This window comes from Larimichthys crocea, chromosome XVI (assembly GCF_000972845.2).
Source record: "Larimichthys crocea isolate SSNF chromosome XVI, L_crocea_2.0, whole genome shotgun sequence".
In the NCBI taxonomy this organism is placed as follows: Eukaryota; Metazoa; Chordata; class Actinopteri; family Sciaenidae; genus Larimichthys; species Larimichthys crocea.
In genome coordinates, this window is record NC_040026.1 from 22,951,912 (window position 1) to 23,096,090 (window position 144,179).

At 42.7% G+C, this 144,179-nt stretch overlaps 7 protein-coding genes across 7 annotated transcripts in view; 3 read left to right on the plus strand and 4 right to left on the minus strand.

The window, feature by feature from the left end:
- Positions 1–4,406, minus strand: part of pdk2a (pyruvate dehydrogenase kinase 2a) — an 8,512-nt gene extending 4,106 nt beyond the window's left edge. The window contains exons 1-7 of the mRNA XM_019254203.2: positions 4,187–4,406; positions 3,349–3,490; positions 2,899–2,970; positions 2,293–2,477; positions 626–715; positions 450–527; positions 1–71 (exon numbers count right to left, since the gene is read on the minus strand). The exon at positions 1–71 is cut by the window's left edge and continues 3 nt beyond it. Of these exons, the coding sequence (XP_019109748.1) occupies positions 1–71; positions 450–527; positions 626–715; positions 2,293–2,477; positions 2,899–2,970; positions 3,349–3,490; positions 4,187–4,304 (756 nt within the window). The 5' untranslated portion in view covers positions 4,305–4,406. The remainder of the gene's footprint in view (positions 72–449; positions 528–625; positions 716–2,292; positions 2,478–2,898; positions 2,971–3,348; positions 3,491–4,186) is intronic.
- Positions 4,407–13,988: 9,582 nt separating this feature from the next.
- Positions 13,989–66,205, plus strand: tbkbp1 (TBK1 binding protein 1). Its single transcript, XM_019254204.2, has 10 exons — positions 13,989–14,528; positions 41,283–41,541; positions 46,003–46,128; positions 48,752–48,856; positions 51,778–51,925; positions 53,715–53,917; positions 54,420–54,481; positions 59,508–59,623; positions 61,350–62,137; positions 63,289–66,205. The coding sequence occupies exons 2-10, from the start codon at positions 41,299–41,301 to the stop codon at positions 63,415–63,417; spliced, it is 1,920 nt and encodes a 639-aa protein (XP_019109749.1). The 5' UTR covers positions 13,989–14,528; positions 41,283–41,298; the 3' UTR covers positions 63,418–66,205.
- A 34,951-nt stretch (positions 66,206–101,156) lies between these two features.
- tbx21 (T-box transcription factor 21) lies at positions 101,157–119,818 on the plus strand. The gene is made up of 6 exons (XM_010738708.3): positions 101,157–101,996; positions 111,798–111,952; positions 114,086–114,207; positions 114,404–114,562; positions 115,141–115,202; positions 115,497–119,818. Exons 1-6 carry the CDS (start codon positions 101,449–101,451, stop codon positions 116,314–116,316), a joined length of 1,866 nt encoding a protein of 621 aa, XP_010737010.2. The 5' UTR covers positions 101,157–101,448; the 3' UTR covers positions 116,317–119,818.
- A 247-nt stretch (positions 119,819–120,065) lies between these two features.
- On the minus strand, positions 120,066–129,198 carry osbpl7 (oxysterol binding protein-like 7). The gene is made up of 21 exons (XM_027289191.1): positions 128,995–129,198; positions 128,308–128,448; positions 128,171–128,224; positions 127,976–128,089; positions 127,739–127,891; positions 127,513–127,636; positions 126,774–126,892; positions 126,587–126,676; positions 125,218–125,371; positions 125,007–125,113; positions 124,765–124,921; positions 124,528–124,674; positions 124,309–124,445; positions 123,951–124,088; positions 123,125–123,188; positions 122,966–123,044; positions 122,551–122,695; positions 122,313–122,463; positions 121,967–122,093; positions 121,759–121,881; positions 120,066–121,558 (listed from the first exon to the last, which is right to left on the minus strand). The coding sequence occupies exons 1-21, from the start codon at positions 129,121–129,123 to the stop codon at positions 121,450–121,452; spliced, it is 2,562 nt and encodes an 853-aa protein (XP_027144992.1). The 5' UTR covers positions 129,124–129,198; the 3' UTR covers positions 120,066–121,449.
- Positions 129,199–132,509: 3,311 nt separating this feature from the next.
- mrpl10 (mitochondrial ribosomal protein L10) lies at positions 132,510–135,848 on the minus strand. The gene is made up of 5 exons (XM_019254193.2): positions 135,749–135,848; positions 134,532–134,701; positions 133,463–133,627; positions 133,232–133,376; positions 132,510–133,117 (listed from the first exon to the last, which is right to left on the minus strand). The coding sequence occupies exons 1-5, from the start codon at positions 135,786–135,788 to the stop codon at positions 132,897–132,899; spliced, it is 741 nt and encodes a 246-aa protein (XP_019109738.1). The 5' UTR covers positions 135,789–135,848; the 3' UTR covers positions 132,510–132,896.
- A 518-nt stretch (positions 135,849–136,366) lies between these two features.
- Positions 136,367–139,908, plus strand: pnpo (pyridoxamine 5'-phosphate oxidase). Its single transcript, XM_019254192.2, has 7 exons — positions 136,367–136,580; positions 137,335–137,459; positions 137,548–137,647; positions 138,193–138,246; positions 138,331–138,459; positions 138,540–138,610; positions 138,730–139,908. Exons 1-7 carry the CDS (start codon positions 136,413–136,415, stop codon positions 138,893–138,895), a joined length of 813 nt encoding a protein of 270 aa, XP_019109737.2. The 5' UTR covers positions 136,367–136,412; the 3' UTR covers positions 138,896–139,908.
- Positions 139,909–141,215: 1,307 nt separating this feature from the next.
- prr15lb (proline rich 15 like b) overlaps positions 141,216–144,179 on the minus strand; it is a 4,900-nt gene continuing 1,936 nt past the window's right edge. Inside the window, exon 2 of the mRNA XM_010738702.3 lies at positions 141,216–141,822. Coding sequence (XP_010737004.2) covers positions 141,459–141,794 — 336 coding nt within the window. The 5' untranslated portion in view covers positions 141,795–141,822 and the 3' untranslated portion in view covers positions 141,216–141,458. The remainder of the gene's footprint in view (positions 141,823–144,179) is intronic.

A 144,179-nucleotide genomic window follows, 5' to 3' on the forward strand; every position in this document is an offset into this window, starting at 1 on the left:
GAAGAGCTCAAACAGCATGTGGTAGAGGTGAGAGGGCACGTACACGATGCTCACTGGATGGTTCTTCTTGACTGCACAGGAGGGAAAAACAAACAGAGTTTTCTTAATCTCGTCCGCCTCATTTAAAATTCATCATCCTCTCCACTCGTGGATGTTTTTCCATTAGCGGCCATTATTCTGCTCTGCTCTGGTCTGAATGTCCGAGAGGATGGAGAGGATCTGTGGGTCAATATTGTCTGATGCAGTCAGCCGGGTTCATTCAACCATACTTCAGCTTTGATGCTATAATTAGAGGCCCCTCAGGTCCATCTGGCTGAATGTTAATTTGCATACAAACACACATATTGGAAGTACGTGCGGCGGACTTGGCTCTGTTTGGTTATTTAAATGTCTTTTGCCCTGGCATTAAGAGTGAAACTGGGTTTGTATTTAAATCAGTGTGAACTTACTGCTCATCTCCTGTAGGATGAGATCAGGGGAGCGGAGGTAGTACTGGTCACACAGCATCTTAGCACTGTGGAAGGCATCTGAACAAAAACAAAGCAGAAATTATGATTACAATGCAAAAAACAAAATGTAATTAGAATGCGACAGGAAACAACGTTGCTGTTAAAGAATTTCTCACCCTGGACTACATCTCCAACTTGACAGTGAGGGTCAATGCTCCCGATGGTGTTTGGGTGGACAGGGTTGGCGGAACCGTCAAAGATAAGAGCTGCAGAGAACAGAAACGTCAGGTTAAGTCGAGCAGAGAGCAGCGTGTCATCTGTAATTACAGGACCATCAACATGTCAAGTCCAGTTGAGTAAAAAGGGTTTGAAGTGATGCCAAGACACTTTTACTTTTACTAGAATATAAAAAGCCACACTTGGTCACATTTTTTGGTGACACCTACACCTTTGTGTGTGATACCCAGCCTGAGTGTGTAACATTCAGTTACATCAAGCGGTGTAGTTGCTGACTGCAACCCTGTCGTCTCGCCCTCTCCATCCTAGCATGAAGGAGAAATTATGGTGGTCGTGAAATTTGTGCAAAACGTGAAAGGCCCCATTCATGCTCGTGTTTGGTCGGGTTTGTCCGTAACAAGCCGCCAAGACGAAGGCTCGACATCGACGCCAAAGCATGTCGTGACACCAGTGGAGTCCATCATGTGATGCACACTGACTTCATTATGAAAGACGCAAAATTACCTGTTCCACTGTGAGAATTTGATCCATTTAGTTCAACATCTCTAAAGTCTGGAGGAGCCACACAGGTAAATCATTTTATCCCTATTCTAGTTAGCAGAGAGCTGAACCACGAGTTTAGCCGGTGACAGTCTTTAGTGTGTTTGCTCTATGTGAAAGATCCTGGTAATGTTTCAAACGCTGTAACCATTCCTCTGGAGTCCATACAGACAAAAACACAACGATTCGTATTCTTAGATGATTATACGCTGATGAAAAACACAGTTCCACATATTATGTTTCCTTTCTTATGTAAAAGGAAGCCAATAAATGTGACACACTGAACCTTTAAGTCATTAAAAAGTACTAAAACGCATGATGTTCTACTATAAATCCATGAAGGCGTGATGTTTTTCCCTTCATGCAGCGGCGGGTTTGAAAGACTGCACTATCATTACAATGATATGCATCAACGACCTTTGCTCCACATGACTGATGATCGCTCTACAAGCTGACAATAACAAACACGGCTCTGAAGAGCAGCTTCGTCTTTTCAGCACGAGATTTCAAAATATTATAAATTTGTAAAAATTGTTTGTCTACGTTTTTTTCGACATGTTGCATGATTAGGTATAAATGTTACGATATGAAACCTAACTTGACTCTTCACTGCTCCGCGGGAAGCAAAAGGCATCCCACGTAGAAATCTGAGATGGATGTGACAGGAAAGTTTGCGAGGCGACGTGTTTTGCAGGATTCTATCTTGGTAAACGCTCATTCTTCCCCTCTGGGTGTCGATGAAGCGACAGCGAGCCGCCCGGTGTGACTTCAGTTCAGACGCGACGCAGGAAGAATAACAACAAAACCAAACTCGGGCTCTCCGCGTGTGATCGAGGTCAGAAATCTGTGGATGTTGTCTGTCATACTGTGCACGATAAACTGCCGCAAATGGATCTGTTTATCACAAAATCTAAAGTCAGTGTCGCCGGCTGAGTTGATCGCATACCGGGAAAATGTGAAAGAGAAGCTGTGTCGCACAAAACACCTGATAGGAGGCGGCGACAAAAGCTTCTACAGAGCTGACTGTCACCGTTCATGTTTGAACTTGACATTGAGCGTTACTCACTGTGCTGGTTGATGAGCATGCGGATCGAGATGCGGCTCATGTAGAAGCGGTCCAAAAAGTACTGGATGTTCTGGTTGGTTACCAGATCCTGGGGGAAAGCTTCTTTGTATTCTATGATGCCCTGGGCCATCGTCGGCACGACATCATTGTGCCTGTTTCTGATGGTAACTAAGGCGTCCACGAATCTGTGGAGACCAACTGACATCAGATACAGAGCAAACAACAGCAACAACACAGAACGGTAGCATGCAGAGAAGACTTCCAGTCTCCTCAGAGCCAGAACACTCACAACTCTCCCGCTCCTGTAAACTAGAAAGCAAGCTGCATGTTTTTTGGCAACCGTTAGTTGCCTGAGACACGATTCCTGGCTGGAATAACAAGTTTGTGTGGTGCAGTTGTTCGTTTCTTTATTTACAGGGCCAGGAGTTTGTTACTTTAACATGCAAACTATGTGGAAATCTAGAAGACTGTGAGGAAACCTTCAGTGAATTTGAAATTGCATAATAATAATGTCTCTACCGTTAACAGAGAGGAAGTGTTGCGCCTCCTTAAAACATGAAAATTCACCAGAAATCTGAGAATTTTCCTGGAAAATTAGGAACTTACTGTCCCAGGACTTTGTAGTCATCAGGATTCCTGTCTAGGAACTCAAGGATCTCCATCAGACTCTGGATGTACCTGATAAAAATAACAAATAAAAATATGTTCACACACACAAAAAAAAAGCAACATGAAAAAATGCAAGTTGAGTCTGCAGGAATTTCATTAGCAGAAGCTGCTGCCTTGGATATTCTGCTCATACCACATTCCTCACAAAGGAGAGCAGAGCAGACCCTCTTGAACACACAGTCACGTGACATGTGACGAGAAACTAGAGTAAAGTTCAGAGCAGGGAGCCCCTCCCTCACCGGGCTCGCTGAAACTAGATCAACTCGGTCAAAGGGTGCTTTTGTTATTCAGAGCATGACGTGGGGGAATCAACCGTCCCACCGCGAGGACGTAAACAGCTCGACAGCTGACGATGAAAATATGGATGTAATGATTTGTTTGACTCACCAGCCCTGAACCATCTGCACAGACGGGGTTGTGAGCAGTTTGTCAGGCAGCAGGTTGATTTCCTTCATGATGTTTGAAAGTCTAACAGGGAGCTCCTGCCTCAGAAACACAAAGGAGGTCTTCTCACAGGCGTTGATGGAACCTGAGAGGAGACAGAAATAAAATAATCATTATCCATTAGCCCGCTAATGAATCGATTCATCTTTTTAATTAAGTTTCAAGCAAAAAAAAACAAAGAATCAGTGAAGATTTTCTCCTTTTCTTTGACTTATTTGATAATAAATGTAATATATTTGAGATGTGGACTGATTTTTCTGTCATTTCATAGACTAAACAAACAATATGTTAGGGAAAAACAAAAAATAATCATGGAAATAGATCAATAAAGATGGTATTTTGAACATTTTTAATATTTTCTGACATTTCTACCAGCAGATAATGATAATAATGATTAGCTCCTGTCTTAATATTAACAATAAATATAGATTAATAGTAATAAACTGGATCTCTGCATGGTTTCTGTGCATTTTGCTGTGCAAGCAACATTTCTTTGACACAAACATTTGATTTGCTTTTATTATAAATGATGAATTATCAGCAGGAGTCATGCACTGTGTCCTTCACAGGGGCCTAACAGTGCAGCCTCGGGTCTGACGCAACCCTCCTGCATTATGAACAGTATGCTGCTGCATGCACAGCTGCAGGGTTTAACACATATTCACTGGATATCTCGTCCCAGTTTTTCAGCACATCTGTGGTAAAGTCTGCAGAGCTCGGACTGTCCATTTCCTCTTGTTACATCACAGATCACCTCATCTGAACGCGGATCAATACTCACCGAAATCCAGAAACTGCTTCATGGAGAGCGGCGACGGGGAGAATTTGGAGAAATGCTCGATGTGTTTGGGCACGCTGGCCAGGGCCGCGTTCTTCATGATGAACCTCACGAACTTCATTGTTGCTGCTGCAGCTTTCACCACAAACCGTGTCTGACGCGAGGCTACTCTCACTGTCCGACCCTGCCACCGTGCACGGCGGATGCAATCAGGGGAGGGGACCGCGGAGAGCTCGCAGAGCTCCAGCCAATGGGAGGACGGGATTCGGTTTATTTACTCGCGGAGCGGCCAATGGGAGTCGCCGGTGGGGGAGGGCTCAGTGAGGTTTCGGTGTCTCAGCTCCTTCTTTAACATGTAAACAACATGAACTGACCAATTAACATATATGCTAATTAGAAACCGCCAATGACCACGTGTCACAGTCAATGACCAAAGTACTTTTAAAGTACAGTTTCGATGTAGTACTACATGTATCTGCCAGCGGTTCTGATTAAATATTATATTACATAAAGTATTAAAAAGCACAAGTAAAATAAAGTGTTAGCATATAAACATACTTGAAGTACTAATTATATAGAAGGGCTCATTTCATATACATATATATACACAACATGTCATATAGATGATATCAGTGGATTACAGTGTGTAACATTTAGGAGCCTTTCTTTGTATTTGTATCTATATTTTATTTATCTATTTAACCATTTTTCATAATATTTCCTGACAATTTCCTTCATATATCAAATGACAGGTAAAATTAATTACAGTATATATAAATCACAAACATCTAAAATAAGAATAATAAAATAAAAAATAAAAATATAATAAGTAAATAAATATGAAACAAAAATAAAAAATAAACTAAATAAGTAAAAAAAAACAATAACAAGATAAAGGAATAAATAAAATAGTAATAATAATTCATAAGAATTCAAATTCTTGGCGTCTAAAATGAGTCCTTTATATCTACAGAGAGAGCGGGTCCTCTTCCACGGGGTCCGCCATGTTTGACCGCCATTTTTCTACAGTAGCCCAGAACAGACAAACTAAACACCGATCTAGATATGGCCTTTTGGTTTTTATGTGAATTTCACAGTCAGAGTTTTCCCTACACGCTTGGAAAAAGAGCGGTGAGGGATCTGAGAGTATTCATTTGGTTGCAATCTGTAACTTTCCCGCTAGGTGCTGCTAAATCCTACACACTGGCCCTTTAAATCCTACACACTGGCCCTTTAAATGTTACACACTGGACCTTTAAATCCTACACACTGGCCCTTTAAATGTTACACACTGGACCTTTAAATCCTACACACTGGATCTTTAAATGTTACACACTGGACCTTTAAATGTTACACACTGGACCTTTAAATGTTACACACTGGACCTTTAAATGTTACACACTGGATCTTTAAATGTTACACACTGGCCCTTTAAATGTTACACAATGGACCTTTAAAACAGGCACCGTATTTGTGTCCATCACATTAATGTTGCAGCTGGTAAATGGTCGAGTTCTAACAGCTACTTTTTAAATCTACCCTCTTATACATTGCTGGGTAGCCTAATCTATAATAATACATCATAATTTATTGGTTGGTTTATATTTTGTATTAAAAATCTAAATTTGCAAAGTAGTCTGACTAGTAACTGTAGCTGTAAGAGAAGCATGAAATGAAATGGTCTTAATGATCAGATAATATTGTATGTGCCATAAAAGTCATTTCAGTGTGTCATCCAGGAATATGAAGATGTTGATGTCTGGAGACGGCGGCCACATGGAAACGGAGGGTAAAGCTGGAAAATGCTTTAGGCCGGTTGCACAGCAGACATGTTGACATCTCATAACGGGAAGCTCACAGGTGTGTTAATGATGGCCTCCACTTAGTGAAGATCCTGCTATTATGTCACTGTCACTGTGGACACCTCATGGTACTGAGCCGTCGTTACTCTTATTAAATCTGCCTGCATGAGGCGACGAGACAAAATGTCTGCTGTGCAAACAGTGCTCCCTCGTTTTCTTTAACATGGGCATTTTAAAGAGAGAAAAACATTTTTTAGGGGTGAATGTGTTCAGTATGTTTCATTTTTGGGAGGGGACGGCACAGAAGAACATTCATTTATCTCCTATATTATTCACAGCTGAGTAAAAAACTTAAATGTCACTACAAAAAAAAGTTAGAAAAGTTAGAAGTTTGAAATATTATTTAAAAAGTGAACTGACTGTTCTGTTCACAGGTCTACTATACTTAAAATCTGCACTGCAGTGATTGGTGTCCACCATTACTCTAATGTTTTTTCATGTTTTAATGAGATCACATTTGCATTTTAACCTTTTTATCTAAAAGCATCAACCAGAGGAAAACCTGTTTGATGTTGGGTTAACAATACATGGACACTGGTCTGCTGCTGTAAGAGACTTCTCTTCTGGTTTCAGTCTTTCCACCAGATTTTGTAAGGCACAACAGTGAGGTCCATCAGTGATGTTTGGTGATCAGGTCTGGACATCCTGCGTTCCAGTTCATCCCAAAGGTTCTGAACAGAGTTCAGGTTTCTGTACATGCCAGTCAAGTGTGTTCGACACCAAACACAGAACCCAAATGCACAATTTAGGATCTTTACTAGTTAAATATTCAAGGACACTAACTCCAGGCAAGCAAACAACATCCAAAGGGCTGGGCTGAGACAGAATGTGAATAGTTAAGAGTGATCAACAACAGGCAGCATTGGAAAGCTAAGACTCATAGGACACAGAGAACTCATGACTAAGGAATAGTATATATAGAAATACTCAGCAGGTGAGAGATGAGGTGGAAAGAACAGGCTGGGTCTGAAATAACAGCAGCAGAGTTGAACCAATTACCAGACAATTACATGAATGAATGAAAGAACCTGAGAATATCATGACACATGTCGACACAGGGAAGCCCCTGTCACAAAAAGACATAGTATGGTGTTTTTATTAAAGCACACAGTGGATCTTTGCAGGACTTTTCCATCCACCTCTATCTTCATCAGGATGATGCTCCTTGTTTACGTCCTCCTCTCCTGATGGACAGAGGTTCATCCTCAGTGAATGAGTCCCTGGACGCTTGCCACCCGTGCTTTTGAATAGAAATGCCTTTGTCAGGGAACACAGTGTCCTGTTCAGATCTCCCATTACATAAGCGGCGACTGCGTCGGTACAGTTAGGATTGTCCTTATGAAGCCAGCCTGTCTGCATCTCTTTCAAAACACTAGTTTACACTTTTGTAGTTGCATGTGGGGAAGCATAAAAACCCAAAAGTAATATTACAATGTGATAAAACTCACAGCTGATAATATGCTGATCCGTGTTAAGTATTAGTCATATTGTTTTCAAGTGTCATGTTTGGCTTCTTAGCGGCTGTTTTACTCTATCGGATACATTAATCGTGTTTCAGCTTATGGTATTTAGAGTTCCTGTGCACAAAATACCAACATCTTTCAAATCCAAACCAGCCTGCAGTGTCGTCTGGATTTAAATATCTCCGAGTCCACAGAGGAACCTGTCACATAACACGTTTCAATCTGCAAAATAAAGTTGTCCTTCAGGCAGATGTGTGCTTTGAAAGAGGGCGCAGCAGTCAACTGAAGGAGCTCCTGCAGGGAAAGAAGGCCTTGGTCAGCAGTGGATTTATTGCCCGTGGAGATTAGTTTGTGTTTGACCACAGGAAATTGAGGGCACTAAATGAAAAATAAAAATGTTTTGCAACATTTCTCAGAGTTATTCAGAACAGTTTATTTCATATTTGCTCGTGCTCACAGCAGCTTACTTACCACTAAAGTGAAGAGCGAGACTTACGTCCGCATGCCAACCGATGATGTTTCTAAACATCGAATCATCCCAACATACAGGAGGTGTAGTACGATTTCTGCAAAGTGCAGAGGGAGATTGCATTTGTGCATCTATCAGCTCATTTTATTCAAAAGGACCTTCCTGATGTTTAAGGCGGTAACTTTGTGAGATTTCATGGATATTTCTTCTGCCTTTTTCCTTCAACTTTCTGGTGCTGATTCCTCTTGTCTCTGTCTGTTCAGCTATGACTACTTTGCAGATTAAGATGTTGATGAACACTCAACTCATGATGCATTATTACAGATTAAATTACCCGTTACTAAGTAGATGAGTTTCATTAAAGTACCACATTCATGCACCGGTAACAACACTTTGATTTGATTGTTATACTGACCTTATTAAACAGATGAGAGGTGACTGATCCACGTTAAACAGCGTCAGTGTAAAGGTCACTGTCTTTATTATCAGTCAAACTGATTCAGTTTGTGCACCACAGGAATGTCTGCCTTAGTTTTACTTTAGATGATTCCATCAGCAGTGAAATATACAAATGTTTTAAAGCTGGGACAAAGAGAGCGCTGGCATCGGATCAATACTCTGAGTTTGGGTATTGGATTTCGTATTAGGTCTGATTAGTATGTCGCTAAATAACAGCCGCAGGGATCATTTCTGTACTTTAACTTTTGATACTTTAAATACTTTTTGCTGAATTGGATAGATTTTTTTGTTCTTGGCTTTAATTATCACTTGCCAATAAAGGCCAGCGGCACTTTTGTTTTTTATGAACCCATGACAGATTATGACTCTTTCCAGTCTATAACTTTCATCTGAGTTTTATTCTGTTGTAATATCGTGAAACTGCAGGCTGCCCTTGTTTATAACAGGCCCTGGAGACACATCTAATGGAGAGTGCTTAACTGGTCAGGGGAGTGTGTGTGTTGGGGTGGGTGTGTGTGTTGGGGTGGGTGGGGGTGTTTGCTGGCTAACCCCAGTAGTTTTCCGCTCTCCATCAGCCTACATTCCTGCCAGTAGTCAGCTCCTATTCCCCACTGTCAACAAACAGCCGGGCATATCAGGCTAAAATGTTCGGGCATTCTGTCAGTGCCATATTGGTTGAAGAGTGTGTAAGTGGACAACAACAACTCTAGTGGAAATTTCCTCTTGCTGCAGGCCGGCTGGAGCTTTAGAAGGTCAACTGGGAAGAACTGGGATGACTTCAGTTACAAAGTGTATTTAAAGTTTGACATGACAAAAGATTCCCCCTGATTAAAACTGATTAAATCCACTTCCAACTGAGCTCATGACACGATCCTGCTACAAATAATCAAGATCATTGCATTGTAACGATTTGTCTGGCCAGCGTAATCATCACAGCATTCACAGAGTGTTTAGCCCCTATTCATGAAACAACTGATAATAGCCGTGCCCCGTACATGCTCATTATAATCAGGTTGAAAGGAGCTGATGACACTGAGCAATGAAATAAGTACAACACCTGAAGTGAGCAACAGAAAGGTGTGGTTTCCTGTCAGAGTTGAGGAAAACAGCTGCAACAGCCAAACTTCTTCACCAAAATTGTGCTGATTGTGCAAAGCCAACATCTGACCAGCATCTGTCTGGTCACTGTACTGAATCTCTTCTGTTCTGTCACATCCTGCCGTCTGTTTTAATACTGTATACCCACTTTACACATTCACACACTGGAATGGACAGAAAAGTTAGTTCTTTTATTCTAACAAGGTGTTCAGTCGTTTCTGTGCTTCTGCATCACAGGTTTATGATTGTGAAGCCAAGTCAAGCCAAAATAAATACAGTCGACGGTGAAGGTTCTGCAACTGAAGACACCACGCCTCACCCGTGCCCCGTCCATAAATACCCTCTCCTCCTCTTTCACGCTCGTGTTTCGCAGCCACCCCGTTTCTTTCTCCTGTTTCTTCCATGAGGAAGTCCATCGTGGTTGGGTGGCAACAGACCAGAGAGTTCACGCTTCACTAACAATCGTTTCATCTCGATGAGGAGTCATTTAAAAGTATCTTGTTTGAACGAGTGTTACTTTGGCATGGTGCTGCTTCTCTGTCTGCAGGTCACACCTCATCAAAAAGACCCAAACTAAATCAACAGCTCCACTTAATTAGCATTTAAACGAACTCACCTTTCATTCATTCTTTTGTTGTCTAACCCTAACAACACAACGACACTCATGATGCAAATCCAGCTCTCTGGTGTCAGTCTTTGAGGTGGATGTGAAGAGTCTGACATCAGGATGAATAATTAACGGAAAGGTGGAAGAACATCCGGAATGAGACGGCTCATCCAGGAGGCCAAACTGTGCACATCTGTAAATGTAGTTTGTCAGTTGCAGGTTGTTGCAAACACCTCGACAAACTGCAAATCCATCTCCCTCCTGGAGCGCCAACAGGTTTCTTGGATGTTTGTCAGAGATGGTTGAGTCGACCTTGGTGCTCCAGTGGAACAAACTGTTAAACGCGTTAAAGAACTGAAAGAAGATGATTGTATATAAATGTGCCGCTGCATGAAAAGTTTATTTTTCAGTGCTATTAATTGAGATGTAACCTCACAAAACCTTTAAAATGAGACCTGACAGAAGTTGTTGAGTTCTTCGTGTTTTTAAAATGATTTTTCTTTGACTTACATTTAGTTACTGTCACTATTAATCCTTCACTGATGGGCAGGCTCTTTGTTAAATGTCCTGGCTCAAGGACGACGTCTCGAAAACATCTTTTCTTCTTCTTCTGCCCACTGTGTGCTGGATTGACTTCAGTCCTGTGTGAGACAGAGAGAGGGAGTGAATAAGCAGCCGTGAAGGACATGAATGAATCTGTATATTCATCACAACACAAAAAAAAAAACGCCTGCTTATATGCAGGATATGTTATATAAGAAACACCCACAAGAGTGTTATTTCTTTGATGGAGTGTGAGGGTGATGCTTGTGCGCTCTGGCCCAGAGGGAAAACCACGATAATATCCTGTAATCAGAGGCTCCAGAGCCAGGACTCTGAGGACTGCTGGCTGACTTAACCAGGTGCATTTCTTTGAATCAAGTTTCAATCTGGAAGATTTGCTTCTCGTGCTCGTCTTATCTGTTTATTCTTGGCAGGAAGGGGAAAGAAACAAAAGCCAAATAAACATATGTTTCCAAGAAGTGCACATCCACAGCGAGACGCACTGACAGGAAGCATTTCCTCAAAGTCTATTTTTAAAAATGGATTTGCACAACAACAGCACACAGTTTTAGATTAATATGCAATCCAATCCAAGAACTATATCAAAAGTATTTGATCAGTTTAACATTTCGGTGAATATGAAAGCATTCAATATTCAGTTAAACTTACAAAGAGCACAGAGCCATCGATAAGACTGAGAGCACAGCTGCTTCTGACCTTTAGACTTCCAGGTGAAACAGCATGAGGCGGCCGAACATGAAGAGACATTTTAACAGCCACTTTATTGATCGATAGACGCTGTTTGAACCAACATAAAGACACACATACAGTATATAGAGTCAGTCATATATAGGTTAACATGGAGAGTACAAGTTGAGGTAACAGCTCGACATAGAAGATGAAAATAAGATAAAGAAATAAAATACAATAACAAAACAGAATTAAAAAAGAGTATTTACGTACAAGTATCGCTGTATGAATAGATATGAATGTACTCCATGAATAAATATTTAAAGTATATGAAAATTGGGGGTTGAGATGAAAGTGTATAATAAGTTATCCATGAGAAATATATAAATAAATATATAAAACAGTGCTATGATATAGCCTATAATAATGTAACAGTACAATATTACCAATATACTAATGTTATAAAGTGATATATAAAAGATAATATATACTATAAAACAATATTATGTCTCATATAGTTTATATATTTATAACTGCACTCTGTGCTTGTGTGCGGTCCAGCAGTCTGTTGTCCAGCCTGAGTTACGTACGCGACCTCAGAAGCATGAACGCCGGTAACTGTGTCATCGAATTCTCCGATGACGCAGCTCTCCTGGGCTTAATGCACAAGAATAGCAGCCCATCGGTAAAAAGGAGAGAGTTGTGAGATGGTGCGATAAGAACAATCTCATCACAGATGGAGGAGACAGAGGTAAAAGCTCATGGATCATGAATCCATCAGTCACATCAGTTCCTGCAGGAGACTCTGATTTTTACAGCGACAGCACAACAATCCTGGAGGATCACACTGAGAGATTTAGCTCCTGCCTTCAGTACAGACTGCATTTCTTACCCAGGCGGGGTTTATAGAGCAGCACCATCCTGGAGAGCGTAATAAGATTCAGTATTTCAGCTGCAGTCGCTGACTTCCATGTGCAGCTAAATGCCTTCATGCAGACAGTCTGGAAGATTAAGGAGCTCAGCTACACCTTGATGAGTAGGCCCTTTGTTTTTTACAACACGCAGATAAAAATGCCTCCGACTGAGCTCTTATATTCCCATCAGACTCTGGAACAGTCCAAATCTGAAACTGTCTTTTATTCCTGCATCAATCGAGCGGCCTAAGCTTTTCCCAAACATATTCAAGGTCACGCTGAGACTGGGGGAATTCAGTTTGAAACATTAGTTTATCACTTTATTTGTCCTTCTGTGAACCTGCCCCGTCCTGATCTGAACCGAGGACGTGAACATCTGTTTATTCTATTAATAAAAAGTTCAAAACCATTTTCATAGCAACACCTTGATTGTTATAGCCTTTACGGAAAACCCTCTGAAACAGAGCCAGGTGAAAGTCACCTACTCAAGGTCTTGTTTCCCCCGGAAGAGGGCAAATGATGCTGACGTCATGAAGGCGAGCCAAAGAGCCATTAAATATCAGTTTGACAGGACTAACGTGCATCGGACTGGAGGACGTTCTCTAACCCTGTTTTCTGTTGATCATAAATGTAAATCTGTTTTTCTTGCCATTCTTGGTGAATCGTTCTACGAGAACCAACAATCCCGCCGTGCTGCTCCCTCTTCATTTCGTCTCATTTTGGCCACAACACGGTGTGCAACTCCATCACTAAATCCTGCACACTGGTCCTTTAAGTGTCATTATCTATCTCATGGTCAAAGATATGAAACTTCCAGCTTTGTGTTAGCAGATTCATTTAAATGTAGGAAATCACTGCCCAACATGAAAAATTCACTATTAAATATTTATTTCTATTTTCGTGAAGTGACTATGTGTAAGTGTGAGTACAAGGCAACAAAAACTAAAAAAAGATAGATAGATAGATAGATAGATAGATAGATAGATAGATAGATAGATAGATAGATAGATAGATAGATAGATAGATAGACTTTATTTATCCCAAGCTGGGAAATTACAGTGCAGCAGCAGCATTACACACAGTGACGATAGACAACATACGAATAAAAATATAATATAAAAAGCAAACTATACATAATAAAATATCAAAATAGCAATAGTAAATAAAATATATTGTACAGAGGTATATACAGCAAATTGGCAGTGTTGTGCAAAGTAAGGAGAAATGTGCAGTGACTGTAAAATGAAAATTGTAAATAATGGCCTAGCTGTTATTATACAGTGTGACTGCATGTGGCAGGAAATATTTCCTGTATCTGTCTCTAATTAATTTAAATATTCAAAAACAGAGGAAAAAAAATGAAAAGATACACATGAAAAGATGGAAAGAATGTGCAAAAAACAAATTTTAACTGACCCAGTAAGAAGAAGTAAGAAGAAAAGGTGAAGGACAAAAAAACAAATTAACAGGAGAGTTTAAAAACTCAGTTATACATACAGCATATCAATAAAACATCAGTTTCTCACAAAAGTGGGACATTGACCCAGATTAGGGTCAAGGCCTTTAAAGACTGAGCAGTCCAGTTTACATGCTGTGACACTGTGTTTGGCCACATACAGACTTTTCTTCTTCCTCACAGTCGAGCAGAAGGTGTGAGGAGGTTTCATGTGTGGACGTGGACCACTGGAGGAGCCATGTGGCTTTAAATGGAAGCTGTGGAAGTGTTTGCATCGAGCCTGAGCTATAAATACGCTTCAGTCCTCTACCTGCTGCAGGGCTGGCTGTAATTTGAATTCTCGGGAGATAAATAAGAATCAGAGACGCATGGATCCTTTGTGCAGGCTGGGCTCTCTCACAATGCAGGGTGACTCAAGTTAAAGACACACAGTGGATGTTCTCGTTAACAGGAGAGACTGACGCTCCTATTCCCGCGACATCATCATCCCACACTCCGTGGAGCTCCACGGTGCGCGGTGATGCTCAGTCCTGCACAGTAGCAGCTACAGGAGGCGTGCGTGTCCGTGCCACCGGAGCACCGGGAGGAGGACCGGGGAGGAGGACCGGAGCAGAGGCCAGCTTCTCTCTCTCTCTTTTTTATTTATTTTTTCCTCCTTTTTTCTACCGGACACTTGACACACACACACACACCGTGAAAGAGAGCGCTTTTCTGGGGGGTTGCTCTGCCCCCGCCTCCCACTCTCCCCGAGCGATGGCATCCACGGATCGATCCACGGGAGCGCGTGAGTTGTCCTCTTTATACAATCCGTGCAATGTCGTTCATGTGACGGACACAATGTGATGTGAGGAGCGGGCTGGATGTCTCACAGTGAAGCGCATCACAGCCGTGTTGTAGTCATCGCACCACCAGCCTCGTTTAAAATGGGCCAACAAAGAGATGTGTCAGATATGTGTATTTATCTATCTCTATATATAGAGATAGATATATGAAATATCAGCTGTGTTTATTTATTGTACGCGCAGTTTACTGATGCATACATCTCCTTAAAGGAGACGCGTGTGCGCGGCGTTTTGGCAGCATCAGCACCACACAGAGATGCTCCGGCCGCAGGCAGCTCCAACTTCAGCTCAGGGCTCACGCTGAGCGGTCTGCGAAAGTAGCCTACATCCGTGGGGTCGGTATTGTCTCTGGCCATCACTGCATGTTAATATCCAAGAAGCAGAGCAACCTTCAGGAATGTGTCATGTATGTAAAAATGTATCAGCCAGCCTGATGATGGAAATATACTTTCCAGTACAGCAACAACAACAATGAGCAGTTTTAGGATATACTTTCCAGTACAGCAACAACAACAATGAGCAGTTTTAGGTCAGTCATTGTTTTAAAATCACAAAATGTGTCAATATTTTGTGTGAAAAACTAAAAAATGGATTTGTCTGGATGACACTGTTTTAGATTACTGACGTGGAAATTCATCCATCCTGACTGTATACTATCATATTACCCCTTTTGAATGGCATCTGAATGTATATATGATAGAGTTATAATATTTCTACAAACCCAATTTTCAAATCAACTCATGTCCATCCAAGAGTTATGGAAGCCCTGAGCGGTCACATTTTATTTCATCTGTTTTCTTGTGATAATGGGAAAATCATTTGTTTCAGTTAACATGAGAACACAGGTGAAGTAAATATATTTAATAATATATATTTTTTAATTCTAAAGAATTGTCATTGTTTTGCACAGAGTCACAGACAGTTTAAAATATACTGTACTGTCGGCTAATCTAAATATCAGCAAAGACTCATTGGTGGACCTGAGGCGGACTGAATGACACCCGGGTGCTCTAATCTGTAACAGCACTCACCTGTCAATCAAACTGTTTTTTGTACCAGGCTGTAAACATGTTTATTTCTGCTGTGAAACATGGGGACTTATGGAGACTGACTCACTTCTGGAGCCAGCCTCAAGTGGACGTTAGAGGAATTATAGCTAATGCTGATGTTTAATGTGTCGTTCAGTATCAGTCTTTTAAAGTCAGAGGATCATTTGAGTCTGGAGATATTTGACTTCATACATGAAGACCTGCTGTTGGTGCTAAATCAAGCCTCAGGATCATGAAGTCATCAGGAGTCATCCTGTGGGATCACAGATATCTGCAGCGTTTCATGGCAACCCGGCCAATATTTGTCAAGTTATATTAGTCTGGAGCAAAGAGGGGGACCGACTGGCTGACACCGACGGCCCCCGGAGCCACAATGCCACCGCTAACATGGCTAAACACATAAACAGAGTGAGGGGCCGAGCTGAAAGGGCCGCTGGAACATTTGGAGTATTTCTGGCTGTGAAAATTCAAAACACCGACCTCCACACTAAAAGGACAGATAAATGCAAGACGAGCCCAAAATAGAAGACACTGTTGGCCTCTCTCCTTTTATTGTAAGAGCCTGCATGTGTTTCAAATATCATGATGTGTCAGATCATGTCGGAGTCCTGCCTCGATAACAAACACGCAGACGGGTTCTTGTTGTCCTCAAAGACGGCCTGCAGTGATTAAGTATAGACATCAACGTGGCACTCAAATGGAACCGGGTCCGGTCTGTCACAGCTACATAAGATGGTAACTTATAACGAGACTAGTCCTCACACTGTCGGCATTCAAGGCCTGATAATTAACTCCGTTAGCGCCAAAGTCTGTCAGTCAGTGTCTCTGCAGCGGCCTATAAGAAGAGTCGGTAGGTTCAATTAAGAACTCCTTATTTTCCGTTCCTCGTTCACCCGCAGAGTCTTCAGTTGATTACCACCACTTCATCTCAAGTGTTCAGCCCACCCTTCTTCTTGTCATTTCCCAAGGGGGGTCCCGTCCGAGGGAGGTAATTTAAGAAAGTGAATCATAGCTGAAGCCTACCTGCTAATCACCGATGGCATAGTCGGCATAGCCGCCGTGCTGCCGTACAGTATCTCATGGGTCCGGGCTTGTTTTTCTGTATTCCTGCCCTCGTTAATCATGCTTTTTTTTTTTTTCCTATTCCGCCACACTTTTAAATTGGATCTCAGCGAGCTCCTCCATGCTTGAAGCTGTTGTATAATGTACTTTGTTATGTGCTGATGAGTGCTGTTGATGCTGTTTTTTGGGAAACATGATGCGCTGTGAAGTGAGGTTAGAGTATGCCACTGATTTCATTCTCACGAGGAAATTGCCTCTCAGTCTGATTTGTTTTATTCGATTTCTACCAAGGACACTGCCCCAGTCCAACACAATGCACCTGATACCACTTTTTGTGGTTTGATAGTATCAAAACATTTCACAGCAGAGCATACAGACACAACGGGCTGCTCCAGGTTCAGCTCTGTCATCACGGATGATTCATAATCGGCGACACACCCATCGAGTGTTTGCTGCATTTGTGGAGTTAATTGGAGCGTTTTTTTAGACGCTGCATCGAGCCGGCTGACCTTGACGAGGGTTGTTCTGGAGTAACTCCTACGATGTGTGGAAAGAGGGTGTGTTTGTGTGTTTGTGTGTTTCCGGTGGGGGGTGGAGGGTTTACTGACGCAGTCAGCCTGAGAACATTGGCACCTTCAGTTGAACAGAAAGTGTTTTTCTCCGTTGAATGAATTAACCTGCAGAAACAAACGGGGAGTTACAGCTGAGACAGTTGCTGTTGGATGTTCTGGATGATGCTACCGGATGAAAAGTCATATTCTTACACGAGGCCGTGCAGAACAGTGAGCAAAAAAAAAAAAAATGCACAGTAGACACTCACACGGTAGAGTAACACATGATTCAAATCAAAACTATCTAAGTGAAATCTTTAAAAGTCTGCGTCTGCAAACTGTTGCCTCAGGATTGCAAACGTCGAGAGAAGCAGCAGCAAGCTATTAAGTCAGTTTCAGCTTTTTTTAGTGGCACATTTTGAACACTGCAGGTCTTCTTTTTGTTTTTTGCACATTAAATTTTGACAAGTAAGACAATATGAATCTGTTTTTTAGTTATAATTAGCTGTAGTCTTCTCCCGAACACGTTCATCATAAATAAATGAATGAAGTCAAATGTAGCATTTATTGGTCTTTGCTGACTTTCCTTTTTATGCATAAATGGACCTGTAGTGTAGAGCCTTTAAAGCTACACTTTATCATCTGTCAGGACAGACGCAGACAGACTCTGCAGCTGTCCAAACTAAAGTCTAAACTAAACCAAATGACAAATTACGTTGTCAGTCATCGTGTTCCAGGACCGTTACAAATGATTCATATTTCCATCTGAAAAGCTTTGGCAAAGGCAGAAAAAACGACTTAGCTTTGCACTCGCACAACACTGTCAGACTCACGATGGACAGGTAAAAAAAATTGATGCAGCAAAACGAGAAATGTCTTCGTCTTCCATGGAAACAACCAAGCTGCAACCTCCATGGCTGGGAAACCAACGTGGAAGTGACAGAATCTGTAATTCAAAATCTGTAATTCCTGCCTCCTGGAGAATCTAAAAATCAGGAAATTAGCTACAGAGACCAAAACTGTTTTTTGTACCAGGCTGTAAACATGTTTATTTCTGCTGTGAAGTTGGACATTTGAACATGGGGACTTACGGAGACTGACTCACTTCTGGAGCCAGCCTCAGGTGGACGTTTGAGGAACTGCAGTTTCTGGCACTCCCTCATTGGTTTCATATCACAGCCTTGTTGGTTGCCGCTTGGTTTGGACATGTATTCTATGATGTTTACTTCCCTGAACCCGACCGTCCTCTCTGACAGAATCTGAGCTGTCAACGTGTTGTGAGCAACACGATGTAACGTCGCTGAACACAACACACGCTTTATTGTCTTCATCTTCTTTAGTTATCGAGGTCTTTTTTAGAGGCAGCTCTGACATAATAATACACAGAAACACTGAAAAGAAAGTCAGTCAGCCAAACAAAGGATAGATCATAATACCAATCTATCAGATTTGTCATTTTCTTTCAAACGAGGTGAAAAGGATGGCGCTGTTTTTTTTTTCTTTAATGCTGTGAAACCTTGGCACATGCTTTCAGCTCTCCGCCTGAAGAGCTGCTTGTGTTCAGGGTACTGTTTTTCAGAGTGGCCTTCAAAGTGAGATTGGATTTGAGAAAAAAACACAAACACCGAGTGTGCTTTGAGTTCACCGTACGTCAGAGCGGCAGAAAGCCGCTTCCTTGATCAGGATGATGGTGCAGTCTGCATCAGATGTTCTGACAGCTTCATCCATGGTGTTAATGATCGCTCTCTGCGGGTTTAGCGTAAATGAATAAACCTCTGATAAATCACTTAAATTAAATCTGAAGGGATCATGTCAGGGCCCGGAGGTCTGCTGTGGAGAGAATAAAAATAGTGTCTGTCATGAAGGGCTTGTTCGTTCGTGTTTGGGGACAGGCATCAGCCAATCAGTGCCTCCGTTATTGGTTTGCATTAACACTTACACATCTGTCTATCTTATGTTTGTAAGTAGAAACTCTGCGCCTGGAGTTTATGATGCAGTCTGAACTATAACATATAGTTTCTGTTCTAAACGAAGCAATGGAATACAAGTCGTTATCATTAATTAAACTATGATAGATCATCTACAAAATAAATCTCATCTTACATTAGGATGTATAGTTATTACTCAAGTGCATTATAATAGTATTTGGTAGCACTAGCCCTGTATCAGTCCGAGCCATGATCCAATCAAACACTTATATAATACAGTATATATCTTTGAAACTTGACACAGACATTCAGTGGTGGATGGTAAACTATACTAACTAATGATATTTTACAGGATAACCTTTTCTAATATTTTGTTAAAAGGATAAGTTTGGTGTTTTAACGTAAAAATATAAGTTATTTTCATCCAGCAAACACTGTTTTGCCATATAACCGACATGAAAAACCGTATAGATGCTGTATGGTTTTGCCATGAAATATTACAGTGCTTTAAATAGCATATTTCACAGTATTTTACTGTCATGGTTCAGCAGTTTTTCCCTGTAAAATCTACAGACTTTCTTTTACAGTGCACATCCATGTCTCCAAGGTATCTGAGAATCCACTAACTGTTGATCGAGTGTCACCATCAGGTCAAACATTGAATTTGTCCAATACTTTCTTTCATTACTAAAAACCTACAAATTAAATGACCTGAGCTGTATTTTGTTTAGTGTTGATTAACAAATGTAACATGTTAAATTAAGATCAGTAATCACTGATTAACAAATGTAACATGTTAAATTAAGATCAGTAATCACAATGACACCAGCATTAACCTCACCGAGTTGCTCTTAGTCTTGTTAACACAGCGCCCCCAAAAATAATGAGATAATTAGATGGAATTGGATAATAGATGTATGGTACCTCCACTAGAATTTTAAATAGACTTCACGGTGTGTAATGACGAATCAGCCGGCAGGCGGCTTGTTAAAGGGCCAGTGTGTAGCTGCTGATTGCAGCCCACCTCACTCTTTGCTTTGTAGGGCGAAGAAGCAACAACCCAGAAAACACAACAGATATAAAAAGGATCATTCAGTAATAAAACAGAACACTCCTTATTTTCAGGTAGTTATACACCAATGAAAACAGACTTTTATTATATATATTATATTCCATTTCTGTCATATTCTGTGAATCTGACACACTGCACCTCTTCATTTGTTTTCTGGTTAATAGTGAATATATTTCCTCCTTTAAAGGTTTGACGACAGAGGCAGCACACTGTACAGTAAATATTGCAGGTTGAAGTTGTTCATAACTGGCTTTGTTCCCTCTACAGCTTGATGATGCTGTAGAGCACTGAGCCGGGCTCAGACATGAGGATATGAGGTCATTTATCTCACTCTGCAGTATCATCACCGGTGGGCAGCATACATTACACACACATGCACACACACACACACTCCTGAGGAAGTGTCCTGCCCGGAAACAGTGCTGACATAATTCACACAGCGAGTTAATTTATGCAAAACCTATTCCATTTTCCCCCCGATGTCTTTTTCAAACTCATTTTCAATGTTTCCTGCCCCTGGGTCTGCTCTGCTCCGTGAATCTACACACTTATGCTATGATTATGTTCATACACATAAATATGGAGGTTTATGTAAGCTACTTACAGACTGAATCACTAGATGAAGAGGGAGAGCAGAGGCCCTGCTGCCTGATGGAATATTCATAGAGGGTCACGAGGGGTAAAGGAAAGGGAGACGGAGAGAAAAAAGAAGGTAAACGATGCACCGGTGCGCTCATGACTGGATCCCATTTTTCCATTTAGGCACCGGCTCTCCAACAAGTCAAACTATTGCAACGCAAGATTGTAAATCAATGAAGCGGGTTTCTGCGTTTGACGTGTGCGAAATGAGATTTCTGCAAACAATCATCATTCTGGGCGAAGACACGAGATAATGACCACTTCCAAAAGATGCTAACCAGTCACGACTGGTGACTAAGTGTTAATAATTTTCAATACAGCGAGGAGCGAAATCCAATCAACCAAAAATATATCCTCGGGCTCAGCGGCTTGAAAACAGTGAGGAGAGGAGCTCTTTTTGAAGTGTGGTTGTTAAGTGTTTGGCTCCAGAGCGCAGAGAAGCGTCGCCCTCTTTTAGTTTTGAATCCATCCTTGCAAACAGCGTCCAGCGTCCAGCCAATGACAGACAGGCAGCTCCGCGTTGACCGGAGGTTATGTCCATCCAGCGTGAGCCACATTTCACTAATCAGGTTTATGGCGCAGTGAATAATGACACGTTACACTCTCCTCTGTGCCAAATCAAAGCTTTGATCATTTCAGGAAACAACGCCTCTGAGGGATCCTCCTCCATTTCCTTCAGGAGATAACAAGGACGAAAACCCCTGGAGGCGGGAGCTCATTCACAACTCACACACATACACAAACACCTCATATCCCCCGTCCTCTCCCGACGTTCCCTCGATTTTCTGTTTCGCTCACCGTGTCCTATAATCTTTGATGTTTGCCGCCATTAAGTGCGAGTCCTGTAGCTTGAATTCACACGTGAAGCAGAAAGGTGAGAGGTGTCTTATTTTGTAGTTTTGCAATCACAGCTCTCGTTCTAACGGCTGAGATCTGGGAACACGGCGACGTCGATAAAAGTAAATAAAAAAGAGGCTCTTTACCCCGTCGAGTGCAGTTTTCTGTGAGAGATTATTGATAATATTTCAGCATTCTCACACCTCCAAATAAAGCGTATAATCACACTGTCAGTTTTACAATATTATCCTGAATGATGACTAAAACTACAGAATGGCAATGACCCTTGGAAAGGAGCACTGTCTTAAAGGTCCAGTGTGACGTGGATTGTCGGCGTACCTGAGCACGCAGGTTGCTGCTTCGCTCGTTTGTTTTGGTCTGAGACGCTCCAGTGCGACCTCTAGTGGTTCTGAAAGTCCTGCAGTCAGTGCTGCTGGATAGGAGCTCGATAACCTGTGCAGAGGAGTCCATGTGGCCGAGCTGACATCAGAAATAGATTTGCTTCTTTGCCTCTGTTGACTTGCTCACCTCTGAATTCTCTTCATGTTCGGTCTGAGCACAGACTGAAAGAACATGTGCACAGCTGAGCTTCCTGGTTTCTACTTTCTTTTCACTCCATATTTACTTCCATTTTTTTACATAACTCTGGTGTATTATCTGTGGGCCAAGGCTGTGACTCTCTGAAAAAGCCATGAGCAGCCCACCTGCATCGTCTCTCCTTTCTATCAGAGTTTTGGCCTGAGATGAGTCACTTTTTTCCGGGGAAGAAAACCTCCCCTCTTTCCAAACTCTGCTATGCTGCTCTCAAAAACAACACACTCACACCTCCCACTGCCCTGTCCCGGCTGTTTCCATTGTTCAAGTGCAAACCCCACCGACTGCACCAAACACCAGCCGGTCTCTCACAGCAGTACTGCACGATCGGTGACGACGGGATGTGTGTTGTTCTGTTGTCGTCTTGTTTGATATGGAACTTTGAACATCGTGTGACAACAGGAGGCCGGCATAACGGCGCTGCAGTTGCGTTGCTTTTGTTGTTAGAGGACACCTGGTTGCTTAGGAGACAATGTGATGTAACCGCAGTGTAATTGGACCACTCACTCTCCCTGCCCACTCAAGGCACTGTGCTGACCGCGGAGGCATAATGTAGAGTAATATGCACAGTACGTCTACGTGAGATCAGAGCAGCTAAAAGCGTCTGTGTGGCAGAGGGGTACCGACAGAGTTATAGTAAAAAGAGAGCAGACAGGACCTCGCGTGTGTGACACTAGATTTATCCTGGTTCGAGAACGAGGTAGAGAGTCCGTATTGGGCCTGGAGTCTTGATATTCACTTGGGATTCACACGATTCTTTTTGTGTCTCAGAAAAACCAGGTTACCCACTTGCTTGTCACTCGTTACTGGACTGCCTAAACTCCCTGTGGTGCAGCTAAAAATACTCCCTCTGTGAGAATGCCCCATAAGTGTTTTTGCAAGAAAATGTATCCGGTGTTGACATTTCATAAAATGTTTGCTATTTTTAATCCTGCGACATTATGCATCTGCTTTTATTAAATGAAAAGAAACGGGCTGAGTCATGCGTAATGTCGACATTGTCATCTCTCTCTCTCCGAACAAAAGAAGTCAAACAGACTGCCATCAGATTGACTCAGAGGACACAGAGAATCATTTCATCCGCGAGATAATCTTTGTGTTTGCAGCAGCGCCTGGGCACAGCTCATAGATTTCCGATAAATATGGAGCTGAAATACAGCTTGCATCAGACAGAGTGACAAGTAGACGACAAGAGCAGGACTGTGTTCTGTGTGCTGCTGCTTCATGTCACTGTGCAGACGTGGACTCTTTACTTCAGCGGCTTCAGAAGAGGAGCAGCTGCTCGTGGTCTTTGTTGGTGTGAACCACAGAGGGCTCGTTGATAGCAGATGAGTAGCTGGTCCAGCTCAGGAGGACATGCGGTCTGTCGCAGGTTTATCATCAGCAGCAGGAGTGGTGACACTTTCCCCATTTAATTTGTATATCACGCTCTATTAGCTGTAATGCAAACATGCACTGTATGCTTTGTTTCCATGGAGATACATGGGTCTGATTAATACCTGGAAAACAATAACCAGCTAACTCAGTTTACAACTCTCTCTATATGTTACGGACCTCAAGGGCTCGCAAGGCCTGAAACATATTGAAAGGAAACATGAAGACAAAAGTTGCCACTAAAACAATTTTTTAAAATTCAAAACAAACGAAATAATTCCCCAAGAAAACAACAAAACAAAAAGGGCCAAAACAAACGAGAGAGAGAGAGAGAACAGCACCCAGCACCCACCCCAAACTAAACCTGCCTACAACCCACAACAGAAATGAAAAGACCGAAAACAGGACGACCAGAGAACCTCAGAACCAAAACTAAAATAACAAAACCCAAACGGCTAAACGGACTCCTGGCATGAGGAAACCAGAGCCTCAACCTCCTCACCGGGTCACCTGCAGGGAAAAAGTCGAGAGAGAGACAAAAGAGAGAGAGAGACAAAGAGACACCTCCTTAAGTCAGCTCAAGCTGACGAGACAATAAGTCTCACCTGAGAGAGAGAGAGAGAGAGAGAGAGAGAGAGAGAGAGAGAGAGAGAGAGAGAGAGAGGTGGGGAGAAACCTCCTGGCAACACGTAACTCTATAAAATACAGAATATTAATTAAAGAAAGATGAAATTCAGACGTGTTACTTTATTAGAAGTTCACTTCCAGTGATATATTATATTATGTATATTGCAGAGCAATTTTCAATGATTTTCTTTTATGAGGGTGGAAATATGTTTGTTAGGCCTCAACAATCCCCACAATGTTTTGTTGAGAAGGTCTGAATATAAGCAGAACTCCACTGGGTGTCTTTAATGTCAGCAGCAGTAAAAGCTGATCTGACTTACAGGAAAAGCCCCTAAAGGTTTGTTCAGACACAATGTGAGGGGATCCTTAGACAGGCCACACGGAGCCAAAAGGAAAGGACTCGAGTGGGCACGGATACAAGTTGAATTTGCCCGAGGTGGTGAAGGAACATCCACACGAGCTGAAAAAGTCTTCTGCTTTTCCTGGAGCTTTATGAATCTGCGTCATAAATGTAGAGATGAGGAAAAAGAAGTGATGCTGGAGGAAAATAACAGGTAGAAGTGGAGGAGAGGACTGCTGCTGAGGAAATACTTACATAACCCGGCTGTATTTACTGTGGCCAACAATATAATATTGATATTTTCTGTCTTGCACCGGCCTTTAATGTTAGCCAGTCAGGTTCATACTATTCATTTTTCAAACCTTAACACGCTGATGGATGAAGCACGGCTGAAGATAAATACTGTCAGAAACTTGACACACAAATGGTTATTTTCACGTTATCTTACTCATTATTACTTTAATTAATATTTTCTCACCAATTATCCACTGAGCTGCTATAAAGAATAAATAAAATCAGCTAACTTCGAGGGTCTAAAAGTCCAGGTATCCTCCACCAGGTAAGCTTGACCACACATCAGCAATGATGTCGTGAAAACGTCCCTCCGATCATCCCAAAGCTGAGGCCGGAAAGCCTCGGTGAACAGCTCAGTCCATGTGTCCAGACTAATAGACTTTTTTTTTGTCTCACTCAAACAGTATCACATCTATTCAGGGTCCAAGAATGTGTACGAGCACATTGTGTTTCCTGCAGGAAAGCCTCGGTGGTGCTGGTGGTGGTGCTGGTGGTGTTGTTGCTTGCGTGGGCTTCTGTCCATGCTGCTGAAAGCCAATAACCAGATGAACCGTGCACAAAGGACGGAGACAATTAATTCACGGTTCCTAGTGGAAATCAATACCACGATATTGATGATTCAGGATCCATGTTCTCCTCGTCTTTTTCCCACACTGGGACACACGCCGAGACGAAATGTCTTATGTAACACTCCTCAGAAACAACGTTTTCTCTCATCAGAGAGATACTATAAGATACTGGAGGTTTGAAATGAAGCTGCACACACACACACACACACACACAGCATGTTAAAAACTAATATCACCTTTTTTTATGGTGTGATTGATGTTGCAGTTCCAACACCTCCCCGTGCTTCTTTCATTTCATGCCAGACAATAAAAGACAGAGAGCGGTGTTACATGTGTGCAGAGAGAGAACATGCTGGCTTCTCCTCTGTGTGGTTAACGGTGGACATGTCTGTATGTACGAGGCGTGCAGGGACACATGAAGTTCAACATATGGGTTCAGTGCCCTAACGAGTCTGCTGTTGTGGCTGTGTCCTGTGTGTAGTAATTGGCTGGTGAACACAGGCAGTCTACCTGTTCCTGTAAACAGAAAGCAGAGCCCGGGCTGCTGCTGGGCTGCTAATGGTCGCTGGCTTCATCCTCCACATGTGTTGCAGGTCTCTAACCCCCAAAGGTCACTCGGTTGCAGTCACATTTCTCTGTGCTGGTGCACACACACCTCCTTTATTATCTACGAGTACGAGAGACTTTACAGTTTCATTCATGTGTTGATTTATGCAGGAACAGACACTCCAGTTCATTTCTTATCAACATGCTCTGAGTTCATTGCTCATGAAGACAGTGGTTTGTTTGAAACACAAACACATGGACGTGAAATCAAAGTTTTCAAGTCAGATTTTATTTATAAAGCCAGAAATTTACCATTTTTAATAGCGTCCCACTCCCTCTGTACTCCGACCCTCAAACCAAATGTTTCTGTTTTTATATTTTTCATTTCTTTGTTGATGTTGTTTTATTGTCGTCATCTGTCTGTTGGCCCACGCTGCCGAACTCACCTCACGTGCTCGCGGCTCCTGATTCGAAGCCCATCTGTCGTCAGGAAAGTCGATGTTTTTTTTATTACATAACTCTTTGAGCTTATGGATGAAATCATTCCAGGCCTAACGTCCAGATGAAGTCCGACACGCTGGCGTTAAAAGTCAAAGCTGTGTTTCATTTTTCAGGATTTGTGAAGTGAAGTGAAGTTATCGGATTCGTATCACGTTTACGTCTTTGATCAAAAATGAGCCAGCTAGATTTTTCTTCTTCATCTTTTGATGTTTATTCTTGTGAACATTTTACCTCAGAGAGCTTCTTTTGTTCGATGAAAAAAAAAGGAGGGGGTTTGTAGAAAAACATCTTTGTTTGTGCTGAACGTGTCTATAAGTAAAAGTACAACACTGAAAATACTCCACTACAGGCAAAAGTCCTGCATTCAAAACTTTATTCAACACAAAGTCAAATACGTTCTCAGTGGGTCTTGGACTTTCTGTTCTGTTCGTGATATTCATGGACGGGATCTTAAGGCGCAGTCAGGGTGAAGAGGGTGTCCGGTTTGGAGAACCTCAGGATTCCATCTCTGCTTTTTGCGGATGATGTGCTTCTGCTGGCTTCATCAGATCAGAACCTTCAGCACGCCCTGGGGCGATTTGCAGCCCAGAGTGAAGCAGCCAGGATGAGAGTCAGCACCTCCAAGTCTGAGGTCATGGCTCTCTGCCAGGAAACAGTGTAATTCTCCCTCCGGGTTGGGAGAGATTTACTGCCCCAAGTGAAGGAGTTCAGGTATCTCTGGGTCTTGTTCATGAACCTGTTCATCAAGCGGCTGAAATGAGCTTCCTCCAATGGTTGGTCCGGTCCAGCCTTCGAGATAGGGTGAGGAGCTTGGACATCTGGAGAGAGCTTGGAGTAGAGCCAGCTGAGGTGGTTCGGTCATCTGATTGGGATCCTCCTGGGTGCCTTCGTTTCGGGCAACTGGGAGGTGACCCCGGGGCAGACCTAGAACCTGCTGGAGGGACTAAACAGCCCATCTAGCCTAGGGACGCCTTGAGATCCCCTAAGGGGAGCTGGAATAAGTTCTGGAGGATGGATCGTTTATATAAGAGCGTATATTCAGAGCGTTGCTGTCGACTTCATTTTCCAGCTAATCCAAGAGGCTTTATAAACACTTAATCCACAAAGGAGCACTTATTTCACAATGCATGGACAGATACACGTAACTAAAGCTGTCAGACAAATGTATAAACCAATATTTGGCTCTGAGATGGAGTAGAAGTTTAAAGCTGCATAAAATCTAGTTAGATTCCAGCTCTGCTGTTCTCTGTCATCACGTCTCATCGCTGTGACATTCAGATTTACTCCCAGCATCCAACTCATCCTCCCCTCAGACTTTAGTGGACTTTCTGCTTCCTCCCTCCATCTCCCCCCTACGCCGTCTTTTGATTGGCCCAGCACACACACACACACACACACACACACACACACACACACACTCTTCCCTTTCTTAACACTCAATCTCTGTGAGAAGATGAGCATCACAGGGCAGCAGACGGGGGAGGGCTGGAGCGTTTAATGTGCACGTGTGTGTGTGTGTGTGTGTGTGTGCGCGTGTGTGTGTGTGTGTGTGTGTGTGTGTGTGTGAGGGAAAAGGAGAGCAGCCTACAGTGGCTAAGCGGTTCTGTCCTTTGCCAAGGACAGCAACTTTCATTAAAGTAATGCACTAACGACTCGACAAAGAGACACGTGCACAACTGGAGCACACACACACACACACACACACTCTGTGTGTTGTTTTGTGTATACATGATGTCACACGTGTGCACATATCATGAGTGCACACACTATGCTCCCATAATGCACTGCACATGTTTATCATATATTCTTTCTGATCCAAGCCGCCGCTCTCTTTCCCGCCCTCGCACATCGTCTTGTCTCTGGATTCGTCAGCAGCATGCACTATTAATTAATCAGCAATTAAACACTTGGTTATATTCTCTCTCTTAAGGCGGTTCTCATAGATCTTTATTTCTTAAAATAACAGACGCTGGAGTTCTCCTGGGTTTACTGCAGCTAGTTTGGGGTATTTTTTGATTGGATTTGAATTCTTAACGCTGTTTTAATTCATAAATATTAATACAATAATAATAAGCTCTCTTTGCGTAAGCCCTTGTCTGCATAAAAGCATGTCAGGCTTGCGTTTTATGACGCGCGTGTGTGGGTACGTCTGTTACATATGCTTCCATGCATAAAAAAAAAAAATCCACTTGAGAGCAATTAGATTGATTTGAATGGGATGAAATTGAAATCTAGAACTAAATAAATACACGATTAATGTGTTTGGTGGTGTAACAGCTGTGTTTGTACATCCCCTACACACATAATTTTTCATTTCATGCATCTTTGGTGTGCTGTTTTTAACTGTTCGTGTGTGTGTGTTTGTGTGTGTGTGTGTGTGTGTGCGCGCGTGACTATCAGTCTGTCTTTTAGTCAGTGCATGACAGCAGAACAGACACATCGGAGGAGGATGTGATGTTCTGTGAAGCACACAAGCCTTGTAGATGCACGGGGAACAAGACAAGAGTGAGAGCCAAGTACGAGTCAGGGCCACGGGCGCTGGGATGATTTGAGCTGCTCCTGCTGTCAAGGTCTCTGGCTGTCATTAATGTATGAATTCACCGTGAGGTGGAAGCTCGCAGAGGTGTGTGTGTGTGTGTGTGTGTGCACAATCATAGCACGCTGGAACGTTTTGCATTACACCACCTGATCCTCCCTCGCAGCAGGTTATGAAAATTCAGTCGCCGGCTGCAGCATCACTCGACGAAACCACGAGACCAGAATCAAGCTGAGCTGTGTGTAATCGTGACAAGTCATTAATAAATAAAGACTCATCACATTCCATCGAGGATTGGACTCTCTCTTTGTACTCTTCAGTGAAGCTCCACGGCGCAGCAGGCTGCTTGGATATCACTAAGCTTCAGCTCTAAATTGGGGCAGCGAGATTTTCGATATCAGCGTCTTGATTATTTTTCATTATGAAATGTCAAAAAAAAAACATGAACAATTACAATGTTAGGTTCCCAGATCCCGAGGGGGCGTCTTCAAATTCCTTGTTTTATTGGACCATTAATCTAAAATACAACATTATTCAGTGTTCAGTGATATGAAACCAAAGCAAGAAAATCTTCAGATTTAAGAAGCTGGAATCAGTCAGTGTTTGACACATTTGTTTGATAAGTGAAGAAAAAAAAGATTCATCATCTTACAGATATAAGCTGAATTTTTAAGGAATAAAAATACGCACCGTCTCCAATCGGGACTTGTTGCTACAACCTCTTTCACCAAGCTCTCACCAACCACTCAAAGTCAGTCCCACATTTGTTCTTGTTACATTTCCCACTCGCCCAGCTCCGGTTCTGGCATAACATTGGCTTCACTAACACTCCTCTGGTGCTCGGAGATCACAGTCCAGGTAGCCCGGCTAACAAACTGAGCATTTGTTTGGTGTTAGACAGGTAGTGTACAGTGTGTCACAGCCAGTCCACGCTCCGCCTAATCCAGTCTCCCAGTTTGTCACGCCCCTCATCACCTGTGTATTTAAACCCATTGTTTCTCCTTCACCAGTGCCAGATTATTAGTGTAGCATGTGTCCTACTTTCCAGTGTTTCTCCAGTGTGTTCGACCCTTGCCTGTTTTTGGACCCTGCTTCTGCCTTACCTCTTTGGATTGTTTGCCTGACCGTGTACCGAACCTTTGCCTGTGATTAAAAACTGGTCACCTCCTGTATCTGCCTGCATAGTCCTGTGTCCGTGCCTTGTTATACAGTGGGTTCATCAGGGTTTTTCTTTCTCCTGAAAACAGCTGGAAATGAGAGCCGGGTCAGAGAACCCAAACAATGAGCTGAAAGACACTAAAAAGTGTCAGACGATAACTCTCCGTGGGTTTGTCCTTCATCTTGATCCATTGTTATTGTACCAGTATGGATTAGTTCAGCTTCAGATTTTTCCATCTGCTCTCTCGCAATGCATCCGCCGCTCTCACCACATCGTGCGCCTCATCTGTCCAAAGCAGCCATCTTTCACTCCGTCCTGCTGGCGTGGCACCTGTGCATTGAGAGAAAGCACCACGCTCTCTTTGACAGCTGAGACCAAATTACAGGCTTTGTATCACTGGGAAGCACACTAGTGCTCGTGAGTCATCCGACTAACTCACCCTGTGTCTGTGTGTGTGTGTGTGTGTGTGTGTGTTGCGCTCAGGACTGCATGTGGCCTTGGTTAATTAAGGAGGCTAAGTGAAGTTGGTAAAAGCAGGGTGGGCTTTAAAAGCAAGCAGCAGAGAAAAAAACATTCTTATCCTCTGCATCTCTTTCCTTTCTGCTCTCTGCTTCTTGGCTGCAGCTTAACTCAACTCTGAGTCAAGATTTCAAGAGCGAGGGAATCCAAATATCGGACTGGCTGTAGTATTAATGAGGAGATTAATGTCCTTTCTCGGGTAAAGTTCTCATTCAAAGTCCAGATAGAGTTTTTCCTCCGCTCAGGGGGGCTGTGATGAACTTTACCGCTGAATACCAAGATGGATGAATGGCAGAGGAAAAGAGCAATAGAGGAAAAGGGGAAGAGGGGGTGGGAAGGAAAGGAATTGACGTTTCACTGCAGCTCTGCTGGAAAGAAAGATGAGGGGTGCTACGGAGAAAGAGAGAAAAGAGCGATGGAGCAGACAGAAAACAGAGAGGGGAGGAAGAAAAAAATACAGCAACACAGCTCATTGTCTCCATCCTGCCCCTGCTATCAATCTCCCGAATGGCAGCTGCCTTACTCACACACACACACACACACACACACATATATACACAGCACTATGCCCGCCTGCCTACGCCGATTCCCAGAGTGATGAATCATGGCGCGGTATGGCATGGCACAGCACGGCATTTGTTAGAGGTGGTGTTTTTCTCCTGTACTGACAGGCTGTATAAGTGCTTTGTATTGTGTGTGTGTGTGTACACATAGGTGTTTGTGTGGGTGTGTGTGTGTTGTGGGTATGGACAGTAGTGGCACGTGGTGTGGAGCTGATGCTGAGCTATGTGTGTGTGTGTGTACAGTATACATGTGTTGTAAGAGTACATAGTGTCTTCTCGGTAACCTGAACGCCTCACAGCAACCACAGCTTTATTAAACAGAGCAGAACACACACACACACACACACACTGACGTTTATTCAGCCTTCAAACACTCAAAGAAAAACAAGTTGGATTGTTGTGTATTGATTAGATTTTATTATTTCACTCTCTGTAATTCAACATGACTTCGTGTCATTTCAGGTGATATGATTGAATTCATTCTTTAGTTTATTTTGCCAGAGCCCCAATCAGCTGCCAAAGGTGCCATGAACAAGTACACAAGATATGCATGACGCACATGTGCAGGAGTCACGTGTGTTCATACTTTAACCAGTTGTAGGGCTGTTATGCACATGCAAGAGACAAACCCCTCAAAGTTTGACAGAGTTTGACAGAAAAGTCAGGGAAGAAGAAGACTCATGCTCACTTCACACACACATGCATACTATAAAGAAGTGACAGATGTCATGTAGTGAATTTCCTAGAGTTAAATTTGATGCTTTTGTGGAAACAACAGTGGCACCATTGCAGCAACCGACCATGCCGGCCGCCACGAGCCTGCATGAAGCATTTCACCATGAGTTAAACAAACTATACTCATGTCATGGTGAGATATCTCAGTTGTCAGCGTACATCTGAAGCCCGCGTGACAGTAAAAACTCCTTTGGTGCTGAAGACGTCCTCACAAAACATCTCGTGCAAACGTGCAAAGAAAAATCAGCTTTTCAAATGATTATGATGAAGGAAATGCATTCAAGACAACCGTTAGACCTACTAACGATACTAACTTTCAATACTGGATATTCACTCGTCAACGGATCCTCAAGAAATGTTCAGAACAAACCGACTGCAGACTCAGCGTCCCTCACACAGCTGCACCTCTTTGCCTCCTCTCGCTGCTTCTCCGAGAAGGAAATTGTCCTATTTTTTATTCAACACATGAAATAGTTTCCGTACCTTCATTCATCAAAAATTGGCAGCATTCAATCATTTTAAAAAAAGGCAGTTCCACGAATCAAATCTGCCGGTTCTCTACACTAATTCAGGCTCTGGAGGTGGTTACTCTTTATAGTTGACACATGCAGGCAGGTGAGAATTTCTCAGGGTACCCGACTCAAACCGTATTTGCTAGTATCTCCTGGCGTTTGTCTAAACCAGTCTGGAGGACCAGATGGTCGGGTTTTATCGCATTAGGTTGGAGTTAAAGTTATTAGGCTGGTTACCAAAAAGGTTGTGGCTCCATGGGCGTGCTCACAAATATATATATTTTTTGTCTGAAGTTTGACTCTGTTGAATGTTTGTTTTATTTTAACTTCACACCATCCTGTTTCAACAAAAACTCAGATTTGGCAAAGACAAAACGCTGTAACATCAAAAAATAGCAAAGTTTTCCTTCTGTGGCTCTGAACACTTCATACTTCCTCTGGCACCTGCCTCACTTCTGATACTGGAAAGTGGGTTGAAACTAATACTGTTATTACGGCTTGACCCGGGTCTGACAGCTATCAGAGGTGTTTACCCACTACGCTGTCCCGAGGAGACTGGACTGTCCATCATCACCAATGATGGACAGTCAGGTCCAGCTGGTTGTACTGCCACGTACTGTATAGGAATAAAATGATTTAGCTGATCCACACTGATCCTGATGAATCTCATCAATCATGCTAAACATAACGACTTCTGTGTGTAAGTTTCCTCGTATGTTTAATGAACGTGAGGCCCACCTCGGCTATAAATCACTGCAGAAGCTCGGATACTTCCCGTACATATGTACTGTATGTATGTAAGTATATCTGTGTATATCATGCATAAGTGAAGGGCAGGTTAAGAGTGGGAAGCTGTGTGGAACTGATGATGCTTCTTCTATAAGACGAGGCTGTAAACAGACATAACTTCATAACTGTAGCTGGTAAAATTGAATAATATTCGTCAAGAAGTTTATGATGTTCAGTTGCCATGGTAAAGCTAAGTACATTTACTGAAGTCCTGCTTTATACTTCTACATCTCAGAGGCTTCTTACTCCACTCTCACTATTTGACCGATAACTTTTCATACCTAACAGCGTATGTCCATCACTCTGATTATGAATGTGAACTGAAGGATTACGTGTTCCATTATGGATTGAGAAAACTCTCGTACTTTGGAAGATAAAAAAAAAAAACAGATTTATTTCCCCTGGGCTGAAAACAGGACGTCTTGTGAGTGATGAAATTACAAATACGTGATGATCTTATAGCCCGCGTTGCATTAAACCAGCCAACAGTATATAGAGCAGCAACATACATATTAATGCAGCAGGAATATGAATCCAAAAACATCAGATAGAATAGGAAAACACTGACACCGGAACATTTCACTGCACTATGAGTACTTTTACATTACAGTAACTGATCTAAATACTTCTGATTGTTTCTGACAGCTGATCGGGTCAGTATGGATCCAGCACATTTGATCAGTGCATCAATAACTACCACACACACACACACACACACACACACACAGCACCTTTCCTGTTTGCTCTGCTGCCACTATGTCCTTGTACTGACACACATGTCACACACAAAGACACACATTCAGACCACCTGGCAGCATGTTAATTGGTTCGCAGTGTGTGTGTGTGTGTGTGTGTGTCCAGATTTGGCCTCATTCAATGTGAAAGGAGACTTTATTAAAAGGCAGAACAGGTGCAGCCACGCAAAGCTAGGCATTATGGGAGCGTTTGGCAGATGAGTGTGGGTTAGAAAGGCACACCACCTCTCCGCCCTGCACTCTCCATTCACAGACATACTGTCTGAGTCAGAGGTGCCAAACGTCCAGCCTGCGGGGATCACAAAGGAGCCGGACGGTTTAAACGCCGCCAGACAGAGAGAGAGAGGAGAGAGGGAGGAGAGGAGAGGAGAGGAGAGGAGAGGAGAGGAGAGGAGTGGGGGAGGATGAGACAGAAAAGGTGTGACTGAGGTAGAGGAGAGGAGGCGACGCTATGAAACACATTAACTGAGGGGCAGATACAAAGGAAAGTGGTTGCATCTCCCTCGTACAAGATCCAACATTAACATCACACACTGCAGGGACTCTCTCCCCCAGCCTCCTCTTTGATCCTGGTTCTGTTATCACTGGAAAAACTGAGCCTTGACCCAGCTGGCATGATTTCTACTGCTATATTTATGCCCTGGGATACAAAGGAGACACAGAAAGACACAGACGGAAACTTATGCAGAAGAAAGAAAGAAAGAAAGAACAGCTGATAATTAGATTTTCTTTAGCGTTACCAAAGACGGGGTCATGCCACAGAGCGAGAACCAGAACCGAATGTATTCACATCTGCACCGTCGCCGTCTGCTGCGATCCACGATTATCTATCTGCCTGACACAAACAGATCTTCCACTGAGAGAATTATCTGTTGCTTCAATCCTCAAAAGGATCCCAGAAATATAATTTGCAGTGTTACCAGCTCTGGGATATGAATGTTTGTAAATGGATGAGGCTTGTTCTTTTTAACTCATGGATAACTCCAGCTGCCTGCACGTCACGTTCAACAATGCAATGTTGTAATTTCTCTTGTGAAGTTAAATATAATAATATTCACAGCCTGACGGCTCTGTCATGGTGCTAAATGCCTGAAGAAAGAAGGCTGAAAGGAAAAAATAGTTTTTCAGATTTCTAATAATTAATATTTTGCAGTCAAGTTTGGTGAAAGATTTCTCATCGTGGGTGTTAGAGCCATTTATACAACAGAGAGATTTGGTGTTGTTTCACTTGTTAAAAGGTCCAGTGTGTCAGAGTAAGGCTCTCTGTTTGCAGAGCATTGCAGAAATTGAATGTAATATTAATAACCATGTTTTAATTAGTGTAAAATCACCTTAAAATAATTTGGTTATCTTAGAACGAGCCTTTGATATCTACAGATACTGCTCAGACGTTTTCTACGGTAGCCCAGGATAGACAAACTAAAACTAAGAGTAGCATGTAAAATAAAAAAGAATTTCCCCGTTGAGGGATTAATAAAGTATTTCTTCTTCTTCTTCTTCAATAACCTCGATTATGTAGAACAACTTATCTCTGCTTGTGTTTTGCATGTTTCATGTGTTTGATTTGAAGAAATGTTTCAGGTTTGCAGCTAAAATTCAGTTTTATTAGCTGAATTAAGTATTTTCAAGAAATATCTGGAGCCACAACAAAGGAAACTAACACTGTGATTCTATGGAACAAAACAGAGAGAGATGCAGATGAATAAATAAATACAAAGAACCGCGGCTATTAATCAAATCCTGCTGTACAATCGTCCCGGCCTGCAGGATTTATCTGTTTGGTACAGTAAAGCCTTTCCGGTATTCAAACACAAGTCTACGTTATTTAAATGTTTTATAAAGGCTCAGTTTAAACACGGCCGTGGATCCAGATACAATGCTCACATGTTAGAGGGAAATAATAATAATATGAAGAGTCTGTCATCAGTGATGGATCTTAACACTTTATCATCGACTTAATGAGTGACTCGTTGATTAATGATTGATGTCATCAGCTATAAGATAAAATGTAGCAATTTTATATAAGTTTACATGCATGCTAGTTACTTTGTGACCTGAGCAGGTATAATAATTCACCAGCTTAGCACTCACAAGTCAACCAAAAAAGTATAGGATAAATTTAAATGCCAACCTCATGGTGGCGCTAGAGGAAAAATCATTGGATTACTAAAGTCATATAGGACTCATCCTTTTTGGACAACACTCCATCCAAATAGACATTTCAGCCTGAAGTGGTGGACAGACAGACAGACAGACAGACAGAGCAGTTGGCGTTAATGAAAGCTGAAAATTCGAGGTCACTGAAAGCACTTTTTTTATTTTTTTATAGACCTGTATCCGAGGTGTGTCACCATCTCCACTAACGTCAGAAAAAGCAATAAACATTTACCTCCAGGGGGAAAAAGAGCAGACACAACAAATGCAATATATTTAATGAGCGCGGTTACCGTGAAGGCCGACGCTCACTGAAGTGATCACGAGGCGAGCTGCCTCGCAGTACATGGCGCTCAAGGCGGCCACAGTTTGGAGAAGCAAAGACGCAGAGCTGTAAGGAGAATATTTCCAGAGCTTTAGCTTTTCATGAGAAAAGCCACAGATGGGCTGCAGAAAAACACGAGCATGCACCGTCTTTGAGATCTTTAGAAATGTAAAGATTTCAGCTGATCTGCATTGTAACACAAAGCCAAAGTCCACCTGACAGCAAGGTAAAGCAGTGGAACTAAATATAGTGAGCATGGCTAAAATACATTCTTCTGTTGACCCTGTCCACCGCAGTGCATCGCTCTGCCTCTTTTTTACTGGGATCCCTGTCTGCTTCTCCAAACCAGGACTGAGCTGCTGTCTGCACTGAGCATGCATCAGTACCTCACACAACCCCGCTGCAGAATAGCCAAACTGTCCCTTTAAGAAGGTGGAAAATCACATTTAATTGCACCCTTTATTTAACCTTGTGCTGCAGGAGCTTTGACATTAATGAGACAGCGTTTCATTCAGTCTCGAGCAGTGTTGGTAGGAAATGTCACCAGGCCCGACCTTGTCAGACTGTTGTTGTGACTCTTACCTAAAGTGACTCAGGGAGCTTATTGAAAACATGAGACCTACATGTAAGAGTGCCTCCACATGTAGGTCATGATCACGACAGCTTCTCAAGACTCACCCACTCAGTTCAGGTCCACCGATGACGCTCGGGCCTTTCAGTTACTGTACACGGTGACATAGAGAGAGGGGGAGCGGGGCTTTAATCCCTCCAGAGGAAGGAAAAGAAAAAGAGGAACGAGGGAGAGGCGACAGAGGAGGAGAATGGGAGAGGGGGTCTCAGTGGAACAACGCATGCCATGTGGGCTGCAGGTAATATATGACTTCCTGTTGTAATCGCTCTAACGAAGCACGTTGCTGGTTGGTAGCCAAGTGAACGCTTTCGCTTCTACAGTACGGTGTGGCCCCGAGAGCCTCGGCAAATGAGCCCAGAGATCCAGGAGATAGAGTGGACAGTGTGTGATTGGGATGGAGGAGGAGGAGGAGAGGGAGGAGGAGGAGGAGGAGGGCAGGATGAAGCCGGATGAGGGATATTTTGGGTAGAGGAGCAGAGAGCAGGAGAGGGATAGCAGAAGAGAGGCTTAGGAGGAGCTGTGTGTGATAAATGCCTCATTTCTGCACCGCCAATGAGAGGAGCACGGACAAAATGGATGTTCCCGTGTCCCTGTCCTTTATTTCATCCAGTCTGAGGCCACATGCAGCCATCCATCAGCGTGTTTACTGCAGCCTGTGAGCAGGTCGATAGGAGACTTTTCTATTTAGCAGGAAATTAGTGTGGATATATGTTGCCAGTGTTGCTTTGCTCTGTGTTGTCTGTGCTCCAAACAGCCACATGGCAACTTTATCAGATTTTTGGTCGCTGGATAATTATGTCCTCAAGTCTGAATGTAGGTGGACGGTGTTTGAGCTTCCAGAGGATTTTTGTGGAAATGTGGTCACTACATACAACAATGTAAAAGCTTTTACATTAAAGCACCTCGCAGGGTCATTTCAACCCCCTCGCCTCACCCTGTCCTTCGTAGCATGACGGAGAAACTACTGTGGCTGCGAAACGCAACATTTGATATAAAAAGCTCGTTCTGAGGTTACCAAATGACTCAGATATACACTAATGAAAACAGAGTTATGAATATTACATTACATTTCTTCCATATTCTGTAAATAGAGCCTCATAAATCTGACACACTGGCCCTTTAATGTGCATTTTATCGTCTCCAAATAGAAACAGAAACCCTGCAGCCGCTTGTTAAGCAGGCGCTGTGCTGATGAAGACTTGGTAATCGAAACACTTCAGCAGCATTCAGCTGAATAAAAGTTTTTCTAAGTCGTCGTTGCGCCCGAGGGCCTCGTATCTAAATGAGAAAACAGGTTGTTTATTAGTGCTTTCCAAAGTGACTCATGCGACAGCTCCAGACATGTGAAAATAGTTTAAGCTGCATCAACTGATTATTATTTCTGGCCGCGTTTCAGACAGTGGAACAAGCTGTAACTCCCATAATAATGGTAAATAATTGCTTACTTAAACAGTCAGCAGTTACTGAAATGTTCTCGCCCTCTTTTAGCTCTGATTTTGGTCTCTACCAGCTGTGGGAGAAATATCTGCTTCTTTAGCCGGCAAAGCTGCTAACTGTCTGCTGGTTGGTGCATGTGCAGTGAGTCTGCAGTGTTTTTTAGCTGGAAACAGTAAAAACAGTAAAAGCAGCCGCCTGCTGCAGGTGAAAATGATGCTATCAGAACCAAAACAGTAAAGTTGCGGTCTGGACGGATGAACAGTGAACTGAAACTGGCTACAAAGCTCTGTGCAGAGCGGAGCTGCAGATTCGGGTGATATTTCTGCGTAGGTTTATCACTACGAATTGTTTTCCATTGTTCCACACTGTCAGTAGAAAAGAGACTTTTTCAGCAGCGCCTCTTTCTGTTGTTTTTATAGCAACAGTTTAAACTGTTTTCAGCTGGTGTGAGACACACAGCGAGCACAGATATGATATCAGAACCACACCGTTTACCCGGCAACATGTCAGGACCTTGATATCTTCCCAGTGTACACAGCAGTCTGTGGGTGACAGCCACAGTCCGTCTGTGCATTGATCAAACAAGCATTTAAAACATTTTTGCATTTTCTGTCTTGTCCTCTGCGTATTGTGTTTTGGCAGCATGTGCACAGACGTGCGTTTGTGATGTAGGAGTGCTTTTGGATCATCCTGTAAGAGCAGCGAGGAGAAAGAGCCGTAGATTGGCTGAGGCTTTACCCCCCTCTCTCTTAAAACACAAGGAAAATAGCAACGTGGAGGAAGGGAACTGATGAAAATAGCTCAGTAGGCAATCGCTGACTCACAAGGCGATGCTGGGTGTCAGGAAGGCATCCATTCCAGTATGCATCAAATCAACTCGCTGTTGTGTAACTCCCTCAGTGCCCGTAAATCAAACTGCTCTCACTTTGCCTTGCTACATCGAGTATGACTTTTGCACACATGTCCCCTCTGTGGCTGCACAGAAAAAAAAGACGAAGAAGGGGGAGGTGACATCACGGGTGCCATTTATCACTTCTGACAGCATTACCCAGAGTCTTAGGGGCAGGGGAGGCAGGCCAAGGCTGGTTGGCTGTGATGTGGCACGGTCAGCTAACTACCCGGCTCATTCATCATGCCACTCAAGCAGCGTAGGCTGTCAGGGCTCATGTTTTTTTAAGTACTGTGAAACGGAACGAGAGCACGAGCCAGATTCATATGTAAATGTAGAGTCTGATTAACATATCAGCTGCCGTACATGCGCTGGGAAATTCATAGACCTGTAGGGCAACTCTCACCAGAAATGATGTGTGACCATTGCACAGGAGAGATGGTTCAGCCTGAGGGGGGAATCATCCAGAGAAAATTTATATATTTACATGCATGCAGATATCTTGATTACGATCGAGGTTGTCGTGTGTCCTGGCACGTGTAAATATCCTGCTCGAGTTATGAAGTCTAACTGATAACGAAGCAGAGGACATTAGAACTATATTGTTGTCCTCTTCTTCCATTACTGCTAATTAGATGAAAAACTAAAGCCAGCAAAGTGGTAAACACAGCAGTTTGTTCAGGTTGAGGTAAGTCTCTCGGGACAGAAACGACAGATTTGCTGGATGCTGAGAAATCAAAGACACCGGCCTACACCTCTGCAGACGATCAGCTCAGGTGCAGCACCTGGGCTCCCTGAAGAATGAGCCAAAGATGCTGCAAGACTTGTTCATTTTCATTTTTCATCGTGTCAAAAAAAACAACATTTAGTTTAAGGCGACTACAATCAACATTTTAGAACAGAAGTACAGATATGAAAAGGGTCGCTCGTAACGACGACCCTTCTTCTCGGCTTTATAGCGAGTTCGTTCAGCCGCCTCAACTCTTCTGTTTAGTCTCACTCTCGCAGTGTCGTCTCTGGACTCTAAGAACTCACTGTGCACTTTCCAAGGCGCAGAAGAAGATGCAAGATGGTCAGACGGAGGCGATGAAAAGGCTGCAAGCTGATACATCTCAGCCCTCGAGAGACACAAAATCTGAGTGTACACTGAAAGCTAAGTGGCATGAAAAGAAAGAAGAAAAAAACATCTGTATGGAGAGGTGCAGGGGTTTAAAAATATTCAGGAACCGCAGTGCAGTCTGTGTTTCTTCAACAATTCCAAGTGTGCAGATCTTAGCTATAATCAGCCTCTTAACTGATCTCAAACATACCGAACGCTGAACTTCTTTATATTGTGATCCACGAAGAGAACCTTCAACATTTGGAGCTCATTGTTTCTTCAGCATCTACCCATCTGAACCAAACTTTACAGTCATGAACCCAGGATATAACTGGACCTGCATGTGCTGAGTCATCTTTAAATTTTAAGTGTCCTCCTCCTGTCTCGGTGTACCCACTTTGCTTTTGAATATTTCACAGTGAGTGCTCCAGCAGTGCGCCCGCTCTCAGCTCAGCACTGCTTTGTTCTGTGTTGTTTGTTGCGGGTAGCTGCCTGCTTGATGTACTGACACTCGACCCCTGCTGCTAAAAATATGATTTTGTTTTTGATTGAATGGCAACAATCTGTCGACTTCATAATTAATCAGCAAACTGTCTGTGTCCGTCCTTAGGTTGAGGCTCTGAGTGATGCAGTCTCTGTTCGGCGGAGGGGAGCTGGGGTTGCTGGGAGGAGGCGGCGACGCAGGAGGTCTGAAGGAGGATGGCTGCGGCAGCGTGGCGTGGCACTCCTCCACCCTGCCCGCCGACGATGTCTACTCAGCCTCCCACTTTGCCCTTATCACCGCCTATCAGGACATCAAGACGAGGCTGGCCTGCCTGGAGCGAGAGAACTCCAGTATCAAGAGGAAGCTCAAGATCTATGAGATCAAGGTGAAAGGTTTTCGCTTCAAAGCCCCATCACAAAGTCAAACAGTTTGCAGACTGATTCTAAATGTTGTTTGTGTCCTTGTCGGCGTCAGACTGAATGTCTCCAGGATCGATAAAGATGGTCAGACGGGAGGCTGGTGCGTTTTTTGATTTATTGGTTTTAAAAAGTGGAGTGAGTGATCCGCTCACCGTGAGCATTTTCCATTTTTATTAAGGCGGTGAGATTACAGTACACAAAGATAAAAGGAAAGAAAGCTTTGCTGGGCTTTGATCATGGACCAGCGGGGGAATAAATATGAGTCTGAAAGTGAGGAATCATCCTATTGTATCAGAAGGATACTGAAGTTTGAACTCGTGTTAACACAGAGAAACCAACACAGCAAACACAGGGGCTGGAAAAAGGGTTCTGCAATGAGCTCAGGTTGAAACTGAATAAAAGAAGATAATGTAGCTGACTAAACAGTTTGAAGTAACCACGGGTCCCATTTACACCTAAATTACACATTGTATCTAGATATTGAGGAGAGGCTCCTGTTAGGATCTCAGTCCAGCCTCAGCAACGTACAAAAAAAGGGAGACAGTCGGTGTGCAATGTGACAAGGACATCGAATCAAGGTTCAGTTGTAAAGGGGGGATAGATGTTGGTAGTGTTGCAGAGGAGGTCCTCTCTGAAGAGCTGGAGGTCTTCAGGAGGTTTGTGAAGGTAGAGAGGGACGCCCCTGATCTGGTAGGAACTGGTAGGACGTTTCACCAACGGGGAACAACAGACGGGAAAAGTTTGGACTGTCCTGAGCGTATAGGTGTTAGAGCCAGGAGGAGGTAACATGTGTCTGTATGAGGATGTTCAAGAACCGGAGACTACTTTGTAGTCAGCGTTAGAGATTTGAGTTTAATGCAGGAGGCCCGTCAGGAGGGAGTTACAGTAATCTAGTTGTCAGATGACCACAGAGTTACAAAACTACACCCCCTGTGGCTTTGGAGGAATAATGCACAAACACAAATAGAATCTGTGGCTCCAACATTAATAAATGAATCGATCAATCGTAGCAGATTGATTCAAACAAAATGATGGTTGGATGGTCAAACCTCCTTCCTTCACAATTTTACAACAATGGAAGGAGCAGGCAGGCAGTGATTGGCCAGGTGTATCATGTGATTTTTATTTTTCATGTATTTAAAACATTACGAACGCCTTTGAGGAGACACTGTTTGAAAGCGTGATGTAACATATGAAATATGGTGAGTGTTTCTCATAAAGATTGTGGCCATGTAGTCCAAATGTTACGGATTTATTCAAAGCTGATTTGGGCATCGTATAAATCATCTTAACTTAATTAGATGAGTCCAAACTCATGTATGACTCATCGTGGACCTACATTGTGCAAATACACAGTCCCTTCATTGATTTCATCTTAGGTTTAAACCTGCTGACACCGACAACACCGGATCGATTAAATACATATTAGGATTATTGATGACATCGATCGGGAGTCTGCAGGGAGAGAGCTACTGTACGTGAAGAATGGTCGTGTCAGAGGTCACAGAGGTCACGAGGGCTCGTCCAGTGAGGTCACGAGAGTTCAGAAATAGAAAACACTTCTTAGATATTTCTTTTTTACTGCAAGTCTGATTTTCACTCCTAAAATTTATTCCAGATCCAAAATAACGGAGCTTAAAAGTTTAAAGCGTGAAGTCGGCGACGCTGTGAATGTTTCGACACAGCCAGGCCTGTTTGCTCGGCGGTGGAGATCAGACTCCTGTTCGGTCGGATGAGGGAGCAGATGAAACAGAAATCCACCTCCTAGCAGTCGCTGGGACAAATATATGCAAAGAGGGGGGGAAGGTAGGGCGAATGAGCGTAAAGGAATGGCGTGGGAGGACTGAAGGTGAGGAAAAGGAGAAGAAATAAGAAGAGAGAGGGAGTTAAACATGAGGAAGGGTTCAGGAAAAGGAAAAGAAACGAGGCAGTTAACGGAGATAATTATGGAAAGAGCAAAGGAGAGATAAACAGTTGAACAAAGATAGATTAAAGACAGAAATCCACTCCTGGATATTCTTATATTACCATCAGCCTGTGGTGTAATGAAGTTTAGTTTCGCTTCAGGTGCATGAGAACTTTCAACGAGCCGCAGACGTATCAATAGCTAAGCACTTGTTTTCTCGATGACAGAAACGTATCAAAGAGGACGCTGTGCTCGAAATGCTGAGCAAGACAATTCCAAGAAGATGCAAGCTGTTGCAGCTTTATGGTTTTACCAGTGATACAGTCGGTGGGGAAACTGAATCCACTGTGATGTTGGAGTTCTGTGCAAACAGTAGCTCCAGAAAGCTTTGATACTGGGAGAAAGTGGATTACTTTAAATGTATTTTTGAGACATTTGTTGCATTTAAAAAGATATTTTCTCCAGTCAAGTGTGAGCGGGTTTGGGAAATGTTGATGGAAAGGCAGTTTAACTCTCCTCTCCTGTCGTATGTGCAGAAATCCTGCAGCTGTTACTGTAGGCTTGCAGGCTTGCCTCATCGATGTTGACTCGATCGCAAGCGGCGGTTTGTTCAGGGTCCGTTCCCTGAGAGACAGGTGTTGATTTTTGGAGGGGAGCAGGTGCAGATGTTGGCTGTTCGAGTGCCTCTGTAAATACAGCTTTTTTTAAACGTGGATAATCAATCGGGCCGATGCGGACATCAGAATATTGACTCACCGAATGTCCAGATCCTCACGTGGGAAGCCCTTTTTATCCAACTGGTTTATTTTCTATCATTTTCAGCCTTTGTGTTGGGGAGTTCAGAGCGTTGCTGCAGGCTTCCTCTAAATACAAGATGCTGTAATGATGCAGGGAGCGCTTCCTGCTGCTTTGAACACGGGTTGAAGTCAGGTTGTTCTCCAGTTCCTGATGCTCGGCGGTGTGCGAGTTCTTGGGGTCCCCTGAGGTTTTTTTTGCCCATGTTGTGAACATTTACTGTTAAACTGAGCACACAGAGAGAGAGAGAGGTGTTCTGCTTAATGGAAAAAGGTTGTTTGCTCCTCAAATAGACGTTGCATCAGCGGCGATGACTTCACACGGTAAATGAAAAGCCCTCCCTGCTCATGGTAGGCACTCTAAATGTAAATGTGTTAAAGCACACTCACTTATATAAGTGTCTGTCTTGTAGTCTTGCAGTTCAGCTTTGTAACTAGACCATAAACACATATTCTACAGAATTATAGTTACATAGTCATATCTGCATAATTGTAGCTGCATATAACGAAGCTATTCATGCATATTTTGTTCATGCAATGCTGTTGTGTGATACAGAACTAGTTTCTTCTGGAAATACTGCAGGCATGCAGTTCCTCTAATGTCCACTTGAGGCTGGCTCCAGAAGTGAGTCAGTCTCCATAAGTCCCCATGTCCAAATGTCCAACTTCACAGCAGAAATAAACATGTTTACAGCCTGGTACAAAAAACAGTTTTGGTCTCTGTAGCTAATTTCCCCGTTCATGACAACTGTACTGAGGGTGAATTTATATACAACTCACCTGTTCACATTATATTAAGGCTTAAAGTTAATAATTAACAGCATGATTGACAGGTGTGTGCTGTCACAGGTGGCTTGTTTGAGCAACCAGACGTCGTTCAGCTCCACCTCTGCTCCACGTCTTTGTCCGTTTTTAGATCAGCCGGGAGGTGGTTCGATAACGAGCTTAATGACGGGTCTTCAGAAACCCATCACGGGTCAAACAAAAGCATTATTTACTCATGTTTGTGTGCCCAGAACTTTTATTAAGGATGAAACTGTATATTTGTGAGCTGCGTCAAGAGAGGCTCTAACACTTTGTTGGTTTTGGTCTTTTCATGTTGACAATAACAAAAAGACACAATATCACCAGTCTTATCTTTCAAGTCAGTGAAAGGAAGTATGAGCTGAGTGCATCCAACGTTATTAAATAATGTTCTCCATATTTTATATTTTTAAAAATCTGCCACAGTTTAAATGTTTCCCCTGATCAGCGTAATTCTGTATTATGAAATATATAAATATGAAATATGAACAGTGACTGATGGACGGACGGACAAACAGCAGCTGAGTCATCGACCCTCTGCAGATTTCATTATGTGGGATGAAATAAGAAAAATAAGATTAAAGCAACTTTCGGTGCCAATTCATATATTTCTTTTTTTTTGGAGAACAGAAAAATCTAGTTCATGCAAAAACAAAAAAACAAAAATAAAACATGACTTTAGTTAAAGCACCCTGATCCTCTGAGTGATATCTGGGCCAAACAAAAGTTGCAGTTGATGAATCTTTAATGATCCCAGTGTGAAATCATTAAGAAGACAGCAGGAGGGAGAGGTATACACAGACAAACAAACACAAACTTATAAATAATCTTGTTCTCTGCACACACACACTTTTAACCGCGTGCTTGTTATTACACGTCTAATAATATGTCTCTCTAATGGCCTTTACCTCTTTTCTCTGCAGTTCCCTATGATCAGCGAGTTTGGGGAGAACACTAACTCCTACTGCTCCTTTGAGAGCAAGGAGACGGCGCTGCTGCACTCGGAAAATGGAAACCTGCAGCAGAGAGTCAACGTCCTGACCCACGAGGTAAGAGGAGAGACGAGGACGAGAGGCGGGCAGACGGAGGGGGGATGGGGAACGTGGCGAATCCACTTTATTATATATTCACTGGATACAAAAACCTTATCACACCAGAAGGTTTTGAGTTCTGCAGAAATCCCTCCCTGCTTTCGAATTAATTGAATTAAAAGTGAATAAAGGCCAACCCTGGTGGACATACGCGCAAGGACGTCCAGAACTAATTAAGCACTAAAGCTGCCGTCCAAGCAAAATTACTGAGATTGGGTGTTTTTAAGAAACCGTCCAAGAAGCACTGTGACATGGGATTTCCACGCTGGTGTTCTATTTCTGAGACGCTGTATAATTAGGACCAAAACCTGCTCAGGATTTTTGCTGAATGCACGTTAAGAAAGAAAAAATAAGTATGTTTTCAGCCCATGGGATAACATACATAAGACAAACATTTACAGATGTATGCACGCGACACACAGGGAGTATTCTGAGCAGGACTAAGAATCACTTTTCTCCTGCAAATGGACTGGATGGAAAGAGGAGGGAGGCAGCCATGACGTGCCCATCGCTTGTAACTCCACCGTTTCCATGACGGTGTGAACAAGAGCGTGGGGAAACTGGAATGAGAAACGAGTGACACAGGAAGGCAGCGACGAAAAGGAGCCGGAGAGCAAGAAAAGAGGAAGGAAATGGTTTATGGGAGCAGGAGAAGCGATTAGCACGGGACGCACAAGGTCACACCGCTCTGACACCGGGCGTTCAGAGTGATGAAATGTGCCACGGCTCACTGAGCATGCTCTGCTGGGACAGAACCACACACACACACACACACACACACACACACACCACACACACCTTATCCTCTTCCTTTTGTTAAAGTGGTGGCTCCACCGTTATCGAGGCGAGGTAGAAAAAGGTGAAATATCTCCTGTCAGGGACGGCACACAGGAATTTAAAGGTCACGGAGCAGAAAACTGAGCATAGATATTACAGCACATTATATAATATATACCAGTGGAGCGTGTTCGGCTTTATTATTTGATCTCGAGGCCGTGTTTTGCAGACTGTCCCTGTGTCGGAATCTGTATTTAAGACCTTCCATGTATCAGTTTATGTTTTTATTCTGCATATTCATAAATCACGCAGTGAGTTTGGTAAAGCGGGTGTTGTTTTGTAAATCTTAATCGCTCAAATTGATTTTTAATCTTTGAGGTCTTCTGATCAAAACTGACCTGTAGGAAATCAACCTGAACCCAGTGTGTTTATTCATTTCTTTCTTAATAAACAAAGACCAGAAAAAGAAAGAAGAATGAACCTGACCTGATCTGAAACCGAAATACTGGAACAGATTTAGTGAATAAATCGTACGTGATGCACAACATGTCAAACACTCCTGAAGATGACGGCAAGATGGGCCGATTTTTCGCCCCTACATAGATCAAACTTTAGGATAAACTGATAATAAATAACATGACTTAAAACGTCGAGCTGACATAGCATTGGGTGAAAACAGCAGAACATATCAACACCGCCAGGTTTCCAGGTTCGACATTTCAATCTTGTTATCTTGTTGCGTTTCCTCTTCCTCAACAATTGTTTCATCGCACACAACTGTTGAGGATTAGCACCACCTGCTGGTTCTCCATCCAGATAAATCCTAATTTTTTACAAAATTTCGGCAAATGCATTAATTCACATTTTGTTTTGCACATTTTCTGGGGGACAAAACGTATAAATGGAAAAATAGAGATGGCAGCTGAACTGATGAAAATGATTCTTTCTTTAAATTGTCGAGTTTTCGCGACCGTCCACATCTGTCGTCTCCTCTCTGATGTATTTAAATATTCAGACTGACAGAGGACGTTGAAAACGTGTTTTATACCACTGTAAGACTAATTAAACTAAAAATATGCTGAGGCATACATACATATGTTTATATAAAACAACAGATCAGTGCCACATCCAGACCCGGGTGTGAATTTAAAAGGCGATAATGAGAACATTTTTAGAATTGAGGTATTTCTTTTCAAACCTCGTTTCACTTCACAGAAATGCAGCTCTGGATTAATCCTGCGTGCCGTCCTCAGTCACGTTGCTGTCGACAAGCCGTCCTCACCTTGGTGCAGGTTTTTCTACGAGCATATGTTACCATAGACACACCGAGCAGGCCTCAGCTCGCAGCAGTGATAAACCTCTTTGTCCTTCCCCGGCTCTTTGTTTATCTCTGCTGCTCCCACTCGCGTTCTCTGCATTGTCTCAAAGTGAACGAGTCTGATTTCTCCATTAAAAGTTTCTTCATTCCACTCAATTTGTACGTCACTGACCTCAAACCGTGTGATTATTACATCATTTTTTTAAAACGAAGAAGAGTTGAAAACATGATTTATCCATTTGTGGAGATGGGGCAGACTCTGCTGTGTGTGCTGAGGCGTCTGGATTTCAGTGTCCTAAATCTGCTGGTTGGTTACGTAAGAGTTTTTTAAGAGACACATTTGATGACTCTTACAATGGAAGTTTCTTTTCTCTCTCTCTTTCTTTGTGAGGAAGTTTGAAAACTGACAAAGAACGAGAAAAAAGTATGTCAAGCCCTTTTTCTTTCTTCCTTCCTTTCTTAATTTTTCCTCGTCTCACTTTTCAGCTGCAGAAGAGGAAGGAGAGAGAGGAGCAGCTGGAGGACGTGATCCAGGCCTACGAGAAGATTCACATGGAGAAGAGCAACCTCCAGAGGGATCTCGACAAGATGGTCAGAGACATTATTCAGTTCGTTGCACTGTGCGTTCGTTCTCTTACAGCAGCTTTACGCAGCAGCCATATGGCTCATTAATGAATTCTTACAGGTTCACACACGGCTGACGAGGAGGGGGCGATTATATAAAACCTGAAACATCATGCGATAGACATCAACACCGAATACAATATATGAAAATATACTACATTAGTCAACAGGAGAGCGCATAGAAAAACTTAAATGTGTGTACGAGATTGGACAGACGTTTTAAGGCTCATCTTGGCTCAGCTGTTGAGTGTTTACGGGGTCAAATTACACAATCATGATGCAAACCTAAGCAAGTAGACAAAGAGAAGGTGAGGAGGCAACTTTTTCCAAGCTTTGTCTGAAGGGAGAGCCACAGCGACGTTTGTGTTTCTGCCTTTCCTCAGTTTCCCCGTGCACGAAGCCAGACAGAGAGTTAAAAGCAGTCAGAGAAATCAAGTGCGTATCTTCCAAAGTGGAAGCGTTTTTAGTGTGAGACTCCCTCTCTCTGTGACAGTCCCTCCACCGCTGCTCAGCAGAGAAACGTTGAGTATAATGTGCACTAAAAAGGCTTCAACTTGGTTTGTCTGACTCAAACTGCTGAAGCCTCATATTAACTTGGGCTGAACTTTAAAATGCCTTTTTTTATTAAAAACAGAACGAGGACTGTGGATGTTGTCCCTCATCACTAACAGTAAAATCACTTTAGTGACGGGAAAAAAATGTGAACCTATCCTTTAAAGTCACGGAGAAACCTCGAACTATCTGCTCTCCATCTGATCAGGGACAGTTCTTAATCCAAAGAATTATATTCACAGATGAAATATGAGTTTTAGTTCTTAATATGGGTCAAGCTGCAGAACTGATGGATCTCACTTTTCCCACAATACAACTCAATAGAATATTTAATCAGATGGTAATTCTTTCAACTTCCACACTCGAACAAAGTTTCCTCTGGAACCACAGAAGACTGAGCGTCCTCATGACGAGCACACCGAGCTTCATGTTGAAGAAAATCCTCTTTAATGCTCATTTCAACATATGAGTGATATATTCAGCTGTCCATGGCGTGTATTTATCATCTAGATGTCAGTTTATGCCATGTTTACATTATCTTCTTTCATATTAATAAAAAAACATTCAGCAGCTGACATCGTGCTCCGTCCACAGGGAAGTCAAACGTCAGCGTCAGCTCCCGGACAAAAGAAGGGCTAACCCAGCTGAGTGTACTCGTCATGAGGAGAACTACTCGGTCTGTGAGAGCAGAGCTGTGATGTCTGCTGTGGCTCTGGAGGAAGCCTCAAGTGGACGTTTGAGGAAGTTTTTGGCACTTTCACTTCACAGCCACGGTTCAAGGTTGCCGATTGGTTCTAATGAAAGATGCAATCAAGTTGCATGATAGGAAATGTAGGAATCAGTGTTTTTGATTTTTGAAATCCGACATTTAAGGATGGCTAATTTTCTTGGATAACTTACATTCATCTGTGCAACATTTAAACTTCCCATTACTTCACTTCACTGTTTGTTTTTAAAGCTTGTATTGGCTCAGCCGCCAGAACACTGAGATCCCCGAGTCAGCTGCTACTGGTCGCCCCTAAAATAAAACTAAAAACCAAAGGTGACCGAGCCTTTGTGGCGGCTCACTTGAGGTTTTTAAATCCTCCCTAAAAACACTTTCTCCCTGGATTTTAACCAAGTTTAAGTATCTTAGCATTTATCTTAACCATTTGTAATTATGGCATTATTAATCTGTACAGCACTTCAACCTCAGTTGTTTTTAAATGTGCTTTATAAATAAAATTTGAGTTGATCAGTACTCAGGGAAACAGAGACACTTGATAAAATGCATTGGATCACTTTGACTGTGCACTTTAATACGACACTGTTCATTTCTTCATTACTTCTTATCCTGAGTGCGCAGCCTCTCAGAGTCATTCAGTGACAGACACAACACAGACACTTGATAGTTTTTTGACTGCAAGTTTCTGTCATTTAAAAAAATACAAGTATCTTTGTTTTTCAGCTTTATCCTCTAACTCTTTTTATTAATGGATGTGAAACTGTGAGAATCTCATTTTCCAAACACATTTCTGTAACTGGTTACAAATGAGAGTGGATGCAGATCAGGTACAGAGGCTTCCAACTGAACAGATTGGCTGGCTGGTCTTCTCAGGATCCCCTCTGTGATAATAAACCATCTCATATGAGACTGAAGTCCATTGAGCAGCTCTTGCTGAGCGGCATCAGCAGTTTTATGCTGGTCAAAGTCATTAAGGGATGAGATGCGCCAAAAGATGTTGGACCCTGCCGTGACTGACGGTATCAACGTCACCTGACGCTGTGGCTGGGCCGAGCTGACCTTTGACCTTTCAGCAGTGCACACAATCACTAATCTGCATAATCACCCACACAACGCTCGATTTCCAGCTCCAGCACTCTGCCCTCTTTAACAGTCAACATGTCGATATAAATAGAAGCACAGATGAACTCTCACATACATGTAGATCTGTCCGAATCATGGCACCAGCGCATCAGATGATGAACGTCTGCTGCAGACCGCTTTGTGTGTGTTTGTCAGAGATGTGAGGATGGTTTAATATCCCTCATGATCTGTTCTGTAACATGCCAAACACTCCCGAAGATGACGGCAAGATGGGCCGATTTTTCGCCCCCTACATAGATCAAACTTTAGGATAAACTGATAATAAAATACCAATCCCTGGATGCAGTTATCAGTACTGCCAGGACGTAAATGTCAGTTAGTCATTCTGATATTTAGCAGCCTTGGACAAGCTGTTATTTAGCAGGTTAGGAAGAAGAAGCCTGCCAAAGAATGTACTGTGAATAACTTTTGGGAAATATTTGATATCCTGTGTGCTATAAGTTCTTTAAAAAACTGTGTGTGGTTGCAGACGAGCCTGGTGGAGAAGCACGTGGAGCGTATCCTGGGCCTGGAGTCGGCTCTGAGGCAGAGGGACAACTCCCTGCAGAAACTCAACATGCAGCTGCACAGCAAAGACATGCAGTACCTACAGCTGCACGCCGGCCCGGACGCACACAGTGAGTGACTGTCAGAGCTCACACAGGATGTACGTCTGTCTATAGAGACTGTGGAAAAATGACATTAAGCTATGATCGACTGAAGCGTGGATCATTTATAGACGTTATAGATATAGTTTTCCATCAATAATAACAAGTTGGTGACTGCCTGGAAAGGTTGGAAACACATTTTTAAAAACTAAAACTGCACATCTGAAAGTGTAAAATGCTAAAACTTCCAATGCAAAGAGGATACTTTAACACGAGGATTAAAAGAAACAACCAATAATTAGATTTACCTGTCGATCTCAACCTGACTAATCAGATCCCAATAAATCAGCCATTCGGCTGATTTATTGGGATCTGATTAGTCAGGTTGAGATCCCAATAAATCAGCTGATTTATTTGGACCAAGACCAACTTTTTGTAGGTGGAAACAAACAAATCTTCAAAATGCAGCTCACAGTTCAGTTTCAAAGTATTTCATCTTTGCCCAAAGTCACTTTTGGCACACGGTAATCATGGCATTAAATCATGACACGTCCTTAATTTATGCCTCTGTATAATATATGTATGATGTAAATGTATCATACAGATTTCAGAGGGTTGTTTGGGTCAGGAGGTTTGATCGTTTGAGAAAGAGAATTTTTTTTTTTTGCCTACGCACAAGTCATCTGTTAATCACTGCTCATCTTTAAAATCAAATCCAACAATCTGTCCATAAAGCATTTTAATTGAGGTCGGGTTAATCCGCGGCCTGTTGGAGAGAACCAGCTTGGACATTTTGTTCCAGCTACACAGTCACAGAAAAATGACCTCCGATCAAAACGAGATCGCGACTGATTGAAATTCAAACCGTTCTGGGCTTGGAAACGTTTAGAGTGAACCGCCTGCTGCTGTAAATTCAGGGAGGATTTCTCCGTATTATTCAGCCTGTCGCCGCCATCTGTACTTCTGAGTGATCTCCATTGTGATTAGTCTGCATTACCAAATGTTAGAAAACCTGTGAGATGATTTGACTTATTACAATGCAAATGAATTCCTCCATGGGAACTTTTCAAAAAGTTTTGCCCTCGGAACAAGGCGAGCCACTGCACCGCGAGTGAGAAGAAAAAAACGTCAATAAATGTTAAGAATTGCTCCGGATTTCAGATTAAATATGATAAATAAAGCCTCAGCGAGTCAGCAGATTGCCTCATTTTTTTACATTTGCTGTCCACTCCTGCTGTAGAAGAGATTCTGTTAAACTTAAACTCTGCCCTCTTCTAGTCGTGGGTGGCTGATGGAAGAAATGTGTCACCGCCTGCTCGACAGATGCCTCTGCTGTTGGTGTACCTTGATACAGAGGAAGTAAAGTTTTGCGTAGGCATCAGTCTCTCATATTTATTATGAAAATGGGCGTTTGAGCCTTTTTGTTTCTTTAATCTGTGTGTACGTTTGCGTGAGTCAGAGTTTGCAAGCTGGTATTTGTTGATTAGTAAGTGTGTGTGTGTACGAATGAGGAAGATGTGCAGCTGCGTTGAAGAAGAGGCAGATAAAAGATGCTGCTGCTGCTGTTGGAGAGTCTTCAGGCTCAAGGTCTGAGTCTGTGTGAGCGGAGCTGAATCACTAACATGCCCACACAGATCACATCACCCAGGTACAAACTGAAAGCTGCTGCCCTTGGAAGAAGTCAGCTCTTTTGCTCTTAAATACTCATCTATTGTACAACAGCTGTGAACAGAAGCGCGGCGCATTAGTCATGAGGAAGAAAAACAATGCGGCGTTTGTCTCTTGGGTTTTACATCTACGTTTTCTTTTCTCCTCCCAGTGCTGGACTGCCCAGCCTTGACCCTTCAGAGCTCCCGCAGCCTCGACACCCTGTCCGACCTGAAGCTGCAGCGGCTGGAGGCGGAGCTGGAGGGCGCCCGGCACGAGGCCCAGGGGGCATGCCAGCGGGAAGAGGAGCTGAAGGGGGAGTGCGAGAGGCTGAAGGAGGAGATGAGGATGCTGCAGAACAGCCAGAGGGACAGGGTTCGTTTGTTTTAGTCCACTTTACGGTGCGGAGTTTAGAGGAATTTAATGTTCAATGCAACATTTTCACTCATGCCAACCAAATAAAGGTTCAGGTGAAGCTGCAACTGGCTGTAGTTGAAAAACATAGAAAGAATTACAGGCATCTGCACCGCAGTAGCATCTTATTTGCAATATTGCCAAGACCTAACACCTATAACCACAAGGTGACACTGATGAAACAAACAAGACCTAAGCTGTTTGCTGCCTTTTAACGTCACTAAAACATGGACAAAGCACAGGAATTCTTCTGCTTGCTGCCAAACATTTGGGTTTATTGGACGACTCCGCCTTCACACATAAACACACAAACACAGGCCTTGAATAATTCTTATCAATGACTAAGATGCATACCTTTATTTCCCCCCTGACGACGTTCCCTTCGAACACGTTGCTGTCAGATTTTGTCCAGTATTCCACCAGCACCTGCATGCTGATCTAATTTCACGCTCTACTTTGGCAGGAAATGACTTCTCCGTGCAAGCAGTGCGACGTGGAGTGGATAAAGAAGGTGGGAGACGAGCAGTAAGTGACCACGGCCTGAGATAAAACGATGATGGGTGATGGAAGGAAAGCAGCAGCAAAACGTAGAGATGTTAGAGACGGAGAAAAGAAAGAGCAAGAGGAGAAATGTTTCTTTATTTTCCTGCTGTGATGTGCTCAGGCCGACCTCCAGGGGCCTCGTTAGAAACCAGAACCTCTCTCCATCGCTGGATAACTGGGTTTAAACGCAGCATTAATAAAAGGAGTGTTATAGTTTGTGCACAAAAGCTTCATTTACTATATACTCTGCTATATGTAACACCACTGTTTCTATATTATGACACTTGTTCAGGGAGGTTTGAGCACAAGGGGGCAGTGTAGGCACAGCGTAGGACACCTTCCTGTCCGTTTCCTCATGTCTGTGTGTTAGTTGCACATCTCTGTGAGGCATTAATCCAGTCTAAATCTAAATATTCTTTATTTTATTCCTCCATACTTCAAAACTAACACAAAAACACTGAGTGTTGACGCTGCTGTGTTTCCCCTCGCCTCGCTGTCACTCAGAGCCAGTGACGGAAATGTGTTTACCTTGTGCTGAGAGGAAAGAAAGCAGCTGAATTTCGTGTCAAAAGTATAAAAAAAAAAAAAGAAAAAAGTCAAAACCACAGCATGTTGGCCAGCTCACGCCCACACAATGAAACCCCAGAAGTGTTTCGATGGGGAACAAACTGAAAGTAAACGGTGTGGCAGTGAAGAGCATGTGGTGGAAGCCTACTGTTTTTTTCCAGACATTGGTCACCTTTTGGTTTTACTCAACAATATCACCTACTCCCACTGAAAGCCTACGATGCATAAACTCTGTTTCCTCGTGCTTTTTCTTGTAATTGGGCCCATTTAGAGTAAACTGCACAGATTGATATGGAAGAATGTGTAAGTGTTGTGGAGCATATTAAAAACAACATGTTCACCATGATAATCAGCAGCGCTTCATGATCCGGAGGAGAGACTTCTGGGGAAATTGGTGTCATTTATAAAGAAAAACAGTGTGTAAGTTTAGAATATGTATTTCAGAATATAGCAATAATATGAATAACTATGTTTTCATTAGTGTATAATCATATAAAAATAAGAATTATGTTTTTATATCGTTCTACAGTATCCCAAAACCGCCAAACTGATGCTGCCTCAGCTCGGATACTTCAGATAGTACACTTCTGTGTAGTACTCTGTGTACACTGTGTACTTCCCGGCATAGGGTGCCAATTTCAGCAGGGTAGTCTCAATTCCAGTGCAGCCGTTGTGCACTTACTGGAAATGACGATCGCAGCGTTTTACCCCTTTTTTCTTTACTGGGAATTGGAACTGGAACTGAGGATTGACACCAAAGTTCACTGCCAGAATATAAATATAAAACATATGTAGAACTTATACTTTGTATATTGAGGTATTCACTATAACCGCTTTAACTTCAGAAGCTTCTTCGGGTGACATTTTCACAATACTGGGGGTCCCTCCTTTTCCGCTACGTAACAATAGTAGGAAGTGTCCACCGTTATGAGGGTTCTCCTAGTACCCTGTATTTGATCATATCTGACAGTGTGGATGCATGTATGTACTTAAAATAGCAAGTAAGCATGGAAGTACGTGAATTTAAACAGCGTGATTTCATGGCCACCATAGTTTTTTGCTTTATGGTCGCAATGCAGAAACTAACTAAACGCAGGTTCTTTAAAGTTGAGGCTTTTTGTTTTCACTGTGACTCTTTAAAGCTCACCTGTCATGATGATTTTTGTGATTGTCTTTTCCTCTAGTGTTTTGTTCAGAGAGCAGTTTGTGGCCAATCATACAGTCACGTCTTTCGTGATTTCATACATTTGTGGAATTTCGTTTACCTCACTCAAAACTAATAATACGTGAATGAGCCCCCCCCCCTTTAACTCCGGCTTAACCACAAGCCACATTTCTTAAAGCTGGCAGTCACCTTGTCTTCACTTTTCAGCTCACAGAGCGACTGACTGACTAACCCCTCCTCAGCTTTCAGAAAGAGAGAGCTGTTTCCAATAAATCACGACGTGATGATCTTAAGCTGAAGTGGAATTCCCTTTTCTCGTTGGAAATTCAAAAAAAATAACCAAAAGTAGTAATGACAAAATTGAATTGAGCCTGGCTTTTTTTTTTTAAATATGATAATTAGTCAGATTTAGAGTTATCAGGTAGAAAAGCTGAACACGTTGAAGGCTTGGTGTGAGATCCGTTTGACACCTCTCTGTGCTTGGCTAAAATCTCTCCATTCGTATAATAAGAGTGTGAAAGGCCCCGCACCGTTTAACACTCATCCCTCCATGAGAAACACAGCAAACACCAAAATTTGTTCATTTCTTTTAAAGAACCACGAATACATCCTCTTCAAGAAAGCACAACCACACCGTAATGTGTGTTTTTAAAACGCCACATCTTGCTGATCTCAGTGTGTTCGAGTGTTAGTTCCCCCTCCAGAGAGACCACGTTGTTAACATGAGTGACTGAACTCGCTGCAGTGAGGCCTCTGTCTTTGAAATGTCTGATCAGAGGTCAGATTTTCAGCCCACACTCATCACTCCATCTCCCCCCACACACACACACACAGACACACGCCTTTGTACTTGATCGATAGAGTAGCACGAATCTTTCATCAATGCTGCATCTGTATTATCACACCCCCTCCTACACACACACATACTGTACAGTGTGTACAGTATGTGTGTGCTGCTACACGCATACAAGCAGAAGAAAAAGGAAACAAAGAGGAGCAAATGTGCAAAGTATTTTTAGACGCACAGAGACAAAAACAAACTGGTTTCACAGAAGAAGAAGAAGAAAAAGAAAAAGACATTGACTGAGACTCCCTGCACTCGTGTGCAGGTGTTCACACATCTGCTCTTACTACAAGGTACCATGAGTGAGCGAGGTGTTACAGCGTGACCCGGGTCTCTGACACAGATTATCAAAACACACCGTACACGTGCGAGCAAAGGAAGAGATGCATGAGTGAAAACTGTCAAGAAAGTCAGAATTTAGAGAGAAAGGAGAGAGAGCGGTTACTGAGAGAGAGGAGAGAGAAATGTCATGAAATGGGCTCATCAGCGATATCAATATTATACCACATGTTCCTCCCACCATGCCAGTAAGTAACCTAATGATCATTATTTCCCTTCTGATTCACTAAATATGTTTTACCGAAATATAGAGAGACAGCTGACCATGAATCATTTCAGTGTCCCCACCAACTCGTACCACAAAGATGGATGTTGTTCTAAGGTGGGGGTTTAAAAGGGTGGGTTTGATACCCCACTCTGTCTGAGTCATAACACATGGGTGGAAAACTAGGTGGGCCAGCTGCAAAACCCAACTAACCAGTGGAAGTTCTGACTCGTTTTCAGGTTCCTTGAAATGGGGACACTTATTTTATTTCACCTTATTTCAGGGTGCAGCACTTTATCCTGTGTGATAACATGTCAGGAAGCAACGCAGCACCCGGGGGGTGTCACTGCATGGCCTTAAAATGTAAAGAGAAATACATATATACATTTAAAAAAAAAAGTGGGAAGACTCAATTAAGTTAGTGCGTGCTCGGGCACATATTTATCATCAGACAGTGTGTTTTATCTGCTGTGTAGGCAGGATACACCAGTGTTTCTTCATTGTGTTTTTGCGTTGCTTGGTGCTGGCGTTGCCGTGGAAGTTCACGTATAGAAGAAATCCCCAGGATGTGGGGCTGCTGTTTGTTTTTCTGCCACAATGTCTACGAAGGAATGAGCTGAGTCACATTCTAATAAATTAAAGGATTGCTCTATCAGATCTGAGACTGGCAGCAATCTGGCACTCATGCAACAAAACTTCCTCTTTTATTCTGTATGCTTCCCTTCATCAAACAGTGCCACCGTCGACTTATCTGTACTCACATCTGCACATGTGAGGTGTGAAGTTTTTGCTGTGCTTTATTTGTCCATGCACAAAATGCTTTACTGTGATGCATTAAAGATGCATAAAAAGGGCACGGTGCAAGTAAAAAGAAGGAGGAAATGAAAACACTAAGAACAGAGACACAAATACGGGAATATGAATGGTTCATGACGCCTGTTTAAGGCAACGCAGAATATTAAAAAGGTGGCGAGAGTTGGCGCGTGTTTAATATTATCTGCAGGTTTACAAGAACATACCCACACTGGCAGGATAACGCGATTCTCTAAAGAGATTTCAAGTTAGATTTGGAGGTTTCACGTCTCCCCCATCTTGCAGTTAACAGTCTAATCTACCTCAGCCTCGGTGCTGGTATGAGTAGATTTCATGTCAAGACTGAGGAGTTTATAAAAAATTGGTTAGGCATTTGAGATAAGCTCCCTGTTATCAGATTTAAAGGCTGCTGGCAGCAGCAGTGACTAACTCCTTTTTATCTGAACAAAACTCATAATGCAACCTGCACTATCGAAATCAGCCTTAACCACATACAGTGAATATCACTCTTTATCCCGTCTAAACTATCAAAGCGACGCTCAGAGGTTTGCTCAGAGATAATCCCTTATATCTGCTTGTATAATGCTCGCCTTGCAGCTAATTAGGTTGTGGGATTTAGATCATTTCCAAGCTAACGAGTTGAGACAAAGTCAGCTCGTTGCCATGGGTAAAAGCATGTAAGCCAACCATCTTTGTTTACGCTGCTCGAAATAGAAAGAGTTGCTCTGTCAGTACGGCCCCTGAGAGAGAGAGTCATGACACATCTCGCATGAAATGGTGTGATTTTATGCACTTCAATTATGCACTGCGACTTGCACTCTAAAAATACAAGCCTCTCAATTAGGCTGTGTCAGTGCCTGCCGAGCTCATTCAGTTTAAACCAGGAGATGGAGATGTTGTATTCTTTCACAGTATCAAAGGAGCCCCCTGCTGTGTGTGCGTCTTGATACAACACAGATTGTTTGTACACCTATGTGGCCGTAACGCACCAACATTCCACCGACACCGCAATATTCTGTAATCACAATGATTATGATAATTACATAATTGCTTCCCTTCTTCCTCCTTCCTCCAGGGTGAATCTGGCTCTGGCCTACACAGAGTTAACGGAGGAGCTGGGGCGCCTCCAAGCACTGAGCTCCAAGCAGACGGAGATCCTGAGGAAAGCCTCGCAGGAGCAGGCTAGTCCAGGTCAGCACGGACAGTATCAATGTGTGAAAGAATGTGGACGTCCCGGGTCACGGTGGAAATATTTAGTCCCTTTACTTGAGTAAAAGTAGTCCTGCACTCAAAATGCTACTGAAGTTAGAGTATGCATGCAGCAGGTGTTAGTTTAAGCTGTAACACTGCAGCATCAGATGTTTGAGTGACTAATGACTGTACTGAAACAATGTTTCCCACTGAAATGTGGAGTGGAAGTATAAAATTGAAAGACTCAACTAAAGTGTGAGTATGTGCTGATATGAGCAAACGTCCTCAGTGACATTCAGGACATCAATTTTCTAGAAGATTTAACAGAAATATGTTTGTTTGTTTGTTTTTTTTAGATAGATGTCAAATTCAATGAACAAAACATAATTCAGAAATTACAGTTTTGGTTTGTTGCTTCAGTTTTCTCACACACTTAAGTGAAGCTGGATAACACACATGTGTATGTAGAGTACAACGTACAAGTGCTAAACAGTAGCAACACCTTTCTCTTCCTGCACAAGAAGTCACACGCGTCTCACGGCTGTGCATCTACAAGCTACCACAAACCAAAAAGGCCCCATGCCTGTACTGAGCCGTCCATAGCACAAACTGGGAAAGCGTGTTGCGTAAATCAGTGAATAACCAGCCCACCATTTTTCCGCAGAGTAAAGTGGGAAAAACAGAAATCCCCCAAACTGTGTTTGACCTCTCCCTGAAGTCGTGTTGTGTCACGTTAATCTAGAAAACTTTCAAATGCCACCGCGGCTTAATTAGTCACAGGATCACTCAAATGATCATGAGTGCCTCTCGGTGCTCTGTAACAACAAAACAAATAACTTTATGTAAATCATTAGAATAATTAGCAAAGTGGGAATTGGTGCCGAGCCATAAAAAACACTCTCCTGGGTGTTACACTGTAAAAGTAAGCGTGAACTGAAGAGTCCTGTTTGACTGTTCAGGCCTCAGTCGGAGGCTCTCAGAGAGCTTGAGAGCGCAAACACCCCCTCCTTTTTAACACCTCAACCAACCGGCCATAAATGATGTTTCCTCTTCGATATGGGAAGTGGAGCTGAAGCGCTGACTGACTCACCAACACGTCTCTGCAATGACACGAAAAACAATGCAACTGTAATGGTACAGATTCAAATCTTTTTTTTATTTATGAATGCCAAGAGGAACGTAATGCACGTTCCTGTAAAGTGAGCACGCTGTGGCAGGAAAGTTTGTTTTGTAAAAATAAAAAAAAGTATAAATGTCTTCTGATAAAATACAAAAAAAAGTCAATCAATGAGATGACAATCTGTGATGAACGTCATACGAGCATCACGTTAGAGTTTTCCTCTGCTCGTACAGGAAATCTCAACAGCTGACTGAGCTTTACTCATTCTCTCCGTTTCCTCAGCCTCGGGTTCACCGTAACGTTCAATCGTCAGCGTTTCTAGAAAGTGACTTTGTGTGCCTCTTTTAAAGTTGGACAACAAAGTTGACTTCACCTCCTGCCGTTGTGAAACTCAGTGCCTCCTATAACCACACCCACACCCCTTAACCCTGCATAACTTTAAGCCTTAATATAATGTGAACAGGTGAGTTGTATATAAATTCACCCTCAGTACAGTTGTCATGAACGGGGAAATTAGCTACAGAGACCAAAACTGTTTTTTGTCCCAGGCTGTGAACATGAACTGCAGCTCAGTGTAGTAACAGCTTGTTTGTTTTGTTCCCTCAGTCCAGCTTCACTCTCCCATCCACCACCAGCGCCACTCTCCGGTATCTCAGCGCCACTCGCCCATCTCACAGCGTCACTCTCCAGTCCCTCCTCCGCCGCAACACTCCCCGATCCAACAGAGACGCTCCCCGGTGCTGCAGCGCCTCTCCCCGGACATGCACCGCCGCTCACCCCTGCTGGACGTCAATGACGGCCCGGCCTCTTACTCCTGCCGGCCACCCAGCCAACACCTGAGGGCCAGCTTCCAAGGCCGTCGCAGTTACTCTGAGGTAGCCGACCCCTCGGCTTACCAGTGCCCACCTCGCTTCTCCCTGGACCCTGTCTCCACCCTGCCTAAGCCACGGCCCTACATTGAGGGCTACCCAAAACAGCAGCCCCAACATGTGGGCTCGCCTCACGGTGGACTGCAGCACAGAAGCTCCCCATCTCCCCATCAAGGTGGTGGAGGAGGAGACGGGGGCCTCGGGGAGAGCTCCATGCGCCACTCAAGAGAAATGCCGTTCCCACTGTCTGAGGTGGCCCACCTGCATTTTGAGCCTCCTCCTCCTTCTACACCGGCCCCCCAGCCACCACAGTCCTCTGAAGATGAGGAGGAGTGGACCTGCCCGCATCCCATCAGCCCACCACGGACGCTGGGCGTGCTCTCTGCTGCAGTGCCCAGTGGCATCATGAGAGGCCCAGCATCCTGCTCAGCCTTCCCCATCCCTCAGAGGCCTAACACCCTGAGCTGCCACTCGCAGCCGGGGTACATGTCAGCAGAGCACGCTCAGTCCTGGCCTTCAATCAATGTGAGTTCAACTCATGCATAAAGGTTCATTTCATCTTTGTGGAGTTTGTACCAGCTGCACGTTTGATTGATTTTGAAACCGTGGAGTTGCAGGAGTGAAAGTTCACTGTGTCACAACAACTGTAATTACTGAGCCGGTTCACAGAAAAGAACGAGTATTTAACGCCAAAGACTTTTTTCACACTCAATATCAAAATCGTCTTTCCCACATTTCATCCTGATCAACAGAAATACTTAGTTATGTTTTTTTTTTCTTTCTGTGCATCAGACGAGAGGTTTTATATCGATCTGACTTCTGTATATTCAGCATGACAACCTAGTTTAGTATAACATGGGAAAACAGCTCGTTTGACTCAGTCCAAAGTGAATTTATATCTAACACCGTCTCTAAATAACGCACTGGAGCTTGTTTTTTTAATCTACATGATCAGAAATGTAAAAATAACTACTGTGGTTTCAGAGTGAGACTGTGCAAAGGGCAAAACCTCATCCACATACTATACACTAATCGCACGATCAACACGAGAGCACGCATCAGATTACTGATCATTTGTTAAGAAATTTAAAAGATAAACCATATAAATAAAACAAGTCTTTAAACTCGTGACAAAGCCTCGTGCTTTCAGCCTTTAAGCAACAAGAAGCGACATCCTTTGTTTCAGAATATGCCTCGTAGCAACAAACTGTACGTGTGCACCCAAGTGAAAAAAGTTTTATTACAAAGTTCAGGAACAAGGACCACGCCTTGAACTCATCACATTTCCGTGTCTCGACTACTTAGAGACGTCTTATCAGTTCACTCCATGTCGGGCGCCAGATCAGAAAATTCTCGTGCGTCATTTAAGGGGGCAATTCCACAGAAATGCTTTTACATGAAACCGAAAGCGATTTGAAATGTGTGAAACGCATGTTTCCTGAGCTGAAGAATCATGATCATGGTGAGAGTTTCCACCTGGATTTACTACAACCAGCAAAATCCCAAAAGTGAGCACTCACAAAATAATGATGCAATTTTATTTCCTCCCACAGAATGACTAATACAATCCAGTGAAATGAGTAAGTTTAGACCTCGGGTGATTTATCCTGATGTCTAATTATATATATGTGTGTGTGTGTACCTGTGTGTACCTGTGTGTGTGTTTGTGTCTGCAGCTCTGGATGGAGACCGAGGAGAGCGACATGCGAAGCTGCCCTCTCTGCCAGCTGATCTTCCCTGTCGGTTACCCTGACGATGCCCTCATCAAGCACATTGACTCCCACCTGGAGAACAGCAAGATCTGATTGCCACGGCAACCAGCCCGCACACATCTGCGCTCTCCTCTTATAGATTATGTAAGAGATTGGCAGGCCCGGGCCCGAAAAACTGGGAGAGTCAAACGTAGAAATCCCAGACGAGCCATTTCTCACCAGTTAGCGTTAATCTATAAAGGTAGGGATGCAAAATGGGCGCAGGGGCCTGTTATATTCGGGAAGTACTTCAACATCGGGGTCCGTGTTGGATTCCACATGCAGAGTCCTTAAGACAGATCTGCCTGTATAATCACTGGCTCTGGTTGCTGCTGTTTTGTTATGAGTCTTGTTGTGTGGTTTCAGACAGTTTCAGGTGTTGTGTTGTTTTTCGCTTCACGGTGTAGTACACTTTGATTTAGCAAAGTAAGCCAAAGACGAGGTACGAGAGGCAGGACGGAAGGTTCAGGGGCTCTGCATGTCAAAGCAAAACAAACATAATCCATCCAGTAAAACGATCAGGGAGATCTGAACCAGACTATTCTCAGCACTTAGCTTTAAATACTGTACACCTGCTCGGACAGTCTCACACACACACACACACACACACACACTACAGGATATTTCGCAGAGTGCCAAGAACACTGGCTTATTGAACTGACAGATGTACAAAGTCATGTAGGACGGTGATTAGTCAGAGTTCAGGAGTTTTAGAGGATCTGATGACACTGTGAAGGGATTCTGTCTGTCGGGTTCGATGCCAGTTCGCGTTCGCTCCTCTAAAACTACGACGCACGTATCCACGGCTGTTAAGAAAGTACAAAACATTCCAGTCTCACGTTTAATCTGCTGACAAAGCTGGCTGAACATGAATGTGAAAGTGTCGCGATGATGCCCTGCAGGGCGGGGCGCTGATGTGTCTTCTCTCCGAGCAGAGGGGAAATATATGTCAGAATATACCTTTATGCTTGCGGCCTGTTTCAAAAGAAAAAAAAGAACTCAGTATCTTAGCACTTTAAGTTAGCATAGCCTATGAAATGTATCTGTTTTCAATCCCCATATATATTTTCCATGTATAATTTACTATTTATATTGTCGATCTGTAAGGCAAAAAAATATGAAGATATATTTTTGCAAATGTTAACGCACCACATGGTCTCATGTCAGTGTCTCTCCCATGTGCTCGCACACTGCTGTAAATAACAGGAGTCGGAGGTCAAAGTCCCACCACGCCGCACGGGATTCACACTTTTTGCTGTACAAAGACTTTTAAATTGTCAACTGGGATTCTCATCGGTCTTCCTAAAGATCTGACCTTCAAAACAGTTTGATGTCACGACTGCCCAGACCACCCAACAAAAACCACGAGAAAGAGAACACACACACACTACGACCCAGCTGGCTGCATGAGATCAAGACTTCTGACCTGCTCTGGAGGAGAAAAGCAGCAGGCTTTTTAAGTGTACTGTATTTCTATCACGGAGATCTGATACCAGAAACAACATCTCCGAATCAGCAAAGTTATTTCTGCAGGGTTTCAGCAATGACAATACTCTTCTTTTGATACATGGGTTTAAGTTTTTAAAATCACAAGTGGAATCTCAGCTGGAGATCTGACGCTTGTGGGACTTCTTTTTGAGGAAAAAATATGACAAAATAAAAAACAACAACAACAAAAAAACAAAAAAAAAACAGAGTAACACTGATGTCAGCTAATCTGAGGCGTTCAGTTACATGTGCAGTTTCTGTTGTGGGGATGTCCCTGCGTACCACCCATGCATTCAAACTGGTTTGAAGTGACTGAAGAGATGATATGCGGTAGATTAGAGCACATAGGGTAGTGACTGTGGCAGCAGGATGTTTTAGGATGTAGATTTCAAGTCCTTGTATGGGGTTAACTTCTACTTACCTGAAGAACTCCAGAGCTCCACACTGAAGCTCTGGAGGCTTCGATCTTTCTCATGAAGGTTTAAAGAAACGAGTTTCCAATGAGGGGATCAAGAAATATCAGATTAAAGGATAACTCTGGTTTATTAACACTTAGAGATTATTCTTTTCCCTGGCATTTTGTCCACCGTCGTCCACCGTGTCGTTCAATAGAAAGTTCTAAAAATATTGCTAAAGTCTGCTGTCACCTGACCTTTAACCTTCAGTTCATAGCCAAGGCGCCTGATAGAAGATAAACTTCCACAAAAGATTTCAACGAGCGGGCCGACTAACTGAAATGATTTCGGTTTCATCGTGCGTTAGGATTTTCATGACCGAGCTCAGTGGGTGTCGATGTTTGAGTGACTCCTCCATACTTTTGGTGTTGCAGCAATTCATTGGAAAAAAAAAGCACGTCCCGCCTGCAGAGCCTTGAACATTACATACAACGAAACAATCGGACCAGTTGTTCTGTTGCTTGCATCTCTGACATTATGATTAAACAGAGAGTTTATTTAAAGGCGAGGTCTGCTTCATCCTGTGGCTGAAATCAGAAAAAAAAGTACCTACCGCCTCCACAAACGGGTACCTGTGGGGAAACCCTGGAAACTATTTCGAATTTCACAAGAAAAAAGGAGTGAAGCAGAGAGCAATCTGAAAATATCACAATTTAAACTTTCAAACTTCCTCCACGACTCATTATTCATCCGGTGGACTGCTTGTGTTTCGTTGTTTTTAGCACTCAAGCAATTACAGTGTCTGAATAAACTGGAGTTATCCTTTAAAGAGCTACATCTTGAGGTGTACAATAAGGCAGTACGGAGATACTTGACCATTAAATCGAAGAGGGCTGTATTGACTCCCAATTATTCTATACTGTATGTATGTTCCTATATCACTCTATGTAAAAAAAAAAGTATTTAAAGTTGTGTACAGACAGATATTTTGCAAGTGTGTAAGGCTAATGCAACATGTACTCTATTATTCAACAACTTAAAATTGGAGTGTCTGTAAATCAGTATATATAATCTTAGCCACCACACTAAATATGAAATTATATACACAAGTACTACCCGACACCTTTCCTCTTTCCTCTACTCACTACATACAGTAGTGGTATGTCCTCGAGTCGACTAATAACAGATCCATCAGTTTGAAGCTGTGCTATGAGTGACTGAGCACTTTCAACTTTTGTCACACATCAAATAAATAATCTGGACACGACTACACACCCGGCAGGTTTAAAGAGGAAAATTTTAAAAATGATTTTTTTTTTTCTGAAGCACGACGATAAAATTGTGCATAGTTGTCCGTCTTCACTGATGTTGATGCAATGTTGCATCATAAATGAGGTCAAAGCGCATTTGGAAACTTTTATTTAGGACTGTGTAATCTGATTACAATTCAACCTACTGCCGTTGAGGTGTTGTTTTTGCGGCCGTTTCACAAAACAATATTTCGCCCTCCTTTTTTTTTTTTTTTTTTTTTTTTTTGACTCGTAAGCAACAACATCAAATTATTATTTCCTGTATTTTGAAAAACAGAGGACATGGTTTGCAGGTTTTCTCTTCAAGTTCATTGTGTGGCAACGTGCTGCATTGTGGTTAATGGTGCTGGGATGCATAGCAACCACAAGTTCAAGTTGTTGGCCAGCAGCAGTGATCACACTCGTATGTGACACACACACACATACACACACACACCTACATGTTTATTCTGTAGCATCCGCGCGCACAGAAGCTACGCTGAAGTCCATCACATGAAGAGTTCAATCAGGTTCAAGGTTTTTTTTATTTTGTCAACCTCAAAATCTGAAACCATCTCGTGTTTTTCTCTTTTTTGTGTGTCTTAACAGCAAACTGACTCCTTGGTTTTCTCAGGAGATTAACAGAGAGACAAATCAGATCTGCGTTAGATTTAAATTCAATTCCACTCAAAAAATTTTCCCTCAGATTTACTCAGGAGACAAACGGCTAGGTCCAACAAAGAGTAACCGTTTCTGATTTTTTCATTCTTGTACAGCTTCCACTCTCCTGTGTGAGTCAGGCGGTTCTCCTGGGTAACATTAAGCGCACACAGAGACCTCAGAACTAATGAACTCTCCACAACACTAATGAGAAGTAATGGCTACTCTACAGCATTGGTGCGGTGGAACAACACCGCCGGCGTTCAAGGACTTCACGAGTGTGATAAACAAAAAAGAAAGCAACAACAGAGGAATATAAAGAGTCACCTTTTCTTTCTCTCTCTGTCTGTAAATATTCCTATAAATAAACTGGAACTTGCACTGAAATCATGTGTCGGATGGCTCATTTATGCACTTCACATCCTCTCTCCTTACTCAGACTAACTTGTGATTGAGCTAAAACTCATTTAAAGGAATTAATATTTAAAAAAAGGGAACATAGCCGCTGTGCTGCATTCTTAAAGTTTCTTCTATCTGCAGACACACGAGGGTGGAGGAAGTTGCTTGGTATTAGGCACATGATCACATGTTTCTTTTAAAAAGAAAAACAGTTAGAGCTTCAGATTCTTGCAGTAAACTCTTTTTTTATGCGTTATTTGCATTTCAGTGAAATTCAAGAAAATATATTCTCGGTTTTAGAATGACGTGTTGATATTATGGTATTAACAAACATCATTCACCGCCTGACAGATGATATTTCTGCAAACCTATTTATTTAGTGGAGAGGTGGGCTTTCAAATTGGGTGCAACAACAATATGTGTGTGTGTGTGTGTGCATGCTGTGATGGACACACACATGTGTGTGTCTTGATGTGGCTGCAGAGTCCTGAGAAGCAGTAAGTGTGTTGTTAGTTTCAGTCAGACGGGCCCAGCGCTGCTGCTGCTGCTGCAGAGAGAGCCGAGCTCGCTGTGAAAACATTCATCGATGTCGATGGTCGGCTGAGAAACAGACTGGAAGAGGCTTCAGTGGCTGTTTGTCTTCTGTTAAAGTTTCATACATCAAAAACTGTTATTGCATCAATGAAATGTTGCAGTTTTGCCAGATTGTGACATTAAAGTTTAGCAAGTTGTGAACTTTGTTTTGAATTTATTTAATTTTATTTAAAAATCAAGACACCATCTCCACCCTCATTTAGACAAAAGTCCCACATCTATTGATGACTTACTGTCATCAGTAACTGAAACCTGACGGCTTTAATGAATGAACCTCGTGAGCTCTTTCATCCGAGCGTGTAAAAATCCCCACAGTGGTTTTATTAGTGGTAATAACTGATCTGTAAAATGTTAATTATAATAAAGGCCTGTCAGCAATAACTTTTCTTTAGTGTGTCCTTTTCAAACATCACATGCAGGTGAAACATTCACACGTTTCACCTGCAACTTTCCAGAACAGATTAACCAATGTAGTGAAAGTGCTTCTGTCATAAATAAGAAGAAAACATAGAAAATAATCAAAGAAAGAAAGAAGAAGAAGAAGAAGAAGAAGAAAGAAATCTCCTGCTCAGTTTTGAAGTGCCGGTCGTCTTGTTTACCTCTAATCATGGCCTCCCCTCTTTCAGCCGACTTCAACTTCAACTTCTTACCAAGTTTGTTTCCTACATGTTTAGCTCTTTGTCGCTAACCTCAATACATAGCCTACCTCAGGAAAAGGAAAAATGCACCACCCATCCGGGGCCACAAAACCACAAACCCTGGTAGACTTCTATGTGAAGCTGCAGTGAAATAAAAAAAAAAAAAAACCTGCAGTGAGTACTAACCACACGAACGCAGTGAATAAGTGATGAAAAGCAGCACTTTCTGTGCACTGATCAAAAACAACAACCCCTCTGTGCCAACAAACACGCAGCTTTAAAAATACACACGCATCACCGAGTACACACATGTACACACACGTACACACAGTTCTTAGAAGTCAGTTTTTTTTTTTGCAATTTCTGTTTCCAGTAATCCTCACGCACTTCTTCCCCAGTGCAACTGGCAACTACTGCTTAATAAATTGTGATTAATTAAAATTATATTGAAACTTTTGTATTTTATCATTTTACTGTTTTCATAGAAAAGCAACGTTTAAACGTGTAACTTACTTCACAGAACTAACAGAGTTATTTTATTGATTTACAGGAACGGGCTCATACTGTGTTTGCTATTTTTCTGTCAATGTGTGGAACAAATTTATTAACTATTTATTGTACTTTATTGTTCTCAAAGCAGTGCAGATGCTTTAGTTTGGACGGTGCTGGATAAAGGTTTGAGTGTTGATTTAGATCCCATGAGCTGCATGATAACAGAAGCTGGGGTCAAGTTTGGATTTCGAAGCCGACAAATCAGAGCAGAGAGAATGTGAAATAAATTTTTAAAACAACACTGAAGTTTCCTTGAGCAAGGCACTTCAAACCTCGCTGCTGAACTGCTCACAGATCTGAACAGTTCAGCATGAGGAATGAAACTTGTGGTCGCACAAGGGGCTTTTACATATTTTGACGTAATAAGAAAAAGAACCAAAACTGAAAAAACAAAACTGTATAGCTAACAATTACTCACCTCCTACGTTAATGTAAAACATCAGAGATGGAAATTTGTTTAAAGTGTTTTCATTTAGGCGACGGGGTTATTTCATGTTCAACAGCACAGAGCGTTAAATATGCTGACAGCCTTTGAGGAAGTTTGCCTCTTAAAACACACACACACACACACACACACACACACACACACACACACACACACACACACACACAAGCATAGCAGATTTCAAGTTTTTGTTTCAAGTGCAAATCATTCTTCTTTTACAGCTTTACAGCTGGTAGGTGTTAATAAAAATAAAAAATAAATCACAGATATGTTTTCTCCATTTGCAGAGCGAGAAAAACATTTTCCATCCTCGTGTTTAATTTCCACGTGGGAAGAGTTTCAGCCCACTAGATGGCCACATAAACCACATAAACCACAGACCTCACTCTGCTTCACGGCATACAACAGAAGACTCTGAGTCTTATCGTTGTTACATATTTAATTACTGCAAAACAAACTTCAGGACAAAGCTCCACATGTTGCGTTCACTGAACTCACACATACTGTAGCTGACAAAATGCAGAACACATGAGGACGTGGACTGTTACTAAAAGGTTTAATAAGAAGAAAAATGCTCCATGAGAATGTGTGAATTCTGTCTGTCACTTCTATTAATACTTCATACGGTGCACGTCCTTCTTGAGTTTCTAGTTGAAACCAATCGTAGTGAAATCTGACATACATGTGATTCAACACACAAAACATTCACTTTCCAAAAGATGGCCTCACTGGGCAAAAATGTCATCTCTGTCCAGAAGATGTTCTCTCTTTCTCAAAATGTCCTCACTGTCCAAAAAATGTTTTTTTCAAACAGATGTCCTCTGTTTTCAAAAGTGTCTCAACGTAGAAAACAAAATGTATGTCGAGGGGCAAGTTCAAGTTCTTCACTTCCTCTTAGACCACGTAAACACCGAGCTCGGCGGGCTGCTGTAAAGATGAACATTTGTTGGTCCGTCCAAAATAAACTTTGACATCTAAAAATGTTCATGTATATGTGCACGTCTGCGTCGTGCACGAGGAAAACCAAGCTTGAGTTTGTAGCAGTGTAGTTAAGAGGCAAACTTTATTTTGTCCGGTCACATTATGATGATCAGAAAACGTTTGAGTTTTGCACTGTCCTGGTTCACAGGCAGCATCTGTGAGCCGTATTTGAAACACTATCGTTCAGTTTCCTATCAGTGAAAAGAAGAAAATATGTGGATGAGAACTACCTGAGTGTGAGGGCCACGCCTCGAACTCCTCCCTTATCTCAAGTACTTAAACTCACTCTTTGACTCTTTGACCCCTCTCCTCTTTTTTTGTACTCTCTTCTCTTTCTTTCATTCAAACACAGGAACCTTGGGGCTCTAATACATAGAGACAAGGCGAGATGGTTCAAATCCCTCCAGGTTCCCCCCCTCGTTCTCAGATTTAGCCGGGTTAGCGTAGAACTCTCAGAGCTCACAAAAAGATCAAGCAGTGTGATGACTACCATCGCGTTGATTGTGGGTAACCTTTTTTTAGTGACTGACTTGCATGCAGTGATACAGATTCACCACCTGCTGTTCTAGTATGAATCAGTGCTGCTGCTGGTGTCCCACATGCAGGCACTGACAACATGTTCATCATGTCGGCTGGCAGAGGGCCCGGGCCTCTGAGATCGAAACCCTCAGTGATAAAAAAAATTAATAAAAATACATAGGCTACAGTACAGTGACACACAAACACACATATCCATGCACAGACCCAAACACACACACATTTACACGCTCTGACACCTACAACACATGTAATCTGCACGGGTAGAGGCGCAGCTAATGTCGGCGTGAAGCGGTGAACTGCGTTTGAACTGGCGACCTCTGTAACTCACCCATATTGATGGCAGGCAGCGCTCCAGCAAGCATAGCATGGCCCCAGGGACTGTAGGCGTCAATGGGGGAGGAGGGTGAACAGTAGGTGGATGGATGCATGGGTATGTGGATGCCAGTCAAGTTTATATGTCAAAGTGTTATGGTGGAATAACAAAGAGACAATGAGAAACATGAACTTACAGGATGTTATGCAAAGGTGTAAAGAGATAAGACGACGGTGTGAGCATCTTGTATCTACTTTATCTCTTCTCAGAGAAGAGGATGAGAGCTCTAATGCGTGAGCTGCAACAAGTCATTTTAATTCAGTTGTGTTGGACCGTTAAAAGTAAAAAAGGTATGTGGAAACTTGAACATTGCACCCATATGTGATGTAACATCCACATCCATCCACTCCACTCCTCTGCTCTCACGCTTCCAGACAGATGTTGAACCTGGCTGCAGGGATTTGCTTCCACTGAGCGACAAGAGCATTACTGAAGTCCATCGCTAGGTCTGACTTGGCTTAGTGTCGGTGGCAGTTACGTCCGTATTGGATGGATTTGGGTTTCCCACCTCACAATTTCCATGCCACAATCAGTGAGGCCTATTCTTAATTGTTGGTACCAATATTTACATTAGCCGAGTTCCTGAAGCTTAGACTTAGTGGACAGAGCTTCCAGTTCTGGTAAGTGAAGTGTCCTAAACCTGCATTCTTTCTAACAGCAGGTCCATTGGCTGCAAAAAGAAGTCAGATTATATCGAATCTTATGTGGAAATGAGCAAATATCTGGCTTGATTTATGACCTCAGTAAACAGTTTCTTCATGAGTTTATGGTCTGAATCTCTGGTTTCAAGTCTTCTTCCACACAGCATGATGTACATTTTAGAAATTATGGTGCCATTTAGAGTAAAATGGACAATGAACCAGGATATGCTTTAGTCCAGTCTGTGCAGCGCAACACGCCTCGGGCTCACAGAACTCAGATCAAACTGTTAAACCAGAGCAGCATCAAATATGAATCCAGATTCTGTCACTGCACATCTCAAATGTTTACAGAAACATATTTTCATAAGATATAAGATGAGTTTGTGTCCCCTTTTCTTCCGACTCGCAGTACGTCACCCAGCAGCTAAACGCTCTCTCCAATGATGGTCACCTCTGGCTCCAAAAACACCAAGACTGTGACAGCCATGATACCAACCTAAAGGCTTCTAAACATCTCTACAAGATGATAGTTAATAATTAACCTTTTATAGATAAGTACGGCTACTCGTATATGTGCCTGTGTGTCCCCAGCTGTGGGATGTCACCCAACAGAGTAAAGCCTTTTTCACCAGGACCACTCAGATTGGCCACCCCATGCACTAACATCTGGGGTGATACAGAGGTGAGCCGCCGTCTCCATAAATCATTCATTTCATTCTCATGTATAATTGTGTAATTTTGCATTAGCATTGCACGGTGAAGCCGAGGACAACCGCCAGAACCCTGTATGAAAGTTTTAGCGTCGTGCAGGATCTCGGTGCGGTGCAAACATTATTATTAGCATGTTCTTATCTATAACACCTCATCCATTATGGATGTTAGAAGGTAACTACAGCCAGTATTAGGATGGATGGGATGGTTCTTCTGTCAGCACTGCCTTTTACTTTAATATTTGATCAAGAACAGGCAGCCACTGACGCATCACAAGGGTCTTCACCAGGGTATCCACCTACATGAAATGGCTCTCAGATGCCTGACATGCAGTAGCAGCGAGTTCATCGTTGTCCCACTGACATGGAAGAAATGACCTTTCTGAAGGCAGGCTGGGTTAGACTGAGATCACTCAGGTTTGTGAACATTATTGCGAGAGTTGAAGGGTAGACACTCCAAAATATCCAGGTATTAATACAACATGTGGTTAGAAATATATGTGATTGTGCAATGTGTCCAAAACCATGTGCATTAACATGCCGCTACGTCAGCCTCCACTCTTCTGGTTTCAGGCTTGCCACAAGATTTTGGAACCTGGCTGCAGGGATTTGATCCTATTGAGGCACAGAGCGTTTCAACTATAAGAGAAAAGAGCATCTGAAGAGATGTGCGAGGGATCAGTCATAATTATATGGGAGTAGTCATTCAGGAATGTCCCTCCTGAGATGAGAAGAGCTCAGATGAAGATTTGGACGGACACGATCTGGAGTGGGATTCCTGATGAGTTCAGTGGAAGGACACAAAGTGGAGATGAACAGGATGAAGGTTGGTTTGTGGAAGCGTTTTCCAGATTATACTCTAGTTTACTGAGATTATGACAATAACTGAGGTTAAAAACATTTTTAAAAACATTTCATTTTCCCCAAGCTTCATTGGTAAGATCTAGCACCTGGAATTCCAGTCCATCCCAAAGGTGGATGAGGTTGAAATCATGGCCCACTCAAACTGGGAAAACCATTTGTGGACCAATCTGTATGGATTTGGCTTAAGAGCTGGAGTTTGTCCAGCATGCACCAAAGTATGGAGGGCAGATTGGTAGCACATTTGCATGTCTTTGAGCCTTTGTGTGTCTGTGTGTGTGGTTGTATTTCGGGTAAATGTAAAACTTCCCCTCGAGGGATCAATAAAGTATCTTAAAGTATTCTTCGTTTCTCTTCATGTCATACTGGATATCATTGTGTTCTGCAGCATTAGAGAACTAGAACAACAGCTTCAGGCAGTCTCTAACAAACAAGGTAGAAGTACATAAAAAGTACGGCACGACTGCTGCCACCGACACACTTCAAACTGATCACGCTTATGCATCGGTACTGTGGGCACGCCAGGCAAAACACCATACACTCGCAGGCTTCTGGTTTCCCTGCTGGGTGTAGGTGTTCTCTGGTCTCTCTCCCTGCTCCGACTCCTGTCTCTTGGTTAGTTAGTGATTAGCTAACTGGATGCAGGTGTGCCAGTCACTCTCACCTGGCCCTCCCCTGCAGCTGATGCACCACGCCCCCTCCACCGAAAGGAACAACCTGGTCCATAAAATGTCTTAAAAGCTCCAGACTGAGCTCATTAAAGGCCTTAAATAACACACCATGTAGGCTGTTCCAAGTACTTGTTACCATTTTTACATCAACTGTCAGCAAAGCTTCCAAAACTGAAAGTATTCACTTCATATCAGCGGAAGTCTAGCACATTTGACTGTGCTATTTAAATGTACTTGGTACTGTAATTAATGATTATTAATTATAGAAAACCCGTTGATCAATATGAACATTTCTCTCGAGCAGTAACCTGGACTCGAATCACAGACATACTCAATACAAATCATCTTTGAGGCAAACAAACGGAGGCAGGTGCTTGGGAATCTGCCAAATCAACCATATGGGCCCTGAGGTGGAAGTAACAAGAGTGAGCACACAGAAGCTCTTGTTTTTTTTTCCTTTCACGGTGAAATATTCAGCTCAGCAGACTACATCCCAACTGTAGGTTCTGGTAACAGATGTCACAAAGGTGTTGTAGCCCCGGAGCAGCCCACTTGACCTCGGCTGCTTTGGGTGAGAACGTAGACGTCTTCCTGTGAAAAGTGTTGATCCTGTTTCAACACTTGTAGTTTTTATTGTCAGTTACAATATGGAGTTGAGCAAGAGTGAGGCCGCACTGGTCTGGAGTCTGTGACAGGAGGGAGATGGAGATACGTCTGTAAACGCATCGGCGCAGTGATTGGTGGGCTTGACTCGGGGAGTTTTCATCATTAGGCTGCACTGCATGGCAAACGAGTGGCGTGGCCCCTTTTTTTTTTCCTTACAGGCGGCAGTATCACAGCTCTGATCTGTCACCCTTCGCTTGCCTTAATGTGTGAAAGCAAGACGTGTTGCGCCTATTAGCACTTCTTGGCAAGGCTGGCATGCTGATCCCTCATCCCCGGGGAGCCCGGCAATATGGTGCCGCATGGTGACCGCCCGCCAGCCCTGGCTCCCGCTGTCACAACACATCACACATCCCCGACAACCACCGCCACCACCTCCTCTTCCACCACACCTCCATCACTGCGGCTGGATGAGTGACAGGAGCGCCGAACAGCCAGAGCCAGGGGTCCTCCGGGTGGAATAAAAACAAAAAGTTTTACAGAGGGACGGGGCAGTGCACTTGGTCAATTAGTAAGAAATGTAGCAGTCGTGTTTGGTTTCAATGGAGAGAGCGCGGCTCAGATGAATGTAGATTAGGGACTAAAGCCGAGATCACACGTGACAGATTTCTGTGTATATCATCAACACCTCGCTTTACTTCTTAGACGCTGGAGCAGGCACCCAAACCTCATCAATTTACCAGCTGGTTTGGAAACTGCTTCCTATTTTCTTAGTCTATTACAATATATTTTGGATTGGCTGAGAGGAAACTAGAGGAGAGGGAGATGTTGGCTCTCTCTTTAACATTTTACACATTTCTGTGTGATCACATGTAAGAAAGGACATGGTCTTCACACATCATACCACAGAAATGTTTAAAAAACACATTTACCGTGTGAAGGTTACAGATTTTAGATTCAACTCCAGATTTAAATCAGACTTTTGATCAAACTTTAACCGAGGCTGAGGCGCTGCTGTTTGTATTTAGATCACAGACTGTATCAGACATGGACGTAGTATCTGTGACGCCATCTTGGCGGTCCTGCCTCCGCCCGGCTCACATGCTAATCCAAAAATGGGCAAAGCCGTGGAGCGTGGGTGGAGCTGAGGCGGCTGAATGCATCTGTACAGGTTTCATGAACACGGAAATTTGCCATAGAGACCAAAACTGATTTTTTTTTTTTTTTGTACCAGGATGTAAACGGCTGCATTTTCTTGACGCCCCCACATTGGCTTCACTCCGCCGCCAGAGGTGCATTTGTTTTTTTTGCATCTGTAACTGAAACTATAGAGACATGAGGGCTGAGGTTTAGCGTAGGGTTCTCTTCAGATCTGTAATCGATCACATAACCGTGTCAGGCATGATAACTGGTACCAATGTGGTTAATGTGCATCTTTGTACAGTACAGTATGATTCATGCCACCACGAGTCGTACTGTATTCGTGTTGGTTATAATTTCCGTTTCAGTCTAACTGAAAGCTCCCTGGATGCCGCAGAGGTGGACACTAGAACTAGTTTGTGGGATGATGGAAAAACAGTATACAGCAACTGTAAGTAAATACAAAAATGTCCAAATTGCAAAGATAAGAAACATGAGACAGGATATTAATGATGCATAGATGTAATACTTTCCAGCTCATGTTCGATACTAAAGAGCTGATGACTGTGCTGCCTGGATGTGGGGCTGATAATGAGTGGTCTGTGCCTCTCGGTAAAGATATCGTCGACTCTGTGAGTCACGAGGCTTCCACTGACTAAGTTTGAGTATTGCAGACCACAAGCACGAAAACATTAGCCATGTGTGTGTGGGATACACCCACTACATTTGTGTTCTTGTGGTGACTAGATACTTTTACGGTAAAAGGAAATGAGCATGTATTTAAATTTGGACACAGGTAGCGTGTTATTCTTTGATTTTTCTGTTGAAACCAACTCAATGAAAAGCTTTTTTTTACTCTGAAGTCACAGCCAGTGTGTGTTGTGTGTAGATGCATGTTCAGAATACATCACGTGAATACATTTAAAAAGATTTGCAGACACTGTTCAGATCGTGCGATGGCTCCGGCTGTTCTGAGGCCCAAAACGAAGTGGTAAGTTTTCACCACCTACACGCTTACAAGACTGCTGACGCTCACGGTGAAATATTTAGACCAGCTTTATCTTCAAATCTGATGTCTGCATCTGCTTTTCAGTACCACAGGTAGCGCTGCACAGTCTCAGCCACAAAGCCACGATGTTTACTATGTACGTGTTTCTTTGCACAGAGGTAATCAAAAGGTTGGTTCAATGGAAATACTTGCTGTCTGTCTAAACCATACAGACCTACACTGAATCTATATTCATCATACAAGAGTTTAGGCCACAGGTTAAAGCTGCACAGTCCTGGTGTGACACTGTGGCTTTCAGCAATGAGCATGCTACCTGTGTTGCACACAGCTATCACGGCTGATCCTCTCTGCCATCCCAGTGTTGCCCACTGGGCATCCTCCGGCGCTCTGATGCATCCTAATCCGAGCGCCAGTGACGGACGGGTTCTGACCTGAAATTAAAAAAAACTCCACGTGCCAGCGGTGACGCCTGGACAGTAAAGGATATTTAATCCCTGTGCTGAAGGCAGGGAGGCGAGGGGGTGAGAGGAGGTGGCAGTGGGTGGGGTAGCAGGGGTTCGTCTGCAGATATGGCACAGCTCCACGCCTGGCTGGCCATGCTCACATTAACACTGACAAGACAAAGAGGTGACACATCCCGGCCTGCAGGGGCTCGGGTATATGGACACGTTCATGCACATGCAGGCATTTACTCATATTCACGTGTGTGCATATGCATTTACAGTGTGTCAGCGTGCAGAAACAGGAAAACTCTGCACACTTAAAACACCTTATAAATATTGAATTATAATTTTTAAAGACAATCTATTTGTCTGTTTTGTCTCCCTCTTTCCCACCCGTCTTCACAACAGAAGTGCCGCCGCCACCTTGATTCACATGGTCAGTCGAGTGTAGATTTTGAACGCCCACTCAGAGAGTCAGATGAATATCATGCAAACGTGACCACAAAAGGAAATACCCACGTTTACAAGCACAAAAGGAGCGTGCAAAAAATGTTTGAAGCACATTCTGGTTCACAAACTGGTTCGGCTGATGGATGAGTGGTGGCAGAAAGCGATGTCAAAGCAGATTGAACTTTGGGACATCTCCGCTTTGGACAGCTTCAACAAGCAGAGGGCACGCGGCGGTCACCGGGGGCAAGGCTCCGGTCAATGGGAGCTGGCGCAATGTCCTGAGGAGGGGGAGGGTGAGGATGGTGGGGGTGCTGGGGCACACGAGGCGTTGTGGTGTCACTGTAATGTCAGTGCGTGTCAAGTGCAATCATCGTTAGCTGTAATTTTCTGAGCAATTAGAGTGCTTATATTGAGAACGCTCGCCAGCTGACAAACACGGGGGACTAGCTGAAGGAGTTCCTCACAGCTACGCTGGACATGAACACACACGATTACAGGGACACGCACACACACATGGTCTCTTCAGGGTATACACACACACACACACACACACACAGTGCACTGTTTTTCCAGTCTGGTTGACTTGCTATCTATTTTTTGTGAGTGTATTTACATGAACTGTTTTCCAAGACACCTTCCATCATGTATGCTGTAATGTTTGTGCAATTTTTCTGTTGTGTTCCAGCAGAAACAAAAGGACAACGTGCTGAAAAAATAACCTAAAAATTAAACCAGGTGTTGCTTGTGGAAAAACATTTTGGGAAAAAAATATTAGGACGCAGCGCTGCGAGGGTGTGACAGGTGACATGATCTGGAGAGGCCACCTCGATCTGACACAGTTAAAAGAGGGGCATGTGGTCCCAGTCCTCTCACTCACAAACTGGGGTGATGACTGACTGACCCCCCCTTCCACCACCCCCCTCCATTATCACTTCAACCCCTTCACACACACACACACACACACACACACACACACACACACACACACACACACACACACACACCTGGAGCATGTGTGATTATTTTGGTGATTATCAACACAAATCTGCATTTATTTCTTGCAAAAGTCAATAGACCATTAGCTGAACGTGAGGTCTGTCCAGCTTTTTGAGGTCTTCATCTGTTGTAGTTGAATAATTTTGAGGTAGCATATATTATATATTGCATTCACTACAGGTATGTTCAGTTCCCCAGTGATTGGAAGACGATGCTCTGACAGCATCAGAGTTCAGGCCACTCCAGAAACGTCAAGAAACATCACCTGAAACTGGATTACAAACAGTCTGATCTTGATATCTCCTTATCATCCAGGACCAACTAGTGCTACACAGACAATATAAGAGCATGCATGTGTGTGTGTGTGTGTGTGTGTGTGTGTGTGTGTGTGTGTGTGTGTGTATGAATCACCAAAGGCTTGCTGTGGATTAAAACAGATATATTTCGGTCTCACTCTGTCTCTTGCTCTCACTTTCTCTCGATCTCTCCTTCTAAGACTTTCACAAAGCTTTAACATCTCCCACCACAGAGGCGTCTTCCCATGTCACCCATTGTTTTACTGACACACGTCTATCTGGGACAAGTCGCTGCCCACATCCTGTCTGCTCACGTATAGGCTGGCCCCTCGTCACCAGCAGCAGCCCAAACACCAGCATCTGTCTCCACCGACCTCGGATAGCGAGGGGATCAGGATATAACACCAGCCTGGAACCCGGACTGAGCCACCAGCCACTGACAGGCGCTGCAGAGAGCACAGAGTTGTGGTTTTGCACAGAAGAGGCTGGCAGTGGTCCAAGCAACAAGCAGCAGCTATAGAGACGATGGGTCAGACATACATGTGTGTGTCCAAGTACACAGGGCAGAAAGGTGCTAGCTGTATGTCTGTCCAATAATAATAATCATAATATCAGATATTTACTGATTTCAACAACATTTAAAGGAACTTTGGCTTCTTTTCTAGCAAAACATATGTATTATTTTGGCACTGGTACTGACATTTTTAAAAGAAATCAGTGATGTAACACTCAGGTCCTTTATTTAAAGGACCAGTGTGTAGGATTTAGTGCCATCTAGCAGTGTAGATGCTGATTGCAACCCCCTCACATCACCCCATTGGGTGGCAAAAGGTCCCTTCTAGAGCCAGTTTTTGGTTTGTCTGTTCTGGACTACTGTAGAAACTGCAGACTCCATGAGAGGACCCCCCCGCCCTGTAGAAGACAACAAATCTAATGAAAACATGCTCATGAATATTATATTAAATTTCTGTCAATAGATCCACATAAATCTTGATTCAAACACTGGACCTTCAAAATAAAAGTACTATTTTTTACAGTGTTACTTTATTATCTTATTCTGGTTTAATCACATTAGTAGTTTGTCAGTTTAAGACACTATACATCAGAATTCATATAGTACTGCATCATAGTTTAGGTAATGTGAAAAACTAGTATAGTGTTGAATAAATGTAGTGAAGTAAAAAGTACAATATGTCCCTTTGAAGTACAAGTATGTACAAATGTACTCTAGTTAGATTCTGCCTCTGCCAAACAGTTTTTATTCCATCTGTGAGATTTCAGAAGCTTCGAGATGATTTGATCTGCAGCTTCGGATCAACAATGTAAAAGTAAAACCATCAAACATCTAACATTTGATGAATATTGGCCGGCGTCGCCACCATCAGTGGGCTTATATAGACATGCAAATGTGAAAAGATGGTTTGCTGAAGGAGGAGGTGAGTCAGTCCACTCTGTATACAGTGCTAGACTTGAACCTGACAGCCTCCAGCCCATGGACTGAGCTTTACCTTTGTGATAAACCTATTGACATTATATAACTAAGTCATGTCAGTCACACACACCTAGTTACCTATAAATGTATGTATAGCTATCGAAAGTGTGTTAACATTAGATATCATTATCCACCCTGGGCACACCAGACCAAATGAGCAGCTCATGAATTCAAGTTTCCAGACGAATCCAGCTTCAAGAAAAAAAAATTTAAACGTGCAATATTAATTTATAATGTTTAAAAATGTGGCCGTGAAAATGAGACAAAGATAGATGTGTTCAGTCTTCAGAGGAGGCTCAGGGGGGCAGACAGAGACAGAGACAGAGACAGAGAGACACTGGACAAAGACAGACAGAGAGAGAGAGAGAGAGTCAGGGCTGCTCCTCTCCTCCACCTCCCCCCCTCCATCATGTTTAGGTGCCGGATGTATAAATACCCCACTTCCCCCAGGGCCAACTCAGCCCAGCAGGACCCTCTCTGCCCCCCCTGCTCAGACCACCCCCCTCTCTTCTCTCCTCCTTGTCCAGCTCCCTCTTACCCCCACCTCCCTCCCTCCCTCCCACCCCAACTCACCTCCCTCTTACATCGTCTAATTAGGATCTTGGGCCTCGTTAAGGCCGGCAGCCCCGGGGCCGCTGATACAAAAGCTGATTCTATCTGACGTAACAAGTCAATGCCAAGGGGACAGATGCTAATTTTAATTAATTAAATGGAAGGGTCAGCTCATGACAAACGAGGGCCAGAGGGAGGGTCGCTCGTCGGTGTGTGCTTGGACCAGCCAGACCCCCCCGTTCCTCTGGAGGGGCAGATCAGCCCAGTTGTTGTCATTACTGCTGTTGTTCATCTCACAACGCGAGACCACGCGTTCCCAGATGAGAACTTTACAGGCAAGTCATGGCTGGTAGGCAGAAGGTGATTGGATGGGGGAAGAAAGAAGTTGGCATTCCACCTCGTTAGCACAAATTACAACATGCATAACCCTGATCCTGGGGTTGAAAACAATGCTTAACCTCACGACTCTCTGCCCCCCTGCTAATTTTCATTGAAACGACGAACATGGGCAATTATATTCTGTCGTTCCTGTGAATCAGTTAAGTAAACAAATGCATGGAGAAATAAAAAATACATCCATAATCCATCCATTGTCTATAATCATTTATCCTTAATGGCTCGCAGTGTGCGGGAGTAGATCCCAGCTCTTTTAACAATTAATCTTCCAAGTGTTTTTTTGATTAATCAGTCATCACACAGCCATCAGTCTTTACTGGACACCAACGCGACCTCTTCTGAAAGTTGTTATACGATGATATAAAACAGACAACGTCCTCACATGAGAGAAGCTGGAGCCAGAGAAGAACTGATCATCGTTGTAAACAATGTTTAAATATTCTGTGGAATGACCGCTTCATTAATCATCTTATTTTTTCAGGTTATGTTTCCATACACCAAGTTTTTTTCCTCTTTCACTCTAACCAGACTCTGCACGTGAATCTCCACTCACATGCACTCCCTACAAATCGCGTGCCATTGCAAAAATGTAGCAGTTCCTTAACTAGAAAAACACATTGCTGAGGCAGAAATAACACTTCCTGGATAACTAAAATTAGTATGTATATTACTATCTGATCAAAAGATATGTAAACAACATTACGTCTCATTGAGCACAGTTTTAAACTCCATGTTTAAAACTGCGAACACCGTACGGTATGAAGCTTCGATATCCAAGTTATTTTCTTTCTCTTTACTCGTTCTGCTAAATATCAAAATGATCAAAAGTCGTAAAAGTCTATCTGCTGTCTTTGTCAGTTGCCTCTTGTTTGCAAGCCTGAGGAGGATCTGCGGTGTAAACCACAGGTGCCTTTTCATCAGTAAGTACCAAACCAACGCTGACAACAAAACCACGAGTCCGTCATTGTCTACTGGCTACTGACGTTGCCAATCTGATAAACCTGTCAGCGTTGACTTCAGCAGAAATGTTTCAGAGTGGTAGATGAGTGGATGATAATGGTGTGTCTGACTTACTGTGCAGCATATTCTGCTTAAGGTGTTGGATACTAAAAAAACTGCCACCATTTTTCTTAATATTAAGAATCCCCCCTCCCTTTCTCTCTCTCGCTCGCTCTCTCTCTTCCCACTGACCTAGTTTTGGCATTTGATCCTGACTGGAAGATCAACCCCTAGAGGGTGCACAGTGTCAGCCTTGTACCATGTCAATTCCCACACAAAGGGCAGCCTTTGTCACTTCATATTTTCAAGGCTCCAAAAGCCTGGCTTTTTCATTGTTTGTTTCTGGCAGGGGTCATTTCCTGATGGTGGCCCTGCCTCCCTGTTGTTCTTCCCTATGGTGCACCTGCTGCCATTGTTGACCATCACACGACGGGGAGCCAAATGTCTCCGTTCACAGATTAATATTTGAACTTGATCCACCCTATTTACACTGTTGCCTTGATTTTATTTATTTTTTTACATTGCAGCATAGAACAATATCTGATATTATGACTACAAGAAACTCCTTGAGCAGAAAGTAAATTAGCACAGTGTCAGATCTCATTCTGGAAACATGACAACATCTGCAGAAGAAGCCCAAAGAGCACTCAGATAAACCACCTTTAAAGAAAAGTGAAACTGAAAGTGAGCTCTGTGTGGTGAGTTTACAACAGACAGTTCAGGTGATAATTTTAATTTATGTCTTCCAAATCTGTTCGTCTGATTTGGTGTTTGGTGTTCTTTTAGAATATTCGACTGCTGTGTGTTACTGTAGCTGAATTCATCTTTAATTCTGAAAGCAGAAAGTTTTGTTCAAAAATACTTTCCGACACTCCCTCCCTCTCATCCATCTCCTCCTCGGTCTATGACTCAGACACACGGGGCATTTTAACAGGATGTCCTTGATGAGGCCCAGCACAAATTAACCAAAGTGCCATCTTTGCCATCACCACTTACTCTTTGACAGCAGGAGAGTGAGGGCTGCTCCTGGCAGAAAGTGAGCCCAGAACCTGGCGTCATTGGTGGCCAACACCGGCCGACCGCCACGGCCGACGCTCCGCCGGGGGTCAGCAGCCATCACGCGTGGTGGCCTAATGCTGCTGATGAGAGAGAGCCCGCCTCGCAGGCCTGCACACCCCTGAGGTGTGGCCACTCAGTGTCAGCTTAACCTGAGCTGACAGACCGTCCACCGCTCGCACGGGCGTGCACGCACCCACACATGCACCGATTCATAAAAATACACACACACAGACGCGCACACACACAAATTTGTAAAAATACCCATGGCCACACAAAACCTCCTTTCACAAACACACACACGCAAACATGCTAAACACTACGGCTACAGATTAATGATATCACTTTTATAAGACACACTCTTTAGGGCTTTGAGCTAAATGCCAACATGTCAGCAACAATAATGTCAACATGCAGGTATGATGGACTTAATTCAGCACGGTAACAATCGACAACAAGCACCATTTACAGGTTTTTAGTCACAAACCTTTGACCTGATGATGATACTGGATGAAAAGTCAAGGCCATCAAGGATATTACAAGTTATATATATATGTACTGGTACCATAGATCAGAAGTTTCACTCAAAACCACAACCATGCATGGCACTAGAGGTCGGGGGTCTGTAGGTTTCATCATGTTAACATCTGTAGTGGACTGACTGACGTTGGGTTGGGGTATCCACAGAGTCATGTCGTGAGCATGGCTAAAAACTGTTCTATAAAGTTGATAAACACCAAAAATATAATATATTCACCTCCATCTGTTTTCCTGCTCCTCACATCACCGGTAAAATGTACTCCACTTTCACACAAATAAAAAAAAGGTCTGAGGGGATGTGATGGTTTTCACACCCAGCATGTTCATGTGAGCATCACGGTGTGGGTTAGAGACCACAGTGGAAACTGTCTCAGGTCAGATGTTACTAGTGAAGTGTATTGTGCTCATCGTGGATGATTTAGGATAATATTCTGTTACGCGGGTTGGGATTCACCGCTTTGCTCAAGGGCACTTGCAGCAGACAGTGATGACGGAGGATGGAGATGTAACACCAGGCGTATAGTGTTCCCCGCGAGTTTAAAATGTCACTTCGAAATGTCACTTTAGATTCTGACATCTGAGTCATTAGCAAGCATTGATGTTCCACACAATGTTAATTCTGACATCGTTGGTGGTATTTCCACCATGTTACGGACTCGTGCCTGAGCAGCAGGAAGTGTAACTCAATTTATTTAGGAACACATGCTAAAGTACAGAATAATATTTGTTTTCTAGGCTGAAATGTTGTCACTCCCCAAAGCAAACGCTAAAGAGAAACCACAGACAAATACAGAGCCGAGAAATCTACTACGTGTGGGCATTTCAAAACAAAGTAGGCACGCAATAAGTGTAAAAGGTAATACGGATACATCTAAACCAAATAATGATAAGTAAGCTGAGACATATCAGTGTAGGCGGTTAACTACGTACGAATTAAATGATCAACAATGATTGAAGTTGATAAGCAGCAGATGATTGTGAGTACAAAGAAAGGCTGAATGTAGCATGCAGCATCTTCACATTTATTATAATAAGTTAGTTTGCAGTTGGCTTACGTATATGGCAACAACTTAAACTGTGAAATACATGTAGAAACCAGTGTGCTAACAACGTGAACACCAATGCTGTGTCTCAATTCAGATACTTCTGTTAGTACACTGTGTATTTCCTTTCAGCAGGGCAGTGTTATCTCAGTCAAGTACGGCCATTGTGTGCTTACCAGAAACGGCAATCGCAACATTACAACATCAAAGATCGCAACAACCAATCGCAGAAATACTGTGGTATAGTTCAGAGCTTCACCCGAAACACAGAACAGAGCCAAGACTCAACACAAGATAAGCACGTCACCAAAAGAAAAAGCATATACTTAGCTTGATGAAGTGAAGCAGAGATGTCCGGCTTCTTAATAAAACAGGATTGAAATGCATGTTTGAGACCTACAGGTAGTTAACTCTCAGGGTCACGAAGTCCAGGAGGTATACGACACTATAGTTTATCCATGCTTTGAAGGGGAGGGTAAAGCGAGTGGTGTTCAGTTGGTTGCAATCTGCAACTTTACCACTAGATGCCACCAAATCCTACACACTGGACCTTTAACTTTTTAAACAATGGGCAGACAGGCATTATTTTTCCAATGCTTTGGTTTATGATCAAATTCCTACAAAATTACTGAGTGTACTTTGTGTTCTCATAGATGTGTTAGCATTGCTGTGGACTTGGTGGTATTTTAAGGTATTTTCACTCATACTTTATAGATGTAGTGCCTAAAAATTGGTCTAAAAATGCTACAGAGGTTTTCTGTGGAGAGTGAAGTGATAGAGGTGTGTCAGTTAAAGGGCTGGTTGGGTCGCATGCACCAAATATTCGTGGCCAGACTCAAACCAGTGACATTTCAACCACGTACTAAGCATCCCAAACCACTAAGCCATCAAGACATCCCACACACACACACATATGTCAGCATTGGGACACACCGTGCCATAGCAGGAAAACATTGCAAGTCCTTCCAAAGTCCTTCCAAAACTCATGTCAGTGACGTGGAATACAGTGTAATGATTATCTTTCCATGACATGGGTTTGGATGAGTGACAATCATCTGTGGATGTATTGATATCAATCTATCATCCTCATGTCAAGGAACCTACCTCTCTCATCACCCCACTAAAAGCCTGGTGGCATTTCAAACATACATGGACCAAAAATCTGCTTGGTGATTTAAGAGGGTTCACAGAGAGGCAACCTCTCTCTTCTTTGGGCAAAGTATTAACTATATTTGTGTTGTTGGACATAGATTTTTAGACATTTTTTAAGGTATCCTCTTTAATAAATAACAACCATTTGACAAACTGTCCACCCACTGTGACTACAAGTTGACAATTAGAAGATAATTATTGATAATCACACTAATATTCAGTGTAACTGTAGCCCAAGAACAGATAAATCAAAGTCAATATCAAGCTATAAATTTAGCAAAGATTACTAGTCAAGCAAGGTTGTATCAGCAAAACTCTTCAGCGTATTGAATCTCCCTCTGAATGATGAATGATGGTGTTTAATTTAATGAAACCTCTCCTGGACATATGGGAAAGTACTTGGGCCACTATACTGTAACACACAAACTATGCTGCAATAGACACATTTTTGTTGTTTTAAATATATCGACGTCCTCCGTCATTGCTGGTGTTTGTTTGGCGCATGGACGATAATTCATGATTGGTTTGTTCTACTGTTCAATAAAGATTTATTGGGGAAAAAATGGTGCTGGGGTTTAGGGTGGGCTGCAGGGTGGTGGATGTGGGTTGGAGGTGAAAGGAAACACCGTGGTGTTGATCTCCTGGAATGCGGCATGCCAGAAAGCTGGCTCGACTGGCACCAAACCAAATGCCTTCAACCCCCCCAACCACCACCACCACCACCACCAACACCACTCTCACTCTCCCTCCTTTCTCCTCTCCCTCTCTTGAGTGTCATGTCCCCAGTCCAACTCCCCTTTTCTCTCCTCACTTCTCTCTCTCTCTCTCTCTCTCTCTCTTCGACAACCCATGAAACAGGAGAGCCGCCATCTCCGCTTCCTCCGACAGGATCAGCGATCATTCTGCCCAGACCTCCGGACAGACGGCATTCCTTCCCCCTGCTGCTGCTGCTGTTGCTGGCCGGCTGTTGCAGCGGGCATCCAGAATAGATCTCTGACGTCTGCCTAGTTACTAGAATACACCAACGTCCCGAGAATCAAAGGGAACACAGAGGATAGAGACATATATACATCCACACGAGCAAATTCATTTATACACACTGAGACCAAGGTCCATTCGAACGCTGTAATGCCGCTACCATACGACAGGTTGCTGTGATGTCAGAACAGAGTCAACAAGGGTCACGACTACATCACATCATCGAGTGGAAGCCTTCAAAAAGTCACGTCAGGCATGTCAACCGAGTGCTGGAGGGGGGGACTGTGGTCTATATAGTGACCAGAATTTGACCCCACGTGCTAATTGCACATATCAATACGATCAATACAAAAAATCCCAGGCATAGCTGGTCGGGTGGTCGGGTCATCACTTTGACTGAAATATCTCAACAACTATTGGCTGGACTGACATGAACTTTGGTACAGATATCCACGGTGCTCATGGGTTGAGTTTTGAGTCTTCATCTGCGCCAACAAGTCAAAGTTTTCCAACTATTCAGTGAAACATTGATTAAATTGAACATTCATGGTTCCCAGACAAAGTAGCTTAATGATTCACGTGATCTCAGTCAAGCAGCTTCGCCAGACTTTCTTGACATTCACGCTCCTCAGAAGATGAACCCTACTGACTATCAGTAAACATTATAATCCGATTTTTCACACGTCAGTGGCAGGTGTAGTGTTTCATCCATCCATCCATTTTCTTCCACGTATATGGGGTCGGGTCACAGTGGCAGCAGGTTTAGCAGGGCGCTGCAGACGTCCTTCTCCACAGCGATGCATTCCAGCTCCTCCTGGAGGATCCTGAGGCGTCCCCAGGCTGGATTGGTTATATACAGTAGTCCCTTCAGTGGGTTATGGGCCTTCTCTCAGTTGGATGTACCTGGAACACTTCCAAAGGAAGGCATGAAGGGGGGCATCATCATCAGATGCCCGAACCACCTCAGCTAGCTTCTGTCGACGCAAAGGGGCAGGGTTTCTCCACCAAGCTCCCTCTGGATGTCCGAGCTCCTCACCCCACCCTAGTTGGAGGAAGTTGATTTCGGCCGCTTGTATCCATTGTGTGGGTTATCCATCCTCATTCATTTGATCACTACCCAAAGCTCATGACCACAGATGAGGGTTGTACAACTGTAATTTTCTATGAAATGTGACACGTGTGACCCGATCTGCCCACAGGCCAAAGCTGGCCTAATATAAGGTTTGTTTTAGCTCACATTTTTATTAAAAATGAAGAACATTAAAGATTACATCAAGCATTTTAAATGCATCAACAGAGGAAATTAGATGTTCTGGCTTTTATGAACAAACTTTTAAAAGGCTGGGGAGGAAACGGGGGAGGGGTTTGGCGGAGGATGGCACGGTTGTCACTTTTGCTGCCGTCCATTTGCATGATTCATGTTGACTGAAGCCCTGCGTTTGTCAGGGGAGGTGTCTGCAGTAAAAGTGCCACAGCCCTCCAGATTGACACTCATTAGTGAGGGGCTCCAAGGCAGAGGAGGTCCCGCAGGGGGCAAGAGGGCAGTAAGGAGGGCGAGAGGCCACATCCCACTAAAAATAAATGATTTCTAATGATTGATACAGATAGCAGTGGACTGATAGGGCCAGATGAATCAGAGGACTTAGGTGGTAGCGGTGGCAGGCAAGACCTCTGGTTGGCAAGCTGTTGTCAGCTGAAACGCCGCTTAAAGCCACCATGTCCAGCTAAACGTGTCTGATCTGGATCCTACCACACACATGCATCGGCTACACCACCTCAGTACCAGTACACCTCCCCTCCACCACCTCCTCCTCCTACACTTGTTGTGTTTGACCACCCCTAGCAGTGCCCCTCTGCCTCCTGCCACTCAAGCCATATACACAAATACACACACTCATGTTACACACACATTGCACACAAATGCCAGCGCTCGCCCAGGAGCAAGTGAAACAAACAGGGGCTACCGGACTCCAGCGTGCCTACACACACATGCATGCATGCATGGACACACACCTCGATCTTAACCCTGCTGCACTTTCCATGTCTTCACAAAACCCCGGAACACTGTGTCCATCACCGTGTTTGTGCATTAAATCCGCGGCTCAGGTCATTCATCGCACATGTCTCAAGCTGCCAATCATTCAATCAATCCCGGCTTCATTACAGTGATTGTAATATCAAGGCCCCCAGCATCAAGCTTGCAGGATGTTAGGAAGCAAGGGGGCAGGATTATTTTAATACAGCATTCAGATCGGATTTTCTTCAAAAGTAATTTTCTGCTGCACCTTCTCAGGCGGTGTTCGTCAAAGACTGAGTTAGGACGCAAAGATGGGTTGAAAGTTTTAAGTGTACCTTGGACTGGGAGGTTATGAAGGTACTGTCAGAAAAGTTCCTGGAGAAAAAGTCATTATTGTTTTTCCAATTAATTAATATCAATAAGCTGTTGTAAAATGCTAATTATTTTTCTCAGTTTAAGGGTTTTTGTTTGTATGAATTAAAATCAGAGGGCAGAGAAATATAGATAATATACATTAACATGACACTGAATGATCAAAATAATATTCAAAATGTCAGATATCTGTAGATTAAATAAGAAAAAACATGCTTGGACTATAGCTCTAAGGGATGGAAATGATGGAGCCATTGGTTGTTCTATCACTTCAGCCCTGAATGAAATATTTCAACAACTGTTGAAGCCATGAAATGTTCTGCAGACATTCATGGTCACCAGATGATACATCCCACTGATTTTGGTGATCCACAAATTTCTGGCAGAAAAGAAGAGCAGAAAGAAGCTGTCGCTGGAACACTAGTTAAAAAAAAATAACTGTCTAGTTGAGTTAGAGTGTATCGAGGTCCTCCCCTCTGACAGACCACTGTCAGCTCTGTCAGCAGGGTTGGACCACACCGACACCGGCCCCTCCTCCTGAGCCGCACTCGTAATCCGTAATGGATGATTGAAAACACTGGATGCATCCAGTGACAGTGCAGTGGACATTTGAACATGGGGACTTATGGAGACTGACTCACTTCTGCAGCCAGCCTCAAGTGGACGTTAGAGGAACTGCAGTTTTTGGCACTTACCCGCATTGGCTTCATTTCCCAGCCACAGAAGTTGCCGCTTGGGTACATCCTACATGATCTTCTCTCCGCGTCTTCTTTCACAGGCTGCAGTGAAGCACTCTTTTCCAGCAGTGTTTCTTTGTGGCCGTGAATAAATATATCAGGCACCCTGCAGAGGTGTTAGAGGTTAGACAGTGGGAAAATGTGCTAAGGCAAGGACACGTGGGCCAAGTGGGCCAATGTGAGTGCAAGGACAGTCCGAAGCTAAAATGTGGCAACTCACTCACCTATTTAATCAGGCTCAGGTTGACAGAGGAATGGCAAAGGGTTGAGCTCGGGATTAAGTAAAGTCAGCAGAAGCAGCAATCAATCACTTTTTTTTTCTACTTCAGGAAATGTGATGTTATTCAGCAAATATTTCACTGCCAGAGTTCGACATCTCATATTTCTGCCGGATTCTCATGAAGATCATCTAAATTCCATCAGTTAAATTACGGTAACTTAAGGATAATAAACCCATTTCTCAAGTCAGTATGGGATTAAGGGAGCAGGGGAGGAGACGCAGTGATAGAATGGAAATGCTCTGAACCTCTTTAAAGGTCGATGAATTATTAAATAAACAGACGGTGCCTTTGATTGGGTAGGTGACACGGAACCATGGAAATCCTCGGCTAAATTGACAGCACCTGACACCTTGTCCAGCAGGGTTTACGGCCTCATAATTAGGCATTAGAACAAGCGCCTATCCAGAGTGGCAGCTGTACATCAGCTGTCACTCTGGATAAACAAAGACAACAGAGCTTGTTCCTGAAGGAAAAACATACTGTATTCCTCCGTGCCCAAAATAACTTCATTAAGTTAGGTCAGCGCCATGAAATAAGCACAGTCATAAAAAGAAACATACAGACATGTTTCCAAACTTATTGTCAACGCAGAACATTAAACTTTGAGGCCTTTCAAGCACAGATCATGAACATGATTTCATTTCAGGGAAATATGTTTACTCTGACATCTTTGGTTCAAATCAAACCTATGAATTAAACGTGGAGGGGGCGTGGTGCATCACCTGCAGAGGAGAGGTGTGGAGAGCAGCAGACAGGTGAGAGTGATTGGCACACCTGTCTCCAGTTAGCCAATCAGCCTGCGGACGTCTCAATGCACTGTGTGTGCTGGTGATAAAAAAAAGATAAATCTAACGTCATCTGTTTGCAAGTTGTCTGTGCCAAAGAACCCACAGCTAATGCCACACTAACATGTTATGTTTTGTTTGTTTAGTGTCAGTTTTTGGAGTTATTGGGGTTATTTGCCAAACTATTTATTGGCAAGCCAGGCTTATCGTTCTGCTTCTAGTCTTTATGTTAAGTTAAGTTCTGGGCTAAACAAATAAGACATAACATGTCCGTTAAAGAGTGTTAGAGGTGCTCTTAGGCAAGTTTTGTTACCTTTAATAACAGCTGGGTTAAATGTTTCAAGTCTTTATGTTAAATTAAGCCAACCACCTCCTTGTTTCCTGCTTCTTATTAAGTGTATATGTAAGAAAACATAAGTGTGTCCTTGAACGATGAAATTCACTCTTTCATCTTCAACTATCGCACATTTAACCCTGTCCCATCGAATGCTTCGGTTCGGTTCAGTTCTTCATATAATCATGGATGCGTTCAGCCTCACCCCCGTATTCTCTCTCTTACTCACATGAAAATATACTGTCAGAACCTGGCAACACGCCATGTACACACTCTCGTCACTGGCCAGTCGAAACACAACTGCAAAACCGCAACCACTCATGACAATTTCAGTCTTACGCACAAAACGTCTACTCGTGGAAACTCAAGCCCTTTAATAGTCGGTGACTCTGTGTGAGCTCGCCGTCATTCCATGAGGCTCTCTGTGCTCAAACCTTCTATAGGCTTCTCGTTTGGCTGTAATTAAATCCTTAACAGTAGCTGCAGCCGTGCAGCTCTCCCTGTGACAGTAGCACTTAGTATAGCAGGGTCAGCTCGAACCTGACAAGGGCGATGATTTCTTAATGTACTCAGAGGGCACGGCTAGTGGACGGCGGCTGAGGTGGGGAGTCTGTCTGCATATGAGGTGGGTGTAGGGTCGGGGTCGGAGTGTGTGTTGAGGAGGTATGGTGCCTGTAAGGGAAGCCTGGCAATGTTTTGGAGGGGTGGGAGGGGGGTGATCTGCGTTCATGGAGCAGGCCAGAGGAATGTGTGGAAGTGCACAGCTGCCCTGTTTTGTCATAGCTGTGCACTGTGCTGTCTGTCTGAGTAACATAAAGCTGCCAGTGTTGTGTGTTCATGTGCAGGACCTCCCATGGATCGGCGGGCCCCAGATGCACAGCCCAGCATGAGTGAACCTACATGAGCACCAACTAATACAGCTAAGGCTGGGGCTTGAAAGCAACACCAGCCATCAGTCAGATCCTAGTTTATGTAAGTTGTCTGTCAAATCTATTAAGTGCTTACAGTGAAATCAATGCAAATCTTTTTTTTCTGGGTATATACAGTAATTTACATTTAAATTATCACAGAAATTAAATAATGTGTTCTGATGATGTCCTGACAGTTCTCTTCGCTCGGGCTTTCAGGCTTTAAATTTATTACGGGATGTCTGTAGAAACTTCGAGGTGTGAAGGTTAAAAGATGTGGAGCATCGAAAAGGTTGCATTATTTTTTGGATCTTAGTCCATGTTTGGGACTAATATTTAGGACACTTCCATCTCTCCTGCTTTGACTTTTACCATTTTTATCTGTGAGTTTCTCAACTTTATGAACATGAGATACTAAATGACGGAAGAACGCCGTCTTTTATCAGACATTTGTATGATGATGATGAACGAGCTGGTAATTTTTTAAACGATGACATTTGGACAGGTATATAGATATGCAATTTAAAAAAAGGTTCTTCTGAGCAGAATGAGGGCAAGGTTCATTTCATCTGATTTTAAAATGAGCTGCTAAGGTTTTCAGGAAACCTTAGAGATTAATTTAAATGTCTGAAGTCATAGTGAAACAAGTGACACATGCCCCATATCACTGTGTTTTCAAAATGCCATGTAATGAGTCAAACCTGCCTAAACTCAGTTTGCCAGTGTTCAAAATGTACCTGATGTAACTTAGTCACATCTCAGTGCATCACTCACATATTAATACAATTGTAAACCAGGTGAACTAACTCAGGGGATAAGAGAGAGGATGGACACCTCAAATAAAAACTAAAATAAAAGATGAGGTGTCCTGAGGTGTCTTTTCACAAAGACTCCTGTGAGATAAACATTGAAGACACGTCGATCATTGGTGTTAAAAGCATCACTGAGGTCATGAATGTTGATAGGAGCTCAAACTGAAGAGGACTAATGTGTTGGCCATGTAAATCGAGGTAATTAAAAGGATATCAAGTTGAGGCCGGTTTTAGGTGTTTGACTGGAAGGTCACGCTGAAAGGTCACATGTGTAACTGTGGAGTGTCAGTGCCCGAGAGCTGCTGCTTGTTGCCATAAGCTTACACATACCCGCTCGGTGTTTATAGGGGTTAGCGAGGGTTCATAGGCCAACAAGAGAGTGCACACTGTCCCATTACTCTACCACCACCACCACCATCGCAGCACTCCCCTCACTTAAACAAGCTTCCTGGAGAAAGTGGGAAGTGTCTAGGGGGTGACACACGACGACATGTGCTGACGGAGACGTCGATTAACTCCGCTCGGGATCAGGGAGGTGGCGACAAACCAGATTTTCACCCAAAGTTGACTCAAAAAAAAATAACTTGAACTTGAATGTACATCATGTCTCTTTTCCAGGCAGCCCAGCACACTCTCTGAAAGCATGGCTTAATATTCTTTATGTTGGATTGTCATCTGAGACCTGAGAGTACAGCTGCAGGTCTAGTGTTGCCCCACGATGGCTGGGGATGTCTGACAGGACAGAAACCCACCCAGCATTGATTACCAGCTAATTATAGGCTAAGGAAGTGGCAGCTTGTTTGTTTCTGGGTTGCTGAGGAATACATTTGCACTTCACCAAGAGTTCATGAGCTATCGAGTGTGAATTCCGCTGAGCAATAAGTGCTATCTTTTCCTATCTCGCTCTATCTGGAGCTCACAAGATCTCTCCATTCTGTCTTTCCTCACTTAATTCCACCACCCTCTGTTTTCACAGCCTCTGTGGGTGGTGCCTCCTGAAGCCCTCTTTCACACCCCGTGTGAGATTTGAATAAACATATGTTGCGTTAATTATGAACCAGTGCCATGGTGTGCCTCTAACAGGAAGGAGTTCTTCAGAAGCCGCTTTGGAGAGACTTGAGCTCCAGTTAAGTCGGCCTAATGAGAAACGTTTACACGGTGATTATGAGGGACGTCCTCACTCCTGCTTCTCACAGCGCTCAAACACCTGCTCCCAGCGCTGCCTCGCAAACACACCCAGAATAAAGCCAGGCTTCATCACATTTTTACCACGGTCCTCACTAAACTTGTCAACGCCTCAGCACGGTGTAGAAACAGAACAACCTCTCATAATGTAGCCTTCAGGACATGTGTTGGCTTTACAGTACAGTACTTAAATGTAGATTCACTCACGCGAGACTGTGGGAAATACCTTTTTAATAAATACTGTGTACGGCCCCTTCTTTACTATGAAATGCCCAAGTTTTACTTCCTCATTCCTCACAGTCTTGTTTTGTTTTGTTACATTTAAGTACCTGGGTAGTATTTTAGTAGTATTCGATTCATACAACAAAATGACTGTAGAGTAAACTTTTACAGTATGACTGTGTTTTCCTCTATACAGTAAAAACACATTAGATCTTTATTTATACACCATTTTCAGGGAATCGATACAGAATAAAGAAGTATTTATATACCGGAGACTGTTAATTGTACAGCAAAATACTGTGATATTTATTACAGGCTTGATATACTGTACTATATTCTACTGTAATAAATACAGACCTTCTAACTTTCCATATTTTGAAAAGGCTGTAGATTTTATGATAAATATAAATATAAGCTGCCAAACCATGACAGCAAAATACCGTAAAATATGCCATTAAATATATATATGAAATACTACTTTATTCTGTATAAATTCCATGAAAATTGTGTATAAATAAAAGTTTTGTAATATGATTATGTTTTTCCTGTTTACAGGAAAACACGGATATACTTTATGTCACATTTTTGAAGTTTCTTATTTTTTACAGTGTATAAAAGGGAGTTTTAACACTGAAACAGCTGATAATATTCATTATATTGTGGATTTTTTTCTGCAAATCAAAGGAGGCGTTTCTCAATCTGGGGACTCGGACCACCAGGGGGTCGCAGGATAAATTCTGTTTTCTTTTCTTGTGAAATACTCGATAGTTTTATGTGTTTAGGCCTTTAAAAACATTTCAAAAGCAACAATCATCGCTCAGAAACATACAAGTATACAACATGCATGATAGGAGCAAGTAAAAAAGGTTCACAAGGTAAAATAATTAAAAATGGTCCAACATCATCAGGTTCTGAAGTCTTTGTGTTGTAGTTATCACAGCTGAGAGCGACTTCTTCATTTGTAGAAATCTTTACTATGATATCAGGACTACTGAGTCATTTTCCCACGTGATAAATCTCTCATCCCATGTGATGATAACGTCATATTTTTTAAGTAGTCTTTTTGCTACAAGCGCCAAGCTGGTGTTGGAGTGAAATGAATGCCACGGCTCAGCCTGTACATTGGGTTTGATTTGTGAACTCTGTGTCAGGCATGCCATGCCCACCCACATCGGCACAATGTCAAGACACAGATATTTATGGCCGAGGGGTTATGCACCCAAAAAGCACGGTTGACTTAAAACATGAGCGAGGAGGATAGCAGGAAAAAAATGGACAAGAACATTACGGTAATTATTATTCTGAAGCTATGAGGTGGTTTCATTTCAGACACTCGTGGCTGAAATACAGTATAGGAAGTGCATATTAACGACACACATATATGAGTTTGACATAGTGAACATTGTGGTCATGAGTTAGAGCAACATGTTGCCTCCTCGGGTTTCAAATGGGGGTTGGTGGGCCTTTCCAGTGCAGATTCAGCGGGAACAAGCTGTAAACTAAGTGCTGTCAACCTCAAAACTTTATACCTGACTGAAGGCCTCAGAATGCCTCGGACGAACTCATACGTACCAAGTCTCATCCAAAGTGTCTGTATAAGATTATCCTAAGAAAATAAATAAACGTCCAAGCGACAAAGGCCGCTAGCGGCTGTAAGAAGTTATGTGGCGTCACCAGGAGCAGGAGGTGAAATAGTGAACAGAATTTTAAGCTTTAACTCGGGAGATTGTTCTTCCTTTATTGTTTACCGTGACCGTGGTCATTCCCTAACTTTGACAAACTTATTGCAACCAGGACAAGCAATCAAGGTCCCAAAACCTTAAAACCTGGAGAAACTGATTTTAGGTTGATAGTTGTTAGCAAGCCTTATTTCTTATTTACACATAACATAATAACATAATTATGATGAACTGAAGTCCAGTAATTACTCTCTTTTAAAAGCGTTTCTCTTTTAGCTCTTTTTTTGGTCTCTACCACCTCCTGAGGGAAATATCTGTCTAATCATGTCTATCTGATGATATTTCTGAGGCTGTGAGGGCAATAACACCCGTGACATCACCCACTGATTTGTTGACAAATGTTTTCAAAACTCAAAAGTTTGTCATCTTTGGAGCCGGAAATGACCATATTTGGTGAGTGATGTCTTACGAGTCGGGCTGCACGTGGTTTTGACTCACAGTACACTAAAATATGTTCCTGGGAACATTTGGCATGAGAAAATACACAATGTGGTCACAGAATCTTGATTCATATTGGACCAGCACTGCCTCGTTTGACAGTTTCAGTGACAGACTGAAGGTACCCACATCCTTATCTTCTACTTTAGTCTAAATGGGGCCATAACTTGAACTTGAACCTAGAGACTGAGAACATAAACTCATGAGGAAACTGTTTACTGAGGTCATAAATAAGGTGAGAAGCAGGCTCATATCTCCATAAGACTCTATAAAATCAGACTTTTTATTTGTTTGCAGCCATGTACGTTGCCCCCTGCGGGTCATTAGAAAGAATGCAGCTTCACTCTACAGAACCTCAAGTATAGTTATAGTTGTAGGGAGATGGTAAAGGTGGGTGGACGTCGACAGAAGCACTTTGGTCACTTTTTCTGTAATAAACTGCAGCACAGTCTTTGCTTAATCTCAACTAAATGTTCCCAGTGGCTAAATATACCTATAAAATGTTTTAAAATCCTATTTTTTATGAACGAATATGCATTGAAAGATTGTTTTTTTTGGCTAGAATTAAACAAACATGTTGTAATGTTTGATATCTCGTGTTATCTTTTAAATATTTTCAGATTTCTTGTGTATATAGGTCATTTCTAGGAGACGGGGATGTGGTTGGACACTCAAAAAGTGGAAGAAACTGTGTAAAAAGTGTCATAGTTCAAGCCTATTTTCTCACTTCCACCCACGTGTGTGCCCACTGCCTTTATCCGACCAACAATCGCCTGATTGTTGGTTTGTAAAAGATCAGAAAAAATGTGCCCCACATCGACCATGAGAGATGTTTGCGTAGGAGGGATTCTAGACGCCGTTTGACCATCAGTCAAGCACTTCGTCTGAAGACGCTGAGGCCTTCAGTGTGCAGGAAACCACAGTGTCGTTCATTACAGATCATATATGTCTGTTATATTTTACACCAGTTAATGACAACAAGGTGCAACCCTCTCAATATGACAATATTCGTCTCTTCACAAGGTATCATCTATTTTAACTGAGCAGTCGGGTGATACCGTTAATGAAGACATGTTAAGACAACGACTGACGTGCTCGTCTATCACGTCTAAATCTGTCAGCCCACAGTCGAGCCAACCACACTTGCTTTTACTAGATTCTTTCACAGCCGTCAAGATTTTACATCAGTGTCCAGTTGCAGCTCTGCTCTGCCTCTCATGTCTACAAGCAGAATTCAGTATTCACAACTCGTGCTCACCCGGAGTGACTTATGTGCAGGCTGCAGCAGAAAGTTTTGGATTTGTTGAGAATAATCACAGCGTGGATTAAAACTGCTTCATCCTCTTCAGAACACACACTGTGTGTTTTATCTGGTGCCTGAGCACATGAGAGCCGGCTGACCTGCTAATGACACTTCCAGGAGAAAATGAAAGCTGATTGTGCTTCACAAGGTGATGGCCTGGAGCTCTCACCGGAAGCAGGGAGAGCAGAGGAAGTGGGGGGGGGGTTGATGTTGGTGCTGGTGGTGTTGTTGGTGGTGGGGGTTGGGTTGGACACGCCTGGCTGGCCGTGGCGTCCGTGGTGTCGCTCACACTGAGGCCCTCTCGCCACCGGTGTCAACACTGATGACTTCACCGTGTGCCCTTATGAGCTCACCTTGCTAGGAGAGACGCAGGAAGTGGGATTAGAGCAGTGACAGTGTCAGGGGTGATAACTGTGTCATACCTGCACTGGGGGGGCTTTCATCTGTTTAATGTGTGTGTGTGTGGGGTCACACACATGCAGCTGCTGAATCCTCAGGGTTATCTCTTTCAACCGTGTCCATGAAGCAGACTCTGTCCACGCCGGACGACCTGCTGCTGCTGCTGCTGCTGCATGACAAACCACTTTCTGTTTCACCAGACCTGAGACGATGATGTGTGATTGGTTGGCTCACATGGATGCTTTGACAATCAAAGGAAATATTTTTGCATATTTGACTGGGACTGAAACTTCACGTGGTGCTTCCTGAGGTGTTATGCAGGCTGGCCACACAGATCTATGTGTAAATGTATGCACCAAACTGCCTCAGGCCCATTTAAACACGCTCATATTCTTGACCTGTGCAGGGAGTGTGAGCATTTCAAGCCTCCTCATGTCTGTCCTGCAGTGACTCCACTGTGGACAGACATCCAGACCTCTGCAAACACCAGTGCATGAAGTTTGTGTTTATTCTACACACACTCACATTGTTTTCTTATATATTCCTTTACCATGTGCATGAGGGTGTTTTACATTCTTTGGTCTATTTGTAAAGTCTTACTTATCTTACTGAGAGTCCATATTTGTAACAGTGTCTGTCTGTGTTTACCACATTATTTATAGGTGAGTGTATTTGTGTAGATTCATGAATATACCCTGACCAATGTGTTTCTTTTTTTTTTATTTGCTGCCTGAATCAAACCTTCACCACAGCGGTGACATGGTGTAAAAACGGGTCTTGAATCTCAACTCAAGCTGGTGAAATGTTACAAAGCCTCTGTGTTTTTTTTTTGTTTTTGTCATTAACAAGTAAAATAAAGCAAAAATTAAAATAAAATCCTTTAAAGAAGTTAAATATTCTTTTTAAAGTTTTATTATCTTAAAAGATATTTACGCATGACGCCTTATAACGCCATTTAATCATGACCTCACACAGACAGTGGCTTCATTGCCCGATCATAGAGCTGTTAATAACTAAAATTAAATAAAATTAAAAGTTAGTTTGAACGCTTCGTGAGTCATATGGAAAATGAAAATAAAATCGGGTTGATGATTCAGTGAAGAGCTGAAGTGAAAACAGTGATTTCTTGGAAAAACTCTCCAAAATGCTCCGCGACGAAGACACGGTGTCTTCATTTGTGACTGAATGGCAACAAATTATTATTTTATAATCGAATAAGAAAGGTGTCAAACACTTAGTGAGGACGGGCTGTGACACAGAGAAGAGTCTTCACCGAAAATAAAGAGTCGTAATTAACCAACCTGCTTAGAAGTCTCATTCAAAAGGTCTAAAATCACCTGATCGGATATTAAATGAAGCCAAGGCGCATTAATATTATATTTATTGTTAAATTATGAAGTGGATTTAATGTTTAAGACACACAGAATGAGAAATTTTAAAACACTTTTTGAAAAAAATTACAGTTAAATGGATGTCTTAATTGTGAATTGGACTGATTTGTCTTCTTGCAACTCACCATGAAAAACATTTATAAAAAGAAGATCATAATAACATTAATTATTCATGTGCGCAACGAAAATATTCCCAACAGGGAGTTTGTAGCATTTCATCAGTTTATTTATTTAAAATGTTGTTTCCTGTTGTGTCATTTCAAATCATCCATGTTTGTCTGTATTTGTTTGTATTTTTTTAAAAATGTATTAAAGTAATTACAGTGCTGTATTTAATTTTTTTTCTTGTCAGAGGACAGCGTGTGTAGTTTGTGTTGAGCTCTGATGAGGGGATGGCGCTCTCATATCTGGAGCCTATCACGTCCCTGCCTCATCATCAGACACACCTCCAGAATATGACCACTTACAAAATGTATATATCATAGGTTAGAAAACTGAGCATGTGTTTGACTCACTGGTAGCGACTCCACACGTCAAAAAAACAGACAAGACAATCACCTGCTCGGGTAATAAAACAAAGTTTATGTATGAAGAGTGAAATGAGAGCGCGTGATGAGGCTTCATGTGTCGACCGAAGCTTCATTTAAAAGTTTGTGGCATGTCAGTGCGCTGTGAGTAGGATAACAGTCCGTGTGTTTTCTTATTGTACATGCTCTTATTCATCTGGACGCACCAGCGGAGCCTTATGACATTACGCACAGACTGGGCGCGGGGCTGCAAATGGGCGGCATAGGTGGCAACCTCTACCTCAGCATGTTGAATGGGACTGAAACGCAAACTTTCGGGAAGAACACCGACATCAGCAGTCACCTCCACCGCGGCGGCAAGGATCTAGCCGAGCTTAAAATGGGGATTCAGGACGCGAGGTTTTACTACCCAGACTCTGTTCCGAGCGGGCAGGACACTCTGGCTCTGCAGTACCACTCGGACCAGGCGGTGGGAGGGTACCCAGCGCAGCCCGGTAGGTTTTACGCACAGACCCTGAGCAGCTGTCCGTACGGCGGCGTGCGGTCACCGCCGAGAGGTGGAGCCGGGCAGAGTTACATCTCCGCAGCGGGAGACGGGTTTCATGCAGGCGGTAAAGACTTGTACTCTCCCTCTCCGGAGAATTACCCGGCGAACTTTCAGCACGGCTACCAGCGGCCGCCTCTCTACCCTTTACCTGGGCTACAGGTGTGCGGGAAGACTCAGGCTCTGCTCAATAACTACCCGCTATGGGCCAAGTTCCACAAGTTCCAAACCGAGATGATAATCACCAAACAGGGGAGGTAAGTCTGACTGACAACTCCAACACTCCACTTATTTTCCCACACTAATAAAAAACGGGTTGTGGTCAAAGTTTGGCAGAAAAATGTGAAAGAATGTCCAAATTACGCACCGGTCCTTTACGCACTTTACAAACTTCACCAGTCTTCTCTAAACGGTGTGCAGCTTCCTATGATTTAACCTAAAAGACGTTTCAGCCTTGTCGTGCTGCTGCCTTGGTGGTGATCATGGATTGGAGTCAGAGTTAACTCATCTTTTAGCACCTGTTTACGACAGGACGCGACACATCCCGGGTCAGGTGAAGGAGGTGTTGTGTTTTCTTTTTCTTTTTTTTAGTTGGGGGAATGATGATAATGACTTTTGAACCACGTTCAGCATAATACAAGTCGATTTTACGCTTTGCTGCTTGTGCGTAAAAAATGGTTTAAAGTGGGTGGGAAGTACTCATGAATTCAGAACACAGCATATAAATAGACCTAAGAAACATTTTTACAGATAATTCCTCTCATTAGTTGTTTTTTTTATTGTTGGTTTTATATTTTATAGCTAAGAAATTGAGCCAATTAAATTTTGATTTGCGCAAAAGTGTTTCAGGAATGAAAATATGAGTTGCTTAAACATTTTGACACCTCTGCGTGATCTCTAATGTCACAGGGGTCCTTCCAGTTAAACACCAGCGGAGCTTTAACCCCTAAAAATGAGGCTAATAAAAAAAAAGGTCACTTTATTATTTATTCTTGACGCTGCGTAAAACACAGTCTCCTCTTCTGTGATTTTAATATTACAAAATGAAATCAGTGACAGCTCAAACAGCCTGAGCTGTCTTATCTCAGAACGAAAGGACTCTTTAAAGGAGAGGTGATAAAGTGAGAAACAAACTTTCTTTTTTCTTGTTTGATAATTGACCCACATCGTGATATCTCGAGTAGGCGGCTGAAAACTGAAATTGAGATTTTAAAAAACAACAATAACACAGTTTGTGAAGCTCCTGATCCTGAGGAGGGGAGGTGGGGGAGAGAGAGACGGCGCTGCCGGGCCCCTCTGACGGGTCACCGAGCATTCAGACGCACTCACGTCGATGAGGATTAATTCACTAATACGCGACACTTGTGTTTGACAGAAGGTTTCAGGCCAGAGGTTTCTCATGGCTCGGATCTGTGCGCACCAGACAGGCGCGCTGTCATATAATAGGACACTGATATTTGCAGGGTCTTCACTCTGCCTGTCAGCTGAGATCACACTTTTTATTTTATTAAAGTCACGTGGATTTAATTTAGCAATAATCTCAGGTTCATTTTTAAAACGCATTCTTGTTTTTGTTTTTGTCTTGTTTGTTTTTTTTTTTTTTATCAGCAGGCCTCACAATATTACAGCATGAATTTCAATTTACCAGCTGCAGAAGTTACAAAATATTCCCCTTTGACCTGCTTCTGCACTCTCACCTGAGGAACACCTGCTGTCAGAGCTCTGGAGTGCACCTCAAGGGAGATTTTTATTTCTTTCTTGACATTTTTAAAAATTTTAAGCATTAACCAAAAAAAAATACAACATGCTGTGTTTCAGTTTTATGCATTAATTTCAGATTTTTAAGTTTATTAGAAGTTTTACGGTGTACGTGTAGACTTTGAATAAAGTAGTTAGTAACAGTGTTTTTGTGAAAGCAGAGGAAGTTTCAGGTAGTTTCTTTTAAATTTCTCTTGAAGTGTGTGTGTGTGTGTGTGTGTGTGTGTGTGTGTGTGTGTGTGTGTGTGTGTGTGTGTGTGTGTGTGTGTGTGTGTGTGTGTGTGTGTGTGTCTGTGTGGGTGTGTGTGTGGGCAGTATCTATAATCTGTCAGGTCGTGTAATTTAAAACACTTGATATAAATAGAGATATATATTTTTATATTAAAATATTTCAGCCATAGCCAAACAAACACAAGGTAACACACACACACACACATAGACACACACACACACTTTTCTCCACAAGAGTGTAAATAGCTAAAAATGCTCGCAGAGGTGTTTTCCTTCCACATGAGACAAAAAGCCAATTTCTCATGCTGTGTAAAAACCACAAACCTCACGTTACAAAAATCTTTAAATCCTTTTCTCACCCCTTTTATCTTTAATTCCCTCCCTCACATGCAGAACTGCACAATAAAATAACTTCTTTTATTTTATTTTTAAATATAACAAAAACTCCTGCAAAATTTTTTGGAAGACTTGAGGAGAGAAACTATAAACCTAAAAAAAAAAAAGAAGAAGAAGATGGATTTTTCAATATCAGAGGCGATATCCTTCTTAAATTTTCATCTTGGGTTCAGGCTCTCACAATAATTTTTCTGTGATTTTTAGAGAGGAGCCTGAAGGTCTGCAATGTTAATCAAAACCCCGGTATCTACAAGAGAAAGGGCGAGAGAAACTCTGGAGAAAAAGTGTAGAGATGGGTCAAACACCACTGAGCCTTTAGATGGCCACGCTGAGGAGGTGAGGCACCTTTGAAGTTCAGGAAGTAAAAGACTAGATTTTTTTTTTTGCCTGCACTAGACGCCGGGTGTACAGCCTGACAGATCTCTCAGAAGTTTGGCTCATGTACCACACCTGGGCTTTGAAATCTAGAGACATGTTCATGGTCTGCAGCAAAGACAGAGAGAGAGAGAGAGAGAGAGGAGGGAGGGTGGGCGCGAATTCATCTGCACTTCTCATGAGCTAAATTCAGATCACCACACTGGCTGATAACGTTTCATGCTTCTGCTCCAGCCTTTGTGTTTTGACTCGATTAAGGCAAAGTTCATCGAGGCTCAGCCAGGCATTGTAAACAAACCGCCATTTTTGAGTCGTTCAAGAGGCCGAACAGGAAAAAAAGCAAAAAGCAGAAAGAGGTTTTTGTTTTATTTTTTAAGATGCAGAGTAAATCAGGGATTTTCTGATTTAGTGAAGTGACTAAAGGTGAAAAGAGAAAGTTGTTTGATCAACACCTGGCCTGAGCTTTGTTCAGATGTGACTCAAGAGGAAACTTTTCCTTACTTTAATTTCCAATAAGTGCATCCATTTAGAGAGAAATATCAAATATGAACACACTTTGAATTCTTTTCATATCGTCAAACATTTTGCAAGACTCACAAATCATGCTTGACCGTACAGCACGCTGCATGTGTTCTAGGAAGGAGAGTGACTAAGTTCTTAACATACAAACAGCTTTCAGGGAAACAATGCTAAGAGCTCAAAGCTCAGACTTAGAGGAATCATGCTCATGTGCTCTTTCTGCTCCACTGAGTCCAAACTGTAACCTGCGTCAGTCTGAGGTCTGTCGGTAGTTTTTTCGGAGAGGAAATAATCCCTTGATTTATTTTGCTCCCAAGAACAGCAAGTACTTAACTACAGAGTACAGCTATGAGTGGCTGAGAAAAAAGAAGTGTAAAACAATCATTGAACCAGAACATGTGTGGAAATGTGGAAACCAGCTTTTTTTAAAATCTTATGCACAAAATTAATGATTTATTTTAAATAATGAGATACAAGCTGCTGAAGATCTGCGTCTATGTTTATGATCGAGTTTCTTTCCAAAGTAGGTTTGTCATATTTTGGAAATCATCTCTGGAAATTAGAGTGGGCGCCCGCCCTGCTGTGCAGACACTTCAACATGATGCAATACAGTGCACATTAAACGTGTCAATAATCAGGTCTGAAACATGATGCACAAATGCTCCAAGATGATTAAGGAGGGATGTTTGGAAGTGTATTAATCATGTGTGTGTGTGTGTGTGTGTGTGTGTCTGAAAGCAGAAGTGGGACTATTTCAAGGTTTTGACAGTATGACTTGTCACTTCCTGTTCAGCTGTTTATGTGTTCATATGCAGCTTTTCGCAGAAACATGTAGTGCCAATATTTTCAGATAGCTAAACGAGTGCTTCCTCTCGCTGAGTGAATATCCTCTCCTAATAACTGTGTGAGTAGAGAAGTCCACTGAGCCACATGTCAATCCCCGCTGGCCTCAGCGTTGTTATTTTTCACTGGTGGCTGTCTATATTTGGTTTCCAAGAGGGTTAATAAAAAAACTATGAGGCCGAAAGGACCAAAAAAATATGCTGCTAATTTATTCTGTGATTATTTAGACACCAGATGTGAAGATTGTTTCTTCACATGTCAGTTTATTTTTGTGCAAAGGCCAAATCTAACAATGACCTCTTGACATGTCTCCTTAAAGAGCTCCACCTCTGTCCAGAAACTATTAAAAAGTCATCAGTGAGTCACTGAAGTTATTTAAATGAACACGCTCGAGTTTATTTTGACTCAATCCCACGTACACCTGCTGCTGGAAATACCCACTACAGAGAAATGTGTATTAATCCGCTGCTGAGGATAGTCCCTGACAAATGTAACCTGTACTCCTGTTTTAGGCGGAATTAATGAGCCTTATTTAAAAATTAAAACTAAACATTTGCACCCTGGAGATTTACATCTTTAGCTTCGAGACGTTAGAAACAATTCTGTGTGTTTTCGCAGAATTATTTCGACAGTAAGAAAAATATGGAACACACCGGCCTTATCACTCCTGAGGTATGAAGCATGAAATCAGCAGTATCCAATGAAACTTGAATTTTTCAACATGTCCAGCCACTGAATTCCTCTGTCGATGGCAGGAGTGTGTGTGTGTGTGTGTGTGTGTGTGTGTGTGTGTGCAGCAGCTGTAGACTGGCATGTTTTCGTCACAGATGATCAAGCGTATACGCTCGGTGACAAAAACTGGACCTGAACTCCTGTCCGGATGGATCAGCAGGTGCGCTCATGTAGAAAAGTCCTCTCCCTGGTGAACATCCAGGTCCTCTTCTCCTCTCGAAGCCTCCGCCTCGCATCCCCAGGACAAAAACCTCCACCCCTCCCTCCCTCCCTCCTTTCGCTCCACCCTCTGCTCTTTCCTTTTCCCTTTCTCTAACCTCCGTTTCCCCCCCTGTGGTTTCCCCTCCCGCGCCCTCTGTCTACCAAAACCCAACCCCCCACCTCTCTTCTTCCTCCTTCCCCAGCATCCACACACATTATTTTGATTTCTTTAAATGTCACCACCAGCTGTACTGTCTCTTTATTACTGGCTGGTTCACCACACTCATCTGTTTATGGTATTTTGTCTGAAAGAAAACTACAGTTATGAGTCTTCATGTGCGTATATACCTGGATCAGGGTGAGGGAGTGCCCGCCGTTTGTCATTACTGTCAAGTTTCCAGTGAATCAGAGTGGCGCACTGGCAGCTCGGGTAGGGAGTCTGTCTACAGCTGCAAATCTGATGCTCGCTGGAGAATCCGTACTGCAAAACACATTTTCTAAAACTTGTTTTCCTTACCGTCGTGTAAATGTGTGTCAGACTGCAGTCAGAGAGCAGCAGCAGCTTCATTTCCACGCTGACGATACCTGCACGCTGACATGTGTTGTGTGTTTTTCAGCCTCTCTATGTGGACGCCCTACATGCAAATACCCCTCTGTGTTGTGTTTTCTATGGTTTCCCCCCTTGCCAAGTTCTGATTTCCTATAAAAGGCTCTAGTAGAGGTGAATCGACAATATCAGTGGAGCAAAAACTACTCATTTAGCCTGTGCTACTCTAGATTACTCACAAAGTGTAGGTGGGTGGATTCGTTCAGCAGAGTTTCTGTTTTCACTTGTATTAAACACGCCAATGGAAGAAGAGCCCTTTCACCTGTTCTTTGCGAGCCACTAAAGAGCTGCTGCCATGATTTTGTTTCACCCAGAACTATGATTGATTGTTAAACTGGACTCGCCATGTAGCCAGAAAGACCCAACTGGGACCGCTCATGGCAGGGTTTTGTCTTACCACTGAAGGGTAAGAAGAGTGTGTGTGTGTGTGTGTGTGTGTGTGTGTGTGTGTGCGCTCAGTCCACAAGAATAAAGAGACACAACCCAGAATATAACCGACCGTGTGAATGTCTCCTCTCGTAAATTCTTGAAAAGTCATTTGTGAACAGAAGAAGCTTTTTTCAAAAATGCATGCAAAGTTTGATGTTACTCTGTCAGGCTGGGTACTGTTACGATATCTGAGTTTCAGTACTGATAGGCAGCCAAGTGAATATTTAAAAAAACAAAACATACATGTTTCCTAAAACAGCTGGTTTTAATGAACGAGGAGAAAACAACACGTTGACTGGGCGAATGAAGATTAGTGCATTACTGAGCGTTTAGTGCAGCAGGACGGTGTATGTGTCTGCACAAAGCACAGCGTGGTAATGAAGGAACATGACACTCAGGCTCACTGCTGTCTTTTTATTACTTGGTGAACAACAGTGGAGCTCGACGGCACAGAGCTACGGTGGCCCTGAAGTGCAAAACACAACAGCAAATTCAAAAACACAATAGCATCGAATAACACAACAGCAAATCAAATAACACAACAGCAAATCAAATAACACAACAGCAAATCAAATAACACAACAGCAAATCAAATAACACAACAGCAAATCGAATAACACAACAGCAAATCGAATAACACAACAGCAAATCGAATAACACAACAGCAAATCGAATAACACATTAGCAAATTCAAAACTGAAAATGTAGGTACCCTCGGGTGACATGAATCGTCGCTGATTGGACTGGTGGTCCTTTGAACCGGAAAGACATGGCTTACATGTTTTCAAAATATGAGCGCTGTTAGTGACAATGTACGCGCTGCTATAAAGGATATTTTGATGCACGACATGGACATGACGTGCATCAAAATATTCTTTAATAGCAGCGCGTACGATTTATGTCTGCCGAGGGTACCTACTCTTTCCGCTTTGAATTTGCTGTTGTGTTATTCGATTTGCTGTTGTGTTGTATGATTTGCTGTTCTGTTATTTGCTTTGCTGTTGTGTTATATGATTTGCTATTGTGTTTTTGAATTTTCTGTTGTGTTTTGCACTTCAGGGCCACCGTACAGAGCGGATACATCAGGCTTTGGATCCACGCATGATACTTGTTGAGTTTCATGGGATTTAGTGACAATCATGAATGTAGAAAATTACTGGAAATGATCCTTTAGATGTTGTCTGAACTATAAAACTATAATTGTAAGTAAACAAGATATTCAATGCCAACTTTCTATACTTAGTCTTTGATACTTTGACACATCTCAGTGTGTTTCAGCCTCAGAGTCATGTCAGCGTGCGGAAATAAAGAACAAACGTGACACCTCATTTGTGTCAAACTCTTGACAGCTCTCCTCAATGACTTCGTGAATTCATCCTGTTATGGAAATGTATTTTTAATTGGCTGTTTAAGCGTCTGCTCACACACCTCACCTTGTTTTTTTTACAATAAACAGTTTCAGGGAGGACACGCTGAGATGTGTTTCCATCCCAAACGAGATAACACTATTTATATTCGAACAAAACAGCTCTGATAATACGGAGGATCGTCTTTTCTGGACCTGCTTTACATGTTTCAGAATGATTATTATTCTAAGTTTAACTTGTTGTTGAACCGTGAGCGCTGTGTGTGTGTTGGAGTGTATTTAAAGCTGTGATCAAATACTGTAGACTTCAGATCTTATCTGTTTCTTGCACCCACACCAAAACGTTTTAGAAAAGAGCGAAGAGGGCGTTTCTGAAAGGGAAGTTTTTTTTCTTCTTCTCTTCTTTGTGTACAGTTTTATAATGACTAATTGAAGCCTGTATAAAACACACTTCATTTGCACTGAAATGAAGCATTTCTAGGCAAACTCCTCGAGAAGCCGAGCCACAGACGTACAAAACAAATCAAAGGATGGAGGTGCTGTTAGCCGCTTTAATAACAGCTGATGTCAAACATGTTGCACTGATTTGTGAACACACTAGTGATCTCATATACACCCAGACTGTAGGGCAGGTTTAAGTATGAGCATGTTGCATGAATGATAATAATCAGTGCTTGATAAGCGATTCATTTATCGACCTTTAAACGAAGACGAGAATTCTTTATTTTTAGAATCTGTTCAGAAAGTACGCTCGTCTTTCCGAGAGTTCATCGAAAAGACCAAAGCCCCCCCAGAAGACAGTAAGCTTCGTTTAGCACGAAGACTGGAGACTTCTTAAAAACCATCACTTCTCTTTTTTAGACTTCAGCTTTTGTACGTCGCGTTGATCAGCAAACTTTAGAGGTGCTGCAGGGAGACTGGAGAGTGGTTCTCTGTCGGCTGACTGAGATATCTTAATAACTATTTGATTCCTTTTCTCCAGAGGATAAACCCTCCTTATTTTTAGTGAAATATCTCAGCAAATATTTGACTGACTGACATGAAAATTGGTCCAGAAATGAAATGTTTCCCAGTGGATAAATCTTGACTGTTCCAGCACCAGTTTAAACCTGAACAATGCTTTGATTTATGTCCAAAGCACTACTGTACCTGCAAGTGCAACCCCGCTAAGCTCAGCTTCTAGCTGTAGCTGTATTTCGTACAGACACAACAGTCATATCAATCTTCTCATCCAGCTCCAAGAAGCAAGAATTCAGTGTTTCCAAAATGTCTAACTGCTGCGAGATGATGTAACTCGCTGCTTTTTGTGACAAACTGTCAAAACGAGGTGACAAATGGCAGCCTGGCCTCAGAAAAATGATTGTAACAGTCGTGTGGTGACGTGTTTACTGTCACTTTAATGGGAAACTTCTCGGCTGGGTAAGTAATCCTGAGGTAGTAAGTGCTTCTCTGTCAACACTACATGAACTCTGAATGTTTAGTGTATACATGACAGTGGATTCTCACAAGTGGCCATCTGTCATGATGTGTTCGAAGGTTTTGTGTCCACGTCCTCCCTTCTCTCTCTCTCTCTCTCTCTCTCTGTCTCTCTTGGTCCGGTAACCGTTGTGCCCGGGGGACGCCGTGACCTCCCGGTTACCTCGTCTCACTGAAGCCCCTCTGTAGGACATGTAAAGCTGCAGCAATCAGGAGCAGCTTCTGGAGCATCTTTTATTAACAGCAGCATTAAATATTCACCTGCACCCACCCCCTCCATGCATGTCAGCCTTCCCCTCCACCTCACGTCCGTTACTCTTGACTCTTCAGCTGGTGAAGCAAAGGCAGACAGGAAGACCTCCTCACCATGATTTCATACATGTATTTTTTATATTACGAATTAATTCACTGACACTAAAATATTTGGGAATGGCTTTTCTTCTTTTGATTGGGGGAAGTGAGAACCTGTTCCTGGCAGTCATGACTGCTGAAAAGAAACATTAGTCGTACAAATAATCACAGAAAATGTCATGCACACTTAAATATGAAGACTTTGGGGTGGTCGGTAGTGTAGTGGGTTGTGCAGGCATAATGACTTTGCACATCCCTGCACAAAACTGTCATTAAAAAAACATATATATAATAAATGTTTCCTATGCACCAAAACCAAGGGGAATTCCTTATATTCCCTATAACCTGCTTGGCAATGAACCCAGTTCTGGTTCTGATAAGCGCCGAACAAACTGATAACTGTGCAAACAAAGCTCAGTGATTTCTTAGTCATGTTTTCACTTGTTGTTGTTGGACGTGGTTTTTTGCCACAGTCACTGTTCAAACACTGTGAATCACGTTGCCTTTGCGTAATCGTACGCATGCCTCTGGATTTCTTTCCGCTCACTCTCAGTCTTCTAAGGCAGGAGAGTCTCCAGTCCCCATGTTCATCAATAAAAAAATACCACACTATCTCAGTATAGGTCATACATGCATTTTATATCTCTGAGCATGCACACTTCAAAGGGAAATGTCGCTCTCATCCCACCTCATGTAAACCACATACTGACATTTTATAACAAAGGTTTGCAAAATGATTAATCGTGTTTTTTCCCTCCCTGTGTTTTCATCCAGGAGGATGTTCCCCTTCCTGAGCTTCAACATCAGTGTCCTGGATCCGTCTGCCCACTATAACGTCTACGTGGACGTGGTTCTGGCTGATCAGCACCACTGGAGGTACCAGGGCGGCAAGTGGGTCCAGTGTGGGAAAGCGGAGGGAAACGTGCCAGGTACATTTAAAATTGTAGCATTTTATAAAACACAAGTAAAGTAAGGTGTAAATCAAATTCTCAGCAGGATTTCGATGTACTTGTACTTACTTTAACTTTCTTATTTTAAAGCTTTAGTAACTAGATTTATATTATTAATACACCCGGCAGGATACAAATTAAATGAGCAAACACTGTGGTCAGTCGAGGAGCCTGAGAGTCGGTCGGTCGGTCTTTAGCTCAGTGCATGCAGCATGGAAGATCTCGAGGAAGTGGTTTATTTAGCAATATTGTAGCAAACCTACATGCATACAGTAGGGAAACCAGAATGTGCATCATGATGCAGACGCACTCTGAGAGGTTTCTGTGGACATTTTGATGTTGCTTTTGCTTGAAGTCAGGAGCTGCATCTTACTTACTCTGCAGAGAAACAATATATTACTATATTTCGTGTTATAAGTGTTTCTGTGAAGGCAGAGCTCAGGTCTGTTACAGCCACTTTGATTTTTTTTTAGGTATTTTTGAACTTACATTCATTTATTTACTAAAAAAATTTAAGAAAGCAGATATATAAAGTCAGGACGGGTTATTTATGGATGTAGGTGTTGGATACGATGGTGGGAAAAGAATGTGAGTATCTTAAGATGGATTAAACATCCTTTACTTTACGGATCATCATTGATATATCAGTATTAGTTCACTGCAGATAATTGCTGGTGATGTACAGTATATAAGAAATGCCAGTGTAGGTTTGAGGTAACTGAGAACTCAATTCTTTAATAAATGAATCTATTGATTGATTGATTTATATCAACTGTGTTTGTTTTTGTTAAAGAAATATTACCATCAGCTGATGCATCGTTATACGAGACTTTTCAAACCCTCAAATCTCTGTATCAAACTACTGATCTCCAACGATTTGATGATTTGTTTCTTTATGAGTTAGAAAAACTCTCCTGTCCATTCATAGACCTGCTGCACAATCTGAAAAATGCACAAGAATCTTTTGGGGATATCATAAAGGAACTCAACATTTCCAATATTTACATAACTTTTACATAACCATCCTGAATGCACACATGCACTAGCCCCCCCAACATGCAAACTCTCTTGTGCAATAACTTTACCTTCATAACTTCCTGTGCAATAATTGTACGATTGTACAGCACATGATCAAGAAGTTTTCTGGGTTCATGGAGAGAAATATTATAATATCTATGTTTATTTCCAGTTTGCAGTCCTGTACAGAAAATGTACTTTTGTTCCCATCAGTGTGCCGTGCTCCCTGTGCTCTCTTCATTATTCATTCATTATTTCTTCCTGTTCACACCTCAGATGAAAAAAAAAAAAACACACAATAGCAAGTCAACCAAGACGACATATTGTGTGTGATTGCTGATAGACTAACCACAATTATATACATGTAGAGAAAGTGCAAGGTGTTGTCACACATGTGCCAGGTGTTGTGGAAAGGTGACTGCTGATGTGCTACAGTTGTGGAAATTGTGGTAAAACGACTTTACTCAATTAGATTTAATATTGCACTTATGTGGTGTGCTCGCAGAAGGTTAGCAGGTCATTGTGGTAACACTGTGAAAAATCATGGCGCACAGATTGTATCCTGCAATCAGCATTGCATTAAAAACAATCATCAATCACCCCAGTTTGCAGATAATAGTCATTCCAACCAAAGAGATGCTTCTTTGATCAAATATGATGCAAATGTGATTTTTAGCTCGTCACCCTTCTACTTATTGAACTGAATCCACCACATAAAAGTGTTTTATTCTCTCAAATATCTCCAGCTGACTGATGCTGCATGTTGGATGCTGGGTGCTGAAGATTAGTTGCAAAGAAAACGTGTTTTTATTGCAATACTGAAGATTAGTTGCAAAGAAAACGTGTTTTTATTGCAATAAATTTACCACGAGGGGAAGTTAAAAACTAACTCTTTGTGTCTCATGAATGAGCAGAGATTCATCTGATATATGTGTCGCAAACTGATCTCTCGTCACATCACTGTGTTGTGTCTCTAACACTTGAATCAAAGTGCAGATTTGCAGATATGGCTGATGTTAGATTTATGCATGTTAACGTTTTTTAGGCCTGATGAAAAACTTTCAAAATGATGTCATTCATGATTTCTACGTACAGGTAACAGGATGTACATGCACCCCGACTCTCCGAACACAGGAGCTCACTGGATGAGACAAGAAGTGTCTTTCAGCAAGCTGAAGCTCACCAACAACAAGGGCAGCACCAACAACATGGCACAGGTACTAATACCTCCATCCGTGCATGCATGGATATGTGTTTATTAATTCAACAGCAAACCCCCCAGACTTCATATTCAGAGTCTGAAACCACTAACAATGTATCTGCAACATTCCCAGCCGATAACCTTTGTCTCTTCTGTTAAACTACTCGATCATAGATATCAGATTAGTCATTGCCCGCGTGTCTCCCCTGCAGATGATCGTGCTCCAGTCGCTCCATAAGTACCAGCCTCGTCTCCACATCGTGGAGGTGAAGGAGGACGGCTCTGAAGATCCCTTCCTTTCATCCAAAGCTCAGACCTTCATCTTCCCGGAGACTCAGTTCATCGCTGTCACCGCTTATCAGAACGCAGACGTAAGTCACATCACAGGGAGACAGTTTCGTATGAAAACAATTGACATTAAATTGATGTTAAGTGTTAAAATACATCTACACAATGAGGCCACAGCACTGTGACAACAGCTCTTTAACGAGGTCTGGAGTTCAATCATTCATGTCAGAGCCATGTTTAGGATGGAAGCCTGGGTTAATGCGTCCATGCATGAAAAATTCACACGCGCTAATTTACATTCCTACAATCTACAGTAAGTGTAAGCACAGTATTACTATAGGGTAGCTCGGGTTCAACAAAGAGTCACCTCACCTCAGCTGACCTGAGTGCAGTCCGCAGTATGTGCTGTATATAGTCTGTTCAACAGCTGCTCGGATACATTGTGTAAGAGTTACTGTAGTCCAGGTTCATCACTGTATCCACAGCCTGTGCCCACTCGGATTCACACAGCGAACTCTAGAAACAAAACAGAAAGCTGCACATTATTCTCATTAATTATTAGTCAGGGGCCTCCTCTCTTTCTGCTCTTGTTTCTCTTACGCTCCTTCTCTTTTTCCTATGCCTCCATGCTCTCATTGCCCTCCTCCTGTTCCTCACACAGATCACTCAGCTGAAAATAGACCATAACCCCTTCGCTAAAGGTTTCCGCGACAACTACGACACGTAAGTAATCTGTAAAATAATAATCTGTGAATCGTCTCGTTTGAGAGAGCGAACACACTTTATTTGAACCTCGAAATTTTTAAGTGAGATTTAATCTGATATTTTAAATGTTCTCACGCCTTCGTCCTGTTTAATATTGGAATAGATGCAATTACTGCTCGAGCATGCTGCAGGGTGTAAGGGGCTGTGAGATGTTTGATAGATAGTTTGAGGTTTGAGCAGGAAATAACACCTTTTTTCTCTCTCTCTCTTCTCACACTCTCTTCTCTTCCCCTCCTCCTCCCTCCTGCCTAGGCTGTACGCTCCTCCCGACTCTGATCGCCTCACCCCCTCCCCCACGGAGAGCCAGCAGCTGCTGCCAGGGAGCTGCTACCACCAGAACTACCTCTCAGAGCAGTACATGAGCCCCCTGCCCCAGAGCCGCTTCTACGGACGCGAGCCTCTCGGTATGGGCCAGCAGCACAAAGACCCGTCCTCCAGCCCCGGTCCTCACAGTCGCTGGTACCTGCCGCCTCAGCAGGGAGTGGCGCCCAACCGGCTTGACTTCACTTCCTCCTATGAGGGTGACTTCTCCGGAAATGGGTTCTGCAAGCCATTCCCCTTGCAGACATCCGCTCACCACCCCCTCAGCTACTACCCAGACCATCCTTTTGCATCTACCAGCGTGTCTGTATCAGGACCCACCCCAGCAGGCTGGACCACCAGCCGACCCACCCCTCAGTACCTCAGCCACCTGAGTAAGCCTGGTCCTAGTCTAGGCTGGTTTAGACCCATATCATCCTCTTCGTCCTCCTCATCGTCTTCCACGTCACCTGGCAACCCGAGGCTGCACCCTCCCTCGCTCCTCGAGCCTCTGCAGCCGGCCCTGCTGCAGGACAAGCCCAAAGACAGTGTGGAGGCGGTGGCAGAGGACCCGTGGCTCGAACCTCCCTCTGCGAAATCAGCAGCCTCGGCTGACTCTGGCCTGTTCGAGGGCAGCGTGGGAGACAACAAGAAGAGAAGGGTGTCGCCGTACACATCCAGCACTGAAAACTCCCCACCACCGCGCAGCGGAGAGGTCTGCGAGAAGGACAGCAACAGCGACGCAGACTACTATGGCTATTACACCCACTGAAGAGCTCGCACGTCACCATAGTCGCCACAGTGTCTCCTAGCGTCTTCCCACACCGCCCTCATGGACATGGTAATCATAAAGGGCTGGAACAGTCTCTGTCGTCGCTGCAGACAAACCATAAAACAGAACGTGCAGCCTCATCCACTGTCACATCAGTCCACAAGTGTCAAATGATTACAGGAGGAACTTTCAAAGTCAGCTGTGAACAGAAGTGGATGTGACTGTGACACTGCCCTAGAGTCACATAAACACCACACAGACAAACAGACCTGTGACTTCAGCCTTTGAAACATCTGGAGTTTTGAGGGGGGGGTGATCTGCATATCCGCCTGCTGACAGAGGCCTGCAGGGATTGTCTGTTCTCACTGCATCAAACACTCGCTCTGTCTCTTTTGCTCTGTCTTGTCTTTTCCTTCTCACCCTCAGCCATTCACACATGCTCTCACAATATGCTCACGTTCATTTCCCCCTGATGATTTCGGACCAGAAGTTACCTTTCACACACACACACACACACACACACACACTTCTCTCCGAGCCGCAGCACCCACGTGTGGCCACAGGAGAGTGTTGCAGGTTGATTAATGTCAGCAGGTTAAGAGATTTTAGAGTAAGGAGGACGACCTTTTCTGTTTATGTGTTAAGTAAATCAGACATATCTCACAAGTTGTTTCCATTGCTGATGATCCACACACACTCATGAATGAGTCAAAGCTTCGTTAGAGGTGCAAAGATTCGTCAGTTAATTGATTAGACAAGTGTCAAAGTGACTTAATCAACAACTACTCCATCAAATATTGTTTTAGTTGTTGATGAGCGAATATTTGCTGATCTTCTTTGTCCTACGTGCTCGTAAACTGAATATTTTGGAGGTTTGGACTGTTGGTTGGATAAAAAAAAAAAGACATTTGTAGATGAGCTGCAGGAAATTTTAACACATCATCAATGAATCAAAACAATAATCAACAGATTCATCAATAATAAATAATGTTTGTTGACACTTTAGTTATAGCTGAGGAAGAGATATTTAAATATGAGGAAAAAGAAACATCCATAGTGTTGAATTCTGCTGTTCAGAGCCGGAGAGAAGTTCAGAAGTTCAGACGCTGACTTCCTTCTCACCTCCACACGGCCAAGTGTGAAGTGGGCGTGAATCGTTGGTTTCCACATTTACGAAGGTGTGGGGGGTTTCCACTGATATCTGACCATCAGAGAATCTGTTCCTATGAAGCTTACTGGCATTTGAACACGCTGATTTGGACGACCCCCTCACTGGAATATCACAAGATGAAAAACTAGTGATATTAAACATCTGACTTTTCTAATTCTGGGTCTGAATCAGGTCTGTAAACTGCCGGATGTGGTCCTAAAATACAATATATCAAAAGAGGGAGCAGTGCGACCAACCAGTGAGCACAGTGTAACGTAATTTAAAGGACCAGTGTGTCAGATTTAGTGGCATCTAGTGGTGGAGTTTACTCCCTGCAACTTAGTCTCCTTCCTAGCGTGGAGGAGAAACTATCATGACACGAGAAATGTTCCTATCTCGAGCCAGACCGTAGAAACATGGCTGTTAAAGAGGACCCGTAGCATCTGTAGAAATATTTTTAGGTGACCATTTCTTCTATATTCTGCAAACAGAGCCGTTAAATCTGACACTCTGGACCTTTAAAGACACTGATAAGTGTGTATATCTTAGCACCAGGCATAAACAAGGTCAGCTGGGCACTGCTTGCTTTGACAGAGTGAAAAGGCCCAGCCCTCTGATGTGTCACCACACACAGAGAAAGCCCCCGATCAATACCAGCATCGACAGTGCATAACTGGAAAACAGTATCGGCAGAGTGTGGCAGCTTAAAATACACTGCAGCTTTCAGATTACACTCAATAACAGCATCTTTAAATAACAGAAAGCATGCCGTCCTGCAGAGCAGCACATGTGGGTCACTCAGAACGTCTGCATGCACCTGTAGGGAAACAGACGGGGTGCTGTCACGATGAACAGGAAGCACAAAGTGACCAGACAGACACAGAGTTTCCCCCCCTCAGAGTCTCCGGGTCCATCGTGTTGTGACACCGGTTGACGGAGGCCCGGCTTCCCGGCTGGTGACAGAAATGCAGAGTGAGGCTGCAGTCGGCGCTGATCAGAGATCTGCTCCTCACTCCTCACCAGGTGTGCTAATGGCCCCAGACAACACTGGGGGCGACAGACAGGTGCAGGGCAGAGAGAACCAGTGGCCTGCACTGTATAAATACTGTTTATTTACAACGCTCTGGTTTTTAAGCTGCTACAACCAGACAACAAGAGACTGAACGCACTCCTGCATCTCTGCACGCTTGAAGCTTAGCATAAAGACATGAGCCCCCTTTAAAAAACTTTAGTTTTTCAACAAAACAGGATATAATTTGTTCATTTTGTGTTCGTTTGTGAGCTTTAGAGGTGCTGGCAGGGAGGTTCTCGTCACCTTTCATACAGAGCTGGAGGTTTTTCACAGATCTGTTTGCCTTATTAAGGTTCCACACGTCGACACAGAATTTACGCTCTTTTCTGAGCCGGGAGGATTTTATACGAACATGAAGCGTGGAGAGTTAAACTCGCAGTCACTGGAATTCAAAGACAATCATAAACATGATACATATAGATGTAATTTATCCCTCTCTTTCGAGGCACGTGACAAAATGGTCTTAACTATGATGTTGATGCAAAAAGGGACGAAGCTTGTCTGACAGTTCGGTCCTTTACCTGAACATTTAAATAACAAAGCAAAGTGTTAATTTTATGCTGAATACAGAATGGATTATATCGTATGACTAACTGATGAAAAAAAATGTATGTTGCTCGTGTAACATTTCCAAAAGATGTTTTAACTATTTAACGTTTATGTTGATGACCGTCAGAGGAAGGTGTACGATGGACAATTATTGTTTCAAGTGCAATTAATAGAAAGTAAATTAGTTAAAGATTAATGAAAAAACAACGAGAGCATACGTGATCGTCGGCCTGTGGACAGTTATTTATTTCATGTGCTGTGGTTTGTGTTAACGTGGTTCACTCGGTGATCCTGCACCCACACGAGGAGGCGAACATCTCACACCAAACAGCAGCAGACACCTCAGGAACGGCCCCTGCTGGATAATCTCAGCTATCACCATCGACTTCAGCCCAGTCCCCCTGGATGTCAAACCTCTAATATATACCTCCATTTCTCCATGAGTCTGTGTTTCCCTGGTGCACACATTTCCCTCAGTAAGAAAAGAAGACGAGCTGTATTTTACTGTATGATATAGAAACAGAGGAGTGAAGAAGGGAGACCAGACGAGGTCGAACAACAAGCATGATATTTTGTGTGTGTGTGTGTGTGTGTGTGTGTGATCCATGTGCACTGTTTGTGTCGAGGGAGAACTCCTTCGACTCTTTCATCGAGAGCTTATAAATTGCGATACATGAACAAACGAGAGATGAAGGGGAAAACTGTTATTTATTAAAGGTGGCATAATTGTGTATTGTACTGTTGTTTTTTTATTCATGAAATTAAAGCTTACACATGACGAATCTCAGACGTTTGACCTGTTCCCTTTATTTAATGTAGTTAGATCTGAGAAATAAAAAAAACTTGATTTATTTAGATTCAAACACTGTGATTTAAAATGATTTAAGACGGTTAACATCACATCATCGAGTTTACTGGACCCATTTATCCTCAGCCAAGTGAAGTTATAATAAATGAAACAATGAAATAAAAACTGTGTAAATACAGTATGTACACGTTTCCAACCAGCTGGATATTCTTTTCACTAATTATGACATAAAAATACAGAAAAACATCTCCTCTCCTCGTTTAAATATGTAAATATACTGAAGGTTGGTGATTCTCTTTTTTTAAATAACAAATAAAAAACATTAAAATGTTGTTTTTGTACCATCACATGATCTTTGTCAGCCATGACCAAAGTATTCAGACAGATACTGTCTTAAACTTTATCAATGAAACATCCTCTTTTAAGTTCACACCATGCTCGGTAATATAAAAGCAACAGATACCAAGTTGGTTATTTATTCAGGGCGTATGCACCACGCACAGTTGGACACAGTAATAATATTAAAACAACAACAATCATCTTTAAAGCTGAAGTGGCCAACGTCTTTCATCTTTACACGTCTGTTAGCCTCAATTAATTGTTTAATTGTCTAGAAATTGTCTTCAAGAATCGTTTGAGAAACTGAAACCCGAAAGTATTTGCTTAAAGAACGACTAATCACTTATCGATTAGAAATTATAGCTGCAGATTAAAGCTGCAGTATCTGTGCAAATCAATGCAAAACTGTCCGCCTCCTTTAAGCCGCTCCCACCAAACCAACATACAGCCAATGAGAGCGCTACCTCTCTGAAATCACCTGGAGTCGGAGGTAGATTCGATTTTGTTTGTTTTCTCTCGCTTGAATTAAAATATCTGGAAGGACTAATGACGATAAAAAAATCTGCCTACTCCAGATTCAATTCACTGTCGACCAACTAATTGTTGCAGCTCTAATTATCTTCTCTTTTAAGTCCTGTTTCTGGCTACCTGATGAACACAAGTCTGATATTCACCCGTTCATCGTCACTGTGTTTTGCTCTGGTGGTGCATATTCCCAAACAAATGAGCACAAACCTACGGGCCTCCTCGTGTTGCTGCAGCCCTGACACGCTCAAACAATCGTACTCATTATGAAACACAGTAAACGAGCTGAAAGGACACGATCTGATTAAACCTTTTACGTTTAATAAACACTAACATGCTGCAGTTTGGACAACTGTAAAAGAGTTTTTCATTCTGAAGTCATTTCACAGTCTGCCGAGCGTGCGTCACACGTTCAGTCTTTTCGGCAGAAAACTCAAAAAATATGAACAGATACACGTTTGTTGAAGTAATCTAAAAATAAATGAATAAATAAATGTATTACAAAATAGATCCTGAGGAGACCTGTACTGGGCGCAGTGGTCGGGTTCCCATGAGCCAGTCACGGGTGCACAGAAAGATCAGCAGCACTATCTCCACCCTGCACGTTACTCAGAGCGGTTCATGTATGCTGTCCACATATCCACCACCTGATATTTATCTCTCTCTCTCTGCCGGTGTGTTTTTGTCTCGTCACCACAGAGTAATGTTTTCAGTGTTAGCGAAACCTGGATTCTCTCTCAGCTTCCAGTAAGTGTCGTTGGTCAACCACACGTCCCGTCCACAGTGATCTTTGGCTTTCCTGAAGAAGAAGAAGCTCAGATATATAACCTGACCTTGTACTCGATATATATGGAATTAAACATGAAGGTTTGACATTTAGTTTGAGCAATAAGGACACTAACGCATGATTAATTTATGGCCTTATCATTAAAATAAGATGGCTTATAGATAGAAATATAAAATCATCTATAATCAGGATTATCAAAGAAATGAACTCACTTGAAAAAACGTGGAACGTGTTCTTCACCCCTCTTGCTCAGCTCTTTTCTCCGCTCCCTCTGAATTTCCTCGATAATGTCTTTCTTTCTGTCTGCTTCATCCACCTGTCCGTCCTCCAGCATCCTATGAAAAGAGGAAAGATCTTAAAGAGCACTGAACGCACTCAGAGAACCAGAGAAAATGTGTTTTCATCTCCAGCTCTGCTCACCTTTGGTCTGGGCGCAGGCGGCTGTCCGTAGGAGGCAGGAGAGGCTTCAGCTCTGGGGGGAGTTCATTCACCTCCATGGCAAAGGTGGAGAAGCCATAGTACAGCAGATAATCCTCTGGCTGCGGATCTGTGGGGTGACACAAGCCTCTCAGGTGAGCTGCTGCACAAACGTGACGCTCGGATTTATGTCGATTAGCAGTTCTGGCAACGGGGAGTGTTTGACGATCTGACTTCACTTACATTTAACCTCTCCACCTCTAAAGCAGAGTTACATCAACACATTAAACACCTCAAGGTCAAACTCGAGAGGAAACAAAAGTCTTGTTTGGGGTGATCATGGACTCACTTGGCTTCCAGACACATTTCGGAGTGGGCAGAGTGTCACAGAAGATGCCTTCGTGCCACAGACCTCCAAACCGGTGTATGACGCTCCCGCTTTGGTCCAGCACCGTCCCCTGCACCTCGTTCTTGTTTGTATCTGAGCCCCAGTAACGAGACTGTACGACAAAACACAAACCTGTCAGTGAAAATCAGAAAAGACACGCGACACGTGGAACTGAACACAGCCGGATCGTTGGATTCACCTTAACGAAGGTGATCTTGCAGGTGCAGACGTCACTGTTGAGGTTGCGGATGGTGACCTCTCCGTAATGCTCCAGATAGCGCTGCTGACTGAGGACGTTATGGATGCAGGTCACTACTTTGTTCCACTCGTAGTGGTCTCCATACCTGGATCAAACATCAAGATTCATCATATCAAATGTGAGTGTTTGCTATTTTTCTCTCTCTTTGGGTTTTGGGACATTATGATGAACTTTAACACATGTTTTATGTCTCTTAATATACTGTCAACTGCCAAATAAAGACAAAAACCTCTAAAAAATGAAAAGAAACCTTCATCGTTTCACAGAATAATTAACATTATATGGCATTTAGTGCCATGCCTCATCTAACAGAGGCCTCAGTAAATTTACAGATGGACAGGTGTAGACTGTTTACCTTGACAGAGTAACATTCACCATTCCTGTCGGCAGGATCTCGAGTGACTTCCCCCAGAACTTATTTTTCCATCGCTGATCTGTTCAGGAATATAAATAAATGCTGTAACTGTACATCTGCATTTACAGAGCAGAGTTAGAGAATAAGAAAAAGTCTCACCTTGCCAAAAGGAGAAGTTGTCTGACTCTGCATGGCAGGCAGAGATGGGGGGATGGTGGCAGACCTGGTAAAGAAGAGAGAGAACTTTGAAGACAAGATGACCGGACTCGTCACGAGAACCTTGGCTTTGAACTTTGAAAGCTGCTGAGAGCCGCAAGCTTTCAGTTTGGTGCTAAACATGACATGACAATGCTTTACGTGCATTTTGTCTTCAAAGACTCCAGAACCAGAGATTCTTCTACGCGGTGCCTTCATTACGCACAATGCAACCCAACCAGGTGTTATGCTGGTCGATAGTCCTGCCATGGGAAGGTTTTTGATCACATACATTGATTTATAATCGATTATATTAATAGGAGTAATTGTATCTTGACACTATACATCGTGCATCAGAATACTTCTGAATATGCATCAGTGAAAAGACTGAGAATCTCATTTTATAATCTCAGAGTTTGAGCATTGACATTTATTCTGAAATCTGAATAATCGTTGACGTTTAATCACTTTTCTCTTAATTGCTATCACTTCAACACAAATGATTCTGAAGTGAAATGATGACATGATTAGTTACGGCGGTTTTATTGAAGCAATAAATCACTCGGCGTTGACTCGTGCAGCTCCGTGCAGCTGAGGTGATTCATCTTAATTTACCAAGGCGGGATTATGGGGGGTAATAGTAATTCCCCACAGACTTTTTACCCAATTCTAAAAGCAGGTCAGCTTAATTGTTTTTGGTCCCATGCAGCCGTGAGCGTGACACTTTTCATATATAGAGCAGGTCTTATTGAATGCATGTAAGACAAACTATGCTCTGTTTGTGAGATACCTGCTCACTGATGAGGCGGAAGCCGCGGTCCTCCCTGACACACTCGTACGTCTCCCCCAGCACCGGGTTGAAGGGCTTGTACCGGTTCCTGAACGTCGCAGTGGAGTAACCAGAGATAGCGAAGGCAGCAATGTAAATCTGTAAAAGATACAAAATACAAAAGCATGGATCATCTTTATTTTATCTTTATTTCATTAATGCACACTGTGTCGCTGCTTCTTGGACGATCTTATCACTCAGTTTGGTCCAGCATTTTTAAAAATACAGGAATCAACATCTAAGCACGCACAGATTTATCCGACTGTGTTCATGTTGTTTCCCGTCTGCCTCACACAAACACATGTTTGAACAGTATTACCATCCTCTGGTAGGGGTCCGCTGTATTGTTGGCAGTATCCAGCAGCTCACTGTACTCCAGCTCTTCGCACAGCCTCTGCAGCAGGTTAACGGGCTCATTGAGAGCAGCAGGCATGGACACCCGGGCCAAGTCTTTACCTGAGGGACAAACAGAGCATGAGACTCAGTAAACTGTTGTAAATATAACTATGTAAATAAAGAGTTATGAACGTGTCCTTGCCTATGTTGTTGTAGAGGATAGCCATGAGGCCCACATGGCTGTTGTCAGGGCAGGTCGCAGGCAGTGTGGTCCGCCGGCCGGTGCTCTTTGGAACAACAGAGTTAGGAGTCTTGGAGATGCTAGCACGGTACTTCCGGGTGGCTGAGACTGTAATGTCGATAAAAGGATAATAATATTAATCATAATCAGGTAATTAAGATTGGAGCTGATGGATGGAGCTAATGTAGATGTACCCACCGTGTCCTTCCTCTGGCTCAGAGTTGGTAGTGCTTCCATCACTAAGGCCCGATTCATCGGACAGCTCAGAGGAGCTGCCACAAAGGACGTCAGCGCTGGCGTCAAAATACTCGGCAGCCGAATCTGTTACTGAGGGAGGTCCACGGGAGGCTGCAGGCTGACGAAGAAAAGCAACCGTTAAACACCAGGAGAGGATGAAATGTGCCAGAGAATCCGGGCGACAGGTGCGACGTGGAGCTCACCTCAGCTAATGTGTTCGACTGGTGGATGTTGTTAGTCTCCCAGACCTCCTGCAGCTTCTGTCTCTCCCGAGACAGAGTTTCATGCACTGTCCTCAGTGAAGCGAGCACTGAAGAGGAGTGAAAGAAGAAACATGCGTTTCCTGTGTTTTGCTCATTTATCTACTACCTTGTAGGAACCATGACTGTCTTTGTATATCTGCATTTTTCTGACCTCGTAGTGACGTGGTGCAGATGTCCTGCTGGATCTTCTTGCCCTCGGGCGACAGTGTGACAGTAGGAGGGGACAGCTGGGAGTAGACGTAGTCAGGGATCGAGGGCACTGAGGTACCAAGGTGAGACGAGTTGCTCAGGTGACTGGAGGACAACTACGAGGTGAACAGTGGAGGATTGAGTTAACAGGCCTTTAATCATCAGAACTATTTCATACTGTGAGTAAATAATATCTAATGCACTTTGCACTGAGCCAGGCTAACTGTTCCCATCTGTTTCCAGTCTCTATGCTAAGCTACGCTAATAAGCTGCTGTAAGTAGCTTCATAGTAACCATAGAAACACGAGAGCAGCATCAGTCTTCTTCTTCAGTTCTTCTAACTCAGCAAAAATGTCAAACTCTTCCTTTGATTTAAAGCAAATGATGCAAAGCATGCACAGATGATCTGTCTCTCCAGTTTCACATTAAATCAAACACAGGTGTAACTAATTTAATTGTTCTGGATTGAGGCCTGTTGGATCTCCAGTACAGCTTTAACTGTTTTATTGTTGCGACATCGTGCCCAGGATGATCCTGCAGACACTTAGTGTGTTTATTATATTAGTTACACCTGTGCTTTCCCTGCTACAGGTTACTATGCATTTGCAAAATTTAGATCGACTTCCTTTTTCAGGCTCAAACCTGGTCTTCAAGTACCACAGCCCTGCAGGTTTTCTGTGCTACCAGCTTATTAACTGTGCTCGTTTGATATTCCACATTTAAATCAGGTCCTGTTGGTTTGGACAGACAGAAAACCTTCAGAGCTGTAGTACTCTGAAGTCGCCGGTAGATAAGACAAGCAGCAGTAGTCTGGTTTCTAAAGAACAGGACTGAAAACTACTAGCATCTAAATTAAGATCGACTTCACTGATCTATTGATTTTACTCTACAATTCAAATTATTCTATACATCAATATCATGCTGACATGTGGGTAAGATAAAATACTCGGGTATATAAATATGCTTTGGATGTTGATAAAGAGCAGTGCAATTAAAACAAAGCACATTATTACATTTTTAAACCTAAAGTAAGTCATATTCTCTATGTTCAGGGTGGCAGTGTGCTGCAGTGTGTAAACTTATGAATTAAAGTCATTTCATGTTCTGCCCATTGCCAACTCACCGATTTAGTAATCCCACGAATAGGCTTTGGATTAGAGAAAAGCCCCAAAATGTTACTGAGGGGTTGTCAGATACTTAAACCCAATGCTCTAAAACATTATGAGTAATAAGACTTCATTCATGGTTTAAATCAAAGACCAACATTAATATTAATTAATGTCAAATCAATGTAAAACAGTGTTTAGGTCTAAACATAAATACAGACTTACCATCCCCAGAGCCTCCACTCGGGACAGAGTGCGAGAGTGACCCCACATCTTCCCTGACCTCTGCTTCTTCGGCTTCTCCAGCGAAAGATTCTGTATTTTTTTTAAAAACAGAATATTATGATAAATAATGTCTTCACGTGATGCTACGTAGAACGGAGAAGTGATTTGGTCTTTGCAGAAAATCAACCTGTATGCTGATGATGCGCTTTAGGTCCCCGTTAGTGAAAGACTGGCTCGTCTCCAACGTCTGCAGGCTCTGGATTAGGCGGCTCAGCTCAGAAAGTTCCAAATGGCATCGGTGTAGCTCTGGAAGAAGAAGACATACGAGGTATATTCTTTTATTGAGTTTCTGTGGCTGATGGCTCAGATTCATGTGCTCATTTTACAGCGAAAAAAAAGGGCAAGGACTCCACAGAGAGAGCAGCAGTTACAAGAGAAACAGTTTGGGGATACATTCAAACATTTAGACGTCGTGAATTTGTGCTGTACAATACATCTTAGGGACTTTAAATGGTGGAAAAGATTAAATAGTAAGAAAGACCAATGAAGAACTACAGGCTGCCAAACATCTGTACGGTATACACAACGTTTTAACATGATGCCACAAAATGTACACGTGTCCTTCAATCCAGAGGACTATGAAAATATACCACCAAGAGCTCACGTCCAATAGCTGCTTTGACATTTGATTTAGCATTGCACTCCTACTGTACAACACTGTCAGACTCATGATGGACAGTTTTGTTGCAGCAGAAGCAGAAATATTGTTGTAATTATTCGCCTACATTACCGACCATGCAACTGAATCTTGCTGCTATGACAGTAGCCTCAAGCAGAGAGGACAGAGGTCTGTTAAGCTTCAAAATGTGTTTCTTTCATTTATTTATGAATCTTTCTCTTTGCAGTTGGGAATTTATGACAAACACCTTGAACACAGGCGTCCGGGTCGTGACTTTGCTGCAGCCAAGCGGACACTTTGCTGTTCACAGCCGTGTTGGCTGAAGGCGGTACTCCTGATGCTCCAGCCGAATCCGCCACACCTGCAGAGCTCTAGAAAACACGGATAGGAAGAGGATGCAGGAGTTAATCCGACACTCGCTTAGTCAATATTGTTGTGTTAGCTTTGGCTTTATTGTTTTATCTCACAGTCACCAAATCTCCGTTTCTCTGAGCTTGTCCAGCTGCAGTGCTGTGGGACAGAGTCTGAAGGAAGCTGCTGTGAACATGAGCCGCCTCGTTCTTCTTGAACAAGCGGTGGGCTTGTAGCTTTGTTACCCAAATGTAGAAGAGTTCGTGGCTCTTGGCCTTGGAGAGACAAGAGGAGTGTTTTTAACCTGAAGGCATACTATTCATATGTTTGAAAAATGTCAGCAGAGTTTGAGAATTTACCTTCATGTGATAGAGAATGTCCCCTGCGTCCAAGTCGATCCGATTCGTTTTCTTGTTTATGGACATCACTGCGAGACTGACATCGAGGGAGCCCTGGACTCTTCCCCTGCAGACCTTTAGTGGAGAAAATGTTTTTAAAGTGTTCACAAATCTAGTTAGTGAAATATCTTGTAAGAAAATGTAGCATTCACTTACATCTTGTTGATTTTTGGAGTAACGCAGGATCCCCGTTTCCAAGACAAAGTATCGCTGAAAAAGAGACCAAACAACGTCTTTTTAATAACAGACTTTATTTAACATCAAATATTAAAAGAAGTGGATGGATTTCTCACCTTGTGCCACCCTTTAAGAGGCCACTTCCTCCTCTTGAGAAGATATCCCTCACAGATACCCGGGGTGGTCATGTCATGAGCGTCACCTCCTGTTTGCATTTCTGCCTGAAGGTCGTCGATCACTTCCCAGTCTTTGATAATCTATGAACAGCGTGAATGAGGAAAACGTTTCTCACAAAGTCAGGACACTTTTGTGTCTTGTTCTGTGTGTTTGCAGTTGCAGTGACCTCTTACAAAAGCACAACCGCAAACACAACAGATGATGACATCACATGGACAGAAACCAACAAAGCCTGAAATATTCTGGTGTCAGTTCTGATGTGTTTAAGTGAGTTAACTTTGTTTCAAATGCTCAAAAAAGAAGGCAGGATGCTTTATGTAATCATTCCTTACTTACTTTATTAGTAATCTCTAAAATTTGTTGAATTTTGAACATCTGAAACTCTGTTTATGAGAGACATGTGAATGGGTATTCTTTATTTTTGGACTTGTGGCGCATTTTACGCTCTTTTACTGTCATGGTTTGGTGGTTTTTCACTGTAAAAGCTAAGCTGTATGCATGATAAAATCCACAGCATCGTCACAATAACACTGCATGGTGGCTGATTTCACTGCCCTTCACTCATCCCAGTTGTTTCATGCAAAATAACGTTGTCATGCTCTCCTGTAGTGATAGAAAATCCTCACCTGTCTGGAGTGGCGAGATGACAGAGTGCTGCTGCTCCGAGAGTGGGACGGCTTCCAGGTCGGTGAATTCTTCTCCAGGCCGCTCACCAGCGACTGGCTGCGGTTCAGTGAAGAGCCGTATGAATCCATCTCAGAGGGCAGACCTCAGACTTCCCTTCCTGTGGTGATCGGCTGGTTGTTGAGAGATCCGCTGCAATCTGCCAAAACCCCCCTGAAATGTCAGGATGGTTATCCCAGCGACTGCATATAATCCATCTTTGAATATAACATTAAAATATTAATGATTCTTTTTATTGTTTAGTCTATAAAATGTCCATTAAACTGTTGCTTAAATGTAATTACACTGACCCCAAGGTCCACTCTGCATAAGGAGTATATTTCTTTACTTTACAACTGTTTTGTTGCCAATATATTCACACTTGTAATAGGGTATTTTTATAGTGTGCTATTACTACTTTTATTTACCGAAACAGTGTGAATACTTTTTCAAAATCAACGTCTACTCCTCCATGACAGCTGGTCAAAATCCATCTGCTGTAGAAGATCATGTGATATGATCAGAAGCCCCAGAATAAATGGACCTCTTGCAGTTTTTTATTTTTATTTGTGCATGTCAAGTCTGACATTGTCCTTCACGGCGAGCTGTGTACTGACTCTTGAAGGCGAAGCAGCTCCACGAGCAAGAAACTAAAGAGAAAGTGTTAAATAGGCTCAACGGAGACGAGATAGGACTCTGAGTAATCCAGTTACCTAACAGGGGTTGGAGCTGAGCTCTCGGTTTATGTGATGTCGTACATGCTGCCTGGATACGCATCTAGATCTTAAAGTCACCCATAATGAGCAACAACAAAACTAAATATATAAATAAACTAAAATCAAACATCTGCGGTGAGAATCTTTTAATTCTATATGATATATATGTTTCCAGATGCTATAAATCTTTTAAAAAATGAATTACTGACAGTTGTTTACAATATGATTGAAGTAAAAACAGGAACAGTCCGTGAAGATGCAGAGTCATTCTTTGCTGTGGTTGCTGTGTCACTCAATCAGAGCTTTTGAACAAGGTGCTTAAAACCTGACATAAACACTGTGCAACATGCTCCAGTCCAGTGAATAAAAGTCTGACATTAGGCTGATTAGTTCATCAGTTGTTATAGAACAAGAATCCAAGTCAGAAGAACTTTATCACACACCATGACCAACACCGCCTGCAGGGAGAGGATTACCAACCTCGGCGTAATTGGTTTTTCAGGGAATGTTTTTAGCCACTTGTCACAAAGCACTGACACAAAAAATGTAAAGCAGCTGACCACAATAACCAAATACAACTGCTGGAGTCTGAAATCATCTATATATAGCATTTAATACAAAAACTATCTGTTTCCATAAAGGCTTGTAGCAGAACAGGTTTGCGAAGCGGCAACCAAATTTAGTTTGCATGGAGGAAACATTTCACACGTGCATCTGCAACATTTCCAGTGTGCATTTAATTTCAAAACTTGATCTGCTCATGCAGGGAAGTCGCTACGTTTAGGTTTTATCATCATCCATCTGCAAAAAACAAACTGAATCTGGGCACAAGCCGCCTGGCTTGGCTTGCTTGTTATGTAAGGGCAGGAGAGAGGAGGAGAGTCACTGATCTCAGTGATGAAAGCATGTGGCGGAAACAGGATGAAAGGATTTGCAGTTTCTTGAGCTCGCTGACTCAAGGAAGAAAATAAAGAATATTCTAAATATTCTACAGTTAAATAACTGTTTCCACATAGCGTTAAATTAAAAAAACAAACTATAATTTCAGGTTTGAAGATTTTGCAAAAATCAAAAGTCACTTTGGGAAAACATTTTGAAAATCTGTTATTTACAGAGTGAGTTTGACGGTTCTTGGTCAGAATGCCACTTTTAAGCCGGTTTGTCCCAGAACAGAGGAGCTATGATACACACAGTGATGAAGTGACATCATGAGCTCATTATTTGATTATGGAGGCCAAGTCAACCCGGAGACAACAACAGCCAACCAACTGCATCATGATGACGGGTTAAGATGTGACATTATGACAGCTGTAATCTTTTTCTGGAATAAAAACTGGAGCAAGGATCAAATATTCATGAATGAGTGTGACATTTTTAAATAGAGTAAGTGAGGATTCTCCTTAAGACTTAAATTATAAGCACTCAGTATGTTTGTAATGCAAAATCAGAGGTGACTTTGTGACACACACACAAACACAAACACACACACTTTGACACTTTGATATATTTGAGTAGAAACGGTTCAGTGTGTCTCAGTCCTTTAAGGCCTCTTGTGAACTCTTCAGACCTGCACAAGCTCTTATCTAAAGCCCATTAAGAAGTCACTGAGAAGTTTATTTCACTTCAACCAAACGATTTGTATCTTCTAACAACATGAACAGAGATGACTGTATATTACAGCTCATATCTAAATAATATTAAATATTCTGAAGCCTTGGTTCATGTTTCAAAGACAGGAGAAGAGTCTTACCTGAGATTCACCTCCGACTCTCATCACCTGCCGCAGGCCCGTGCGCCTGACAAACCCAGCAAGTGCCGCGAGAAATCACCATCACGACGAAGAAAACGATTTCCCATCGACACACGTTTAAAAAAAAAGTCAAACTACATGTTATCTCTCCTCAGATAATCTCTAATTCTGATAATCTGGCCGGCCGTGCCTCCTCTCTGCCGGTGACTGACACACGCTGCCTCCAAATCCATGGAGAAGCTGCGCGTCGCAGGAGGCGCACGCCGTGCGCAATGTGTCCTGGGCATTATCCGCATTAACTGGAATTACACCGCAGGATGTAGTGGAGGGTAAATCCAGCCAACGTCCACTCACTCTACGCACCTAGTTTACACATTTTTAAGCGCAAAAGCAAAACGTTGGATCTTCATCCTGCTAGGGCGGGATTTAATTTATGAAATTATATATTTTAAGGAGGAAGTATGAGCTCATGTGTGTTGGAAGTTTCCTGAAAAAACATCAACGTTTGTTGATATGTTCTTATTTGTCTGCAAATCACAATTTCCCCTTTATTTCCCATTAATATTCTGCCTTGTAAAGGTTGCAGGTGGTGCATTACAGCTCCTATCGTTTTGAAATAACTAAATCAAAGTGAATTTTATATTTCATCTCTGCACCTTTACTCGGTTTGTGGATCAAAATGTTTTAAGCCATCTTGATGTTCCCTCTTCTGCAGAGCAGTGTGAGCGAGCACCTGTCGGTCACTCTAAGAAAGGCGGGCCATTACAGACTAACTGACCCAGATTAACATGCTGTAATCTGCAGATTAACGTATCAGGATCTGTGACCGCTTGTGTTTATTTTGCCTGGAGTGGTTTTCATGATGCCACTTATGCCTTACAACAATGCTGCCGGCTGGTGTTCTGCTGTGTGCATCAACCGGGCAGTTCAGATGTGACGACTGTGCATGTAACACAGGAGAAAACCTTAAAATGCATGTTTGCATTCTGCAAGACAAGAAAATGAGAGCGCATCTGTTTGACATAGTTTATTTATATGTGACTATACCATTAAATAAAGACATTACTCAGGCGACACTGACATATTTGCTGCACTGTCCATCCAAGATTTCCACTGAGAGGTCGAGGTGCACGGAGAACAGTCAGTTCTGCAGGCTGCAGTAGCCACAGTGCTCCTATGGGTGGACGCACAAGTGTGATTTAGTTCAATTGAGCACCAACTGAACTGCTCCATTCAAATTTGTAAGATCTTTTTATGCAGACTTCTTCTAATCTGTCTGGAACTTTGGTGCTAAATTAAAATAAATTCTAAAGCATGCGTCCGACCCGGCAGCCCCTCGCCGTTCCAAGCAGCTGGAAATCTGCGACTCAAAACAGTCCCAGTGATTTCCTCCGAAGCTCTACGTGGCTTCCTCTGCGCTGTCGCCCGAGCTCTGCTGCTTGACGTACTGCTGGAGCAGGGCGGACAGGTGGGTGGGGTGTCGCTGCAGCATGGAGGCGGTGTTGGACGTCAGCATCGTCAGCCCGCTGACCAGCTCGCCCTGGACGACGGTCACTGACGGCAGTTTGGAGTAGCTCACCACCCCCTGTGCGCTCAGCAGCGTGTTGTCTATAGAGGCTCCTGCGGAGACATGAGCAGCGCGGTGGTGAATGAGCTGCTGTAACAAGTGAACTTCAACAATGTGGGATCCATAAACTCGATCTCATCTTGCATGCAGACAGAAAACAAACGTACCCAGGAGCGTCATCTGTGGGCTGGCCCTCAGAGTCTTCAGCATCTCCTTCACCTTTGGCTCCTTACTAACAAACAGAAGAGTCGGACCGATGAACAGAGGAGCCATGTTGCAGTAAACGCTGTCTCTCAGGAAAGAGCGCGTCACCTGAAAAAAAGAGGAAAATTCACTAGAGATATATAAAATATAAAAGAACAGCCTTAAAAATACATAAACACAACTTTAAGCATCACCTGGTTAGGGAACAACTTGACAGTGATGTCGTGTTTGTAAAGTCTGTGCTTGAGCATCAACATGTCTTCAGAGTTGCAGGCATTGTTCTGGACCACAGCGATCATCTTATAGTCCTCGAACACCTTCTTCAAATCCCTCTTCATGAGTAACATCAGAGGACTGTCCTGCTCAAATGAAAAGGACAGTGAAGTGGAGCAAAGGTGGATGAAGCCGGTTTAATTTCAGGTGCACAGGGCAGTAAAATCTTTCTACATAATAACGACTGATTCCTCCTCTTCTTCTTCTTCTTAGGAACATTTGTGAAGATGCCCCAGAAAGTCACAACTGCTAGACACATTCAGGTATATATTTAACATTCGATTCTTTCTCTGAAGCAGCTTTAGCTTTCACAGTAGATTCAGTATTAAAATGACATAAGGCTGAGATGAATCAGAGAAATGACTGATATCTGGGCGGGCTTGAAAAAACGCAGAAGAAGGTGAGAGGATGGCAACTGATGTTTGGTCGAGAGGGATGTTATGATGATAAAAGGTCTTATATGTGTTTTAAAAATTAGGATTATACCGGGGTTCAGATGTTTTGATCATATAATGTGTGTTTCCTGTTTTTTGCATGTCTCGTGCACTTCCTGAGAAGTGTCATTTTGATACATAATGCTCATTACTGAGCAGAAAACCAAAAAGGAATGTTATGATGTTATCTGTATCAGGTGGGAGGTGTCCGAGACAGCCCGTTTTTTTAAAAAATGTATAAGAACCAACTGTTAGAGCTCCTCGAGGAGCCTTTTCTCTGTCACTGCACTGTTAAACGCTCCTTCTTGTACGAGAATAATGAATTTAACTGAACCCAGTCTTCCCTAACAATATGTCTTAGAGGGAGGGAGGGAAATAGATGATTATTCATGATGAGTACATGCAGAACTGGATTTGAAGTGAACAGGACAATGTCCCTGTGCATAAAGACACAAACAATGCCACAGAGAATACTGTTGACTCTCGGCCCCTGCAGGTCATGAGGACAGCAGAGACATCATAACATCCTGTCAGAGTTAAATGGGGTGAGTGTTACCTCCTGGACTCTCTGGACTTGGGAGGGATAGGCTCCTGGAGGAGGACCCCGTGGAGGAGGGATGTACTTCGTCACAGCCAGGAGCTTCTGTTTGAGGATGTGCATCGGCCTCCTGTGTCGAGTCACAGCCTTGGAGCCGTGCCGGACAGTCTGAGCGAGAGGAAGACATCCTGAAAGACACAGAGTGTGTGTGAGAGGAAGACATCCTGAAAGACACAGAGTGTGTGTGTTTGTGAGAGGAAGACATCCTGAAAGACACAGAGTGTGTGTGTGAGAGGAAGACATCCTGAAAGACACAGAGTGTGTGTGTGTGTGAGAGGAGGACATCCTGAAAGACACAGAGTGTGTGTGTGTGTGAGGAAGACATCCTGAAAGACACAGAGTGTGTGTGAGAGAGGAAGACATCCTGAAAGACACAGAGTGTGTGTGTGTGTGTGAAAGACACAGAGTGTGTGTGTGTGAGGAAGACATCCTGAAAGACACAGAGTGTGTGTGTGTGAGGAAGCCATCCTGAAAGACACAGAGTGTGTGTGTGTGTGTGTGTGTGTGTGTGTGTGTGTGTGTGTGTGTGTGTGTGTGTGAAAGACACAGTGTCACAGGTTCAACATGCTTCTTCTTCATCTTCTTCTTCTTCTTCTCTGATGTTTGCATCCTTCTTGTTGCACACTGCCCTCCTCTGGACTTTATTTATTTCCTCCTTCCTTTTCTTTTTATATTCTTTTAATTAGCCCAGTTAAAACAAGATATCTAATTATGATCTTCCTCCTTTTCTACATTTCCCACATTCTATTATACTCATGAAACTATTCTCCACTGCTCCTGTCTTCATCTCTTCCCTCTGTCTGTCATCTCCATGACAGTTGGATGTTTCCCTGACATACTGAGTGTTCTTCAGTTTACTGTGCCCTGTTCTGTGTCTGCTCATGGTCTCCTGCTCACCTTGTAATTTAAATGTCTCCCTCTTTTCCTGTTTCTCCCAGTTTTGTTTGCACTGATTGAATATTTCCTTCCATATTAAACTGTTTCCTTCTGATCATTTCACTTCCTCCTCTTTCTTTGCTGCCTCTGATCTCAGCTCAGAGCTGCACGCCGAGCTCAGATCAGCTGTTTAACCGGAACCACGAGCGTGATCCAGCTCCTGGAAGACAGGCCGTGCAGTACCGACCCGCTACAGACCGATACCTGCGGACACAGACGCAGCGTTCATGTTTTATTACCTGGTTTCAGGAGGAACTTCACACACAAGGTCGCTGCCATGCTGCTCAGGAACACGGGATGCAGGACGTGACGTCAGCGTGGATGCTGCGTTCACGGTCGCACCGGCGGAAAGATAATCCAACCACAAAAACACAATAATATACCACATTTAATAACGTGTTACATGTGTTTATAATCACCTACAGGTATATAAATTACTCTATAGCTAAACTTTTAAAAGCGAAATCGGTTGTATAAATGTTAATGTATGTTTATGCGGTGGTAGCCGGTTTGTTGACACTTGTTAACGTCAGTTAACCGTCCATAATGTGACATATATTTATATATATTTATATATAAAGCAAAAATGAGCTGAACAAAGTCGATTTATTGTGTTTTTAACAACAACAATTGATACAACTAACGGTTAACGGTTTTTCCCACTCGGTAATAACGGATGGACCGTGAACGCAACATCAGGCATCGACGTCATCGCTTCTTTTTTTTAAAATAATAAAAATAATCTGCTATATAAACAAACATATATTTATTCATGACTAATATATGTGATAGCATATGTGATTATGTTTACGTAAAAAATATTATATATATTTTATTTAGCTTACGAAACATTTCGCACGTTTTACGTAAAGCGGTTACGTCAGCGTCGGTGTGACGGCAGGCATGAGGCGCACGCTCCGTTTGTTTTGTGCACGTCCTCCGTCTCGTGACTCTCTGCTGTCCGCGGGTCGCCGAACCGTGCACGCGCTGATTTTACACCGGAAATCAACGAGCGACCGCGCGAGCATGGACCTGAGCTGCATGAGGAAGGAGTACAGAGGAGAGGAGCAGGTGAGGACTCACCTGAGTCAAGGTGACATGCACTGAGGGAGGTCATCACTTCACTGTCAGCTGTTTAAATGTTTCAGACCTGCACTCTGGTTCATGCTCTGCAGTCTGAGCAGACAGGTGTGTTTATGCACGTGGGCTGTGCACCTGCAGCTGTCATGTGCACCTGTGAGCACCAACATGCTGTGCAGTCAGAGGTCTGTCATAACCAGACAACTAAAGACAATAAAAAGAATAGGCAGAGATTGTACCAGGCTGTAAACATGTTTATTTCTGCTGTGAAGTTGGACATTTGGACATGGGGACTTATGGAGACTGACTCACTTCTGGAGCCAGCCTCAAGTGGACGTTTGAGGAACTGCAGCTTGAATTAAACACGTAAACTCAAGAGGATGAAAGTTTGCTCGTCTATTTTCAGATCAAATGTTTCAATCAATGAAACTACAGTTTGCAAACCTCCGACAACACTGCGTTTAAATTTGTATTTTTGTGATTTGTTGCCTTCGGTTTCAGAGTCTAGTCCCACTGTGCCAAACATGGACAGCTGTACACGTGATTATATTACTCATGATCAAAAACCAGCAGCCAAACATCAACAGCAGACACAGATAATATCACTGACTAGTCCAGCAGCAGTCAGCCCAGATCGGCGTCTGTCTTTCAGCCTTTTATTTCATCAATAACTCACAGTCAGTCAGATTCACTCTTGTCGTGTTTCTCAGTGTTCTTCATATTTAACTGAGTCTGTCGTTCGCAGAGCTTCGAGGAGAGTCAGCTTGTGTCTCTGGACCCGATCAAACAATTTGGAAACTGGTTCGACGAAGCCGCAAAGTGTCCTAAGATCTCCGAGCCGAATGCGATGTGCATCGCCACCGCCACCAAGTGAGTGACGCCACCACCTCTGCAAATGAAACATTTATATTCATTTTATAAATATATTCATTCACCTTTTTTTCTCCTCCTTGTGCAGAGACGGACGTCCGTCTGCTCGCATGGTCCTCCTGAAAGGTTACAGCAACGAAGGTTTCCGCTTTTTTACAAACTACGAGAGCCGAAAGGGTTCAGAGCTGGTGAGTGACGCTCTGGTTGGATCTTTGTAGTCAGAGAAACAGTGACTGCTGAGACATTTTTAATGCTGACACTGTTTACATTCCCAGTCTTAATGACACACCAACGTCTGTTTGATTTCCTGATGTGAACGTCATCAAGTGATGAGGAGCAATATTGAATACTTGGACTGTTTATTGGAACAAACGCGCGTTAATTAATCATGACAAATAATCAGTAGATTCTGCAGAAAGTTAATTAATCTCATCAATATTTGAACTTCTCAGATTTTGTTTGTCTTTGTTAGACTGTTAGTCAGCAGGCTGTTTGAATCTGGCAGCCGGCGCTCTTGGAAGCTGTGTCAAACATTTAATTGGACAAATAATCAGTAATAAAAATAACGTATCTGCAGGCCGAGTTTGGATCGCCTGCTTGGACCGGCTGTTTGATCGATACGTGTCCTGTTTTTGGATATCTCAATGAGTTTTCTGTCGTCTCCTTTATTGATCAGTTGTTGCAGCCTGTGTAGCTCGAGTATGATGTCAGCTCGTCTGCTCTGTTCTCACAGGACAGTAACCCATATGCATCTCTGGTCTTCTACTGGGAACCTCTTTACAGACAGGTCAGCATCTTTCATGTGCTTATTAATGAATATCTCCATTTTCCCTCAATAAATAGTTTAATCTTTCTCATTTTTGTTGTGCAGATTCGTATCGAGGGCCACGTGGAGCGGCTCCCTACCGAGACCTCTATCGAATACTTCCACTCCCGACCAAAGAGCAGCCAGATCGGGGCTGTCGTGAGCCGACAGAGCACTCCGGTTCCTAACAGAGATGTAAGAACCGAAACTACAAAACTGTTCTGTAGGTAATATGTAAATGTTAAAGGCTTCCATTTCTGTGTCTGTTCTTTTAGTATCTAAGGCAGAGAAATGCAGAACTGGAAGAGAAGTACAAGGACACAGAGGTGCCCATGCCTGACTACTGGTGAGTGTTGTTGTTTTATCACATTAAATCAAACTAAAGCTTCTTAAAATGACGGGAAAGATGCAGGAACATCCTCACGAGGTCCTCCTGGTGATATTTCCGTTGGTCTTTGTTCGCAGGGGCGGCTACGTCGTCAAGCCTCACATGATCGAGTTCTGGCAGGGTCAGACAGTCAGACTTCACGACCGCATCGTCTTCACCAAGCCGAAGGACGGAGAGTCGGAGCTGGGAGAGTTTCAGCACGCCGCAGAGGGAGGCTGGGTGTACCAGCGGCTGTCCCCGTGAGAAGCTCCTCGCCGTATGCAGGGAAGGAAACGCTCATCTCTAATTTGACCTCATCATTAATAAAAACGCTGCTTCTTGAAGCTCATCTATAGGCACTGATGGAAACGGTGACCGATTTAACAACAAGCCAAACATCACCGTGTTGTCTTTGAACCTAACTATGATAAGTTTGTACGTTTCAGTGTTTTCAGTGACATTTTCAGACTGTACTGTACTGAACGACTTATTTTTCTATCATTCATGAAGTGAAAGTACACTGAGCGGCACAGGAGAGCAAAGTCCACCTGGTCCCGTCAAATGATTGACAGTAACGTTGTTGAATTGTGTTTTAGTTCTTGTACCACTGAACCACAAATGTTCCTCGTTGATGCAGCTTCACGTGGTTCGTTTCTGTGTTTAAATAATTAATATTTTACAGATCTATAATCACCTTTTAAGTTCCATAAAGTTTAACTGAACTACAGTAAGTCATTTTGTACTTATTACAGGTAAAATGGAGACAGACACAGTTAATAAAGGCACACTGACATTTCAAGGAGTGAGGATTATTATGAAATCGACATAAGCCACAGAAAACAAGCAGATTTTGTAAATAATACTGACTCACAGCGACATAATTATGCATGGATTAATTAACATAAATCTTGCACAACACTACAGGAAAGGTGGATTTAGGAGCTGCACTACACCACTCATCTGTTATTGGTGAGTTTATTCTACATTTCTGTTTGACCGTTGACAAAGTTCGTCTGAACACTGTCTTCATTTTCCTCATAATTAGTACTTGATTACATGCCCTGAACCTTATGAATCCATAGTTACATATCAGTCAGCTGACTGAAATCCTCTATGACGTGACTGTAGCAGTCTTAAATCAAGACTTTTAATAATGAGGTTAAAAGAGCCGATGATGATTTGAACTGTGCCAACTGTCATGTGTGATGTATGTTTGTTGCTTTCTAAATGTTATTTTGTGGAATAGATCCAGTAATAAAGTTTAATTTGTAACCGAGGACTGGAGTGTGTGTTTGGCACGCAGAACGCCAAAGATCCGCCAAACAGAACTACCTGTTGACTGAAAGACAAAGTATCCTCAGGCACAGGGGGTGGAAAGTAAATCATATTTACTCAGTTACTCAGTTTGAGTACAGTTTCATGCTACTTTGTACTTCTTTGTGCGCTACATTTCATTTCATTCAAAGATTTTTACATAAAAAGCACGAGTAGTTTGTACAATATAATGTTTTGTTATACGTTCAGCTACCCAACAGTAAATACAGGTATGGCTGAAAGTTAAAGAGGATGTTAATGTTCAACTATAATAATCTTTTCAGTCATTTTTCATGTAAAAATATAAAGTTCCAGCTTTTTTCCTCCTATTTCTTCAAGATATTTGAATATTTCTATTTATTTTTTAATAATTTCAGAGTTTGGACGACTGGATGCAAGGTCTCGCTTTGAACTGACTGATTTTCTGAATTTTAACAAACCAAACAATCGACCGATTGGTGGAGAAAATAATGAGCAGATGAATCCTAATCATAATGTCATAATAACCCTAACACAGTACTTTTACAGTGTGGCGTTAGTGCTTTTACTTAATGATGTACATACTTCCTCCACTACTGTGCACCAGCTGATTAGTGGATCCTTCTTGAATGACTACAACTGAAATCTGCAGTCAGTCTGTGAGCTCACGTAAGGAATGCAATATTACAAAACGCAGAAGCACGCAACTGTATCGGATGTCAGTGTCTCCTTACTATCACCATGCCAACAAAAGCAGCAACAAATGTGTCCCTGTAACCTAAAACCAAGATTAGCACGCTGATTCGATTCGATCTTTAATCTACACGTTCAAATAATTGTGCACAGATACAAAGTACTCTTTGTATGAACTCATCTTGAAACATTTATTAAAAACAAAATACACTTTTTTTTTTTTTTGCTTTAGGATTCCAGAAAAGATTATACAAACATCTTTTTCTTTTTTTTAATTGAACATATCTGTGTGACCGTAATATGTTTATTTATTCAGACACAGTCAGAATCAGAATCAAGTCTCTCTATTTGCTTCGGTCATAAAAATGTAATAAAAATTTACAGAGATTGTGTAAGACTTTAAAAAAAATGAGGTTTAATTCCAAAAGTCTACATCAATAATAATAATAATAATAATAATAATAAAAATAGAAACTTAATTTACAATAATATTATTGTTCATTCATCGGGATGTTTGCATGAGGTTAGGCTTTTTCCTTCATGTCACTGATCAGTTCTGGAGATAAATAAGAGCACAGAAGAAAAACAGAAAAATGTCTCCAGGACTTTGTTTAATGGTCAATGTCTAATGCTTGTCTACTGATACCAGGTATTTGTTTTGGTGTGAGTCCATTGGTTACGGTATCTATCTGGGTGCGGTGCCTTGGTAACGTGTGTTTATCCACGTCGCACACGTAGTGTCACATGGCTGTGCTTGTTTTCCCTCGAAGCCTTTATAAGTGTGACACTGATATATGACACATTTGTGATCAAGTATGTGCATTCTGGTGTGTGTTTCCTGCTACATGTCAGTCTTATTCTTATGGTTCTGGTCACTGAGGTTGTTCTCCGCGAAGAGATTTGGGTTCTCGGCCAGCGTGGCGCGGACCTTCTTCTTTTCCTTGAAGCGTCCGGAGTGGGAGACCTTGACATGGCGGCCCTTGGTGGCAGATTTATCTACAATCTTCTCCAGCCTGGCGTTGAACTGGCTGTCCATATGGTCTGGAGGGGGATTATTGCTCGTGTGCTCTTTGTTTCCAGTGTTACTGCCATGCTCGGCCGGGATCTCATACAGAACCTTAGACTCGGACTTCTTCTTGCGTGAGAAGGTCAACTTCCACCAGCTTGAATCAGCCATGGCACCAACTGGAGACTGGAGGACTAACCTGAAGGGCACAAAGTACACACACTCTAAGGACAGTGGAGAAGATATCTTTATGGTTAATATTGCATTCATAAACAGAAGATAAATGACATGATGAGGTTCCTCCTGTCACGTATCAGATCACAATTTCTCTAAAACATACTGGAGCAATAAAATTTATTGAAGGCATCGTGCTGTTGTCTCGAACACACCTGCAGCTACGTTCCAACAACTTGAGGAGGAGTTTGTACCGTGCAGCCACACAATGGTGGGCATGTTAACTTTAAAAATATCTGGGATTTCCCCACCAGAATCAGCCTCTCTGTGTATCCTGTCATTTAGACCATCATGTAGGGACATAACATTTACAGAAACAAAGCCTGGCTTCAGTGTCCACTCATTTATGTCAAATCCAACCTTTAAAATGAACTTTCATCCATCTTTTTAAGTAAATACACCAAATAAAACTCACTGTCTGACTCCAGACAACAGTTTTTAAGGGAACCATATCCCACCTCATATACAACCACAACTGAGCCATCACCATGGCAACAGAGCAAACTCATGAAAGCCATAAAGATGTAAAAGCTTGGCAACGTTTCCAGGAAGCGGATCAAAGAATTGTGTCGTCAAACCACTGTAAGCAAAAAAACTTCAGCGTCTATTAGAATTAAAAGTTTAGAAAATACTAAAATAATCGGAAAGTTTGTGGTGGCTCGTCAAACATTTCTCAGGGTTTCAGGGAATTTGGACTTTTGACCTCAGTATTATTAAAATCCCCTGTTCCTGTTCCTGAACTCTTGTTTGTGCAGTCATAACATTTCCGAGCAGCGAGAGCTGAGGCAGCAGCATCTCTCATAAGGTGTCTTATTAAGTAACAGGTCCAGACAGTATTCGGATCTGTGTAAAAAAGGAGCGTTTGCACAGAGTGAAAGTGAAAATACTGCGTTCAAAGTGTTAAAAACTACAGAATTATGATCAGTAACGTGCTTAAAGTGTTAAAAGTATTCACTGTGGTGGCCCCTGCCACTCTTATATCTTTATATCATTACATTATTATGAATGATGCAGTCATTTAATGCATGTTAATACATGTATATCATGTTTTGTACTATAACTATATTAAAGCTGTAAAGCTACAGCTGTCAAATAGTGAAAACACTTGAGTAAATGTACTTAGTTACTGTGATCATAACATTTATTGTACTTTCAAAGTCAGATGCTGCAGATTGATTGACATCTTATTGGACCTGATGTTTTAAATGTGACATCACTCATCGTTGATCAGGTCATCCCTTCTTAGAAAACACGTATCAGACCAGTCTTTAGACAGCACAGTCACTACGCATGACTTCATCTGTTGCACATCTCCGTGAGCAGAAGCTGTAACCTAATGGTGCAGGACACCTGACACTCTGCTGATAAATTAATGAGCAACTGAAGAGTATCCTCTGTCCCCTCTCATGTGATCTGATATGAAGTCAGGAAGAAAAGAAGAAGTGATGATGAAGAAAGCTGTTGTCTTGATGCTGAACCAGGATCAAAGTGAAGAAGACATCACAAAAATAGTGGAACCTCTGTGTCATCTATTTCTATGACTTCAGACGCAGTAATTCAGATTTATTGGTGCATGTAGGCACAAAGTTATTTTCTCCTGGAAGTCGTCCTGCTAAAATAACTTCCTTATTAATGCAGACCGCGTCAAGGGTCTCATAAAAAGGTTTATGACGCGCTGCATAAAATATAGAATGAACAACACTTAAAAATGTTTACTTTAAAAGTGTAATTTAAACGATTAAAGGGGTTCTTAACTTAACATAACTTAATTTAACAGAGTTCATAAGTAGACTTTGAGTTAAGATCATTTATCTAATTATTTAATTCTTTCACTGTCAAACTTTTCAAAGGTGAGCAAAGCAGCAGCTATTTATTTTTAAATTAATTAACAAGATCACTTATTTTTCATGCAAAAATGCCCAAGAATGTGTCAACATTAAAGTCACATTATATGAAACATGAATGTTATTGTGTTTGGACGGTTTTATATGTTTTTATAGACCAAATAATTAATCAATAAATCGTAAAAATAGAGAACAAAAAGCAAATATATAACTGAAACATCTTTAGTTATGGCTGCAGAACCAAGTTCTCCCGAAAATGAACGTTTACATGGAAAAGTAATGACAGTCTAACTGGTACAACAAAATATGAATAAATAAAGTTGAATGTTAAAATTGTTTAACGAGCTTTAAAGGATCTCCTTTCATTCTTGCTGTTTTTCAAATCTTGTTTCTTATAATTAGACAATTATTTTCAAAAATACATTTTAATAAACTTCAAGCTCAGACTATAAATAATATTTGTAATAATATAGCTTCA

Bases quoted from the DNA above. Each gene is read 5' to 3' on its own strand.
- tbx21 (XM_010738708.3), top strand. From the start codon at position 101,449: ATGGGCGGCATAGGTGGCAACCTCTACCTCAGCATGTTGAATGGGACT. The intron at 111,953-114,085 runs GTACATTTAAAA...TTCTACGTACAG, and splicing joins AGCGGAGGGAAACGTGCCAG to GTAACAGGATGTACATGCAC. The intron at 114,208-114,403 runs GTACTAATACCT...TCTCCCCTGCAG, and splicing joins GCACCAACAACATGGCACAG to ATGATCGTGCTCCAGTCGCT.
- pnpo (XM_019254192.2), top strand. From the start codon at position 136,413: ATGAGGCGCACGCTCCGTTTGTTTTGTGCACGTCCTCCGTCTCGTGAC. The intron at 136,581-137,334 runs GTGAGGACTCAC...TGTCGTTCGCAG, and splicing joins AGTACAGAGGAGAGGAGCAG to AGCTTCGAGGAGAGTCAGCT. The intron at 137,648-138,192 runs GTGAGTGACGCT...CTGTTCTCACAG, and splicing joins GCCGAAAGGGTTCAGAGCTG to GACAGTAACCCATATGCATC.
- mrpl10 (XM_019254193.2), bottom strand. From the start codon at position 135,788: ATGGCAGCGACCTTGTGTGTGAAGTTCCTCCTGAAACCAG. The intron at 134,702-135,748 runs GTAATAAAACAT...TGTGTCTTTCAG, and splicing joins GAAGTTCCTCCTGAAACCAG to GATGTCTTCCTCTCGCTCAG. The intron at 133,628-134,531 runs GTAACACTCACC...TCATTTGAGCAG, and splicing joins AAGTCCAGAGAGTCCAGGAG to GACAGTCCTCTGATGTTACT.
- osbpl7 (XM_027289191.1), bottom strand. From the start codon at position 129,123: ATGGATTCATACGGCTCTTCACTGAACCGCAGCCAGTCGCTGGTGAGC. The intron at 127,637-127,738 runs GTGACTGTGAGA...CGTGTTTTCTAG, and splicing joins CTCAGAGAAACGGAGATTTG to AGCTCTGCAGGTGTGGCGGA. The intron at 124,675-124,764 runs GTGGGTACATCT...TCGACATTACAG, and splicing joins TGAGCCAGAGGAAGGACACG to TCTCAGCCACCCGGAAGTAC.
- tbkbp1 (XM_019254204.2), top strand. From the start codon at position 41,299: ATGCAGTCTCTGTTCGGCGGAGGGGAGCTGGGGTTGCTGGGAGGAGGC. The intron at 51,926-53,714 runs GTGAGTGACTGT...TTCTCCTCCCAG, and splicing joins CGCCGGCCCGGACGCACACA to TGCTGGACTGCCCAGCCTTG. The intron at 59,624-61,349 runs GTCAGCACGGAC...TTGTTCCCTCAG, and splicing joins GCAGGAGCAGGCTAGTCCAG to TCCAGCTTCACTCTCCCATC.